The sequence below is a fragment of the Salarias fasciatus genome, chromosome 15 (genome assembly GCF_902148845.1).
Source record: "Salarias fasciatus chromosome 15, fSalaFa1.1, whole genome shotgun sequence".
Taxonomy (NCBI): Eukaryota; Metazoa; Chordata; class Actinopteri; order Blenniiformes; family Blenniidae; genus Salarias; species Salarias fasciatus.
The window spans coordinates 18566774-18682364 of record NC_043759.1 but is presented as its reverse complement, the minus strand read 5'-3'; the positions used below and the strand labels follow the sequence as shown (position 1 = coordinate 18682364).

Below are 115591 nucleotides of genomic sequence, written 5' to 3'. Positions count from 1 at the left end.
TGATCAAAACTTTCAGCTGTCAGAGTCACACCGTCTGCAAATATAAAGTTTCCTTAAGACTTTAAACAAGTGTTTTCACAGGCTGATTAGGACTCCAGGACAAGTAAACCGACTCAAGTGCCCCAGTTTCATCATTTACCCAGAAAATTGTTTTTTCTCATACTCGGTATTTCATATTTCTGGAAATGTTTCGGCAGATGAATTTCCGCTGTCAGGAGCCATCTGGTTTTTGCAGCGCTGAGGCAAACTGTTGGGACAATTTTATCCATGAAAGGCCAATTCCACTCCCAGTTCAGCTAATCTTTGCAGCTTCGCTTGAAGCCTGAGTGTGTTACATCCTTCTAGAAGTACACTGTGTGGAAGGGTGGCGGCATCAGCTGGAGGTAGTTACTGCAGGTTCGGCGGTTAATCCTCAGCCTCACTGAGCTCAAAGTTTCTTAGTACTGTCACGTTCTGTTAATGATAATCTGAAGTGGATCCACGGCCAAGAGGCTGACCCAGTGCCTGCAGCCCTGCGGAGGTCAGTGCCTGACGTCACGCCGAGATGCGGGACTGACCTTTCCCACTGTGCCGCTCTGCGATAATTAACACCAATAACCTGGATTTAAAATGCCCGTGACCTTTGATAACATCTTAAATCTGGGAAGTCTCAGGTTGGTGACATGTTAACCGTTTGCAGATTTTCTTCCCATCATAAGCACAAAGTTGTCATGATGTTTAGTAGGTGTTGTAATGACGCTAATTTGGCTAGCTTAGCGAACGCCGAGGGTGACAAAAAATGGAAAAGAAAACTACATTCAGGCTGCTTTTAACAGACTTACCAAACTGAACTGTGTTTTCCTGTGATGTAAATGTTGGAGATGAATGAAAGGACACACACACACACACACGCACACACACAGAGGCACGCATCCACCCGTTACCACTTTGTGCTAACTAGGCAGCTGCTTATTAAAATAGTCAATTTGAAACAGTTGGTTGTTTACTGGAAGTATTTCAGTTGCTCAGTCCGACCAGTCACTTTCAGTCATGTCAACATGTGAAGTATTTTTCCGTACCCTTGTTTAAAGACATCATTTTGCCAAACTCTGTAGAGGTTGATTAGGAAGACAACTGGAGTGGTGTTCTGAACAGGAAACACACAACTTACCTAAATGTTGCAACAAAGGTCCACAAATTACTGCACTTTTAAACCATCTTCACGAACTGAAGCTTTTAGGATTCATTTAGAATTAACTTTATTCATTGCTTTTTAAAGACTTTCGGGCCTTTCTGTGTTTGCATATTCTCCCCATATGAGCATACCTACTGGTTTTAACGCTACCTTCTGCTTTTACTCTTGATTTCTATCACTTATATAATAATCATAATCATAATAATGATAATAGTCCTTTTTTAGTCTTCCTTTTGGGCCTATATGTTGAGGAAAACCAGCGCCGTGGGTTGGCTTTGTTTTTTGCATACTCACTGTTCATGTGGTTAATTAGCTGCATGTTCATTCCGCGTAGATAGTGAAATTTTATTTGCCATTCAATAAATTTCAATTTGCCATTTCATTTATGTAGCGCCAGTTACAACTCTGTTTTCTCACAGCGCTTTAATATTCAAATAAAATAAGGAGGAAAAATAAAATTCAACAATCCCACATGAGGCGAGAGTGGAGAGGAAGAAACTTTGGAAGAAACAGTCTCGGAGGTGGAGAACATCTGCCCGGGCTGGTTGGGGTTGGAGGAGAGTGAAAAGAGAAAATGAGCAGGATGGAAAACAATGAACAAATAAATAACAGATGAGAAAATAATACTGAAAATAGATGGATGCAGGAATCACAGATGTAGAAGTTGATGATCTTCAGCCATGGATACCTGTGAGAGAGTACGGAACGTAAAGCACAGACTGCAGGACGAAAACTCAAAAGTTAGCCATCCGTGCGCTGATGTACATGAAAATGAGTCAGAATGACCGGAGAAACTCTTGGTTTTCACTTATAAAGTGGCTCTTACCGATAGACAGACATAACACAGATTTAAGATCTGTGACTTCAGGTTTGGTGCTGCCATAAAAGTGACTTTTTAAACCCAAAGCAGCAGACAAACTTGAAAACATTCTTGTTTTTTGATGTTTATTATTGCATTGCAACAGTAGTGGGCGAGAACTTATCTACACTGAAATGCTGAGCTCAACATTTGTATATTTACTGCTTTGGCTTGAAAACATGAATTCGTGTTGATGTATCCAAGTTTTAAAAGCCTTTATAAGACAATTATCTTGAAACCCCAGTACTTTTTTCCCTAAAGAGAGATTTGTTTTGGAAGTGGAGAAGAGAACAACAGCAAAAAAAAAAAAAAATCCCCCTAATTTTCCATTGGACCTGAGCTTAGACAGTTTTGGAAATATTTTTAACCAATCTGAGGCTGCACAGCTCACCATCAGCAGCCCGCAATGACTGAGAAATAAGATAATCTCACGCCTGATAAGTATTTTTTTTGACAGTTTTCAGTTCTTCGTAATTAATTTACACTGCAACAAGGTTTTTTGATCGGCATTCAAATGCAAAATTTCACAAAGAACACAAGACATGACAGGAGTTTTGCTTTTTATCTGGGAATACTTTATCAGCATGGGAATTGACTTGCCGTGGTCATCAATATTTGGAATTTTAGTGATTTGTTATGAGATTAATCTTCACTTTGAACAGGATGTTTCACTGTAATCCATTTGTTATAGCCAAAAGCAACATCTCTCTTTAAAGGGATCAGCACAGACCCTCTAAAGTCTTTGTTGTCTGTGGTCAATGACCTCATCTAAAAGTCTTGCATTCGAACAGGCACCATTAGAGTTTTGTCTTTGCTTTGTCTAGGCTTTGTAGTTTTAGTTTATTTCCAACTTTCCTTTGAACAACAGGATGCTCCTCAAACACATTACTCTGCACGTGATGACTTTTCTGCACTTACACTTTCAACAAAAACACGCTAATGCTAATGAACAGGAATAAGGAGCCGAGTGAGACGCTCACACAGCAAGTGTCTTCTACGCTAGGCTCAGTGTTTTAGCCTCACCAGCTGGTTGACCAGAACCCCGCTCCATCGTAACTCTTACCTATGCACAGTAAATCTGTCTCGTAATATTTAATTTGAGACCAGCTACCACTAACTGCTTGTTTCAATTCCACCAGATATGTCTGGTAATTTATCCTTTCCTGACCAGTCAACCAAAACCCCTGTTACGGCTGCGTGATTGTGGCCTTGGGGAACGTGGGGAGCGTTCGTTTGAAGACAACGAACTTTATTTAGCTACATCTGCATGCAAGAGTCGAGCCTACAAAGAAACTTCACAAGGTTAGTCACATTTTGCAAGGCAGACTGGTTGACTTTGTTGTTTCCAGTGGAGAAGACTGAATCTGTTCTCATGGTATAGTGTAGCACGAAGACTGAAAACTTGGGGGAACAGCTGGCCTGGCTTTTTCCAAAGGGTTTGAAATGTACCAACCGGGTCTTCTCAAACTTTGTGTTATATCTCAGTTGTTTGGTCCACAAAAAAAACAGAAGTGTCAACACAGCAGGCTCCAGTGATGCAGAGTGGGAGTCTTCCTGGAAACTCTGGTTAATCGAGAATTTTGTCTTCCCTTCGTTGAGTCACAAACATTGGGATCTGGATCAGGGGTGGGCAGTCATCTTACCAAGGGGCCACATGAAAAACTAGGCCTGCTGTGGAGGGCTGAGGCACCAACTCAACTCTATCATGTGCAAAAGCTGCACGTCCCTCAATGGAAAAACACTATGACGGAGATTTACGATAAACTGCTGTTTCCATTCTGCCTACGTGTCATCTGGCAGTGGCTGGTTCAAATGTAATAGTTGAATATTTTCTCCTCAATATTCACAGTTTACTCTTTATCTTTGAATGACAATAAAAAGAGGATTTTGTCCATGTCTTGTGAGGCTTTGCCTTCATCAGTCTGCCCAACATCAGCCTGGCGTGCTTGTGGCCTCTTGATTGCTTTATTAGTCAACCGAATGAAAAAGAGGAAGTTACTTGACTGTGTCTGGATCCTTTGGAAAGCCACAATGAGTTTATGACTCCTTTGGTTTTGATTTGTATCAAATAAAATGAAGCACATTAAAAAACATCTAATATCCCAGGAATGATGCTCGCTGTTTTTTTTTTTTTTTATGTTTTCACCAGTATGAGCTGCTTCATATTCATTGTTCCCTTTTGGGAATGTAAGCTGAATTCAATTTTTAAAATGACTCTAAATGATTTATGTTAAACATCTAAGAATCTCATAATTTGATCATGACAATCTAGTCCAGTTGAAACGTGTTTCGGTTACGTCGAAATACTAACCCAGTAATTTATTATTTATCCATCCATAGGATCTGTGGTTTCCAGCGTTTCTCATTTCAGCATCATAAAAATACAAATAAATCAATATGTCTATCTGCATGTTGCAGTGGATGTCTTTTTAATATTCCTTGTTACAAACACTGAATCAGGATGTCAAGACATGAGGCAGTACTATTTCCCATGGATTTTTGATGAGGTGTAAGACCTCTAGAAGACGCTGCTGTCAGGATGGGTTGTTAGAGTAACTTGCATTGCTGTGAAACAAACATTCTGGGAAGGACAAAGCATGAGGCATGCACACAGACTGGCTCGGAGATTAAAAACCTGGTCGTAATATCAATTTATTTCTCATTTTAATTCCAAGGTCATGTTTGTTCGCCAGGTCTGAGAAGCAGAAATGTTGATTCGTAATGTTTTCTGAGAAATGGCTCGATAGAATGTCAGAACACATCATTCAGACACCAAACATTAAAGTGACTGAGGGGAGATGGCCGGCAGTCCTGCTGTGAGTTTCCTCTCTTTTGGACTTCTACTGCCAAAGACACCAAGAGCCGTTGAGATCTTCTCGCCAAATGTCTGGGACTCTGAGATTTCTCCTGCAAAGGAGAACGCGAAAACCACATCCCCACATCCACACACACACACACACACACACAGACACACATGCACACCATTCAGACTCCCCTTTGAGCCTCTTTGCAGATGATTCATCCTGGGTCTGATGTGGCTAACAACAACCAGCATTTCCTTGTTTGCCGAAAGTCCGCCCCCATGGGCACATGGGACTCGGTCGGCTGAGAGACTGTGTTTTTGCTGAGTCATCGCAAAGTTTCCTGCATTCCCACGACTTGTCCTGCGGTTGCTGACTCAGTGAAATAATCTTTAATTGCTCAAACAATAAAGTACGACTTTTTCATTTTCATGTGTTTCATTAGGAGATATCCATCCATTTTTGGTTTTTTTTTTTTCCGGTTGAGGGTTGTGGCTGCTGGACTCGATCCCAGCTGACAGTGGGTGAAGTTCCTCCTGGTGTAGTGCACTACACCGCCGAGATGAGGAGATACGGCACATCCAGTGATTTAATGGTTTTACAGCCTCACCTGCATAATCAGCTGAAACTGCTCATTGCAGGACCTTTAAAGAGCACTTCCCCGGTTCTTAATCACACTCTTCCAAACCAGGTATGTTCCCCTCGGTGCGTCTCACCTGCCAGCAGTTTGGTGGAGCTGGATGTGGTGTGGTTTCACCTCTCCATCTGTGTGTCTACTCGCTAAAACAGATTTTATTACACACCGGATTTAAAAGATTCTGAAGGATTTGTGTTGGATCTAAATGGGTTGATGTAATGAAAAAGAAAAACAAGGACCAATTTTTTCCTGTTTATTTTTTTTAGAATTAAGCCCTTAAGAAGTCAGAGTCAAGTGACCTTACCTTATATCAGATTTCTCATAGGTTTCCTGGATCTCATCAAATCTTCTTTTTTTTCTTGTTCTTTAACATAATTTTCCATTCTGAAAAGCCATTGTCAACTTCTACTTCATCTATTTACCATCAGTTGTTAAGTGTATAGCAAAAGTTGAAATATTTCCTCTTTTTGTTTTGGCTTTACTCTGAACAAGTGTTTTTTTTTTTTTTGTTAAGATGTCAACGTGTGCCTTTCCAGACACATTTTAATTAAAGGGGCTATATGCACCGTTCAGTCGGATCATGGCTGGATTAACCTGCCAGTGGCCCTCTCAGCCCAAAAAAGCAGCTGGGTGTCTCAACTGCCTGGTCCTCTGGCTTTTTTTTTTTTTTTTTTTTTTTTCAAGTTTTATTAGTGACATTATTTTCCAATAATAAGACCAAACAGCCATAAAAGCTGAAGAAGGTTTGAGGACATTGTCACAAACTCAGACGGTCAAGTATTATCCCTATTTCAAGAGGGACATTTATGTGACCCAGTTTTCACTCCATTGTCACCAGTTAACCATCCTGTCGTGAACTCATACTGACCCCACTATGAACCGCTTGTTACCCAGCAATTCACACCATAAATCCCAGCTGGACACCATGTGTTGCGTCCGGAGTGGCTGAAGCCCAGTTTTTTTTTTGTTTTCTTTTTTAAGCATGCAGAAAAACACAACATGTCAAATATCTGATGATTTGTGAAAAGAAATAATGATTTGTATTTTATAAATTTAGGTTTTCACAAATAAATATGTCAATATACAAAGCAATATTATAAAAGAAAAAAAAAAAGTTTATGTGCAAAACCAGGGTTTTCGGACTCTCAGTGGGTTTTAGTTTCTCCAGAAGGGCCTTGCCAGGAGCAGAAAGATGGAGAGTTCAGTGAACTACAGATGACATTCAGAATCCATTACATGAAAAAAAAAAAAAAAAAAAAAAAAAAAAAAAAAATCCATTACATGAAAGGTTTTGAGTAGGTAGCAAAGTATGCAAGGGTTACAGTGCTTTTTTTATGCATTTTTCAAATTACACTGGGAGCAGTGTTGTTAGTTTTCTTGTGGCAGTTCTCAGAACAGAGCTGAGGTGTTGGTCAGGTAACTGTGCTCAGTTGATGTTCATGACAGAATTTTGTTTAATCAGAGAACCGACGGCTGAATTCTCCCTGCAGGTCGTCTAGAGCTTTACTGTTTTTGGGGACATATTATGCAGAAGCAGATTTTTCCCCTGAAGCTTCACGTTTAGTTCACTGGTTTGTGAAAATATGTCTCCAGCAAACACGAACAAGATGCACTCATGTCCTCTTTGAGCCCCCACACTCATTTGCTCAAACTTAACCGGCGGATACGAGAGTGGGAAAGTAAATCCTGGCGATAAATCCATGGAGACATCGGCAAGTTTGCTCCAAGGTAGTTCCGTTCTGTCGAATGAACAGAATTCTTCTCTCTGCAGTTCACCTTTCAGAAACTCTGTGGTCAAAGACTCTTTGTTCCATTTATTGTCATTGCCTGTGGATCCCAAAAGTAATTACAGAGTCTTTAAATGTGGAAAAAATATCAGGAAATGTAGCATTTATATATGTGCTTAAATGCTTATGAGTTGATAGGCCTGCTTCTTAATTTTAAGATCCCTTCCATTCAGCAAAAGGAGCGATTCAGAGACCGGAGGGAAAAGTGAATTCCTTTCCCACCCTCCCATTCTGGGCTCTTCCTGTCTTACTGTCTTTTACATTTGTGTGTGTGTGTGCGTGTGTGTGTGTTTTAATAGTGTTTGTCTTTCTCCTTTTCATGAAAGCATGCACACTGATGCCCACACACTTACAGAGCCATGTCGGGATAAAAAAAAAAAACTGCTCTGAAATCAAAAATGATGCATTGCAGACATCTGCCATAAGTGAATTTCTTTATTTTTTTGTGATGATTATCCACACAAGTGGTGGAACATTCAGTTCCTCTTTTATCCAAACATGCTTGTAATCATCAAGCCTTCTGCATCAACAAAACAGAAACAACAAGCCTGTGAAAGGTATAAAAAAAAAGAAAAAAAAAGGTTTAGGTAAACTCTTAGTTTGAGGATTTTATGGTGCATTCATATTCTGTTTAGCACAAATCACACAGGATGATGTCTCACCAGGAAGCACATTCAATTTTCCCAGATATGCTTTGTTTCTTGTTTTTGGAGCAGCTTTATCAACCAGACCGTTGCTATCTCTGTCCGTTTTGCCAAATATAAAACTCATTGCATGAAAATGAATCCCAGAGAGGCAGAAAAACCAGCACTCCTGCTGAGCCACATCAGTCTGTTAATGAAAACCAGATGAGGCACTAAACAAATAAAACAGCCTGGAACATCCGCACTGTTGTTACAACTATATCTTTTGTGTGGTAAACGGAGAAATTACCCGCCGAAAGATGGTCTAGCAGCGGATTTTAGTCGGTTCTTTGTGTTTTGTCCGCACAAGGCGACCTGTTGGACTCAGAGAAATAACTGATTCCAGGACAGGAAAAGCAGCTGCAAAGCCATAAAACAAGTGGTTGACATGATTTTTTTTTTTTTTCCTTTTTCTCTTTTTCTAACCCCTTTAAAGTTTTCTCTTTCACCCTCAGGTTGATTTACTCACGGACACCTGTCTTGTTTGCCACCTCGCTCATCAAAGTGAAGAATATAGGGAAAAATATCTCAGAGGCAATAACGCTGATGGACGACAGCGCAGATTGTGAGCATGTGCTGAAAGAAGGCAAAGGCTGTAATTTAAAGAGGGGAGAGGAATCACTTCTGCGGTTTTATGACGCTCCAGATCACCTATTACAGTGTAATTAATCATTCTGTCAGTGACGGAAACATCACAGGGGTTTTACCGGGGATGTAAAATGAACCCAGGAAGCAGGGACGGGAAGAAGACAGATGTCGACAGATTATTATGATGAAGCAAACACTTAGAAATGGACAGAGGTGAGTGTCACTGAGGATATAACCACATCAAAGAGGCACTTTGAGCCGTAATGTCAAAGGACAATATGGAGAGAAATAGGATTTTACTACTCTCTTTGCTGCTCGTCTTGCTTTTGTTCTGAGGATAAGTATGTTTCATGTTTTGACACCACAGCTCCAATAGCCTTGGGACGTTTAAAAGGTTAGAAACAGGAAATAAACCGCTGACATGACGTTGCCACGGAGTTATTCGATGTGTACGACTTTTGCCTGGGCTCAAATTTACGTTCAACAGTCTGTAAATTATTGTCGGCCGCCTTGTCACTGAAAAAAGCTTGGAAAAAAAGGGGAAATTCAACTGCAAGATTTGGGTTCAGTGGGTGCATCTGCTTTTTGCATAGTTTGTAGACAAAGTAATGGACTTTTTTTTTTGTTATTTATATCAGTATTGGGAGTTTTATCTGGAACTGTAATTTGTGCTGGAATTAAAAATATCATGTTTTTCAGCGCAGAGATGCTTTTCAAGAAGAGTTTTCATGTCAAACTGCCACTTTTTGACTTTTTATTTAGAGGTCATAGTGAAATGGCCAGAAAAAAATAGTTTTCAAGACCCTAATTTTTACTTTAATGCTTGTGATTTTTTTCCCCCTGAACCTTTGTAATGTAGTAAAACAACCAAATGTTCAGATCCATAAAAGCTTGAAATGCTTTAGGATGCAGTGACGTTCCATCAACATGTGCTCAGAGAACCGAAGCGCGGTACAACAGGAAGCCGGCTTTGTTTAATCATTAATGGATTGATTTAAATGATTTTTATTCTTTATTTTATTGCTTTAAACAATTAACAAAAAGGTATTTCTGCCTCTCATATGTTGATTTTTTTAAATTCCTTTTCATACAGCTCCATTCTGTGAGGTAAAATCTTGTCTGCTCCTCTGCTCTCTGGGGATCTTGTCGCTTTCCTCCTGCTGTAAGACAACAATCCGTCACCTCAGGAGACACCAGCTCATTTCCTTTTCTTTCCATCTTTCTGAATCCAACTTTTCCGTGGCAGCACCACACGGCACACACACACTAAATCCCCAACAACTTGAGCATGGCTTGCAGATTCTTGCTGGCCGGGGTGTGTTTATGTGTGTATGTCTGTGGCTTTGCGACGTCATTAAGAAAGTCCTTGGACAGTGGTGTAATGGTTTTTGAGTGGACCTCAAAGGAAATGCTCTCCTAACCCAAAGTATCTCTAGGAATTAGGCCACTGCATCCTCCGATTAAAATACCATGTGCATAAACAGAGCAGAGTCCAGGGAGCAGAAATGCTGCATGAGAGGAAAAAAACAAAAGGAAAAACAGCACAGTGTTTCATGTTCGTCTTGATGTCGACCCCGTGTTCATAAGACGGGGATGAATGTAACCGTCTTCCGATCCAGACCTCGATATCTTCCCCTCCTCCTTCTGATTCCAGAGCAGAGTGTGAGTGATCCGACTTAAAATGACAAGCATGTCACCAGTAAAGCTTTATAAACCCGAGACAGGAAACGATACAGCCGAACGCAGCTGGATCCATGTCCACTGCTCGTGGTTGCACTTTATACGCCCTTGTTTTGTTCGCCATATAAGTTCAATCTGTCTCACCCCAAATTCCCTTTGTCCCTGCCATCGACCCTTTTCTGTCGCTGGCTTTCTCTGCCTTCCTCTCTTTCCCTCTCTCTCCCCCCCCCGATATCTGCTCACCAGCTGCGTTCAGATGGCCGAGCGCAGCAGACGGGACGGGTTTTTATAGAGCGTGCATCCACACAAACACCCGCACGGATACGCATGCAAACACGCGTCTGCAGACTCTCGCTGAGCGACCCGCTCCAGCGGGGAGGCAGGACTTTTGTCCCCGAGTCTTAAGGTCTCTGTTCTCATTTCTCCACATCTTTCCACTGTCTATGACCACATCAATAAGAACCAGATGCCCCTTACTCACCAGTGACTGCAGACAAACACGGGTTCTGGTCGGAAAGGGTCAGGAATTTGGCTTTTTCTCTGCTCTAATCGGATTAGCCTTTCTAATATTAAAGTGATTAAACTGCAGCTTTCGGCCTGGGGAATGGGGAAAGTTTTTGATAACAAACAGGGTTGCTTAAATGACCTTTATTAACGTTTGATCTGTAATTCTCTCTGCGTGAAGCATCGGTGATGATATTTCTCAAAGCTTGTAAAAGTCACTGCCAGTTGTATCCTTTAAGACAGTCTGTGGCTCAGCTGTTGTTTTGATGACTTGCTAGAAGGCTTTTACAGCCATCTCCTTCTCTCCCTGTAACACATTGATGGTCAGCTTTCTAGCCTTTCCTCTCTCTGGGGTCCCATTAATATCGCTTTTAAGCTTTCTGCTCTTGGGTTGCTCCCTCAACAACAAAAAAAAAAAAAAAGCGAGACTTTTTTTTCCCTACTCGCTCTTGAAATGCTGCAGAATAAAAACAAGCTTCTCCGCAGCTGTCTGAGTTCAGCGTCACCGCTGTTAATCTTGCCAGCGTGTAAATCGATCTGGAAACTTGTTTCTTCTTCAAAAGGCTTTCCTCTTAGCGCCGCTTTGAAAAACGTTGCAAACTGATACGCATAAAATTTAAGTGAAAATCTGCAAGAATAAACAAGACCACGTTAGAAATTTGAAGTAATCTGTGTGCATGATGTCATGGCCGCAATGAAACGAGGTTTTTCAAGTAGTGTTAAGGTTCAAAAAGTATGCTTGTTGTATTTTTTTTATTATTATTATTTTTTGGCCAAAAGAAATACAAAAAGGAACAGAAACAATGAATCTTGAGATCTTTTAGGTTTTATCTGCAGCAAGAAGTGGTACACATGCACAGGACACTGAAAAACAACACTGAGGTCTTTTTAAGATGGCAGGTTTTGTGTGGGAGTTGATATTCCAAGGAAAATAAGATGTTTTTCTGAAAGCATTCTTATACAAAGTTTCAAAAAATGACTGTCTGCACCGTTCATGGTCGTATCTGCAGTTCTGCCGCAGTGGTCATTTGCCAGAGTCTGCAGTGTAATTCACAATAGTAGAAAAGACTTTCACTCAGTGTTTTTACATCAACAGTGTTTTGTCTTATGAAATGAAACAGATGTACTGAGCCTAGCCCAAGGATAGGCCAATGCTTTTGTAGTGATTATAGGATGTGCAAATCATCTATAGAAAAGTTTTTTTTTTCCCAAGTTGTTTCAAGGGTTTTAGACTCATTCCTGAAAAACGTATAGGACGTTGAACTTTGAACGAATCTGAACCTTTTTAACATGGAGTGCCAGGTTGACACAATAATCTAAATGAAAGTGCATAGTGTGAAATAATATTTACATTAAATACTTAATTTAATTAAAAAAATCACTTTATTGTGTTTTTACCAAAAAAATTGTTGCTTTAAAAAAGTACATTGTTGCCAACTTCTCAGTCAGGAATGTTCTTAATGATGTCATCATCTAATTTGTATAGCTACTCATTTGCATATCTAGGTCAAATTATGATGATGTCATTTAAAAACAAATACATTGTTGCCAACTCCTCAATCAGGAAACGTCTAAATGACGTCATCATACACCTCTTTTTCATTGCATTCACTTCTTTTGAGGAATGTGTTACTTACATGTTTCAATTGATAACTCACGGAATTTTTTTAAATATGGTTTAATGTTATACCTATCTCAGGTCGCTGTCAAGCATGTACAACAGAGCTAGCCAAGCTATTTTTTTTTTCTTGCTTCTGTAGAAAAGAATCTTTTTTAAACTTTACTGTGAGAACAAACTCCTGTGTAATCTAAAAACCAGGGGTGTCGATCACATTTTAGTTCAGTGGTCACATGCAGCCTATTTTGAGTTCTGCTGGGCCGTAGCTTGAAAATCATTGAATATTTGTCCTATACACTGAAGTATGAGTACTTCCTGACTATGTTACTCTAATCTTTTTTGAAAACTGCTATGAACAACTTGTAATTTATGAAGAAAGGGCGACGAGAATTTTCTGTAGTGTCTTCAATGTTTACTTTAAGCTTCATCCATAAGGTTTTTGCCAACTCACCCTCACAGAATGAAGAACTTTCACTGCATTTTTGTGCTGAAGTCGGCTTAGCACGATGCCTCAGTCTTGTCTTGTGGACAAATTAAAATTCATAGGTTAATGTGGAAAAAATAGGACTCATTCACGTTGGGTTGTTTTTGGCTGCATATTTGACAAAACCCTTCCAGTCATTTATTGAAAAACAGTATATCTAAAAGTATATCTTTCTGTTTACACTTTGACATATTAACATCGCCACCTCTTTCTCACAGAATATCCAACATGCTAATGTCAGATTCTCTCTCTGAATTTAGCTTTAAACCCACCTCAATCCACATTTTCTACCAAGTTAATCTTCATACATTGTTCTTTTGAACTTGTATGTCTTTTGTTAGGAATCCCGGAATGGCAGCCATCATACTCATATCTCTGTGTAAGTCGCCACACACGCACCACACCAATCTGCAGCAGCTGATAAGGTTACGAAGCAGGGACTGCAAAGTCAAAACTCATAGAAGAGGAACTGCGAAATATCAGCCGGCTTGACTTCTCACATTCAAACACTAAAACTTTGATCTGTGTGTTCAGACTGGGTTGTTACCATGGCGACGGGGAGGCCGGTGTGCTGCCCGTCCCTCTGACCCTTGGATAAACCATGGGCAACCCTTCTACTGGCTTTCCCTCTAACAGACTTTTGATGGTGACACAACAACTGGGGGTCGTCTCGATGACCCCTCAGTAAGAAAGGCTGGTGTGTGTGAGTGTGTGTGTGTGAATCTTGCACAGATGGGTCAGCGCACGGTTGAAAGGGAGGAGAGGAAGGTAAAAGTGGGGTCATGGGGTGGATGGACTGAACAGGTTCCAGAGGAGGTGAAGGATGGTGGGCCTCTTGTGTAAACATAGCCTCAGAGTGACATGAGAGACTTTCCAAAGTGAGTATGTGTGTGTGTGTGTGTGTGTGTGTGTGTGGGTCCCTCTGTGTGTGTGTACGCGATTATTTTCACATAGTTATCCCGCCGAACTCCTTTTGAGAATCAACTTGGATTTCATGACTTTAAGATGATAAATAGCCTCCTCGGGTCGTGAATCAAGAACGTGAAGAATGTAAAAGACTGCAGTCTGTGGTCAGATCTACAGCTTTCTGCTGACTTTTTGCTCTTTCCTTCACACCAGCCCTCTCAGCAGCCCGCCCGCCTTTGTTCAGGCGTCACCCCCAACCCTTGGACCTCAGAGACGTTGTGGGGTCATTTGAGAGCCCACAGTGGAAGGCCATAAATCTGCTGCGAGGAAGACAAGTAGCTCAGTCGGTATAAATGCTGCACTTCACCTTCACTGACATTGGAGTTGTCAGAGTTTGAATGGTCACATCCATCAGCTGGTGGGAACCAGCAGGAAACGCATCAGTCAGAGAGAAAGAAATAAAAGAAAAAAACATGGTCCAGAGATAAGGATTCTTTATTCTTTGACTTGAAGTACACTAGGTTTATTTTTAGAATCAAATACAATATGAGTTTGTTTCTTTTCCCGGCAGTTCAGTGAAACAAACAAATCTGTAATTCAATTTAAATTACAGTTATTTAGCTCATTATCTGATGTAAAACCCAGCCCTAATGGAAAACTGTGACAGCATAACCACAGTGCTGGAAACTCCTGCTGTCCTCATGACTGAAGCCCAAAATAGAAGATGTACTTTGTCATTGTCCCGACATCAGTCCCAGTCCAGAGCGTTTATTACCTTTGCTAAAATTTGAAAGATGAACGAGAGGCCCAAGGTGGAAATTTACTAAAATAAGTTCCTGTAAGTAAAGAAACAATTCACAATGACAAAGTGTTTCAGCTGTTTCAACAACAACAACAAAAACAGGACAGGTGAAAGTACAAATTCCTGAACACCTTTAAAACTCTTGAAAGTCAGTGAGGTCCGTTAAACCATGAAAACAAGGAGGTGAAAAGGGATCCTCAATTTTTAATGGGTCTTTTTTTTTTTTTTTTTTTTTTTTTTTTTTACCTTTTACCTCTTTTTTCAGGCTCATACTCCACATTTTACTCAAGAAGCAGAATCAACCACAGAGATTTTTTCCCGTTGATCTTGTGAAGGAAAAGCAGTTCTGTGTTTCTGAGCTCATTCATGCCATGTGTGTTAAAAAAAACCCAAAAAAGCTCATTGAAACAGAGTAAATATTTCAGTTATTTTGTCAAACACCCTTAACCAGCCATGACTGCCTATTAGATGACGCAGAACTGCCAAAAAGAAAAACCTGAAACACCAAAAACATTCAACAAACTGGGTGAGGTGAATAGAGGAACCAGGAAAAAGGGGAAAAAATTTTTTCCAATGTAAGAAAAACATGTGAGGTTGAGATTTTAAAATCAGGGTAACTTTTCCATTTAAAACAACCCAAAAACTCCAAACATATTGGGCAAAATGGGCCTGAAGTCAGCATTTAAATGCTGCTTATTTGACCATTGTGGTTCCGCCATTGCTTTGGTTTACTTGACTGCAATTAAAATGTAATTACTACATAATGACATGTTCTGTTTTAAAAGCGTTTGCCATTGTAAGCGCTTTACAAACAACCAGCTCAATCTAGTTTTAAATTTGAGTTATGGGTCCTCGGTATGTGAGTCTTGAAGGGAAGTCTCTCTTGTTCAGATCGATATGTTTGAGTCCCTGGTTAGTCTGAGAGGTCTGACTGGGAATGCTGATGTTGCCACTCAGACTCTTTCTGAAAATTCAAATTTCTGATAAATCTTAACAGACAAAATGTTTCTTAACGGATGTATCTATCGTTAAAGCAGAGTCGCTCTTAAAGTGTTGGGCGGCCTCTGCAGAGAAGAGAACTTCAGGATCATGAAAGCAACATTGGCCGTTGATGCCTCTCCCTAACCTCCTTTTTTAACTTATAATTTATAATTACAAAATATGATCAAATAAATAGGTAAATAATTCAAATATTATTTACCTTGTTGCAACATATATTACAGAATTGTCTATATGTGTCATGATGCAAAAAAGATTTTCTTACTTTTTCTTTTGTCTGATCAATGATTAAAAAAAAAAAAGGACTGCAGCAAAATTGCACATTACTCTTTCAAAAGTGCAGGAAATCCTGACTGGCTGCAGCTTTCCTGCGTCTTCAGTGTTTTACTTGTGACCGTCAGGTCGTGGGTTCAGTTTACCTATGTGCCGATGCAGCAGACACAAGAACTCTTTTGTTTCAGCTCAGAAACTGTAAACAGTTTAGTGAGTGCAGTCTCCAGTGTGTGTAGAGTTGAGTTGTGTTTTCCTTTTATGTATGTTTTTACTGCTGACTGTACCACAAATTGCCCCTGGGATACAATAAAGTTTCCTTTTGACATGACCTTGACAAGTTGAAGTTATAAAACCAGATTTATTGACAACTTTGACAGCAGAATATCATCTATTATAGTAGGGTATGATCAAAATGCCAGATTTCCAATGAGTTCCTACAGATATCTGGAATCCCTTATCGTGTTAAAATATCACAAAATTCAATCAAATTTCATCATTAAGACTGTAACCAAGAAATATTCTCAGCAGGAGCCCAGGACTTCTCTTCCACCATCCTGAGTCTATATTTACAGTATAGCAGGCGAAACCACTTCTCAACTTGGGTTTTCAGTGTGTGGGTTGGCACATCACAACCGACCTGAGAGGATTGCACTGTTTGCTGTGCAAACACACTACATGCACATGTCTCAACGACACGTGCACATACACGCACCTCTCAAGTACACACACAGACATGCATGTTGCATGTTTCCCATGTATGCTGGTTCTTACTGAACACCAGGAAATGGGAGGGCCTGTCGCCTCTGGATGGTGTAGAAACCTCTCTTCTCCTTCTGATGGCTCAATCTGTACACTTGTTTTATGGTACTATATCACTTTCTGAACGGCAAAGTTGCCACCTATTCTTGTACATGATGTGCTACAGCATTTAAATTGACTTGTTTCAGTATATACTGCCGATTTGCGTTTGCTCTCTAGAACTAAATCTCTCAGTATTTTCTGCACAATCAGTTCAGCAAAAATGATCATGAAAATTGAAACATTTGGGGGTTTTTTTCATCCCGAAATGAAAAGATTCATCAGAATAAAAACCACATTACAGATGAAGCAGATAAAGAGTCCACATTCATGCCCCAGCTGCAAACATGTTATGCTGGGAGAGATGGCTGAATTCACAAAGTGCTCAGTCTGATGCCAGGGACCTCGGTTTGAATACCGCCTTTTTTCCAAAAGGCAACATTCGTTTATTTCGACCGCGACTGTGAGCTTTATGAAACTTTTACCAAGCCGTTCTGGTTGCCAAACCAAACTCGAACCACCAAAGCAAAAGATTACAAAGTGAATTGAGGTTGTTTGGGCTGAAATGCCTCTTTCACGCAATGACACGACGGAGGCAGATACTTTTGTTTATATATATACCATATAAGTCATGATAGAGAAAAACTGCAGTAAGTAAAGGTTACTATGATCAAGTTAAATAATCAGTTTACAGAATGAATCCAGAAAGCACTTTTTATTGTTCAAGATCACATGATAAAGTTTTTTAGCAGGACAGTTTCCACGGTTGTAAACTGGACCTTGAAAGATTTATCATGTATAGCCTACTGCACATGTTTTTCAGAGGCCATGCTAAGTCTTTAGGCATTCATAAAGGACATGTAATCACAACACGTTGTTGGTGAAAGACAAAAATAATAAAACAAACAGCAGCTGAATTTAATGAGAGGAGAGCAGCTGTGTCTCACTGTAAAGTTTATGATAAGTTTGTTTAGGTGTCTCTCCGGTTGGGGACAACGTTGTGTAACTGTGACCAACAAAAACCTGAGTGTGCAGACCTATCCCGGTCTGCTCGTGATTCTCAAACCAGCAGCACTAATCAGGCGTAACTCGCCAAAACATTTGCAGTGGTGTGTGTCTGCGGACGACCTGTTGTGGCGGAGACGGCGTCTGGAAGCAGTTTAAGAGACGGAGAGTCCTCCATCACGTAGCTACTAAACCATTTCCTCCCCGTAACAGCTTTTTCATTAACAATCCAGGAGCAGCATTAGCAGGTTTATGGAGCCTTCAGGAAGCGGTAACACACAAATTATCAGTGTCGTCCAGCCGTATGCATGAGATGATATATGACGCCGTAAAGCCCAGTGCTAAACGTGCCCACATCCACATGATCGTTTCTTGAGGCCACTTAAACTTTCTGTTTCCCTGTATCGCAACAAAGCTATACTTAACCACATACAGGTGTGTGTTTGGCACGAGCAGAGAGCTGGCAGGTGTGTTTGCTGCTACAATGTGATAATCACTATTATTACAAGCCAGGTAAGAATAGGCGTGTTAGCAGGGGGCCGGGACGGAGGCGAGAGAGAGCAAAGCAATATTGCTTTTACCAGGATGTGATTGCACAACTGGCGCTTCTGCTCCTTTACACACACACACACAGACACACACATTGAAGTGCAATACACACACACGACTGATACAGACACACACAAACAGACACTAACATAAAGTGGCACCTTGCTGTTTTAAATTTAGCTCTAAATGAGCCCTTCAGATATCGGTGCTGGGAATGAATGCTCATTACATACAACCATTATCCCACAGGAGGAAGGGAGTGAACCAAACGTTTGCAAAAAAGAGGATGAAGTGATGAAATCATTTGAAACTTATGAACATATTAACGCCGTTATGAAAGTCACAAGGAAGTGTTGCCACACATCACACATTCCTTGTCTTCTTTTACGTATTTGACAAACGTTGGCGTGTCGTAATGCAAAATAATTAAGTCACAAAGAAATCTCCACCCAGCATACACAGGAACAAATGAACCAGGTACCTGTAGTCAGACAACAAACAGGTATTTCCTCCTGCTGCGTCGCCATCTGGGCTAAAGGCATCATAACCTTTCAGCACCTCCCTGGGCGTTGTAAACAGAAACAGGCAGATGTGAAAAACACACGTTTGGTTCATCTTGCTCGTGAGCTCGTCGGCAGCGTCAGCCTCCAAACTGCAAGCTAATGTCTTATTATATGACGGCTTTGACCCCGTTATGGCTCATAGCGATAACAATCACATCCTGAATGTGTGTAAAAGTGAAAGTTACAGCCCGGCCTTGGTTTTTCTGTAGTGGTTGAGCACTTTCAGAACCTGAGAAACAAAGTTCACGCCATCATCATCGGCAGTCACTCGTAGTCGAGTATGACTGTCCTCCCGCTTGGCTCTTGTGGGTCTTCAGGTGGGCATAGAGGCCGATTCTGGACCCGATTATTCTGCTGAAATGTGGGCAGGGGAATGCAGTGGTGGTGGGTTTGGGTTGGGCCTGTTTGGTGGTTGCTCTCTCCTTCCTGAGTCTGCGTTTGTCTTGTGCAGCAAGATGGAGGTCAGCATTGTACTGTGCGACGCCCTCACAGACAATGTTTCTCCAGGTCGCCCTGTCGGTTGCCACATCTTCCGAAGCTTTCTATGCGGCACTTCTTTAGGTTTGTTTTTATATTGTCCTTGGCTAAGGACTCCCAGACTTCACTGTCCTGTCCCCGTTACCACTTCCTGATCGCCACAGGACTTTGTCTGATGGGTTCCTTTGGGAGGACGCCTGCGCGTGACGTCTTTTAACGCGGGGAGACTGATGCGCCTGCAGCCACCACACGATCCTTGGCAGAGAGGGGCCTGAATCCAGAGGCATGGTGACCATGACGACCAGAGACCTCTCTCTGTTGCAGCCTTCATCCGCCTTCAGTGCCGTTGTGACGCATGGTGTCATCCTCCGCCACTCCCGCCGTTGAGGTCTTTGGATCTTTGGATCTTTAGATCGCTCTTGGTCTGGAACCTCCCCTTCGACCTCACTGCCATGTGTGACCCTACCAGGAGCTAAAAGCCCCCGACGGCATCGCTCTCAGGTTCACTGGAACACACAAGGTTCTCCACCGTGACAAGGTGGCGATCCACGGAGAACGATACACACACACACACACACACACACACGCGCGGTCTTGTATTTCTATCCTTGTGGGGACCGTCCATTGACTCCCATTCATGTCTAGCCCCTAACCCTGACCCTTACCCTAACCCTAACCCACACCACAATAAAGCCTAACCCTGAAGAAATGTTTTTGCACTTTTACTTTTTTCAGTAACAACAACATGGTCAAGAAAACACTGTTTCTCCTACTTAGGACCGGAAAAAGGTCCCCACAAGGCACGTCGTTTCACGTTTTGCTATCCTTGTGGGGACATTTGGCCCCAACAAGGATAGAAATACGAGAACACACACACACACACGCACACACACACACACACACACACGGGTTCGTATTTCTATCCTTGTGAGGACACTCATTGACATAATGCATTAATTAATGCTAACCCTGACCCTTATCCTAACCCTAACCCAATCCACAACAATGCCTAACCCTAAAGAAATGTTTTCGCACTTTCACTTTTTTCAGTAACAACAACATGGTCAAGAAAACACTGTTTCCCCTCATTAGGACCGGAAAAAGGTCCCCACAAGGCACATCGTGCCAGGTTTTCCTATCCTTGTGGGGACATTTGGTCCCCACAAGTATAGAAACACACACACACACACACACACACACACACACACACACACACACACACACACACACACACACACACACACACACACACACACACGTGAATGTTTTGTACATGTTACCTTCCGGTGACATTACACTGACTTACATTCATTTCCTGCAGGCTCGCCAAACAGTAAAACACGTCTTCACCAGAGTTATTGATGGTTTTCTTTAAGAGGACTTATTTTCTGTCTTCACAGTGAAGACAGGTTCCCATAATCTAAGAACATTTAGCTCCCCGTAACAGTAATGTGCGCGCACACACACACACGCAGAAAGCCTTGAAACCTGGTTGTTCTGTAGGCAGTCTGGGGAAAGCTCCAAAGAAAGCACTATTCTCCATCGTGAAGCTTTAAATACCAAACCTCTGGAGCCAAGACAAGCGAAACGGCACGATAAGCACCAGCTGCACCGGCGATAAGAGCAAAAATGTTTTCCTCATCACATATGTATTAATGATGATGGCAATTACAACCAGTTCAATCTGGATTGAGTTTAATAGCTGAAGTGTGTTTTCTTGTGTGTTGCTGCAGTATTATCAAAGAGAAAATTAAATGATATCAACTTGAGTGTGTAAGAATGTGATATATTCCTCATTGCTGCAACCTCTTCTTCTCAAGCTGTCATTCAGTGTGCATGTGTGTGTGTGTGTGTGTATGTTAGGGTTCGGGGAAAGCAAGTAATCGTTGCGAATGTTTTGAGCAATTCTGTCAGAAATGAACGCAAGTCAGTGCAATGTCCGCATGAAATGCAGAACCATAGAATGTGCCTGTATGTATGGGCTTCTTCTCCTATAGTGGAACCTGACTGAACACTCACCCCCAGAGGGGGCGGGCCGAGTAGAGCACATGCAGTGTGTGTGTGTGTGTGTGTGGAGGGGAGATGAGACTCTCAGGGTAACTTCTTCCAACAGTGATGTGGTAAAATATATCTGTTTCTCTTATTCCATGCCAGGCTATGACAGTTTGATTTAAAAAACCATTTCCCATAAGAGTTCCCCTTTACGCTGAGTTTTCTCGCTTTGATTGGTGACTGTAGTGATGCTTTCAGAGCCAGAAATGATGTTTTCATGATGGGGTCCCATTCCCAGTAACGCGATATCTCAAACCTGCCCGGAGGGAATTTCGTCACCATAAACATGCACTTTAACTCAAAAGAACGTTCTCATAATTTCTTGCTCACAAAGCTGTTTTCACTTTAAAATTAAGGAGACAGTGTTTACTCAAGAGTGCACGAATAATGACAAATCAAGTATGTGAGATTAATGTTTTAAAGGAGAGTATTTTATACCCAAAATGCCAAACTTCACTATGATATGGTTTTTTTTTTCTCCTTTATTCAGTATCATAGCCCACAAGAAGAAGAAGAATCATGCAACCATGTTTGTTTGATTACTGAACTGGTGGCACTCGGTAAGGTTTTGATAACTGTGGAGATTCAGAAACAAATGTGTATTGATCCATTTAAACGTGTGTGCAGTGCGTTCACATTTTGCACCTACTTCAGAGTAAAGTTCATATGAAACATGATGCGGCAATCAGCTACACACATGGAACTCTGCTGTTAAAAAAAAAAAACCCAGAAAAACAGTCTCACTTTTTAAACCTCACACATTTTCAACCTTCATCGTTCTTTAACTGTATTGATATTACATGATTGTGTTTTGTTACTAGAAAGAATGAAGGATTTGAGCTGAGTGCATCATACCAGGTGTCGACCAAGAGCCCGTTGCATCAGGACTACGCTGCAAGTTGCAGAGACTTCCTGTGGTTATTTGTGTGAAAAGAGAACAGCAAAATTGATTTTACTTCTTGGTGAGAGTTAGAGATGTAACTCTATTGTCTCTTAAAAAAAAAAAAAAAAGACTTACACCTTGATGCCTGCCTTGCCGCATTGCCTCTGTTACCAGTTAAGGTCAACTTAAATCTTTCCTTCTGCTTCCAAGCAGTGCAGCTGAATCCTTTTTCTCATAAAAAAAAAATAAAGCAACTCTATACTTTTAGGCCTCGCTTACGCAGCAATGTTTCAAGTGAAAATGCATCATTTTTAGGTTCTTACAGAGTCAGAGCCGGAGCGTTTCCGATGTTTTCCACATTTACACAGCAACCGAGCGTTGTCCAAAAAGTTGCACCTTGGAGGCCAGTTTCAGAAAACGGCATTTTCAGTGAGTCTGAGCACTGCTGTCATGGAAACAGACACCAAAAATACCATGAAAGTTTTGCTTTTTCATTTGAAAACGTTGTGTAAATGGGGCCTCAGTGCCGTTACCAGGTAGTTTGTGGAATACTGTCTGTTATGTAGCTGCTACTACCTCAAATGTCAGTCCCTCAAATGTAGCTGTACTTAATTTAATGTGATGCAAATCTCCTTGGATTAAAAAAAAACAAAACATTAATATTCTGCTCATGGATTTCTGACTTCTTTCCTGAGAAATCGACATTATTTTGATTGCTGTCAAATGACTGTCTGCCCCTCCCTCTCTGTGATCTTGTCCCGGCTACAAGCTAATCTGTATTCCAGTGCTTTCCCTGCTCCAGCTGGAAAACTATTTACATAACTAGGCATAAACACTTAAGTTTAGAGATGAATATGATTTATTGCTGCGGCCTGCCAGTTGTTTGGCATCTGATATCACGGAAAGTCTCTGTGGTTGGTTTGTTCCACATGTATGAATTATTATGATTGTGTTGTCTAATAATCAAGAAGATCGGGTTTTGCTTATGGTTGCTATTTTTAATCTCTTAAAGCAACACAGCCCCGAAACGCCTGACACGGAATACTAGAAGCTAAGTCAAGCTTTCCACTAACACAAAGACATGATTACAGACATGCATGCCCATACACACTCATTCTAGTCTTCTTAGCACCGCTTTATCTCCTATTTTCTCTGTCACGTGTGCACGTACACACACGGATCGTTGTTTCTCACAGTCTCGTCTGGCTGTTGTTTGATTTACTCGGTGACCTCTGACTCCGGCCGGGCTGAGCTGGATGGACTCTTGGCCGCACTTTCCCTCCAACTGGTTCGTCTCCAACGCAGCACTGCTGGACATGTGAGTGTTTCAATGTATAGACCCAAATAACTGCCGCTTCTCGTGTGCTTTACCAAGCTTTATTTTGTAAAAGTCAAATAGGGAGAAAAAAAAACAAAACATACTTTTTGTTTCTGTTTGCTACTCGTATTGCTATCATTTGCACCTGTGTCTACACAATAAAAAAATATCCTGTCAGCACTAAACCAATAATTCATGTGGTTGTTAAGTGGTGCTTTTCATTTCCTGTTTTTGTGAAGTCTAAAATCAATAAAGACGCCAACAGTAACGTGACTCCATCTGACCTCTGCCTGTGAAAATACCTCCACATGAGCCCGGTGTGCTGCAGCCATGAACCAAAGGATCCAGGAGGCTAAATAATTCAACATTAAATGACTCTCATTGACTGGATTTTTCATCAAAGTCTTCCAAATATTCAGATCTCACCTTTGGCATGTTATGTTACCAATAGTCTTCTTAATTGACCCCTTCACAGATTTCATTATCAGAAAAGAAAATCCTCTTTACGGCTTTACTGGTTTTCATTTAGTTTCCTCAACGTGCTCCTCTAAAATGTGGCATTCGTTATAATGAAATGTCTATTGATTTATCTGTCCCTTTAATCTGAATCGGTGCCGAGAGATCTGAAACAAAACAAAGCTGCGGTGATGATAATGGCCTCCTGGACAATAAGAAAGTTAAATCTGTGCTAAATAAATCTGTCATCGCTTGCCTAAACACGTAAATCTATCTAGAATCTTATAACTTGTGTGTCTTTGAGCTGTGGTACTTTTTTTTTTTTTAATCTTTCAAGGCTGACTACAGCTTTTTAAACAGATTTCCAGCACGATTTCTTTCACATGTCAGTGAACCTGGATCATAAGCTGATGAAGAGAATTGCCGTGAGTTTGACTTTTGAAGCACAGGTTTGAGTGAAAGTGCTTTTTTGTTACATATTAGAAAAGAAAACCAGAGATGCCCTGACATCTATACAGTAACTTCACAGCGGAATCCTGCAGGCAAATGGCTTGATGCAGCAGTAAGACGGCAAACGGGGATAAGCTACTAGCCTGGCTTTGCTAAAAGGCAATAAAATCTGTCTACTAACACCTTTAAAGCATGCTGTATACTTTTTATTTTAGGTACCATAATTTTTCTTATGAGTAGTCCTTCGGCAACTACCACCTGATGGACCTGGAATACGCTGACGACACCATCCTGCTCAGCACAACCTACAGTCACCTGAGAGACGCTCTGGGCATTTACAGTGAGGAGGCAGCACAGCTTGGCCTCCAAGTGAGCTGGACTAAAACCAAGCTCATGTATGTCGGTGATGGACCAGATCCACCTCCCATGCAAATTGGGAGCGACATGGTAGAGCCTGTCAAGAACTTTGTGTACCTAGGTTCTATGGCGACAGACAGCGGGGACCTCAAACCAGAGATTGATTGCAGATGAGCCCTGGCAGCATCTGCTCTGCAGTCCCTCTGGAAACCACTCTGGCGGCACCAGACCGTCTCACACAAGACGAAGCTGCAGATTTACAAACCAGCCGTACTCTCCATCCTGCTTTATGGCCCAGAAACGTGGCCCCTGAGCGACACTCTGGCCGCAACAATCGATGGCTTTGATGGCAGGGCTCTGAGAACCATCGAGAACATCAGGTGGCCCCAGCGAGTTTCCAGTGAAGTGCTCAGAGCCCGCACAGGCCAGCCCCGAGCATCTTCCTTGGTCGCACAATGCTGCACCCGCTGGCTGGGCCACGTCCTTCGTCTAACCCCAGAACATCAGACACGAGCCATTCTCCAGTTTGACCCAAAGGCCTCAGGCTGGAGACGACCACGAAGGAAGCCCCGGACCCGATGGCTGGATTTCAACACGAAGTTGCTGTGGAGGATGCAGAGCAGCTGGCACAAGATCACCAGCACTGGAGAAACCTGGTTCATCTGGTCGGCTCAACGCACCGGGACGGGATACCCTGACCCTCGCTGGAGCACTAAGCAAGTAAGCAAGAGGTGCGATTTGGTGCAAAAGGTTGCATTTATGAAAGAGGAAGGCCATCTGTTTCCCTAATTTCCTGGTTTTACATGAAGCCAAGTTAACCAGCTACACGTTAACTTCAGTCCACTCCATGGAAATACATGAGAGCGTCAGTGTGTCGGTCGAGGCTTCAGACATGGAAATTAAATCGTTTTGGGTCTGAAGCCAAGTTTTTACAAATTGTCTTTTTGACAACGCTTTTACTTTTATTCCCTACATTTTCATATTAGTGTCTACACTCCTCAGTTCTGGATTTAAGTACTACAAAATGTGTGTAAAGGAACAATTTGCATATAATTGCAAGCTTGCATGGCTGTGTTTAGGAATGTACAGTATATACACACACACAAGCTGTGTAAATTAGTTTTTATGCATGATGGTATTTTTTTTTCTCCTGAATTATGGGCTATATTACATGTTTGAAATAATTAATAACAGATTTGAGGATTTATTTTTGATTTTATTTTGACTTTGAGAGTCAATCATTTATTCGTATACTGCAGCAGTGACTGTATGAAAGCCTGAGTTTGTCCTTTTAAAACACATCATGACATATCAGATGCAGCTGTACTAGGAAGGGAGACTTAGAAGTTTCTTCAAAGAGTTTTTATTCATTTGTTTTTCAGGAAAACTGTGAATATATTTCAGGACCTGCTTTACACTCTGACTTGTCCCCACGTTTTACTTGCTTTCTTTATTCCAAAAAGAAAACTTCCACTGAATTGAAGAAAAATGTTTTGAATTCCTGGTACAACATGATCTTGGTGACGCTTTTGCGTCTTCTCTTTTCCAGAGAATGGGTGACACTGCGTCACGTCACCCGACTTGCCGAGACACTCCATTAAAGCACAAACTTCCTGGGCGGTCTGAGTTATTGGGTTAACACTTTTCCTCATTGTGCAACACACTCAGCGCCTCAATCCCTTGTTCTCAGTTCCCTCTAAGCCCTTGATAAGGAAGTGGACTCATTTTCTTCTTCTTTTGTGCCCTTTCCAGCGAGAGTGACCTGAAAGGCTGCGGGAGACGGGCCAGGTATGTGTTACAAATACAATGGCCAGCAAATCTCTCCGCAGAGGCAACACCAGAACCTTCAGTACATGATTACAGAGGGAGGCTAATCAGCTTTCGGCAGATGGGCTAATGTCCTTACAGTGGCTGAGAGGGGGGCCTATATTTAGCATCCACTCTCTCCCTCTTAACGGAGGATAAGGCCGGCCCTGCTCTGCTCTCCGTGGCTCTCTGCTTAAACTTGAAAGGAGAGAGCAAAACAAATGGAGACGATGCACAAGACGCGTATACGAGGCCGTGCGTTCGTGTGAGTGGCTTCACTGAAAAGTAACAACCTGTTCACACACTAGAGGAGCATTAGAATAACAACAATCAGGGGAAAGGAAGAATTGAGGAGTAAATAGAAAATAAGCAAGAAGGCAGAAAAGAGAAAGCAAAAAGGAAAAAACAGTAATAATTTGTCAATGCCGGCAGGGGAATTGACATCTGGAGGCTTCCCGGCATTTAGAGCGATGCAGACCTGAAGTCGGTCCACTCAGCAAGTCACCACGTGTCTCTGGAGACCAGGGCTCTGCTGGTGGTAAGGTCTGTGCTTCATACATGCAGAGACATTGTCCCTCAACAGTGGGGCAAATTGATCGACATAAACAATGTGTGTATTTGCAAAAAACTGAAGTCTGAGAAGTAATGTTTCCATGCACTGTGGATTCATGTTCTGCAATTTTTTGATTAATTAAGGAATTAATTTTTATTTAATTAAACAGCTCCGAGTATTTCATGCCTGGTATCCATGAAACAGAAGTCAAAAACCAAAAAATTAAAGGAAAGAAATAACAAATCAACCGACGACTTGATGATGGTGTAAATCAGAGGCAAGAGAAAGAGCACTGCTATTTTCATGAACAACACTCAAGGCATCATTCGATTGTTTGCATTCATAGGTCAGCTCAGTGCTTCAGCAGCACGGTCCTGTGTTTACTGAATACGGCGCAGCTCTGACAGACGTGTGCGTGCCGTTCCGCTCACAACAGGGGAGGTTGGCAGCACTCCCCACCGCTGGCGGCGGTCCGTGACGTTTCGCGGCGGGGAAATCCTTCACGATCAGCTGTCGCCGGCTGGCAGGGGAACGCCGTGCCCGCTGGGATCGTGCAGGCACCTGAGTGCATTGACCTAATGAAGACTCGTGCTTTGTCTGTCAAACCCTGAGCATCGCATCTAACTGCCAGAGCTGTTTACGTCGGCTAAACTTAAGTTCAGTGAGGTGAAATGTCATGCTGGCTGCAAGTGAGAGTGAAGGAGGCCACAAGAGGAACAACATTGACAACAACTCTGTTCTGAGGGTCTTTTTTTTTTTTTTTTTTTTCGATTTTAATCATCAAGTCGGTCAACTTGAGCACATTTATCAGATTATCATTTTCATGCCCGGACGAGACGGGAGTTAAAAACACTGAGAAACAATGAAACAATCTCTTTAGAGCAACAGAAATCCATATGAAACAGCTCAGAGCACACACACACGCACACACACACAATAAACACAAGTGTCTCGTGCTGTAGCTACTGTGTCCTCCTGCACGGCTCTTCATCTGCCACAATAAAAGACAAGTTGGCGTACGCCACCCAGAAAGATTACTCTTAGATCCAATGACACGGCTTTAAGTCTGCCTCGCTACATCAGCCAAAACTGTACAAAAATAGAGATCGATAGAAAAATAGGAGATCTGACATGTTTGAGGGAATACGATATAGAGAGTTACTTGAACATGTAAAGCTAAAAACAAACATGTACAACAGTCATTTTCACAATCATCACGATAAATGTCATCCCCAGATCTTCACAAATGTTTTATTGCTACTCAAAAACCTTTGGGAATTGCGTTCGCCTGCATTCTTGGTGTTTTTTTTTTTTTTTTTTGTGATCTCATGTTTGAAGCTGCTGCTTTTCGTTCAGCGAGGACGACTCTGCGCTGGGTCTCTGACTGCCCCGGCGGCCTGACTGGAGTCTGCTGTAACATTCCTGTACACACAATCCATCCTCCACCCCTCTGACAAACAACCTGCTCGCTGTTTATTTCACACACACAGAGATATTTGTCTTCTTTTACAGTGCACACATTAAGACAAGATGCATTCAAATTGCATAGTTTAAAAAAAAAATCATACTCATTTGTATTTCTCAAAAAAGTTAACATATTTTAATGTATCACAATTTTTCCAGTGTCACTTTTTTTTTGACAAGTGGTCGCCTCTGTTTCATAATTTAATCTCTATGAGCGTCTGCTGTTGCACTCACCGTGGCAACCAGAAGGTGCCTTGTAGTGTTTGTGAGAGCCAGTAGCACTGTAGAGCCGTGTGTGTGTGTGTGTGTGTGTGTGTGTATATTAGCTGCACAAGGATGGACGTATGCGGCAGTGAATTGAAGGCAGGTTTGGCTGACGCGATGCCACCGCTTCCACTCTTTTTGCTCATTGACAGCTTTGTTTGCGTTCGATCGAACACCCTTGTCAGACATTGAAGGAACATTTTGGGTGTGTTTTTTTGGTGAGTAGCACCAAATGTAAACATGAGCATTATTTGCTGACAGGAAACCTTCGCGGGGCTTTTCAAAGTAAACTTTAGTTCTGTGTGTCATCAATGCCAAAGTGCACAAAAACACTGCAAGGAGTGCATTTCTTTTTTTTTGCAGATTATCGTCCTTTTTGAGATAGCAACTGTTTTTCAGTAATAGGCTGTATTCTTGGATTTAAACTCATTTTTTTATGCACATTTATCACAAAATAACGCAGCATTTGACGCTTATAAGCCCTTTTTATTGGGTTTGCCCTCTTCACCCGAACACCCTCCCACGAGATGGTGAGATTGTGTGGTTACTTCCTCTTTGGTAATCAGGATGTGTACTTGTAAAGCAGGACTGCTGATAAGAGCAGTCTTCAAGCCAAAACGCTGTTGACAAAGATCAGTTGGTCCAAAACCTCAGTCAGTGTAAGAGACCTTACTCAGTAAATTCTTTGACCTCTCAGTACATTCATTATCACCTTGGAAATGTCAACAAGACAATTCAATATTCTGCTATGATAAAGAATCACAAAAATATCTCTTCCCTTTAGGCTTTATCTAGGCACTTAAACATGATTCCTGTAAAGAAATAAAGCATGCATTGTTTTGTTGTCTCTTTTTGGGTTAGAGTTGAGAAACGATCGAGGATCAGAGAAATTGTGGGTTAGTAAACAGTGTCCACTTCCACTTTTTTTGCATTGTCTGTTAAAAGGAAAGTTCAATCCGCTTCAGTGCACATGGGGAACATCTTCAGCACATTTTGTGTCTTCTTGCTACAGTCTGTCGTCTCAGTGGATCTGTTTTGCTTGGTCGTGGAAATGTGGCTCAGCCACATGTTCATCATTTGAAAAAGCAGTTCCAGTGAGCTGCAGCTCGCAAGCACACGGTCAAAATATCTTATCCAAGCTATTGATGGCGCCGATGCTCGGGTTTGCAGCTGTTTTGCAAAAACTCTCGACGTGATGGGCCAGCCTCTCTCACTGGCGTCTCCCTCATTTGTGCTCGGAACTCTCCGGCGGACGCACCTTAACCCAGAGAGGAGCCTTCCTTTTTTTTTTTTTTTTTTTTTTCGTAATTCTCTTCATTTATCTAATTTTATCTCCTGTTCTTCCTTTTCTCATTTCCCTTCTTCATCCCATCTCAACAATGAGATGCAGAGATCAGTGCTCGTCCCTTTAAAGGGGCCGTGAGTTCCACCAGTTACGCAGAAGTGCATGGACGGCGTGGCTGTGCGCGGGTTTTAGTTACAGGGCAACCAGGTGGCATACATGGGATGTGGCGTGGGGGTAAGGTACTGCTGGGGAGGTGAGGGAGGGCAGGGGTAGACGGGCTGGACCTGCGCTACATAGTAGTTGCTGAAGTTGCCGTCCGAGACGTAAGGAGCCGGCTGGTAGAAGCAGGTGACGTTGGCAGCGTTGGGGATGGCGTTCTGCTCGGCGAGCACCCGAAGGGCCAGCGAGGAGATGAGGCTGAGCGTCTGGCGCCTCTCATGGCCCATCAGGCACACGGTGCTCTCCTGCACCACGCTGTACAGCGTGGCCAGGTAGTCGTACTTCCTGTCCTCCAGGTCCACAAAGTGGTTCTGCAGATATGACTCCAGCTTCCTCCTCTGCTCGCTCACGTCTGGGAAGTCTATGAAGAAGCGCGAGCACATGTAGCGCTGCAGCAGCTTCATCTCGCCGTCGGAGGCCGCGCGGAAACCCCGGACCAGCAGGTGGCAGTACTTGAGCAGCCCCCCGCCCCGGATCTCCTCGGGACTCCTGGTGCAGATGAGGCGCTTGCGGAGGTGGTCGAGAGCGGTGGGGAAGTCGCCGTAGACGCTCTCCCCGAGGATGGTGGGATGGAACGTGGCGGCCATGGGGTGCTCCGAGCACTCGTAGAACAGGAGGAGTGAGTCCAGGCGGATCTGGAAGGAGTCCACGCTGAACTCGAACTGCCGTCGGAGAGAGTCCACAAACTTGAGCTCCACATTCTTGCCGTGGTTGTTGGAGAGCGAAATGAGACTCCAGCGGTCCGAGTCGTTACAGACCTTCACCATCTTCTGCACGTAGGCCTCCTGGAGACAAACACATTGGTAAAGATCACGTTTCGCCACAGACGGAGAATATTGATCCTCACGGACAACATCTCACATTTCTTTGTTTTTATCAGGTTACTGAGTTCATTTATACAAACTCCAGACAGTCAGGAAGTCAGCCTCTGTGTTTGTCTTCTTTATATAAGACAGCGTCTTTCATTAGCTAATTAAAGCTGGTTATTTGCTGGACTCACTGTTAAATAAATTTACTTTTCCATTAGCATAGCAAACATGAAAAGGCCCAATAGTGTCTTTAACACCAAATAGTTTCCTGTACTGGATCATATGAAATGTCATGAGTCAATTAATATTTCCAAAAACAGTGATCCAAGTGATTTTTATCTTCAAGACAACTGGACTTGTTTGAAGCTTTTAAAGTGCTTTCATCTCTAATTTATGATTCCTATCAGGTTCAGGTGAAATCTCCATCCTTCATGGAGTCTGTTGTGTTCTGCTGCTCCTCTGCTCTTTTTACAGGAGCAGCATTAACTATATCACGAATTGCAGTTTGTCTCCAACCCGTTCATCATATCAGTATTTCCATGACTAGGTTTAAGAAGGATTTCTGTGTGGGTCATGGGATGATATGATTTGGATTAAAACACTTAGTAAACAGCTTTAGTTTGCACAGGGCTCAATAGTTCCCCATTACTGTTATTTCCACCAGATAAAAGTGTGTATTCAGTGTGTTAGTCATGATGTTTTGCTGATCACATCTGCTGGTGGGCCATTAGTCGCTTGGGTAGTCCTTGGTATCCAGGTAACTGAGGGAAGACTGATTAATGTGGATCCGACTCCAATTGGATTAGAAGGAATCCTCTTTAAACTGGAAACGAACCTTTTCACTATTTGAATGTTTAGAATTTTTCATGTTTGGAAAATAATCAGGTAAGAATTCAGTTTGTAAAACAGATTAAGAGTTGATGTTATATTAAAAAATATGAGAAATCTCCGCAAAAATTCAACCAAAGAATGTAGAACTTACCTTTAAGGTCACTGGTGTGATTTTTTCCTTGTTCACTCCATCGGGCAAAAAGTCCAGGAGCGAGTCCAGGACGATATCTTTCACGATCTGGAACTCCATCTCTCCTTTGAGCTCCGCGCAGAATATGAGGTCCAGATCTTTCCATCCCAGACCGCTGTCCTCGTGCAGGACGTAGCTGGCCGCGGATCCGTTCAGCCTCACCTCCCGGACATGTATCCGCTTCTCCTCCATGCGGCTCCGGACCACCTTGACGATGTCCCGGGGCTTCACCTCCAGGGTGGGGAAGCTCCAGCGGCCGTGGATGGGGATGGAGCCGGTGAGGATGGCGTCCAGCCGCTGCACTTGCTCCCAGTTGAGCACGCTGAGGTTGATGCTCTCCCCGTCGGAGGCGCACTCGACGCCCCCGTCCATGTTTTAACGAGAGGCAGACCGCGGGATGGGAACGACTCAACTCTCCGCCGACTCTCGCCGGAGCATCAGCTGGGTGCAAAGTATCGTGGAATCGACCCTCTGGAGCTGAACCCTATCATAACAAGATGCTGGGCGACCGGACGTCTGCACGCATGACGGAAAGTACTAGCTGGGCGGCGTTGTCCTACTTCTTACATAAAGTCTCAACTCCAGACTAAATTCTACTCCTGCGCTCGTCCCGCATGTGCCGATCCGGTCCAGTCCGCTCCGGCTCGGGGGGAGGAAAACACACACCAAGTGGAAGTATCTGGCTGCTGTCACCTTCTCGCTGCGCCCCAAAGGCTCACCGACGCATCCATCTCATCGCAAGTTTTCACTTCTGTCCTCCTCGTCTGGAGCGCTTTTACGCACGGGTCGTTACGCATTCGCGCTGCGCAGCAACTTTTTGCACCATTTCTCTTTTCCTTCCTTCTCAGACTTTAATCCACTTCTCCAACGCACAACATCTCTCGGGAAGCGGTGTCGGGCTGCGTGTCCTTTACATTTTGGCCGGTTGTCGCTGGTGATACTGCGTGATGCCGCTGAGCTGCTGCTCCACAGCTGCTCGAGAGGTTGTGAACGGTGCGCTTCCCGTCTGAGCGGACTTGGGGCGGGTCCGTTTGACTGACAGCGCACACCTACTAATAGCAGCCCCCCGCTTCTCATTGAGGCTTCGGGTGGATGCGAGTTTCAAGGCTGTGAGGCGTGTCTGTCTGCGTAATAAGTGGAGGAAGAGAGAAGTCAGACAGGACACAGAATAGGATCCAAAGTTATTATTGCTTCTAATTTGGCCAATGCGAGGCCCTGATCTCGCAAAACACACACTTGTATATTTATTCACAGTTTCCACTCATGCACAATACGTTTCACTCCCACCAGAGGTATCATTTCACTGAATTCCAGAGCAACTTGCAGCAGTTTCAGTTTGGTGTGTTCCTGAAAGTACTTCTTCTCATTTATCTGTGCTGATAGTTCTGGTAAATTCTTATATGGAATCGAAACTGCACATGCACGCCCTCTGTGGTTGTTTTTTCAGCCATCCTTGCTGCAAAAGTGATATTTTTTCTTCTTAGTGCACTAAAAAATGTGTTCGAGTTGCATCAAAACATAATAAAAAATGCACATTCCAAATAAGAAGCTAATCTAGTATATATAATTCATTTTAAAGTCTCCGTATTGGCAATATGCACTTCATATGAAATGAAACCTGTCATCAGGATGTAGGCCAGTCCCTGGTTAGTTGTCATGGAGAATCTATCAGTGCAGAGCTTGGTTCATATATCTGCGTCACTGCAGACGAGCCCATAAACCAGCTTACCAGCTTACCCTTTATGTGCAGTGACACACACGTTCAGCCGCGCACGGCCAGCCGTGCACACGCACTACACACACTTTAGGTATCATGCACCATCTTCTTGACAGTAGGAAAGAAGTTAGAAAGTATGGCTCTAATGTGCAAGAAGTTATGCAAAGTGAGGAAGCCGCACCAAAACCAAAATACTTTAAAAAATACAGAGCTTTCACAGGTAAATTATTAAATATTGGAGTACATTTGAAAAATGACAGACTTTAATGTAAATGCTATCATTTCCTAATGCAGCAGGAACACACTAAGTTGAGTAGAAAATCTCATCATCAGTGCATAATATATATATATATATATATATATATATATATATATATATATATATATATATATATATATATATATGTCTAATAGGTGTTTTTGCTCTTGTTTTCACTTGTTGGTATATCTGTACAGCAATGCAATTATAAGACATGTTTCAAAGTTCCATGTTTTTGCAGTTTTGTTGATTTGCAAAGATTCATTTTCAGGAATCAGTGTGTGTCTTTGCAGACTGTTAATAGATAGCGGGTCAGTGACACTTGCCTCTCTTCCCCATTCACCAACTGGCTCAGTGTCAGGCTTACTGCTCGTGATACTTACCTCGAAGCAGCTCCAGGACTTACCTGACCTCTGACTTGTCAAGTGGATGATATTGGCTTGGTTTCCGATGTCTGACGACATCAGAGGATTGGTGGGGGATTTCAGACAGACCCCTTGGCAGCTTGCCAAACCAGTTGCTGCTTGAAGAGTGTTGCATGTGTGTGTGTGTGTGTGTGTGTATTTGGGGGGGGGGATGTGGTAGAATAGCAAATGTAGAATATTCATGTGGTTTGTTTAGATGTTGAGCATGTAGCTCATATTGTGTGTGACTTACAGAACAAATGCTTCATGTTCAGGAACATGGTTGAGGGAGCAAAAACGGCTTCTTTTTTTGGTGCCTGAATTTTTCATCTCGTCTAAACTGTCTCTTCTCATAATTTTCAAATAATAAATAAAACCCTGCTTTCATTCTGCTTCTTCCTCCTTCCTGTCCCTGTTTTCACCATTACTACACGTGGAAGTTCATTAAGGGATTACAATGAACCCGTGAGCCAAACGTGCCTTTCTCGACTCTCCTCCTTAACACCTTTTACTATTTTTATTTTCCTTCTGGATTTTCATTAGGATGTTGAGTCAGCTTGGGATCCTGCACTGTCTTTGGTCCAAGTAGTTTTTCTTAGGAGTCAGAGACAGCAGAGTTTCAACAACTCCCAATATTTGATGCATTTGGTGCCACAGTGTTTGGAAAGACGAGCAGAGGCATCATTCAGTGTAAATGTTTACTATCCACAGTCACATTTTCTATCTTTGATGTGCACCTTCTCCAGAATCAGTGTGCATTTAATGTGGACAGCCTGTGAATGTCAAACAGAACAACACAAGGTTGAATATAGAAGGATCTGGCTTCATTAAATAGGTGTGAACCTGTTGTGAATGCTGCAATCACACATGTATATGCAAAAGTCCCAAACTATAACTTTCAAGTTAAATATGTCTCATTTCACATAAAATCTTAAAAACAGCATTCTCAACTTTTATGTAAAGTATGGTTTATGCAGGACTGCACCACATGCAGTGCTTTCTGGTGATGGTATTGAAGTCAAACTTTTCATGCTTGCAAAAGCAGCAGATGAAAAAAGAAAGGCCAATTAATCAGTTAAAAATGATTTTCAATATAATTTGTCAGTTATTTTTATAATTTATTGTTCCCCCAAATTTGAATCTCGGTAAATATAGCTAATCTATGCTAAAAGAAGTTGAGGTTAAACACAATTTGGTTTATTTTTAGAAGAGCAGCTGCATTTCAGAATGCAAACTATGCTGTCGATAGTTAGGCCTCTGCTGGGAGTATTCAAGCAGTCCTCTTTATATCTGTGTTGTCAACCAGGGGTTGTAGCCACCCGAGGCCTCCAGCGCTGCCTGGAACAATATTTGCTTTAGATGATTTTAGCATATTAGCTAATAAGGTGGATTCTCATACAAAGCAGTGTTTGTGCTCGAATACATTTGGTGCTGAGTTTGCAAATTACAGTGGCATGTGGCAGGAGGGATTGACCCACTGCTGATTGAGAAGATGAGTATTTCCCATTACTATTATCCTCCTTGCTCCTTGACCAGACTGCCTGGTGTCCCCCCTGAACCGGATATTCCAACATTAGAGTCCAGTCCACCTGTGAACTGTTCCGCAGCCGCTAATGAGATTCACCGATGTGCTGTGTGCTGCGAGCCGTGCTGGAAGACCCGGCTGTTCGAACCGGCTGTCAAACAGAAGCCACACTGTGAGTCGATTCCTGAAGCCAACATCAGCAGTCACTCTTCGTATCACATCATGACCCGGAGCACGGGCGGCTTGTTTTCTTCTACTTGAATTCAACTTGTACAAATATCTGATAACCGTACGGCCGTGCACAGTCGTTCACACGTGTATCACAGACTTGTGTAAAAAAGATTTACGAGCGGTTTTATAGACGTACATCGCAAAGAGCACAAAATGAACATGTTTGCATTTCATCTATCATTAAATACATTGTTTGCTCTGTCCTCTCCATGAGACCTTTTAAACATTTTAAACAGCATTAACTGTTAAGTATATAGACTGAACACACATTCCTTTACATCAAACAATGAACCATATTCTACATGTTATTACCTACAACACTACAACTCAGTCTGTGTGTGAGTGGGGGAAACACAACTTTTCTGAAATGTTACTATGCAGCCGTAGAAAGTAGTTCATCAGCTCATCAGCAATAACAATAGCAGCCTCCATGGCTATTCTGTGTGTGTCACCTGTTCAAACTTCCGAGTTTCACTGAGAATTTTGATTTCTATTTTCATTTATTTATTTATTTTGGATATTCCGCAGACACCGTTTGTCCAGACAAACTGCAAAGACTTTTCTAAGCATCTGGAAAAATGAGGAAAAAAACAATTGACTGTGAACTGGACTTGAGGGATTTTTTTTTTACGCAGCCCTTGAGATTCAGAGAGTCTGTCCAAGTCCATATTTTTCCTCAGTCTTCTAACAAATTGTTCTGCTTTTTTGACCTGTCATGACTGATGGCAACAAGCTGCTGTAGCAAAGTAAATAGGAACTGAATCGCTCAGTGTGTGACTCAGCTTCCTGTATGATAATGTGGTTGGACATGTTAATACCACAGAGATGTTCATGTTTCTTTCTCATGTAAAAATTAAAAAAACAAAAGACTCTATGCAGACACAGATGTTAAAACAATGGGATTTGGATGAATTAACTTCAAACTGATCCTCAGAGCATTTAAACTGTGCACCTCATCCACAAGAGAAGGCAGGTGACTTGAATAAATTGATTAGGTTGATCTGAAAATGACGACGCAGTTTATGAAGTCCAGGCAGTGATCGGCTGCTTGGCTTGTGTCAGAAAATGCTCTGCAGAGGTGCTTTCCGGAAGGTGTTGGGACCCAGATGCAGCTTTGTTTCAGTTCCATGTATATGTTCTCTATTTTTTTTAAAAAAAGAACACCACACAAACAAGTCTAGGAAATTTACCTTATCGTATATCTGGGTCATTCATTCTATCGCTGAAAAAAATACTCACAATGAAGCAAAAAAATGCAGGAATAAGGGTGCAGTTACAGGGTCCCTTATACTTTTACTGCACAGAACTATGCAAATATACTGTGACTGATCCTGGAAGAGCCATTGTTAGGCCTCTTTTTCCAGTTTATTAAAGATTAGGATGAAGAATACATATGGGTCAGATGTGAAACAACAGGTAAAAGTAAGCATGGCTGCACATAAACTGAATTATGGATCCTATTTAGTTAAATGTACTGTCACTGTCTTGAGAACATGTTCTTCCCGTTTAATGGGGAAGCCGGAAAGCCCCTGAATAATACAAGCAAAGGTCACATTTCCAGTATCGAGGCAGCAGAGCACCATCTGCTGGTCAGACCTCCCACAGCTCAGTGCTTCCAGCCCACTAGGTGGCGCTCTTCGGTTGAATCTCAGTGGGGGCATTTCTCGGTCTGTCTCTCCTTCACCCTCGGTTTTCCCACACAGAAACGTTACCATGTGTATTTGTGCAGCTGTGTCGGGTAAACAGAGTCGACCCTGAGCCAAGTTTAGGTCATTTTAAACTTTACTGCGGTGCATGATGGTCCTGTTATTGAAGCTCGGATGAGTAATTTGCACTAATTGGATGCAACAGTCGACTCATCAATCATCCAGACAGTGTCTGTTTCCTCTCTGTGTGTCAGGATTATGTGTGAGGAGTGATTTAGGGTCAGTATGGAGCTTTGTGAGCTGAAGAGATCTGAAGTCAGGGTTGCGTGACTGATGTGACTCCAGAGTATCAGCAATAAAACCTCGTTTTATTGTTTTCTGCATTTTGACACCTGTGTCCGAAGTGGAAAGTAACCAAGCATCTAAAAATGCAGAATAAAGTGCGTTTTGGGAAGATCTCAGTATTGATCGTGCGTGTTTGTGTGCGCAGGAATGTGCCTTTTTTCAGATCAACTCTTCATTTTTTGACATTTTCTTCATTGTTTCCTATAGAACATCTGTAACATGTTAGAGGGAAAGAACCATAGATGGAGACCGCGCTGAACATGTGCAGCCACACCCTATGGAAATCTGTTTGTCTGACTCTGAGTTGACACAGATTTCAGCTCACGTGAGGTTACTGCTGGCTTTTTATTGCTGCAGAGGAACAAAGAGGATCTTATTGTAGCTGTCTTGATACCCACCCCGGCCTTTTGGTTTGCCAGGGGCTGCAGGTGATGTGGCAGTAATTTGGTGCTGTGGCCGGTCATTTGGCACTTTGCTCTGTCATGAAAGGTTTAGGGTGGGGTTCCACTGCTCCGTCTCGCCTCTTGCAGACTGCAGCTTTGGTGAGCGGTGATTTAGTGTGAGCTGTACTTGAGCTGCTCCCACCGGGTCCATAAGAATGGGACAAAACTTGTAAGATGAGAAGAGGACAAAATAAAATTGGTGTGTAATTGAGGTCTGGGATGAATAGCGAGGACGGTTAAATAAAGAGGAGAGTAAAACGTAGACTGAGTGATGATGAGCCGGGGGGGGGGGGGGGGTGACCCTGGGAAGCATAAACAAAACATCACAAGACAAAGATGAATAATAAAAAAAGCCTGGAATAAAATTTGCTGACTCAAGTCCCAGTGGACCACGTCACAGTCTCCCAGCTCATCTCCTCCAGGTCGGATGTCGCACACCACCGCTCAGCTCGTCTTCATCGTCTGGGAATACCCCTCCACCCCACAGCCTCTTTTCTTTAACGTAGTTTTGAGGCTTTGCCACCTTTTCTTCCCCTTGGCTATCTTTAGCTCTTGACATTTATTTTTTTGATGCTTTTAAAAATATTAAACATGCTCTCAGAGTGTTTTCAGAGTCCCTGAAGACTCGGGTCCAACTAATACATATAACATCAGTTTTTGGACGTGAGCGCCTTTCCTTCATCTCTTCATCTTCTGAAGTGCTCTGTCCAAATGGAGTCACGGGGTCAACGGTCTCAGTGGAAAACAGAAAGTCGCAGACGTGCTCGTTTTCTGAATCATCCGCCGGCCCTCGAGCTCATGCTTTAATTGGGAAACATCCTGTTAAATCTCCCCACGAAGTTATCCTAAATATTTGTGATACTGTTGTGCCAATCGGTGATTTCAGCCACCTCACAACATGAAACATTATCTCTATAGGGGATGAAACATGTACAGTGTAGACAGGTTGACACAGCCTCCTCTAACAACCTTCATCATTTCTGAATCAGGATCCCTTAACTCCTGGAGAGCTCCCAGAAATCCTGAGGAAAGAGGATTTATTTTATTGCATCGGGCATCTGCACAGCGGGGAACAAATAAAACAGTTTTTAACACACCGAGCGTCAGGAAACAGCTTGGATTTTTGCTTGCAGACATAAAATGTTTCTATAGCAAACAAGAGCTGCTCTTAGTGAAAACACAAGTCTGTCTCCACAAAACTTTGAGCTTTATATAAAATGTAAGTAAAAGCAGTTTGCAAAAGTGTTCACACTATAGAACCTGGATTTTTAAAAGTAAATGCAATGCGACCATGTGTTTATGTGTGTTAGGGAAATAATTATGCATTTCAAATGATACTGTCTGCCTTGTTAAACTCATTAATTCCTGGACTACATTTTGATTTAAAAAAAAAAAACCCAGGATTTATTAGTCTAGTGATTTTGCTGGTGCCTCATAAATAAGAGCTGTGTGTTTATAATCAGAGCTTTTCCTGTTTGGCGCTCAGAGAAAAGACACTTCAAAGGTCGGCAGGGTCAGAGCGAACCGTTTCTGTGTTTCTGTGCAGATGTGATGAGTAAGACGTATAAAGACCAGAGCTGACTGTGGAACTAACTGAATGAGTTCACAAGTCTATTGCAGGGGAAACACCTGGAGAACACACACACACACACAGGGAGAACATGCAGGCCACACACAACATGACTCGACCCACGTACTTGAACCATAACCGTACTTGACTGTAAATCACTATCAATCCACCCCGTCAGGAAATAAACTGAAGTAGTAAAAAAACTCATCTCGTTGCAACAAACTCCAACATTTGTTTGTTTGTGTTGTTCAGTGACTTCGGGGTCACATCACCTAAATATTTGTGTTGTCTTGTCACCAAAATCATACTGAAACGCAGAGGGAGCTAACAAACGAAGGCAGCCGCAGACCAACAGCTCTCATGTTCTGCAAGGCTAAACTCTTATGATGCTGGTGACTGTGATGGAAACCAATGTATGCATTCCTCAGTGCAAACATATTGGAGATCTGAAGCGATATTTATTTTTTTTGGAGGGGGTGTATCCGATACTGTAATGAAACCTTATTTACAGCACGTCGTTCTTATGCCTATGGATATTGGCTGACCCGCTTTTTCCTGCATTTTGGAGAAAGAACCACCATCACACACACAAAAAAAAACATTTGAAATTATCCAAGCACTGTGAAACACGCTTCATCACTTTCACTTCTGGGTTTACGGGTCAGTCTTGAAGCAAAGCAGCATTTCACAATTCCTCCTCTCAAGGTTTCCTGCCAGCTGGCTCCACTTGTTTTTGTGAAAATCAGCTCTGGGAATTCCTACAAACCTCGTCTATGAAAGGACAGATCAACGTCTCAACATCTGCATGTTATTTCATTTCATTAAAATTCTTACTAATAAGCCTCTGATCTGGAGTTCAATTCCAGAGATGCTCAGAACCCCACCCTCCCTTTTAGATAACTCAGTCATTTCTTTGATTGACACAACTAAGATAATTCCACACTTTGAAGCTCATGCTTGCTGTGTTTCACATGTTAAATGACATGTGATTATGACTTTAGGTCCACTTACATGTGTGTAGAGCAACTTGGACACAATAACTATTCTTATTTGGATGGATGGAGATCAAGAGACATGAAGAAAAGAAAGAAATACAGCAAAGAAAGTGTGTTTTTATCCACATTCTGTCTCCTGTCATCTTATGAGACTGAGTACAGTTATCCAACTACAGTGAATGAAGCATTATAACTCAAGTACAGCGATTCAGGGGGGCAAAGGCTAAAAGATGTCGTCATATAAAAGAAAAAAGATGACTGCTCTGACCCCGATTTACAGTCAGTCTGCATGCCGGTGGCTTTATTTCCTCCTGACCGTACTGCACGGAATTCACAGTCACGTTTTAGTGTTGCCAACCTTTCGTCTTGAACTTTGAAATGAAATTATCTCAGATGTTTGGTTGTTTAAAGTCAGCGTGACTGTGACGTGTGAAGTACGGCGTCCTCATGTGACGGCTCCACCTGTCAGAGGGCGTTGTTTCCAAACTGAGATTACAGCGCAGCGTAATTATCCTCACTTTGCCCTGATAGCGTTCACGATATGAAATAACATCACTTTTCACACTTGTAAATCCTCATCATTTCGCCCAGTGCCTGTTATTTAACACCACACCTTCCAGACGAAGTGTAATTCAGCAAAAGACTGACTTTCACACCAGGTGGAGGAATGAATCAAATATTGAGTAAGTGTTATCTAGTTGTCCTCTCAGAACAGTTAAATCCCTTCATGGAGAACAAGTCGTGCATCTGTTATCAATATAATGTTCTGACTCCATTTTCCCAGATTCCAGGAGTTTTAATTCCTCCACGTCTTCAACCTGTCAGCTAATAAACTGGAGCTACAGGCGAACATCGTCTAATCACTTGGCTCACTTTCCAGGAAAGCTGCTAGTAAACCGTTCACTCGTCTAACACCTACGTTGGTCCACAGTATGGAGTCATTTCACAAAAACTCCTCTGAAATAGCGACATGGCTACGTTTTAGCCGCCCAGTAATTTCTATGGGCAGAACTTCAGGTCACGGGACTGTCAGCTTTCTGTCTGGATCTCAAGATAAACATGGTGGACATTTCTTCTATTTTTGGTAGAAATTATTCTATTTTGAGATATCTTGTGGCTTTTTTTTAACAGTTTGAGTTGCTCTTAGTTGCAGTTACATTTGTCCACAAACACTCTTCTCTGTGCATTGAATGATAGCTTCTGTTTGATTTTCAAAACATTACTAAATCTTTGACAAATGAACGAAACAGATCAAAGCATTTTAGCCACAAACTGTAACAAAAGTCTGTTTATTCTATTGTAAGTTTTAAAAATCCATGATCTTGTAAAATATTATACATCAGGAATTGTATTAAAAGCATTTAACAAGCTGCTCCCAACTAATATACAAAAATTCTTCACAGTTCGGGTGAGAGGGATGCGAGAATTTCACAATACTCAAATCTGGAGCGTTTTTGTGTGTCTGTACATGGAGTTAAACTTTGTAACAGCCAGGATATCATACACAAGAACCTTCACATCTGTCGTAATTGTAAACACACGGCGCTTAATTTTCTAATGCGCAGCGCAGAGAGTAAACTACAACACGTACAAGTCATGCAAGTGATCCATACAATAGCAGGGTCTGTAAACACAAAGGACCACACAGACATGCACCGATGATAAATCAGCCTACGACCGACATGGGTGTCCCACACACACACACACACACACACACACACACACACACACACACACACACACACACCTCCACAGAGACATACGCATCTGTTTAGAAGTGAAATAACAGCACAACACAATCCTCCTCCCGCTGTTGTTGGGGTGATAACATGGCAGTCGCCGCACACGTCAGCCTGTTTATCAGAACTTGTAGCAGTAACATACAGAACAAAGCTACCACAGATGTTTTCCGTGATGAATTTCATCACGTATTGTCACAACTGTTTGGACTGTTGGCTGCTTGAAAGCTGGTGCTCCAACTAACTCGTGTGTGAAGATACACAGGAGGAAGGTTTCAGTGTAGCTGCAGTGAGTGAGAATCTTCACATTGTGTGTAAACCAACAAACGATGGCAGATGAGCCCTCGTCGTGTGTTATACTAAATATTTTATCATTAAATATAGACAAATTTGAAGCAAAGTTGAAGGAAGGTGCCTTAAAGGAATACTCCGAAGATCCACGCCCTATCCCGATCATTTACAGAGTGAGATAAGCTCATAAATACCTTTTTTGTGTCTATTCGTCCAGTGCCTGGCTCCCAGCTGTTAGCATCGTAGTTAGCTTAGGTAAACTACGGCAGGTGAAGAGGAGACAGAGCCAGACTGAGAAAGTGGACAAAATACTCCTTCCAGTGGTCCAGGGGATGGCGTATTAGCACGTGAAGTAAATCCGAATGGTTATAAAGCATTTTAAAATACTTTTTTTCTTTTCAATCCGTTAAAATAATGTTTTGATCCACACAGACCTGAGCATGCCAGTGCTCCGCGGAAGGATATACTGGAGCACAGCAGTAGGAGCATAGACTCAGCCGCTGTGCGCCTGGTATATCCTTTCCAGCGCACTATGCTTGTTCAGTTTTGTGTGGATCAAAACGCTATTTTAAGGGATTGAAAAGGAAAACACGTCTTTTAAAAAGTTTTATAACCATTCAGATTTACTTTGCGTGCTAATACGCCGTCCCCTGGACCACTGGAAGGAGTATTTTGTCCACTTTCTCAGTCTGGCTCTGTCTCCTCTTCACCTGCCGTAGTTTAGCTAAGCTAACTACGATGCTAACAGCTGTTAGCCAGGCACTGGACGAACGGACACAAAAAAGGTATTTATGAGCTTATCTCACTCTGTAAATGATCGGGATAGGGCGTGGGTCCAAAATCTTCGGAGTATTCTTTGAAGTTATTGAGGTTAAGTTATTGAGTGAGTCTTGATGAGCATTACATCTAAACGTGTGTGATAGTGTGTATTTTCACTCTCCACAGTGTGTGTGACCTCGTGTCCTTTATTGGCCCATATTGATTTGAGCCTATTGGTACTTAAGTGGGTTTAGAAGATGGATAGATGGATGGATTAATGTACCTAATGCATCTAAATTGATTTGCAAAAACCACTTTTTAAACTCTGGTCTGTGCTAAATAGAGCTGGTAAAATCACTCTGGGTGTTTCCTTGAGAAACTGTTCCTCGTTAATTCAGTGTTGCAATCGTGTCCAGTTAAAACTGAGCCAGATATAAAGAAATATGCAGTTTCTACACAACAGTCCATGTTTTGGCCTGGAAGTCTCGACTGAGTGTGCAGAAAGTCCCGCTGATCTCAGACTGTCCACTGCACCACCGTGCCTCATTCATTTACTTGGTGTGGGTGATTTGTTTATCTCTCTCTCTCCCTGAGATCATGTTCATGAAAGCGTCTGTAGGCGGCTGGGGGAACTCTCTGTTGCAGATTATTGAAGTTTTGTGAAGCGATATTTGAGAAAGGGCAGACATTGCCTCAATAAAATATGAGACCTATTGGAGAGCTGTGTTCCAGGTACATCTACAAACCTGCTTTTACAACTTTACTACAAGCGCAACATAAAGAGGTAAAGAAATGTGCTCAAAACTGCGATTTATCTGATTCATTTGAGTTAAATACGAAGTGTGTTTAGTATAAAAGACCCTCTATTTGTTCTGTCATGTCATGTCACTTATGTTCATGTTTTAAAATTTGGATTTTACAGCTCTTGAGGGATTATTTGTATAACTGATCATTACAGTCTAAATTGTATTTATACAGCAGTTTCGCAAGCAATCAGGACAATGTATTTTATAATAAATATAGAAATGACACAGAAGGGGTCATTTGAAAATAATAAAATCATCAAATTAAAAGTCACGTAAAATTCAGATTAAACTAGAAGGAAAATGAAAAATCATCTGAAAATCTTGAAAACCAGATGTGAACTGGACAGTTGGTCTAGTGTGTGTTTAGATCCTGTGGACAGAATTTTGGATCAACTGTGGTTTTTGTATGTTATTTTTTACTGAAACCAAAGTCAAGGAAATTACAATAACCTATTCTGAAATATTTGAAATCAAAGATGACCTTTTCCAAATGAGCAGAATTGAAGAAAGAAACGGTTTGATCTTTTTAAAGCCACATTTGTTTAAAACAGGAGTGCATGACTTCGATGACTGACTGAATCAGCATCAGACCTACACCAGGGCGGTGACCTTGTCTTTACACGCTATTGCAATTGAAACCATATTCATGGAAACATAAGTTTATATGACAAATTTCAGATCCCTGCGTGTAATTTGCACTTTGAGTGACTTTGCTCTACATTACAGGAACTCCAGGGCGTCTCCCGGAGCCACCGCCATGCGGCGCTGCTGGGAGCTGCTGCACACTTTATCTTTGAATTCAACCAAGTGAAAATGTTTCAACATGTCAGAGTTTCACCAGGCATGTGTTTCCACACCCTTCACACCCCTGAAATTCACTTCACAATGCACCACATTTTACCCTTTCGGCTTTTTAAAGTCAGATCAACAAGTTGTAACTGCATCTCATCCTCCTCTGTGGTTCATTTTGGTTGACATGCGCTGGCATACCCTGGAGGCTTTTGGTACATTTACTTCAAAAGCTCCAAAGGAAATCAACTGACTCACCCGTTAACGTGTATGCACATGAAGAATTAACCAAAGGTGCACGCACATTCACACCTCACACAGCCATCTCATAACTCTTTACTAGTTTGAAGACATCGATGCCTCTGTTCCTATCACAATTCAAACACAGGAGATCTTCAGTCTTTACTTTGATGGTTAAAGCTGCCTCTCAGAATTTATCACAAACTTCCCCGCCAGGCCTCAGCAGATCACATTCAGCAGTCTATATTCGAGGGAAATTCTCTTTAACTGCAAAAAGATGACTGGGAATCAGCCAGGGTAAACCACCCCCGACTCCCTTTACTCCCGAAATTCCCTTTAACTCCAAAAAGATAACTGGGAATCAGAAAAACTCCAGAGAAACAATAGAGATAGAGAGCCAAGGTAAACCACCTCCGACTCTCCTCCCTCTCTCCTCCTCTGCTCCTGGACTTCCTTGTGAAAACCTCCAGCTGTTGCCGGCTCCCTGCTGGGAGAGAGAAGGGGGGGGGGCTTGTATTGCTGTTGTGTTGTTGTGGGTCGTTTAAGGAAGGAGAAAAGAGTTGGGGCAGGAGGGTAGGGCAGCCAGGGGCAGATTAGTGACTGAGGGATGAGGAAAAAGCTAAAGAACAGCAAATCCTCGCAGCGTGAGAAGAGAGGAGTGGGCAGGCAGCAGTGAGTCATGTACCATCCCAGGACAGCAGTGCCGCTGTTATCTCCAGCTCTCCACAGACCTGACCTGGCTCCAAGTTCTCACATGTCTCAATAAGAACTTGGACCTTATTTCCACTGAATTCTTCCCACATCTCAAATAATTAAATTACAATCTGAAAATGTCGTTTTTATTTGAAATTCACTGCACTTTATCACCGTGAATCCAAAGCTATCAAAATGAATGATCATAAATATAACAGTTATGGCTTCATAATATATCAATATTAGATGGATCAATGCACATTTATCACTAGGACAGATATCCTCTTATCTTTGGGACGTTATAATATAGTGAGGTAATTTCTTTCAGTAGTTTATATTTTTCCACACATATGCCAAAGTGATGGATGCAGCCATTGTTATTGTGATAATATCTTTTTAACAATCCTCTCTGCATACACTTGATCCTAAGTTATTTTACTGACATGCCTTGTCTTCATGAAGATAACTCAGGCTGTTGGTGGCCTGAAGGAATTCATCAGTAGACAAACAAGACTCATCTGTGTTTCACACATTTGTAACATGAGGCATTAAAATGCATTTTGAAGAACCTCCAGATATGAACTTATCTTGGGAAAAGGGGCAGAAGCCCTCATCAGACATTTTTGACAACTTCACAGCCATGAAATCAAAAAAATATCGCGTAAAGGTCAAAAAAGAACATTACTAGCTATTTAGTTGAGCATCGTGCTACAACAGGAAAAGAGAAGGAACAATCAAGGCTGTGTGAAGATGTAAACACTCGGCTTTCCTCAGCGGTAACTGGTCGATTTCTCCTGTCAGTGAAATTACGGTGATCAGGTGACAGTTTCTCAGCATTTATAAGGACCAGCTGTTGGCCTCCTCACGATCTGGCTAATTTCCTGCAACAACTTGAATGTTTGTCTTACGGATGAGAGAGCGATATCAGCCTGCTCGTTCTGGCAACTCCCCACAAGAAAGCAAACGAGCATTTTTCCTGAAATGTCACACTTAAAATCTATTATCAGACCGCTGAGCAAATGCAGGAATACGCTCTTCGGTACTGTAAATACCTCTTGATTAGGTGATTTATCGCATATGGGAATTCTCTTCATGCAGCTTTGTGATTTGCTTGAATTGCACGTAACACTGAATGTCACTTTTAGGCATCATGACCATAATTACCCCATCATGTCTGATTTGCGCAACTCGACTCCTTCTGCCTCGTTGGCGGAACTAAACAAAGCTAATTTCCTTGGAGAGAGCCTTGATCTTATTTTCATGTTCTCACACACCAAACTGGAAACATGCAGAGGCACGGACGAGTGACTCAGATTCACATATTTTCTTCTTTTGTCTGCCAAGAGGTCACGATTCTCCTCCTCCATCTCCTCCTCCTCCCGATGACCAACAGTGTGTTCTGCAGATCATGAAAACTGCAATCGAGCGTCTCGGCAGCAGCGCACACAGAAAAAGAACAGATCTTTGTGTGGGAAAACGATTCTTTCCTTTTAGTGAACAGACAAGAGGAAAACCCTGTCAGGGCCCAAAGGAACGGCCAGAGGAAATACTGAGTCACCAGCACCAGAAAGAACAGTCTCCCGCTGCAGTGCTCACCCCTCGGGTGGATTGACTCTATTACCAGTGGCGTCTAGACAGAGTTCAGCACAAAAAAAAAGTGATGAGTTGATCCAGACTGCTGGCCACAAAGCCTGAGGAGAGAATAGAAATGAATGCATATCCTCAACTTCTGAGGGCAAGGCCAGAACAGTCACTCTATGAAAACCCCCACACATGGAGGAAGACCCCCCCCCCCCCCCCCCCCCCCCGGCCCCACCCCCCGCCCCACCCCCCACCCCTCCTGCCTGGATCTGCTGGTTCAGACAGTGTCAGCTCCAGTTCCGCTGAAAGTTAATAAAAATGAAGGACAGAAGGTGAAAGCTGGATGGAGAGTTGAGGTTAAATAAAGAAACGAAGGCAGCAAATATCACGAAAGACGTGGACGAACAATACAGGCCATCAAAGTCCAAAAAAACAACATGTTTCATTGTAAAACAGAAATTATGTGTTATGTTAAACAACAGAGGAAGCAGGACAGATGAATGGACGGCTGATCACATCCTGTTGTTTCCTCCCTGCAGCTCTCTCTCTCTCTCTCCATCCGTCCTCATGTCAGCTGCTGAGTTATGAAGACAGATGGTCGTTCTTATCATTGGATGGATTCCAGCGCAAACATTAATTTGATCCTTTTATCAGTTGTTATTTCCGCCGGCCTAATCTCTCCGACGAAACTAAGGTACGAAGCAATTATATAGCATTATCAAGGAAATATGTGGATTAGCTTACATTCCACAGGCCCTAATCCAAATCAACACAAACACACACGACACACACACACTCTATGTTAAATCACAACAGTATTTAAAGAAATGGAAATGCATCATTTGGGAGTAAGGAGTTTGTAATTTATGATTAGTGATGTGCAGATTCATATAAAAAAAAAGATCATTCTGGTACCATGTGAGTCTTTTTTGGATTGATTTTCATATGAAAATGCCTATAATTATATATAAAACCACTTTACAGCTGGTGGGAAAATAAATCTTATATTATCTTATTATCTTATCAAATATTACTATCTTATCTATAACATATTGAACTAATTAATATGAGTATAGTAAGATTTGATTTGACTTGAAATGTGTGGTGCTTTTTTAAATCTTCTCTCCATCTTCCTGCTAGATTCACACACAGTAAAACAGCCATGTACGTGCGTGCGTGTATTTGTGCAGCATTTAATCAAGCAGTTCCTCCACTGAATGAACTCTTGTTGCACTAGTGGTCAGTGTTTTAAAAAAAAACTCACAACACACACACACACAGGGGTTAAAATACAGGTTCCTGTGATCTGTGCGCACTCCAGACCTCCAATAAAATAAATGTACACCTACATTTGTCAACCGCAAAGCACCGGATAAACACCGCTCTCAAAGGCAGTGTCTCTGTGCAGATCTCTCTGCAAACATATATGCATGTAAATGAATGTATTTTTACTTGAAAGCGTTGCGGTTCCCTGCGTAATGAAAACATCTGCGGAATCTGGGGAAAATATCCCGATCTGTCTTCACCTGGACCCGTTTTTGACCTCAGATGTTGCCTCAGCCATCAGGAAAAAAAAACAAAACAACACCTTATTTACACTCAGGACGAGCCTGTCTGCCTGACTGCTTTATTCTTCATCAGAGGAGGATGTGGAAGTCAGACTGCGCGCAGCCTCTCCTTCAGTGCGTCTCTCTCTCTCTCTCTCTCTCTCTCTCTCTCTCTCTCTCTCTCTCTCTCTCTCTCTCTCTCTCTCTCTCTCTCTCTCTCTCTGGAGCAAATGATGGGACCAGTCTGCCGGACGTCGTGTGGATAGAAAGCATTTTTCCAAATGAGAAGAAAAATATTTTAGTCCAAGATTTTGATGCTTCTGTTGAATGCTTGCAGGTAGGGGCGTTTTCTGTCTCATATTGCCTTCATGTGAATATTAAATTACACTTAAGATGTTGTTATTGCTCATTGACTAAATATATTCGCCAACATGGATTCACCTTTACTTTTTTTAGATTGTTACTTACACTTTACTCATTGATTTATAGCTTAGTTTATTGTTATATTTTGAACTTTTTAGACGAATGATGATTTAAATTGTACACTTACTAGTTATTTGTTGAATTTAAGGTGCAAAATAGAGAAATTCAAAGATGTCTTGATTTTGAACCAGAGCACACTGCTTGATTTGCTGTCATTACTTTTGTCTCCTATAATATTTATGCTTTTCTGCTCGGGTATTTACCATTAGACTGGGGTGGGGCGACATCTGCTGGCCGTCTGTGTTCTGTTCTGAAAGACCTCTGTCTGTTTCTTCTTGTTTCAGTGGAATGGACCTGAAAGTCTGTATATATGTGCTGCTCTGTGCAGCCTCCACAGCGCTTCCCGGTGTTTGTGGTGAGAGTGAGAGCAGAGCTGAGTCCAGGTGGGCCAGGCAGAGCCTCCCGGGGCTGCAGGCCACACACACGGCAGTGTTACACACACCGTCGTTCCAAGGGCGGGAAGAAGAGGAAGACAGAGGGCGGAGAGAGGTGCTCTGTGGGATCGAGTGCCAGAGCAAGCTGCCGCTGATTGATCGGAGCGAACAAGAGAGGATTCTGGGATACCAAACCATGTATGAAAATGGCACTTGCACACACACAGATGTGAGTTTGGAAGCTTTCAACGAGACGACCGCGAAGCCATCTGCCATCTCATCAGGTCGTACCAGAAGGAGACGGCAGGTCTACGGAGCGGACGGCCGCTTCGTGATTTCGGACTCTCACTTCATCACCAACTACCCGTTCTCCACCGCGGTCTGCCTCTCCACCGGCTGCTCCGGCGTCCTGATATCGCCAAAGCACGTGTTGACAGCGGCACGCTGCATCCACGATGGCGACGACTACCTGGAGAGCACCAGAAAGCTGAAAGTAGGGGTCCTGCAGCTCAAGACGAAACGAAGAAGAGGGGGCAGGAGGAGAGGAGGGCAACACCGAGACGGGAGGGAAGAGGAAGGGCAGACAGGTGAGGAGACGGGAGGAGGTCCGCCGATGGAGGAGGGCGAAGAGAAGAACAGCATAGATGGGGATGTAGTGAGAGGGAGAAACAGAGGTGAAGGTGGAAAGCGCAGAGGAAGACGGGGTCACGACGGTGAAGTTAAGAGAAAAGGCAGAGGGAAAGGAAAGAGACTGAGTCGTAAGCGGCGCAGCGCCGCAGCTAAGAAGGAACCCGCCTTCCGCTGGGCCCGAGTCAAGCAAACTCAAATCCCTCAAGGATGGTTACGCACCAAGAGCTCCTCCAACCCTCTGTCCTCCGACTACGATTACGCAGTTCTGGAGCTGAAGCGGCCCGTCAAGCAGAAGCACATGGAGCTGGGCGTGGCTCCCTCCGCCGCCGCCCTGGCACGGATCCACTTCTCAGGCTACGATGCTGACAAAGGCGGCGACGAGAAGGTGGTGTACCGGTTCTGCTCAGTGGCGAAACAGTCCGACGATCTGATGTATCAGCACTGCGACGCGCAGGACGGCGCCAGGGGCGCCGGCATCTACGTTCGTCTCAGGCAGGAAGCGGGCAGGAAGGGGAAGTGGCAGAGGAGGGTGATAGGCGTGTTCTCCGGCCACCGCTGGGTGGAGGAAGACGGAGGCGAGCAGAAGGACTTCAACGTTGCGGTGAGGATCACGCCTCCCAAGTATGCCCAGATCTGCTATTGGATCCATGGAGATCCAAGCCTCTGTAAAGAGATCTGAACTCCCAACAGCCAACAAGAGAGCAAGATCACGTCTTAAAGGACTCAAAGATCAGAGCTGTTGTGCTTTTGTGACAAGTTTTTAAAAAGCCAAATGTATCTTCAAGATTAAAGTCTAATTCCAATGTGTCGACAGTGACAAAGTATTGCAAGAAAAGAGCGACATTCATCATCCCTCCAGCACAGAGCGCCTTGATGAGACGACCTGTTTGCTTCTTCAGTTCAACACAACATAAGCAGAAAATGTTGAGGATGAACCCTGAAGTTACAGTAACGACATTCGCTGTTTTATGTGTGACTGCTAAGACTCTGAGTGACTTCATGGTTGTGGATGTCTGATTGAGAATTTGTATGAAGCTTGAATGCAAATTTGAATAAAACATTTTCTTAACAGAGTGCTAACTTGATTTATGTCAAATTACAATGACTATGTTTACATGCAACTAAAATTCGGGTTCAGGTCAATATCTGGGTTTCTGAAACATTAGGAAAACCCCGTTTACATGCTTTAACAGACAGAGAGTTACCCTGTTTACAAGTCAGCGCATTCAATCGGGATATCTCTTTCCAAACCACGGCGCACGTCATCCTGTTCTCAAAACAAAACAGCTCTGACCTGAGCGGCTTTGTGTTGCCAGATTGGGTGGAGTTTCCGCCAAAGCAAGCTTCTTTATTAAACACGTTGGATGGGTTGACTGAATGATTATGTGTTTATGACGTGTTTTTTTTTTATTATACAAATACGGTTTTAACGTGCATTTTCAACCAAGATGGGGGTTTGGGCTGCTTTCTACGAGTTTCAGATGTTTTTACGGTCTAAGTAGGCAGATCTGGCAACCTCCTCCACTGGTCTGCAGAGGCAGACGCTGCTGCGGTGACTCCGTTCTGTGGACGGAACGCAGACAGAACGGTTGTTCTGTTGTACAGGATTTTTCTGCAGGCCGTACAAATCGCCGACTTTCAGAAGGAAGCATGTACGATGTGTGCGCTCAGAATAACAGTTCGCATCGTGCGTCACGGAAGCCTCACACGGACAAAAGTGTGGTGAATTTCGCGCCTACTCGTTGCTGGACTCAAAAGACCATGATTCATTGCGGATGGGAGCATGCGCAGAGCCAAAACCAATGTCCCTTAACTCGTTATCTGTTTACATGGCGGCACTTTCGAGTTTGAAAAGGAGTAACCCAGCGGTCTTTATCGGGTTTTACAAATCTCGAAAATGAGCTTTTCCGGGTTTTGGCGGGTGTTTACATGGCCACGCGCTACTGGGTTTCGAGTTTGAAAAGGGTTTGAAAAGGGTTATTGGCTGCATGTAAACGTACTGACTGTGTATCGGTGGAGATTCAGCAGATTCTAATGGTTAGTTCTTCCCTGCACCACAATTCTTTACAGTTAAAATTCAAATTTAGATGACTTAACACCTTGTCAAACTCATTTCAAAGAGATTAATACAGGTATTGATCGATATGTAGTTAAGTAATCACACTCTACACAGCATTTCCTGACTTTGATGTGCAAATGGGATGGATTTTTACACTTCCCGAGGTGACAAGTTTATGTTCAAAGTCATACAGTTTGCTTTTTTTGTTTCTTATATTTGCTAACATTTTTCAAAGCACCTTGATATAAATTAGGAGTACATGCACATTACAAAAGATAAACTATTCAATTTTCTATTCATTGCTTCAGTCATCCAAAAATTTATACATCAGTTCCAGAGTTTTGGATCGGTGGCGTGTTTGTCTGTACTGGCTGTGCAGCTTGTAAACAAAGAATGTACGTTTTCATTGTGATGAATTTTCCATCAAATGGTCACATTTTAAACCCTGAACCAGAGCAGAGATCAGAGAGGAGCCACCATCGTCATGTGTATTTGTTCTTTATTGCATCTCATTTGGACTCACATGCAAGTAGGGTTGAAGGAGGAAGGGCGATGCCATCCATAATGACCAAAAGAAGAAAAAAAATCAAAATGGAAAAGAAAAAAAAAACACAACTTTCATCAGAATACTTATAGCAAACATTATTTACCCACATTCTTTTTGATTTTATGCATCATAGTCACCTTTATTTTTCTTTCAACACTTTGTTTATGCCACAATGGATTAAGATACAGCCACTTTTTTTGGGAAATAAACAACACACAGAACATCCAGTGTATACTTGAGTGCTTTAGAGTGAATCCTCAAGACGTCTGCAGCAGTACTTCAACAAATGTACCAACCACTGCTGCATCACAAATAATCAAAAAAAGAGAAAAAGCCTGAGGCCCTGTTCCAATCACAAATACTTCATCTCATTTGCTTCCACATGATATTTCTTGTGGAGAAATGAGTTTTGTGAAAGTATTTGAATGCATCCCAGATTGAGTTGTGTTCATTGATATGATGGAGTGTCACTCCGCACCAGCAGAGGGCGCAACAGCTCACACTCTGGAGAAGGTCCCCATTCACTCCCACCTCTTGTTGCACATTGAGAGGTTTGTATAAAGAAGGTGGAAAGTTGTTTTTTTTTTTGTCTACTTCTTTTTTTTAACCCCCCTTCAACGTTAAAACTGAATGTAACTAAAAATATATGATATATTTATCACTCAAAATAAAGATTAAAGAAAATATGTATAATCTATCATTCAAAATAGACTAAAATGCATATGTCAATTTTAACAGTTTTGCATGTTTACAATCCCTAACAAAAAAAAGAACAATAATAATAAAGTAAAAACAAAACCGAACACTGTTTGACGTGTCCAATGATAGATCCAGAATTGCAGTGCAAGTTGCATCGACTGAGATGCGTTCCTCCAAAACTCGAAGTAGACAGGTGGGAGAATGGATGGCCAAGCAGATATAGGTACAACCAAGTTTTTATGACGTTAAACATAGCTGAGTATTAGTTTGGACGACAGGGATAGAGGAGTGGGGGGGGGGGGGGGGGGTTGGCCAGTGAAGTTACACCGAACACAGTCCACATTTAACAACACAGTCCTCATTTGGGAGATGCGCAAAGAAACCAACATATATCCACCATTCCAATCAGCTGATACGCCGAAATCCAGAATGAATCTAAATACACATTTAATTCCTTTTTTTTTTGGTTGATTTTCTGTAGTATATTAAGTAAAGGTTAACACTGAATTACACACACACCCACACACACACGTAAACGGAATCGTTTTTTTTTTGTAGTTTTTTTTTCTTTGTATCTAGGGTTCACATTCACATTTGTGCTACAACATTAGATAAGGAAGGAAGGTCATCTTCTTTCAAGGAGGAGAGGGCAGAGGGGCCGAAGATGGAAGAGTTGATGGCTGGTTGGCTGACGGGGCGGGAAGGGGGAGTGCAGACATCCACATCCACAGAGCTCCAGACACAACGACAAACCTGCAGAGAGAGGATCGACGATCACACTGGACTGAAACACAGACTCTGGAGAGCATCAGCACAAACACATGAGTAGAAAAACGTTCAAGGTTTGATTGAATTCATCTCCAGTGAAGACACACAGCACGTACCTCTGGTGTTTCTGGGTCCATCAGCCTACATGAAGTCCTTGATGTTGAGGTCGTCCAGAGCGTTCCTCGGTGGCGGCGGCTTTCTGGGGCTCTGGGCCATTCCAGGAGACATCTGCAGAGATGGCTCATGTTAGCACTCGCTCTTCTTTCACAAAGTGATGCATGGGGTTGTTATGAGGATTGAGCATGCTACCGGTGCCCCGGGGGTTGGTCCCGTGGCAGGGAAGCCAGGCCTTGCCATTGGCATCATGGGAGCTCCTGCACCTGGTGCCGGGGCCTTACACAGACACAGATGGAAGGTATAAGGCTCACTAAGACAAAGTTTCTGAGATCTGATGGGTGCGTATCCGGCCGCCGAAAGGGGCGATTGTCCTTCAGCATCCAGTAACGTCCAGGGCAGACATTGCTGGATTGGACTGCACTCTCGGTCTTACCATGGTGAAGCTGGGGTAAGTCCCCATAAAAGGAGCGACACCCATGGGTATGGTCTAAAGGTGTGGAGGGCAGCGGATGGAGAGGAGGAGGTGGGGTGTTACTACACTACACACTTAAGACAAGACATAACTGCTGCAAACACACACACACAAACACACGCAAACAAAATGGGAACAGGATGCACAAAGAAGAGTCGAGGACACTGCACACACCGCCGCAACAATAAACTAACTTATTTATTCTCTTTTCAGACATGCGTTTACAGTGCAGAGGGGAAGGCTGAAGCACGAGGCCTTCAGATGGAAGCTTTAAATCTGTTGCTGCCAAATATGCATCCGTGGCAATGAAGTGATGAGTGAAGCTCCGCGGGGAGAACCGCTTGGTGTCTCTGGCCATATCAGGCTTTAAAGAACATAGAAAGTTGAAAGAAAAACGAAGCTGTTTCCAAGCAACAGCTTCTTTAATTGGCTTTACCAATTGCCACTTCATCGCTCTCCAGTATAAATATACACTGAATTTTTTTAGAACTCACATGAACCTAATAACACGGCTACGTTTCTGTTGCTGACTGAAATCAGATCACCAGTATCTTGGTCTCTGTCCTCTTGCTGCAGCTTTAAAGAAACGTATCTTTGCCCTCTCTTCTGTCCCTCTCCTTTCTTTATGTTCACAGCTGGAACCTGGAGAGCCAGATGAAGGCAATGCTCGCGATTTGCTGCTACAGGAAGGCCCTGTCTGTCGCTGCCATGCGGCTCCACTCCATGCTATAAGACACAGACAACATTTACCATGGGAGCACCCCAACTTGGGGGAGCTACCTGAGGGGCTGCTGGGTTTCCCATCGTCAGATCTTCGGGAAGACAGCAAAGGAAGAGAGAGAGAGGGATAGATAAACACAGGTACTGTCACACGCCTGTTTCCATGTGTTCATAATCACACCAGATTCAGTTTGATACATTTATATGTTAAAAGCAGAATCAATTTGGACCTGAGGCACAGCTGACAGTGATGTGAATGTATCTATACTGAAACACTGAAATTCACCATAAAGCAATAAGCTTCGGTGTTGCCTTTGGTCTGAATTGATTGAAGTTGTCGACATTTTGGGAAATATAGTTATTTGCTTCCTTACATAATTCATTTAGAGCCAGAGTGAATGTTGATTAGTTTAGTTGAGCATAAGACTGGAAACAGAAGCAAACATGTTTTAAACCAGAAGTTTTTAATCGGATCAAGACCACATCTGTAGAACAGCTGCAGACATGCTCTGATGAGATACTTTAATAAATATAACCCTTTTTCAATTGTGGTTCACTTACTTTTCTGGTCATTGTTTCATATGTTTTTTGGGATTTTTTTTCCCCCCATCAGAGAGCAAAAAGGACAATTTCCCAAAAATGTCAATTCTTAGGAATAATCTAGAAATCTACTCATTTTAAGGACTACTTACTACTAGCCATGTTAGCCATGGAGGTGTCAACATCCCCCGCCTGAGGGGTCAGAGTGGGCTTCATTACATCTCCTAAGCCATCAAATACTACAGCGGGGACGGAGGAGATACAAGGAAGGAGGGTGGAGAAGTGAGGGAGACGTTAGCATCCTTCAGAGCACGCTATCCCCACACTCAGTAGCAGGCCTCCTTACTGCTGGGGATTACCATGACAACCAACAGATGTCTCCATGACAACGGAGAGATGAGAAACCCACCGGGTTGTGAAACTACTGAAGACAGTAGGTTCGTATAAAATAAGATATTAGGTGTCATCAATGGCCGACGGTGTGATAAATGTTTTGTCTGACTGTGAGAAAGATTAAGCTCATGTAGTCACCGTTGCATCAGGAGACATATGCTATTGATAACATCCAATAAAATCAGACAAAAATAAGAACTTCACATCTTTAAAAAATACATCGGCAGTAAATATAAGCCTAAGCGTGTTCCCAGTTACTCTAACTGATCAGTCTGGAGAAGCGTGTTTGCGATTGTTGCAGAAACTGTGGTGAGGGCCAAAGCGCAGCAGCTAAAAATGAAGCGGTGTTAATTGCTACAGCGGCACTAAATGCTACAGCTACTTTGCACACTCTATGTAACCGTCAGGCATCTGGTGGTGGAAGGGACGGTGCAGCTGAGCTCGCCGTGCACCACTGCAATGCAGTGCACTGTGGGTAAATTGCCGTGTTAGAGAGCAAGGAAACTCACCCAATCAAACGGCAGGAAGCAAGAAATGAGCCAGCCCGAGAGCCAGATGGGAGAGAGCGAGCGAGCGAGGAGGAAGGCAGGGAGAGAGAGAGAGGATAGTGAAAAGCACAGATGCCAGAGAGAGAGAGAGGGAGGGGAAAAAAATGCAATGAGGTTTGAAAGGAGTCGGTGACAATGAGGCCGTGAGAGGTTATTGCATACATGACAGAAAGAGAGGGAAAGAGAGAGAGTTCAGCTGTAAAGCAGTAGTATTGCAAACCATCAGTTTATATAACATGAGACGGGAGGCACAGGGGTGATGGCGAGGAGGTGAGCATGCGTCTGTGTTGTTATGGTAACAGGTATGCATAGCACAGTCATAAAAGTGAAACTAAAACCGAGTGGAAGAATTCCCCAAACACAAACATCTCCTTCAACTGGATATAAATGAAGTGATCCAAACATGGTATTAATGCGGTCATGTGCGGGTTTGACATAAATCTGACAGATTCTGCGACTTCACAGACAAAATGGAACGTTTTCTCTGTGAACGCACACAAATGAGATCTTCTCATCAAACAATTACACGTTCATTAACGACTGTAAAAATGTACAAATCAACTGACACAAAGCAAGTACTCCAACACAATGAAATGAGCATAAAAGTAAAATAGTCGATGTCAGTGAATTAAACTCACATATTAGGACATTAAAAGAGTAATGACAAACCATCATGCGACAACACAGCAAAAACTTCATATCTTTAACTTTTATAGATTTTTTTTCCCCACAGTTTAAAATAACAACAAGATATCTCAAGTTTAGTCACAGTTACAGGTGAAAAAACCCAACAATGGACAGTTTTCTTTCTTTTTTTATCAGCTATCATCTGAGAACCTCTCAGCCTTTGACGTGATGATCTGGAGTATCAGCATACTCCATACTTTTATTTTAGTATTGAAATGTTGGTATAAATCTGCACATTACCACAGAATCTAGTTTCTTTTAGAATGCTTTATTAAAACTACTTTACTGGAACAAAAGTCTTTTAAGCAGATTACATTTGGTTGGCAGGCCCACAATGTTTTTTAAAAAGGCCATTTTAAAAATGGAAGCAGTCCATTTCTTTATTAAGGAAAGAATAAACATATGCTTGATTCAAGGTCTCTGTCCCAAAGGCCTGTAAACCTAACATCAGTGTCTTTTATGTCTGCTAAGGTATCCAGAGTGCAGTCAGTGAAACATCTCAATGAAATATCTGCTTCATGTTTATTCTGGCTCTACTGTGCGCATGCAGGATGCCAGCTGGCACATCTGAGGACTTTACCTGACATCAGCTCAGCGCCGGGGGCGGCGGAGGCAGCAGGGGCGGCGGCGGCGGCCGCAGCTGGGGCGTCTCCTCCTGTGGACTCTGGCAGGTCAGCCCCAAACCCCCCCAGGAAAAAAAAAAAAAGGAATCACAGCGAAAAAACAAAAAAAACAAACCAATCCACGCCAGGCCGAAGCAGGTGGAGCCGTTGTTTCCATCGCAGCATGAGGGCAGAGAAGGGTAAGAATCAGCCTTCAGCTTCACGCTGGTAATGCCAGAGAAAGCAGAGAGTTAGAGAAACCAAGGCTCCAACATCTTTTCAGCAAGTGAACAGGGAAACAAGGCCTTTTTTAGATTAAAACACGCATTCACACACACGCACGCCCGTCTGAGTGGCTTTTCTTGTACTGCAACCGAGACGTTTCATCATCCATGTGCAAACAGAAATTCACAGAATTCTACAGTGATTTGAAGTGATTTCTCCCCGGTGGACACACGGCAACCAGGAAAACTCTCTTATTCGTTACTTGAAGCCAGAAAAAAACAAAGAAGGAGAAAAAACACCTCACTAATACTGATGCTTCACAAATAATTGCAAACTGTCTGTATTACTCCTCATCCTGTTTCTCATTCTTCTTCTTGATGAAATGTGAATAATTTTTAACATCTATCAGCTTTCTCCTCCTTCCTCTGGTGTTTTCAGGAAGAAGGAAATCAGAGTGATCGCAGGCAGTCACGTGAGTTACCCACCACTAAACAGGTTCATGATGGCTCCTGAGTCAATTTTGGGTGGGGGTGCTGAGGAGAGGGTGGGTACAGGGGGACTGAACACATCCGCTGGAGAAGGCAAGGTTGGAGACAGTGTTTAGACACCAAACACACACACACACACACACACACACACACACAAACTCTGCACTCGGATTCATTATGATGCAAAGTGCACGCAGTACATGCTGGCGTTGGAAAGGAGGTAAGTCATTCAGTAAACGTTTCAGACAGCTCAATAGCTTTTAGCTGACCCGTAAGTGAGCAATCTCATTTCCCTTTTTCTTTTTTTTTTTTCATCTCTGATCAAAGCCAAGGACAAAGCTGAGAGACAGACACAGCAATCCAGGGTATGAGTCTGAGAGCGCTCGAGGGGGTACCTGACGAAAACAAGTCATTGCTGGGAGCAGGGTCTGGCATGGAGTCGAAAATATCTACGAACACATGCGCACCCAAACACAAGATCATGAAAATGCTTCAGTTCTTCGACATGGCGACACACAGCAAAGATGCAAACGTGTTGGATGTTCTGAGGAAAATGGAAACAAATGGCAAAACCAGAGGGTGCGGAGAGGGAGAGGGGAGGGGATGGCGAGCCAGGAAGATGCAAATCAGCGTGACGAGACGGCGAGATTAATGTCGGACCACACACATCTCTATCGTTTACCGCTGAAAAGGTCAGATGCGGGGTTGGTGGCCGAAATGGTAGCGGTGGTGGTAATGGTGCTGGATGAAGAGATGAACAGCGGCGAAGGGGACGGGGAGGGGGAGGGCTGCGGCGCCGCAGAGCTAAAACAGGCGTCCAGCGAACTACCCGGGTTACTACTCTCCACCGTCATCAAGCCGAACAGGTCGAGGCCTGAAGACGCCGTGCTGGTGTTGACCTCCGGAGGAGCAAAGGGGTCTTTTGGGAGGAAGCGGGGATGTGGTGAGGGAGAAAAGCAGCAAATGGAGAGGAAGGGGATGTTAGACAATGACTTTAACGTGTTCTAGAACGGACATACACTGAACAAAAACTGGACAGAGTGACGGCTAAAGTTCAAGGCAAAACCACAGACGTTTGGCTAGCTAGCGAAAGCAGCGAACTGTGTGGTATGAGTTACAATGACTTGTACAAAAACAAAACTGTACATGATAATTATCTAAAAATGAACATTCAACAGGTTTAATGATGAAAATACTGTAACTACTACATGAAATGAGGGAATTCTGAAGGCATCGAAGATGAAAATACAGCAGGAGTAAAAGTGTGAGCCCCCAACACACTCCAGCTCAGCCCGAGCAAACAGCTACAGCAGATATTGAATGGTTTCTCCTCAGAACGTGAACCTTTGAAGATGAAACGAAGCCAGACTGCACAAAAGAGACCGGCTGACCGCCACGAGCTCACACACACACACCAATTCTTTTCTCATTTGAAAAGACAAAGCGAGATGATTTTTCCTGATTGCCACAGAAAGTACAAAAGCCCCCTCAGACAGAAGCAGGGATGAAGAGTGAAGCTGGACCCCCGACTGTTTCTGCACAAAGACTGGAAATGAAACTCTGATGAGTCCAACTAGAAATGCACACTTGGACACACACACACACACACACACACACACACACTCAGACACATACACCCACTCCACAGCCTGTTCAGCTATGGGAATGGCTAGTGTGACGTCACAAGTCACTTCCGGGTCCAAGGCTTCCAGCGCGCAATGTAAACACAATGGCTGTTGCCAAAGAACCGGCCACTTTTTTCACGGTAACAGTGAATTTTGCTGACATTCCAAAGTCAGTGAAGAGAGGTTTAAACCCTTACAACTCAAACCGAGTTGTAAATGTTTCTGTGGTGACAGGTGGAAGTCTGAAATGGAAAGTACAGGCTTCAATGAAAAACAACATTTACAAAGTTGAGGTGAGTGAGTAAGTGGCGAGCTAGCATTAACACGAGGGTGTCAGTCGTCGCATCAAGCTGTGAAACTTAACTATTAATTAATTATCTATGTTAGAATTGGGTACTGTCTGTCTGCGGTTTGTGGACAACTTAGTTTATTCTAGAAGTGTCATCCAGGGAAATAATTTTAAACCAAACCTCAAACACGCCATAAAGCAGAAGCAGCACACATTCAGTACAGGTTAAAAAGTAAAATAATAATAATAATAATAATAAAAAAGCCCTTACAAAATATCTAATAATATCCCCCCTTGTGGGATTAATAAAGGATTATTAACTTTGGATAACTCCGCTGGTCCATCCTGCCACGGAGAGGAGCGCAGTTTTAAAAGTGTGCAAAGACTCACAGCTGCTGCAGAGCAGCTTCAGATCCAGCGGGGGAAACGCTGCTGTTCAGCCCTGAAAAGATGTGGGACTTTATTTTGTCCTGTGCTGTTTTACACCATATTGTACTGGCCGATAGAGTTACTGTTGATGCGCCGGCGCCACGAGAGGAGCTGATGTGGGAACCAGCAGGACCTGAAGAACCGCGACTGACATGTAAACAAACTCTAAAGTTTAGCAAATGATTCATTTAATCAGTGATGTGATGTGATGCCAGCAGCCTAGAAAATAATATTAGCTAAAGGGAGATTAAATACAGACAGAGGACGTTTAGCCAAACATTTTATTTAGACTTCTATAAATTGCCTTTATTTAACCAGCACCGGGAGCAGGTGGCCCGCTCCGTCCTGTGTCCTGCTCGGTCCGGGGTCCTATTCAGGACCGGGTCCGGTGCTGGGTGTGTGTGTCTCGGTGGGACCGTCCCGCTGTGGGGAGGAGACCTGGCTGCGGTGCCGCTGCTGTCTGGCTCAGAGACATAATTAAATGAAACAATAAAAATCTGATCTATATAACGTGAGTCCGCCTCATTATTTGTAATATCAGTAAAAATAATATAATGATGTAATGTCAGAGGAAAGCAGTAGTAGGATATGGTTTTGTTGACATCGTTCCTGTTGTTACAACACGGGACAGCACTGCACCAATGCGCCTTTGGACACGGAAGTGACGTATTCAGCTTCGATGACGTAGCTACTAGCCATCCCCATAGTACTCAAACCTCTGAGCGAAAGAGAACGAAAGAAGTAAGACATTTGTTTGGACACAGTGGGAACAGTTGACTGGATTTACTTGACAAGATAGCTTCACAATTCAGGATTTTTTAAAAAACCTTTTACTGACAACATTCATTCAGCTTTAATGACTGTGGATGTTTCTCCATTTTCTAAGATAACTTACTGATAATTTTCAATGAATCTTGATTGAATAGTCATGCTCTCAGGGCCAACCATAAGGTCTTTTATAAGTTATAGTTATAGTTATAGTTATAGTTATAGTTATAGTTATAGTTATAGTTATGGCATGTATGCACGCAACAAAATCATGCCATGAAGAATAGAACGGTTTAACTGTGAAAATGTTATCCTTGTGGGAAAAGTCCAACAAACTGTTGCTGGTTTGAACCGTAAATGAAAAAACACCATCATTTCAATAGGAACGACAGCAAAGTCGGGCTTAATTAGGACTACAAATGGACATGGATGTCCAGGTTTGATTCTAAAAAATAGGTTTGATTCTAAAAAAAAAAAAAAGAAACGCTTAACTTGCCTTAAATGAAAAAGGGAGGCATTTTCCACTTCATACAACAAATTAATTAAATCAATTGCAATGGAAAGTCACTGAAAGTTGCTCCTACGTTTGCACATTCACAAAATGTTACAGAGGTCTCACACACACACACACACTGATTCACCCACCAGCTCCTGCGCTGGCGGCAGGGGCGGACGTGGCTGCTGCAGCCCCTCCCTCGGCTGCTGCTGCTGCAGAGGCCTCAGTGGCAGGGACAGGTGTTGCAAAGGCATCTGAAGTTTCATGCGAGAATCCCGGGAGAGGGCAGAAACATAAAGAGAGACAGGGACAGATTTGGAAATAGAGATAGAAGTCAAGAAATGTTGAGTTGGAAAGAGAATATAGCAGGACAGTAAAGGTGAGATTACAGGCGGTGAGTTTTTGTTTTCGGTACACGGCCTTGTTACGTGACATTAATGGCTGACAGGTGAATGGAATGGGGAAACAGACAGGAGGCACTACAGCAAGGATTAATCTACTGCACAAAGAAGAGAATAAGCCAGAAATCTACAGACGTTACAGCTGCCGTGTTTTAGCTGTAGCTTGAGCCACGTGACAGTGTTTGATAGAATTGCTTTTCACTGAGATCAAAGAAAAGCATGTCTGCCTATCAAACTGGACGCATGTGGAGAATGAGAGCAGCAGTATGCTAACGTGCAAGCCAGACGTGGAGTAGAGCAGGATCAATACTGTGTCTGAAGGTGTGAGCATGTGTGCAAGGAAGAAAATGAGTTTTACCTAAATTCTGCAAGATTTTAACAGTGTGGAGCCCAAACTGAATGCATTATTTATCTACGGACATTTAACATGAACAAAATCGCAAACCTAGACTGATCCATCAATAATTCTTTTTTTCTTTTATAAGAAATACACCTGTCTATTCGTTGCTTAATTTTTTTCAACTTGTTTTAACCTCTTAACCTTTTCTTTTAAAGTCATGCTACTTTTTATGATATGCAGCAAAAGCTGTTGCCACCTTCCACTGAATCTGCTCCCTGACTCATATAGGCATGCAAAAGTGCACTTTTCTCTATGTTACCCGTTAAAATTAAAACTTAATCTACTGTATTTAAAAATAATGCAAAGTTCCAAGTAGGAGAAACTTGAAAAAATCATGCCCTTCACTGCTGAGTTACTTTAACAAAGATCAACATTATTTATCGGAGGTGTTTAATATGTGAACAAATGTCTTCAACTTGTAGACAAATAGGTATTTCAGACTATGAAGTTGAAGTGAAGTTGAAGTTTGACTAGTTTGCTTAGAAATGGTTCTAAAGCACCAGTGTATGATTGTAAACTTAGCAAGAATAATCACAGCTTTTTTGGGGAATTTTTAAGACATTTTTAATGAAATGACGATCAGGAAAATACTGTGATAAATAGGGAAAGGCGTTTTTATGTTATATTATTGTCTAATCGTTTATCTTTTCTTGTTTTATCACCATTCATTTGAGATTTCCTAGTAATATTCAGTGATTTGGTCCCACAACTTTCAAGCAGTTAATAGCTGATGATGAGTGCGGAGTGCTTTCGATGATGCAACTTTGCTCGCAGTGTTTCAGGCAATATCTGCAGAAAATCAGCAAAGTTCTACATACTGTAAGTGTGCAAGCATGCAGTCGTTTGTATAATCGCGTCGTGTGATGGCTTTTTAGGCTTGAGCTTCCCAGAGTGATTCCTTCAAGCAGAATTTTCTGGAAGCCCACTGACCTCCCAACAGATCCATATTGGCGGCGCCAGGGGAGGTGGCGGCTGCTGTGCTAGTGGGAGGAGCTAGAGACACTCCGGGTTCTGCCGCTGCAGGAGTGGGCGTTGCTGCTGCAGGGGAGGGGGTGGGCTCTGCTGTGAGGGTGGGTTCGGATAGCAAGGAGTCGCCCATTTCTGCGAGTACCAGCGGGGTGTTTGAAATCCCCCCCCAAAGAAAGGCAGCAAAAATAAATCATAAGAAAAAAGACAACCAAAATAACCGGCGGCATCAAGCCAAAAGAAAAGCCCAAAACAAATCAAACCCAGTGGAGAAGATTTCAAATTGACCAAGAAAACCAAAATCCATATTTTTGAGCAAAGTAAGGTTCCGGCACCATCCGGTCATAACCAAGAAAGAAAATTAAACCAACGAAAATAGCCCCCATTACAAAGCAAAACCAGACAATGGAGTATGTGGAGGGAGGGGAGGGAGAAGGCAGAGAGAAACAGAGAGACTTCTCAGACTAAAGAGAACAGCTGGAGACAAACAGGGAGCGAACCATCTCACACCGCTTCATTCAGTAGTGGAGCTACATTTCATATTTATTACACATTTTCAAGGTGGAGGCTGTTGAGAAAGAACGTGACATTCAGGTAACCGGGAGGGAGAACCAGACACTGCTGGACAGCAGAGAGACTCACCTGATCCCAGAAGATCTATGGAGGCAGGAAATGAAAGAGCACAGCAGGGGAAAGGTTTAAAGTGATTTTCTCTGGACAAATTCATTATTAGTCACAAAAGCATTTTTGATCATTTTGAACATTAGCAGTGATGAAAGTGTCAGTATAGTAACAACTGCATCTTTCAATCATTTGACAGGAAGGAGCCGCTTACCTCCCCAAGATGTGGGGGCAGCCGATGGTGCTGAGGGCCCAGAGGAAGACAGCGGGTCCAGGTCCAACAAAGAACTGAACAAACCACAACCAACATCCCAGTGATTATTCACTCCGGTCGAAAAACAAAACAAGCAAGTCGACACTGCCGGCTTTATGCAGCAGTGATCAATATCATTAGTTCATCATAAATGGGTGTGAAATGAACCGTTGAGCATGATTTTTATCACATGAGATTCAACAGGAGACAGAAACCTACTCCTCGGCTGGTTCTGGAGCGGCTGAGGCGGCGGCGGCGGCGCTCTCTCCAGGAGGAGGCTGCAGTGCGGGGACAGCGTTTGAGGATTTGGCCGGAGTCGATGTCGGAGACACGTTGTTTGTTGGAGATCCCTGGAGGACGGAGAGAGAAGCAGCTTTTCAGCGGTACGTCAGAGCAGAAGAGCTTCACGTAAATGCAAGACTATCTGAACGGCAAATCTTACCTTTGTTGGAGACCTGAAGGGGGCGGAGCAGGAGGCAGCGTTAGTAAGATTAGTTTGACACAGAATGAATTTATTTAATGGCTCATTTCTAATGTAAACTTCTGGAGTCAGGAAATGAAACAGATAGACTGCATCGTATGTGATCATATGAAGAGTTCATGTCCTAAGTTGCGCATTGCAGGTTAAATATTGTCAAATTTTGTCTTATAGATGCATCGCTTTAGTGCAAATGATCATAAACCCTTCATATAGTGATTCACATTGCATATCGATATGTGACAGCACACGTGGTGACTTACTGTAAACGAAAACATGTGTTCCAGATCACACATGTAATCACATCAAAACACACATTTCCACATGTGAATCCAGTTAGCCGTGGTGCATGAGCTGCCCGTGCTCGATTCACGCGTGCATAATGTGTTCGTACGTGTGTCTGAAGGTGGGGGGGGGGTGACGGTAAAAACACGGCTCTCTAAGAGTCCGATTTACTCCAAACAAAACACACAGTATATGCTCACCCTTCACTGATGTTCCCAAATCAACGTAAAGGAGAGTGAAAGAGAGGAAGGGGTTAAACGAAAATGTAGAAATATACCTGTGAAGACTGGTTTCAGCTCATGGTTCTTAAGATTAAAATAGTATTTGTGACAAATCTCAAAAATTAGGGAAAAGGGATTCATTGGATTTCGGATTGAAATTATTTCTTACTGTATTCAAACGTGAAAGCGTCAAACACTTCCTTACCCCTTCTTGCCTCCTTTTACGTCCTCCAGGCCGTTCATGTGTGTTTCCAGAGACTCCAGGATACTGCTGGGAGCCTGACGAGACATAAACACTGCAGTCATCTAAAACACATTTTCCCAGGTTCATTAATCCAACTCTACATTTCAGTCACCAGAGAAACAAAAGAGATGTGACGGAACTTCAGGAAATCCCACAGCAATGTTCACACACACACACACACACACACACACACACACACACAAATACACACACGCTGGATTTGCGTGTGTGTGACGTGTTTGTCAAAACAAATCAGGATCAACATGCCGACACTTCATCCCGCAAACAGGCACTCAGCCGGAGCAGCCTCTGTTTCTGTGGTTACCGGCTCCTCGGGGGGTTTAAAAGGACAGTCTTCATCGTCTGAGTCTGCTAGATCCACCACCACCCCCGGGTGGAGACACTGGGTGAGGAGACGGTGATGGGTGAGGCACGTTGGTCCGTGTATGCGTGTGTGTGTGTGTGCGTGCGCGAGGTGGAACGGACGGCGTCCGTGTGGAAACACATTCTGAGAACTAATCAAAACAAGACAGCTGTGTGTGAGGTGTTAAGACGTCACTTACATAGTTGATGTCAGGAATGTCATTTTTGTCAACTCCGACTGTCTGTGAAGGAAAGCGACAAAGAAACAGAAACAGAAATTGGTCAAAGTGACTTATAACACTGAAATTTCACTCAGTTACTGCATTAGTGATCAGTTACTCCTGTGTGCCAGTAGCAGCCCTACCTCTGCCAACTTCATGAACTCTCCAATCTTCGTCACCCTGGTCAGGAACCTCTTGTAGATCTCCAGAGCATCCTTACACTCACTCTTCTTCATCTTAAAGAATTTCTCTGTGTACAAAAGCATCAAAGTCAGCAGATTCATAAACGTTTCAATTTTTTTCTTAGGCTCATGAGAAAAAAAAAGAAACCAATACTTTGTGAGTACCTAGTAGGTTGATGATTCCGTCGTTGTAGGACGCAAACAGTTTGACCAGGTCCTTGAAGAGAAGCAGAAACGCTGCGTTGATGATCCCGTTGTTCAGCTCCTTGGGGTGAACCTGCAGCGATTTGGGACAGAGATATTGTAAAACAGATGTCCAGTGCTCGGATCAATGAATCCAAAAACCTGAAGGAAAGATGCTGCAAAGGTAAAAGCAGAGACGCACATCGAACTCCAGCAGTGTGTCAATCTGAGTCTGCAGGACGGGCATGCCTTTCAGCAGCTTCTCGGTGGTCATGGTCCTCATCACTCCTTCAGCACTTCAAACACAGGACAAAGGTTTTACACATAAAAATAGCCGCTGAATGAATCACACGTTTCAATATAATACACAAAAATATGTTAACACGGAAGTTCAGGTACCCCTTCTTGACTCTGGTGAAGTCAAAAGCCATCTGGCGGTAGGCGAAGGCTTTCTCGTTCAGGTAGCGTCCGTACCGCCTGATGAACGTCGACATGTCGTAGCCTGCAGACAAACACATGTAGATCAGGACATGTTGCTTTACAAAACGAGATTATAATTTCATGCTTCCTTTTAAATTTCCATTCAGTCCAGTTTTTATTTTCATATATTGTCAATTACTACAGTTATTTCATGGCTTTTACACTCAAATTAGAGACAATGGGATTTCCAAAGCTCCATCAAACTTTGGTATTTCCTGTTTCTCCCGAAACAATAATTGTAAAATGCATCACAAGCATAAAATATAGCTCGAATAGATCAACTAAACAATGAAATAGTTAATTCAGCTAGTTTTGCTGAATTAAAAGTGAAAAACAAATCTAAATGTGTTTTGGTTGATTAAAAAACACAACATTACATTACAATATAATTCATTATCATGGGCATGGTATGCATGTCTTTCATATAAAGGATCTTTCAAACAGCAAGATTTAATTCTCACCATGAGAGCCGGTTTTGTCAATGAAGTTACTGAGGTTGAACAAGGAAGTCCTGGAAGCCAAGTACTGGATGAACCTCTGGAGAGAAGAAAAAAAAAAAACAGAAACCACAAAGAAAACTTTTTGAAATTATGATGAAAACTGCAGCCAAAAAGAATTACAGTCTTGAATTTATGCTGTTCTTTGCTTGGTTTCCGAGCACTTTACCAGAGAGCAGCTTTTACAAATCTAATGTTCTCTGGAACCACAAGATACGGACCATTTATTTGATCAACTGTGGTTAAAACTATTAATAATCACTGGAATATCGTATTTCTTACTCAGCCTCAAATTGGCCACAAAAGACCAGTTTCGGCTCTCTGAAGTCATAACTTCACACGTCATTGCACATCTGAAACATCTCATGGATAATTAGAGCCGGTAATTCTCAGAAACTGATCACTTGTTCTTTTAAAGAACGCAGCAGCCTCAAGCTTTTGTGTGATTGGTCCAGACTGACCTCGTTGCCGTGGACACACATGTGATGGGTGGTGACGAGAGCTTTGAAGACAACCACCCAGCTGGCGTTGGTGGATCGCTCGAACAGCGTGTCAGCCATCTGAGGGATGTTCACGTTGGTGGTGTTGGTGGCTGACACCAGATCTGCAACAAAAACAGCAAAGAAAAGAGCAGTTCAGCACTTTGCCCACCGTCGGCGTAATGCAACACACTCTGTCTGTGTGAAAATTTAAAAACCGCTCACGGTATGATGCTGAAAGGAAAAGTCATAGTAAGTTTATCCTCAGACGAATGTTTAACTGCTCCGATTAAACTTTAATCAGCTGAGAAGGCTAAGAGTTGCTTCAAACGCCCATTTGAATATTAATCCTCCAGGAGGACCTGATGCACATGCAAAACGCTGCTGCTGGTGCAGGAGCCCACCCCAACACACACACACACACACACACACACACACACACACACACACACACACACACACACACACACACACACACACACACACTCGCTGACACTGCAGAGAGAATGATGCTTTGTCATCTCCCTCTCCATGGCTGCCAGTAAAAACACTCAGACAGACCGAAGTCTCCCAAAATCGAGCCCTCAGACTTTTGTTTTTTCAATGGAAATGTTAAAAATGCAATAATGCATTGGCCAGAATCTACTCATCTCACTTTGCACTGCATAAAGCTGAAGTCGGTCCCAGGTGACTGGGTGAATGCAGGGTGCAGAACTGATGACACTGCAAACCCAGAGTCTCGATGGACAATTTATAGTCAACCAGTTAACCTCAAATGTATGATTTTGGTATGTAGGACACCAGAGTACCCAGAGAAAGTCCATGCATGTTTGATGTATGCAACAGAAATCTGGACATGAGTCGCTACAGTACCTAAACATGCTTCCGATGAAGGACAGGGCGGAGTGTATCGATGCGGAGAGCAATACAGCAAATATTGGCAGGTATTCCAGATAATGGAAGCAGTGAAAGGCCATTAAACAGAAAAGGCCTTGGACTCGCCATAAATAAAGCCGAGACCGAACCATAAGTCATCACAGACCAAAAATACAGCGAGGTGATGATGAGTGAAGCGGCGAGCGAGACAGCTGGCACCGCAGAGAACAACAGGAAGTCAGATCAGTGTGTGGCGTGTTCAGCGACGTGTTGAGTTAGAGCGGCGAGGCGGTTTAAGCTCAAAACAGGGTGGCAGGTTGGACGCAGGGGGATTGGGGGTTTTGACAGAAGATTATTACTAATCACTGATCCTGGTCTTTCAGTGGTGGACGTGTCGATGCCCTCCCCCTTCACACAGCACTGCACAAACACACCTTTCGCAGCCCGCCGCCGTATGCAGTCAGAATATTTGACTTGTTTGTAAGTTGTGGAATTATAAATCATTTTCTGATCTTTGTGGAGCTAATTATACTTCAGCTTTACTAGATGGTAACAACCACATCAGCCACTCTGAGGAGGTTTAATGAAGGCTGCAGCGACATGAATCCTATCGCCCCTGTCTGTGTTTGGGTTTGATTCAGTCTTTTTTCGTTTTGTTTAATATCGGGTAATTTCCGCTCAGCGTCCGCCTCTGATTTCACCCCCCCATTTTCGTTCTTCATTTCTCCTCGCTCCTGTGTGAAATGACCAGAGATTACAATCCCCCCTGCAGCCTTTTTTCAAATAACGCACACAGACGTGGCCCACAATGGCTGATTATATAACGCCGTCATGTCACTGGCAAGTTCATATTTCTACTGGCATCATGAACGCAGCGTCATTCACAGCCACTCTCTCATCCCCTCAATAACTGTCTGTCGAAATATGTTATTTCATCTGTTTGCAGGCTTGTCATGTGTTGCCATACGGGGAATATCGTTGTCGGTAATCCGTAGCTTTCTGTTGTGATATCGTTACCTGAAACACACTCGCTGACATACAACTGCAGCGCGGCGAGGATTGGTGGAGCTAAATAAAGACTCTTACAGTAATCCACAGCCCAGAGGAGACTTCTAAGAATGAACTGTGGGGGCCTCATGCTGTGCGAGTGTGTGTCTGTGTGTGTGAGGGAGTGTGTATTTAAGTCTGGTGTTTCTGCCCTGTCTGAATGTGCTCAGGATAATTGTGTTTTAGTGTACACAACATTTCACACTGCGCGCAACCAGAAATTATTAGAAGAGGGTAAATAATGTATTGTGTTTCAGACTGATGCAGGTAGTATTTAGTGCCACGCAGGCAGCTTTTCAGGTGATTTCACTTCAGTTTACACCTCGGGGACAGAATCACAGCCAGTCATAGTCATTTAGAAGCTCAGTGTGTGCAGAAGGATTCATGAATTTCACATCTGTCACCCAGTCATCCACCTAAAGTGACAGACAGCAAACATAGAGCCATGAGAAGAGAGCAGGGAGTTCTGTCTGTCACTGGCTTGAGTTTATGTGAGCTCAGCATCTTATAGACAAGTTTTGAGTGTAATATACTAAAAGTTTTAAGCAGGTACTGTGATAACACCACATGGGTTTATTGCACAGGATTTTACAAATTACATAGCAACAATTATAGAATTTATTTTGCAGCGGAGAGGAAGGTTTCCCTGTGCTATTCTATTCTATTCTATTCTATTTTTGCTTATTTATCATCACTCCTTAAAAGGTTAAAATGCATCCTACGAGACAAAAGACATTAAATATCCTGCAAGTAAAGCAGAGGTGTTAATTCTAACTCGATGAAAGTAAAACTCACAGGATTAACTCTAAACTCACACCCAGGCTAAACAGTTCACCTGAAAGTAACTGGTACATTTTTTGGTAAATTCTTTGAGCTATTGCTGTCAACAGCTGATAGGTAATAAATCACATCTATTGATTACTGCTATTTGGAGAATTTTTTGCAAGTTAGAGTAACTTTTTACAATATGCGAGACTGAACAGTTGTTAACATCATGCATTTTATTTTATATGTATAATAAAACTTTGCTAAAAAAAAGAAAAAAATATTATCTGACGACATCTAATTTTCACTGAAAACAAAGCACACCGTGGCAACGTTTGTTCTCTGATCAGTTATTTAAAAAAAAAAAAAAATGCTCAAAGCTGCCTTGAGTCAATCTCACAGAGAACACTGGTGAATTTGACTTTTTATCAGAATTAATGATCAAGATGTAATATAGGTCATACAAGTTATATGAGTAGAGATATCAGCATAACCTGATAAAAAGACGTATTAGTAACTGTACAGGGAACTTTGACCGAAAAGCATTTTGTACCAGCTTCACAGTGGATTTTATCAAATAGCTAAATATATTGTGTATGTGCTTATAGGGAGAAGGGTTTGGGCTTATCCAGGTGGAATTGAGATGTAAGTCACTGTGTGATAATGTGCCTCACAGTTGGAAGAGTAATGCAAAAGGGATGCAACTAATGTAATAAATAATCTTCTAACAGAAGTTATGAAAATAAATGACTTTTGTGATTGATGACACCCACTCTGACCACTCGGACCTCCACAGACTGGGCAACTTAAAATAAAGGAATGGAAGCTTTTGTAAATATATTTAGGTATTAGGCTCATTCATGTACTGTAGATTGGGCCGTTTTACATAAATCTTGACTTTCAAATCATTTTTATTATGGCTTTTGTTCCTCAAGGCTCCCATACCATTTCAATATGCTATGCCTCTATTTTATATATTGATTTTATATGTGTAGCAGTGTTTTTGTTTGTTTTGTTTTGTTTTGTTTTGTTTTTTGGTGGTGGGGAGGTTATTTGGAAATGTTAAATGCATTATGAATTAAAAGCCTTGTATGTGGCTTGTTTAGCTCAACCTATTCACTGAAAACAAGTGAAAAACATCCTCAAAATGTTTATAAAGACAATGAAATGAAGTGCTTCCTGACATAATTCTAGGTTATGGTTACAACAAGACTTCAGTAACTGCTGCCAGCCAAGACTTGTTTTAACACAACTACTCCTGACATCCCCAAAACGGCAACATGCTTTTTACACTTAAAAGACTGAGAAGGAATGTGTTGATTAGATTTAGAGGTGCTGGTAGATGTCTTTATATAAACTATGCTTACTGAGGCTAACATTTGATTGACTCAATAATCTAAAAGTGCCGTAATCTGCTGCTAAATATCCGAGCACATGTTGTCTTCAGTTTCAGGTCTGGCTTTAAATCTGCTGTTCAAAGCATTTTTTCCCCAACATCCAGTACATTAACATCATCAATTCATACTAATTCAATCCAATTCCTGAGTGGACTCTCTTTGAAGAGACCTTACAGACACATATGAGCAAAATATTTACCCCATGCACTCCAGGGACTTTTTGATTGTATGTTATGTCTACATTAGTCCAGTCAGCTAAAATATGTCGTTCAAACCCTGATTTTCCACCCGATTACATGCAAACAGGCAAAAGGCCTTTTTTTTTCTCAGATTTTAAGAGATGGCTGACTGGCCATTTGCCCTCTTCCTCCTCATTGTGCCCCCTGTCATTAGTACCATGACAGTCTCAATTTGCTGCCACGGCAACCACACTGCCATCACAATACATGAGCATGAGCAAGGGTCAGTGTGTCATAAAGAAACACGATATTGTAAAATCAATCAAGGGTGGGTAATCTTTAAAATAGCACATGTCATATAAAATGATTAAATCATGCTTTTAGTCATTGATTTTCTGTCACTTACTCTCTTTTTTCCTGTTTCTGTAAACGTCTTGTTGATTTTGTGGAATTGATTCCTCATTATTTTTGGGTGATGGAGTTCTATCTAAAGCTACAGGAGAAGCATGTTGGCCTACATACAAGAGAGACGCTGGTTGAGTTGCCCTAGAAATAGGCACAGCGTAACCTAATTGATGAATAACCATGGAAAAGTACGTCTTAATGTCGCATCTTGCCTGATCATTCTCATTCTGAGTAATGTGAACAAGGATATTTCCAACATATCCGCAGCTTTTTTGCCAGGTGAAATTGCAAAAAGAAGCTCAAAGAGGTATTTCTTGTTTCAGTTAAAGTTTTCTCAATAGTCAAGACTGCATGGCTGGTAGTTAAAAATACAAAAAGCCAACACATGAATACAGCAGGGAACAGGGGAGCGATGGTCTCAGCCGTATTCTAGCTTTAGCATTGTCACCTTTGGCTGTGTAAATAATGCAGGGCAGTCATTGCCTGATTATTGAATTATTCAGCAGGGGAGCGGATCACAAGATTTAAGGTTCAAGCTAAAGACACCGGACCAGACCAGTCCAGACGTGGACATTCAGCAGAACATCAGATAGACAGACATGAAGGGAAAAGCAATGCAGAGTTAATTAGACAACCAGTCATCTGTATTCACACATGGTTTGATGGAGTATGGGTGGTGACTAATCATGATTTATCGTGAAGTGGTCTGTCATCTGTAGAAGTGTCAATAAAGCTGTGAGGTTTGATAATATTATTCGGCTATGCCTATATGGGCATAAATGAGCTTGGGAAAAAACAGGAGTCTATGGAAATGCATACACAGCTTGGAATTCAAGTTTTATTGTAGGGCTTGCTTGTGCACAAATGCTAAGAGAATGTAAAAAAAGAAAATGGTTGGAAGGACTGGAAAGGAAAATATAATGGGCCTGTCAGGCAATCTTAAATGATGGCAATATCTCCCTCTCTGGGTTTTCATCATCTTTACTGCAGGCTGACATAGGGTCACTAAAGGGGTCATCACCACAGCTACATCAATTCATTATGGCACCACACCCACTTAAGCAAAAGGAATTAACAAGTGACTGCTCTGCTCATCATGGTGGTGGAGGCATGTGGCCTGTGTCCGCGTGTGTGAGAGGCTGCATGTGTGCAGGAGGCCTGCTGTCTCCACAGTGCTTCTTACAACATGCAGGGGGGTAAAAGAAGAGGAAGGAGCACACACTTACAGTCCAGGTGCTTCTTCTTGGGCGCCATCACCTCATGAGTGGTGGCTTTGCAGACAGCCCGGGCCATATCTGATCCCGTTAGCTGGTATTGCGCAGCGGCAATGCGATCCGTGAGCGTCTGCCCCGACATTTTCTCTCCGTTCGGCCGACCACCTCAGGAATGTATTCCTCCACGAGACGTAGTGGGAAACGCCAATCTATAACCCAGAGGTTCGGATCAGTGCGATGAGATCCGGCGCTTTTCCTCCTCCGCCGATTGACAGGCCTGTGACCTTCTGTGTGGGAGGGGGTGGTGGGAAGCACGGAAAATGAGCTCAAACCGCCAGATAAATGTTAATTTATCGCAAAACCGTGCGGTCACGTTGATGATTTGCGCGGTGACATGAGCAGACTTACGCAAGGTTGTGAATTCCCCACGGCTCGTCCCGCTATAGGCTGCGACCCGCTCAGTTCAGCACCTTGGACAGCTAAAGCCACTCGGTTATGTAACACTCAGCTGGCAATGAACGCCGTTTTCCCAACCCGCAGCTATTATTTAGAAGAAAAAAATATTTAGCCGTTAAGCAATCCTCCTGTTCGTTTTAAAAAAAGGTATTTTTCTTTTTTTTTAAAAGAGGAGATGTACATTAACACTCCATAGGTCGGTCAAATATCCCGTGTGGAGGGGGCATCGGGCTCGGCTCGCCTTTCCTCCCGCGTCGCTGCAATAATAATCTTTCAAGACGAGAGGAGAACCCGCAATGTCCGACTCTGCTTCCACACTGCGGCGTTTTTTTTTCCTCCCCTCTCTGAAATGCGCGTTTTAGCTCCGAATCGTCGCTTGAGACGCGCTGGTCCTCTCAGAAAATGCGCACCGCTCCCCGGTGGTGTGGCCAGCAATGCGCAGCTCGGGATGCTCAGGAACAGGAAAAGACAGAAGGGAATTTCCTCTTCTCCGTCCCCCCCCCCTGTCGCTTGTTTATTTATTTGGCCTATCTATACGTCCATCTAGACTCTCCTCCCCCCAGCAGGTTCTTGGATAGGGTTGGGTGACACACGTTACATCCCACGACTCTTAAAGGGTCGGTGTAAGAAAACGACGCACCGCAAGGGTTAATTTATGAGCGTGACTGTGGTTCACGCACTGCTGCATATAGGCTGGGAGTCGCATGGGTTTGTACGGTGAATGATGAAGGACAAGCACTTACATTTGCTGAAAATGTGAGGTTGGGATCATCTTAGGGTCCCTTTCAGTGCTGTCCTGCAATAATCTGCTTCTCTGTTTACAGTTTTGGGGTTTTTGAGGGCACAGTTAGACTTCTGATTTGCCTACATATTTTTGCATTATAGTTATTTTAATTGAGTGTGATGTCGGTGAATCTTTGCATCCTAAAAGAGAACAGCCCAATTTGTAATCTATTTAGTTTTCCCCCTTAAATTTATTTATTTTTTTATTTTTTAATTTTTTTATTTATTTATTTTTTTATTTTTTTATTTATTTATTTATTTATTTATTTATTTATTTATTTATTTATATCCTTTCAGTGAGCAAGCTGAGCACACTTAATGGGGAAACATCCAACAGGACTTTCTGATTTGAGCCAAGAACCTGAAACAGCACAAGTGTTGGTGAACTGTAGGAAATTTGGGAGAGAAACGTGGAATGTGATGGAAGGATTGAGGAGAGAATGAACGAGAGGAGGAGGGGATAAGGGAATATTGGAATCGGGAGAAGGGGGAAGAAGTAGAGGATATCTCCTTTCTAAAAGCAACGTGCTCGATGGGGAAAATATAAAATGATGGACAGAAATTTAAGTAAATACGACCAGAAGAGGGCGGCAGTGCAACCACGGGGATGCAAGCTGCTGGTAAACCCCAAAGAGGAAGAGGAAGAAGAAGAAGGCACCCTGAGCGTAACCTGTGAGCGTGACGCGTCACGTGACGTACACAGCCACGTCCTCATTCAAGGGGAGAAACAGGAAGCGCCTTTCTCACGTCGACTCCACGCCTGCAGTTAAAGTATATCGGTAAGTGAGATAAAAGCGTCTTCTTCGAAATCTCAGGTTTGCCCTGAAATTTGCGTTCTTACAGTTTGTCTTTTTTACACCCGGCCGAGAATAGCGACTCATACGAGCAGCAGCAGAGGAGCAGGACTGAGAAACCTCAGTCATTCAGTCTGTAGATGTTGTCTTTTTGTTTATCGCACAGCCAGTGTCGTGCTCTGTTAAAAACCCCTAAAAATGATGTTATTGCTGTAACAGGAGAACCTGCTGCCTCCAGACTGGTTTCTTTCTGTGGTTATGTTCAGGCTCAGTCTGTGTTGTGACCATTGGCAGTGTTCAGTACTGTCAAAGAAACTTCCTGGAAGTTGGTGAATCAGGATGTTGGGCTGTTTAGGAAACAGGATACTGATTTTTTGCGATCAGAATAGAAATAAAGATAATCAAATAAATTGTAATGCATTAACAGAACCTATAAATCATATTGTAGTGTGATTACATTCCTTCTACTTGTGATGTGCTTTCTGAAGGCATGATTTTTAATGTGTTTCAGTGATGGCTGAGTTTCAGGAAGTGTTAAAGCAGTCTGCTCTCCACCCTAAGCCAGCCGGCCTGTGTCTGCAGTATGGCACCGCTGGCTTCAGGACTAACGCCAAGCAGCTGGACCACATTATGTTCAGGATGGGGATGCTGGCCACCCTGCGCTCAAAAAAGACTCAAGCTACCATCGGAGTCATGGTGACTGCGTCTCACAACCCAGAGGTGAGGCCGACTCTCTGAGAATGACCATAACAGTGTTTGCAGTCATAAGCTTAAGTCGAAAAGCAACAAGATGGAGATGTTTGTCTTTGTGGCACAAGCAAATGTATTTATTCACATTCTGTTTGTCTTGTACAAACGTTGTAATCACAAAGCACACAACTTTATTTATATTGGCGCTCGTGTAGGAGGACAATGGGGTGAAGCTGGTAGATCCGATGGGGGAGATGTTGACACCAGCATGGGAGGACTATGCCACCCAGCTGGCAAACGCAGAGCAGGACGATCTGGCTCGAGCTGTGAAGGAAGTCATCCAGAAGGAGGCTATAGATATGAGTCGGGAAGCCAACGTGTTTGTGGGAAAAGATACCAGGTATTGAAATGTAAAAAAGATCCTCCTCAACCAGCGAATCGTTGAATCAAAACTAGAAACCTTCACACTCATGTATTTGTGTTGTCTGCTTTGTAGGAGCAGCAGTCCTGCTCTTTCCCAAGCAGTGATAGATGGAGTTTCTGCTCTCGGTGGCCACAGCAAAGGTAAGGTTCACTAAAAATGTACATTATTCTGTGAAATGGATGTGTTGGCTTACCTTGCGCCTTTATGCCGTCTATCTGGTGGCTGATTCTCCATCTGTGTGGTCAGACTACGGCTTGGTGACCACCCCACAGCTCCACTACATGGTTTGGTGTCAGAACACAAAGGGTAAATATGGAGAGGCCACAGTGGAAGGGTACTACCGCAAACACTGCCAAGCTTATGTTCAACTCACCAAAAATGTAAGAAAAGAGAGTGTGCCATGTATCTTTTACTCAATGCATCCACACATTAATTTAGGATCATCTCTCCGTTTCCTGTCTGGCAGGCTTCCAATCGAACAGACGACCAGAAGCATCTCTGTGTGGACGGTGCCAATGGTATTGGGGCACTGAAGGTCCGTGAGATGGAGCATCACTTGCAGAAAGGTCTGCAAATTTCCCTCTTTAACGATGGCAGCAAGGGAAAACTGAACCACCAGTGTGGGGCCGATTTCGTCAAAGTGCAACAAAAACCTCCAGCAGGTGCAATGATGCTTTCTTAATATATACAAAGCTCTGATGTCTATAAAGTGTTCAGCTACAAATCTTTCTGTCTTTAATTAAAGCTGCATGAGTGGCACTGGTTATTGCTGTAATTAATGTAAATAAGTGACAAATGTTCAGCAAAGTTGTAAAAATTGAGTTTTTTTTTTTATTTGTCCCATCTCTTCCCCTCCTTTTAAAAAGACATCGAGATTAATCCGGGAGAACGTTGCTGCTCCTTCGATGGCGATGCCGACCGTATAGTTTATTACTACACCGACTCTGACGGACGTTTCCACCTGCTGGATGGAGATAAGATAGCAACTCTCATCAGCACTTTTCTCAAAGAGCTGCTCACACAGGTACACTCACAAAAACCCTGTGCACAACAAATGCAGACACACACACATTGGTAATTACCTTTTTTTTTTAATGCACAGGCAGGTCTTGACTTAAACATAGCAGTGGTGCAAACTGCTTATGCAAACGGAAGCTCAACACTGTATTTGGAAAACACAATGAAGGTGAGTAAACGAAAACAAAAGTTTGTATTTTGTGTGACGACGCTTTGAAACATGTCGGTGTGGCGATCGCAGGTGATAGTGAAATGCACTAAAACTGGAGTGAAGCATCTTCATCATGAAGCTCAGAAGTTTGATATCGGCGTTTACTTCGAGGCCAACGGCCACGGAACTGTGAGTGCACACATGCACACCTACTCAAAAGCATTGATAATCCCTACGTCTGACTCATTAGATTTTTAATGTCTGTGCACTTACTTTAATAGGTTTGTGTCTTTGAATAGGATTAGTGTGTTGACGTCATGTGATTAGTGTGTAGACCTGTCTCTTACCATAATTGTGTGGCGGCCAGGTGTTGTTCAGTCAAGCTGCTGTAGAGAAAATCCAGCAGCTCGCCGAGGATGCCAACAGCGACGACACGAAGAAGAGAGCCGCTCTCCTGCTGCAGAGTACGGTCAACGTCATCAATCAGGTACACAGAGACACACACACACACACACTCATGTAGTGTGTTTATGCCCTTCACCTTTAGCTGTACGTTGTATTGACATACATGATTTTTCTCCCCACAGCAGTTATGTACTGGATGCGTTATAAATGTTGAGGAGTTAAAAATGCCATTGGTGATTCATCTCATGCTCTCTTTTAAAGACTGTAGGAGATGCAATATCCGACATGCTACTGATCGAAGCCATATTAGCTGTCCGAGGGATGACAGTGCAGCAGTGGGACGCCATGTACACGGACCTGCCCAACAGGCAGCTTAAAGTCAAGGTACACACCCATTTTCAGTATGAATGAACATAAAGTTTGATAATTGTGGAAGATCTTAGATCTTATTTGTTTTTTTGTTTACTTGGTGATTTTTGTGTTTATATAGTCACCATAATAAAAATAACTTATTGTCAGTGGTCACAATGATGTTTTTAAAGATTTAATGTGAGCCTTCATAAGCAGAACCTCCAAAGCTGTAAACATGCCTGTGCCTTTTCTGTGTCTCAGGTGTCAGACCGCAGAGTGATAGACACGACAGACGCAGAGAGACGGGCAGTGAGCCCAGCAGGACTGCAGGACGCCATCGACAGTCTGGTGAAGAAGTACAGACAGGCCCGCTCCTTCGTGAGGCCTTCCGGCACCGAGGACGTGGTTCGAGTTTACGCAGAAGCTGAAACTCAGGTTCTCTTCCATTCATTACATCAACATCAGTAGGTGAAAATCGCTGTGGGTGAGGTTGTATTAAGAATGAAATACGCTGTTTGTTTGATTTTCAGGAGAGCGCCGATGCCCTGGCACATGAAGTCAGCCTGGCGGTGTATCGGCTCGCCGGAGGAGTGGGTGATGAACCCAAACCGCTACAGTAGAACACATTAGGGACCTGTGCTTTTTCTATGCAGTCACAGCTGAAAGATTTTTCTACATGTCTCAATAGTCAATGTTCTTTAAAATGCAACGTTTTTACTTGATGGTGAATGTCTTTGATACTGCTCTGTTTTCTTCTTTCTTTGTTTCTCTTACACTACAATGATATGGAAGCCTCATGAAGTTGATGCTGTAGCTCATGAATAATTCTGTGTGCTTGAAGGACTTTTCATGAATGAAATATGGCGCGGTTTTTATATAGCCACGCCACTGACACACTACCAGTAGACCCAGGGCCATGCAAAGACTTTTGATGGGACTGGTGTTCAAAGTTAAAACAGGGTACGTATTATAATAACAATAATGCATTGGTTTCATATTGCACCTTTTTTCAGGGAAGTCAAGGTGACTTTACAATTATTCAGTGACTGCATGATGGTGGTAGGGTACGTCTGTAGCTGCGGCTCCCAATCTGTCCCATCAACCACTCACTCTCCCATCCAGGTACTGGCCAGGCCCGACCCCGCTTCGCTCCAGAGAGCTGACGGGATCAGGCATCATCATGGCGATATGACTTCACTCTATACCTGCTTGAATTTTAGCGACCCACATTCATAAAGAATGTGACGTGGAATCGCAGCTGTTGGAACTCAGCAGAACAAGTTGCTCAACTGTAAACTGAAAGAGGTACATTATTGGGGGGATATGAATGAGTCCATATCCACAAAGCCATAGTTCAAGCTGTGCATTCATTTAGGACATAGGAAGGTCAGGTATTAAGATGAATTGAGATCAACATCAGACACTGGACTGTTCAACTGTGGCTATTCTTCCTGGAATCTCGGCGTTCAAGTTTAAATATTGAAGGACAATGAAATGTTATCCTGTATTTATTAACAGACGTGTGTTGTATATGTCATTGTGCAAATTGGAAGGGTGAACACTAATAATGGGACAAAGAGACAAGAAGAGGGGTGTCTTTGTGTGTGTAGCCACAAATTTGCTCCATGGTGCTGCTTCTTAATCTGCTCTTTATCATTAATAGTTCTCACTTGACAGTAAATTGATCCATCTCTCTCATACGTCTGTTTTCTTTATTTCTTTTGCACATAGCTGTGCACAGCCTCCGATCAAAACGTAGCAAAATAAATCAGAGCACATCCTCGTGCTCCACCATGATTGAAAAGGAGCAGGAAGAAGAAAAACCCACCAGTTTGTTAACATCAACACACAGATTGATGGTCTGTCAATCAGCACTCGAGAACACAAAGACTCACCTTCACGCACATTAGATATTGTTTTATACATTTTTTGAGTGAACAATACTAACATTTTCAATACATTCTAACCCAAATCATGTTTTGTTTTGTTCATATATTCATATTTCACATCTTTGTTTTAATATGGACTGTATGAGATTTTCATGTCAGTTTGTCTTCTAAAAACCGACACGGAAACCTCATTTAGCTTATAGATTTCCATAGTGGCAGTAGCTATGAGAAAACTCAGTCCTCTCTCTGGTCTTGGGTTTGTAGGCCAGCAGTGTCAGCACTGGACGCCTCAGGGCAGTGAGAGAGGGATCTGAATTATTTTTTTATTATTTTTGGGGCACACAATCTTTCACACACACACACACACACAAATTACAATAATTGACAAAATGGCACTTGGGCCATCAAGGGCCAGAGGTTCAGATGCTTCACGCTGTTTATTATTAGATCCTTTCAAAAAACACTTTACTGAAATGCAGAGGGATTAAAGAAGCAGGAAAAGCAGACTGACGGGAAACACTGAAGAAGAATATCTTGAATATTTTCACACAGTTGATTATGGAGTCCATCTATTATTCCTCTCCACTCAGACTATGTTCTGCTGGAAGTTTTTCTAACCGACAAGGACAACATGCAGGTTACACTTTGGAAACTAGCAGGATGTTCGAGTGAATTTCATATTACTCTTCTTCAGTAAGTTTTTTTTTCTTATAGAGTTTATATGTTTATCAACAGGCATAATGTCAGACTATAAATCAGCACACCATTTGTAGTCTTAAGTGATGGGTTTACTCTTCATCTGTATCATCAGCTGCTCCAGAAACGATGATCGTGCACATCTGTGTGTTGCTCTCATAAGATTCTTCGTCCGTCTGAACTGTCCTAGAGGGAAATGAACGACAGGTTCAAGACTAGCATCAAGAAAACTTACTGTGTGATTTTACTGAAAGTCATCTTAGAGTCGCTCTACCTGATGAGGACCGTCTTCCTCTGAGACATCTCAGTCGCCTGCTTTTCCAAGGTGCAGTCAGTCTGGGTCTCAGATGAGGCCACCTCCACCAATGCAGCTTTCTCTGCAACGACGCAGCTCTTCTCCACACCAGCAGAGCTGGCCAAGGTCGAGGAAGCGCCGGTGCTGACACCGGGAGGCATTTGCAGACCTCCAGTTAAGGACAGGTTGCCGACCACGGTGCTCAGACGACTGTCTTCGCCTTCAATCAGCTTCCTGGTAATGAAACAGGAAGGGATTCATGTGAATGCATGGCATTTACAATTCAGAGCAACAAAATCTAAACCGTACGCTGGATTTTGCTGACCTGTAGGCGGTGATCTCGGTCTCCAGAGCCATCTTGACATTTAACAAGTCCTGGTGCTCCCGCAGCAGCAGAGCAATCTTCTCCTTAGTCACCTGTAGATCCAGTTTAATTGCCTCGATGGGCTCCTGTTGCAACAGACCAGAACACCGTGGTCACATTTGAGGGAGTTCTAGAAATGCCATTGCCCAACTCTGCTTGAGTAAAGTAAGTAACCAAGATGTTGTATCAGTCTGTCACCTCTAAGTCCTTCGCCTCCTTCTTATGTCTTTCCACTGCATCACGGATCTGAGCTTCCAAATAGTCATTCTTCGTCTTTAGTGCCTCCAACTCACGCTCCTGATTAAGGATCTAAACATGAATGTATGAAACAGTATTATTTCACTGGGAAAAAAACGCAAATTAAAAAAAAATCTGAAAGACAATGAATACTCACGTCCTTTTTATAACCAGCGATTTCCTCTCTGACACTTCTCATGTTCTGGATGTGTTTGGTGGAGGAGTTGCTCAGGTCATGAAACTTTGTTTTGTACCAAGTGTCCATCTCCTTTACAAAAGCAAACACAAGAAGCTTTTTCACTAAAAATGGCTCACGAGCAATTCATTTCTTTTGCATGTTATTCCTATGTTTCCATGTCTTCCAGTTTTCTGGAACTGTCCAGAAACGTGCATTTGAAGCTAATTTGTGATTCTCTGTTGTTGGTAGGTGCGAGTGTGTGTGCATCTCTGTGTTTCCTACGCGATGGACTGGCGACCAGTCCAGAGTGTGTCCTGCCTTCGCCCGTGTAGTCAGCTGGGAAGGAGCTCTGTACCTGTAGGTTTTTGGCTGCAATACTGTCATACTGCGACTGAATCTCCTTGAGAGCAGAGGCGAGGTCAGGCAGGCCAAAGGTCAACTCCACCTTTGAGACTTCTGAACATATCTGCTGCATAAGCTCTTCAATTTCCTTTCAGTGAAACAGAAACAAACACATGAACCAAAATATTACATGAGATGCAAAAAGCAAAAAGCCTGGTTGAGTTTAATCTGAAATCTAGTTTTTATGTCATATAAATCCCACACAGTATTTGACTGTCAAATTAAGGCATGCAAAAAAACTGTATGATTTACTACACTGCTCTTCTCGTCACATCATTCTCCCGCTTGCTATGAGCCCCTCACAGTATACTGATAACTCCCATGTGTCTGGCTTTACTCACTCATCAGTGAGGTCTTCATTCATGTAAAACCAGTCACAGCAATAATTACCAGCCCATTAAAGCATCAATGACACAATGAATGGCACGCCAGCCGCATGCCGCTGAGCAGAGACTTCATGTTACCTCCTTGTGAACTCTCTGTAGGAAGGCCAGCTCAGCCACCAGGCTCTCCATCTGCTTCTCCAGTGCAATCCGGGTCGAGGTGGCTTTGTCCACATCCTGGAATTATATCCATGTTTCTGATTATATGTATTTTTCATAAATTATCCTGGCAGTCAAACTAAAAAAAGGGGCTTTCTCGATTATCTTACTGGACGCAGATTCTCAATGTCTAACTCTGCCTTCTTCCTGACTTCCAAAGCGTCTTCATATTTGGCCTTCAGCGCGTCAAGCTGGCCCAGCATCGCCTCCTTGGCTGCCGAAGACAAAGTCTGTGGAACAGGAATAAAATGTAAACATCGGAGATTAACAGTGTGATATGATCTAATGATGCCACAAAAAAAAAAAAAAAAAAAAAAAAAACAGGTCTCTGACTTGTCACTTTAAAAAGCTGGGAGGTCTCTCACCCACCCTCTGCACTCTCATTTGCTCAGCCTCCCTGGTGAGATCCCTCAGCTGAGCCTCATACAGCTGCCTGAGGCCTGACGGCCGCTGACGGCTTTTCAGATTCTCAATCTCGGTCTCCAGAAGCTTGTTTTCTGATTCTAGTGTTCGCACCTGCACAGACAAGGAGAAAATATATCTACTTGATTAAGACAAATTTAGAGTTGGATCTTTAAAAAAACAGACATTTAAGTCATATTAATAACACATACAAGAGAAAACCCCTGTGAAGCTTTGATACTTGAGAGCCATCTCTTGTACAGTACACACAATTAGAACAGTTATAGTGTTTTGTGGAGTCTGTCGGTGGACAGGTTGCATCTTGCCTTCTCAATATAAGCTGCCAGACGGTCATTGAGGGCGACCATCTCCTGCCTCTCACTGGTGCGGGTCACCATGAAGGCCTGGTTCTCGGCTGCAGCAGCGTCCAGGTCCAGTTTTGGTGTCATTCCCACGGCAGAGCCAAAACACAGCTGTCCCATACTGCCGCTGCTGTGGGCGAGAAGCTTTTCTTACTTGATATTTTTAAAAAAAACAATCAAATGAATGATTTCAATGATTACATTGAAAAACTGTGTTTTCATACTATTAAAGAAAAGTGGTCCACCTGCTCATGCGGGGTTTGGTTGTGCGGGCCCTGCGTCCCACCGCGCCGCTCCGGGTGAAGCTGGCCGAGCGGTGGCGCGTCTCCCTGCGGCCGGGAGATGAACTTGACCCTCGCAGCTGCTGGGCAGGGGTCGCCGAGAAAACCCCATCGAAGTGACGGCGGTATGAAGACATCCTCTCTGGACTGCGGCTCATGTTGACGGTCCCAAACAGACGCACCTGGAAAGTGACCCCTCAGAGCGTGCCATGGCGCGTCTTTATATCCTCTCTACACTACAGAGGAATGTTGAACCTCCCCAGCCAAAGGGCGAATGTCCCTGCAAACATCTATCAAGTTTACGTGAAGTAATTTTGTAGTCCTATACTGTTGAAAACATATCATCATCGTGATGATACAGTCATCTTAATGTAATTCAATGAAATGTGCTAAAATAAATTCACCCAAGAATAGAATGAAAATAACATTTGTATTTATACTATTTTATATTTTTAAAAAGCATATTGATTGGCTCATATGTACAATTTGGCTACACGAAAGAGGTTTAGAAGATTCTCAGAAAGAAAACCATTCGAGTTAACCATTTTTCAAATCTTGCTTTTGATCTTTCATGACCAGAGGAAGTGTGTGAATAAAATAAATATTCTAAGTAAATAAAGCATTCCTGACCCTTTGATGCATTTACTATCTTAAAAACGTAAATGTGCTTCATTTGATTGCCCTAAGATAGCTCATAATGGCTTTTCTTTATTATTATTTTTTTTTCATTTTACTTTACTAGATGCTTTCTTCTTCTTTGCGTATTTAATTGAGTATCGTTCCTGATTGCTGGAAGATACTTTAACGGACAGCATAAAGTTGAATTCTTCAACTGAAAATAAATTAATAAATCTAAAGATAACTGTATACACTTAAAACGTGATCAAATATAATAGAAATCAAGTAGTGATTTTAAGGCGGAACCTTAAACGTACAAATTGAGCTCTCCGGACGTTTTTCGGTGTTACTCCAGCATCCTCTTAGCATAACTGTGGTAAACACTTCTTTGTAGACTAAAAATACCAACTCAAAGTGCGCATTTCTACCTCAACATGGCAGGGAATTTCTGGCAGAGTTCTCACTAGTAAGTTTCCATTAAAATATGTTGATGAGATGTGTTTGTTTTATAATTTACCGTCTTTGTTTTGAGGCCTAGCCGTGGCTGTGCAGCGTTGTCGGTTTCTACGGAACTCTTGCTACGGGATAAAAAATCAGTTTTATGAATAACAACAGATCGGGAACATTTACAAATTCAAGTTATTCTAAAATCCTAAAGCCCCGAGCTACACTGTCCTACATGTTGTGTTGACACTGTGACAGATCGCTATTGTTGTCCTTTGTGTTATTGCTACGTCTCGCTAGCTTACCGGCCGAAAGTTTGGCATTTGCAGTGTTTCTGGAAGACTTTTTTTCATGATTTATCTGTTAAAAGTTTACAGTGGGTGCTGGACAAACAAGACCTGATGAAAGAGCGTCAGAAGGACCTCAAGTTCCTGACAGAGGAGGACTACTGGAAGCTGCAGATCTTCTTTGCCAATGGTATCGTTGCTTTGAATGTGTTTTATGAATAGTGTGCACTTGTCAGCCCTTTTAAAGACCCTTTTTTCTGGATTTTATGCCTTTCATTTATCACTCATCAAACCTTACTGTCTCTTTCAGTGATTCAGGCTTTAGGAGAACATCTGAAGCTGCGACAGCAGGTTATCGCCACTGCCACAGTTTACTTCAAACGTTTCTATGCCAGGTAAGATATTTAATTAACATTTGACAATGAAGCCAGAAAGTCTATTATTAGTGATCGTTTTCAAAAGACTAATCAATAACTTGAATGAATCCATCCATTTTCTGTACCTCTGTAATCCTGGTCAGGGCCGTGTGGCGCTTTAGACAATCCCAAGTTATTATGGACGAGGGCAAGATAAACCCTGGACAGGTCTCCAGTACATTACAGAGAAGAGAAACAGCTACACACATTCACATTCACTTAGAGGCCGTTCATGAACACACACACACACACACACACACACACACACACACACACACACACACACACACACACACACAGGGAGAACAAGCAAACTCCACATAAAGACCTTGCTGGTATTTGAACCCAGACCGTCTTGCTGTGATGCTCCATTGTGTGGTCCCTGAAATATGTCTTGATTTGATTTTGATTGTAAAAACCTTTAAAACATGACGGTCACTTACAGTCTTAAAATCTAACTGAGGCAATGGAGGACTTTTTATTCTGTGAGAGGTTAAAATGTGAAAACAATAAAGAGTTTCTCAATCCAGAGTCAATCATTTTTTGAATACTTTATCACTGGCCATATTGGCTTCTAAGGTTTAATGTAAAATCACTAATATCGGTGTCAAAGACATCAACATGCTATTTTCAGACCTTGTGACGGTAGTTTTGTTTTTGCTTCATAATTGTTAAAATTTCGCTTGGTTTATCTTCCTCTTAATGTCACCCACGTAGTATGACTGTATGAATGTCTTTATTTCCATTAGATCACCTATTATTTTGCTTTTCTTTAATTTCCCTGTTTAAACACTTTTGGTTCTTATACTTGTCTTCTTTTCAGATATTCTCTGAAAAGTATAGATCCAGTGCTTATGGCTCCCACCTGTGTTTTCCTGGCTTCTAAAGTGGAGGTATGCTTGTTATTTCAGTGCTGATGAGGCAAGAATCATTTGTGTGTTCATATCAGCCAGTGGATAACAATGAGGGAATTTAATTATTTTTTTTTTTAATTAGTTTTGATGAAATTTGCTTCTATTCAGGAATTTGGGGTTGTGTCTAATACCAGGCTGATTTCTGCAGCAACATCTGTGTGTAAGTGTCCACTTTCACATTTCTTAAACAAAGAATGTAGATTTTCCTGTACAGAAAAGCTGTATTAACATTTTCTGCCTTTCTTCATGCAGTGAAAACAAGATTTTCTTATGCCTTTCCAAAGGAATTCCCATACAGAATGAATCATGTAAGTAAAACGAGAACCTTCAGTCAGCCAAAGAACTACTGGAGAGATCATGAGCGATGCCTCAAACAGTGTTTCTCTGCTTTTTCTATCAAATTCTTTATTTGTTTGGTCATGCTGCATTACTGCGTACAGACAGCCTCTTACAGCGTAACGTACTGTTGCCACATTAGTGTCTGTCGCTGCGTGAGATTCCTCAGGTAATGTTCGCACTCCTCTGAGCTAGCTTAGCGCTGCATCTCGCACTGTCGTGGGAAGTGTGGTGCACTGCCAACATTTTTAATCATCTAACATCACAGTGGAGTTGCCTGGAAGTCCGCAGAGCTGTTCTGACATGTAGCCTGTCCAGAAAGCTGTGTAAGCTATAATTTATAGAGGGTCACTGGAGAGCGATAAATGAGGGAGTGGTCCGTACAGTAGTTGACGACGTGCTACAACTTCCAACATCTTTTGTGTGTTTCCACTTTGCACTTACAGTGGCATCAGCATAAATGGACCAGCAATGACTTCCGGGTGTAACCAAAACAAAGTCAAAAGAGCGTATTTCTGCTTTATAATGGTGACTGTAAATTAGTTGAACTTCTTGACAATAATGTGCACTTTTGTGTTTTTACAGATATTAGAATGTGAGTTCTATCTTTTGGAGTTGATGGTGAGTAGAGGGGAAAAAAAAGATCCTGCTGCTGTTAAATTGAATGTTTTGTTTTTGACATTTTCAAACTGACTGTTGTGTTTCAGGACTGCTGCTTGATTGTATACCACCCCTATAGACCACTGCTGCAGTACGTGCAGGACATGGGACAAGAGGACATGCTGCTGCCTCTGGCCTGGTATGACAGTCTCTGTCAGCATTTGTTTAACTTCGACTCATGCTAAACGTTTGATTGAGATTCTATTCTTTGTCCTTACCAGGCGAATAGTGAACGACACATACAGGACAGACCTGTGTCTGCTTTACCCTCCCTTCATGATCGCCCTGGGTAAGCATTGTCCCCCGTCTGTGTCCACTTGTAGCTGCGTAATGTGGTTACCGGTCTGAACTACGCCTGATTAGATGTAACCTGATCAGTTCTTCATTTCCTCCCACAGCCTGCCTTCATGTGGCGTGCGTGGTGCAGCAGAAAGATGCCAGGCAGTGGTTCGCCGAGCTCTCAGTGGACATGGATAAAGTAAGAGTGACACCTGTTTTAATGTTTGATATTGGGACACATGTTCGTGCACAGACATTTGGGAAAAAATTAAGTTTTGAAAAAAGTCTTTAAAAAAAATGCAGGCATTTTTAATTAAAAAAAAAATGTTTTCTGGGTTTGCAGGTTTCCTTTGACTTTTTTATGCTAAAACATTTATCTCTATTGAACTTGGCATGCTTTATCTGTATTGTGAATTTTGCAGCAGTCTTTTGTGAACACCCTTAATTTGTGGCAGTTATAAAAAAAACAGAAAACTGAATGAAAAGCCAGATATGGTTGACAATTAATCTGAAACAGGTAGACATAGTAGAATCATTCCTGGGTCAAACTTTACCATAACATGAACTCTTTCTGCTTGTCACTGTTTTGACAGATTTTGTCTCAAAGTGTAGGCTAACATATATTTTTATGCTTCTTCATTCCGTTAAGATCCTGGAGATCATCCGTGTCATTCTGAAGCTCTATGACCAGTGGAAAAACTTTGATGACAGGAAGGAGATTGCTGCTGTTCTGAACAAGATGCCAAAACCCAAACCACCTCCCAACAGGTACAGAAAACCTCTCATCCTGCCGTTAGGTGTAGAGTTGGAAATCGTCATGTTTGTGAAGAAAGAACAAATGTCAGACTATGGAGGTTCTCTTTTTGTTGATGCACAATAGAAACCCACGGGCAAGTTTTTGATCACACCTTGTACTAAAGCCTAAAAGTTAAGCTGTTATTAACAGCTAAATTGTGCAACCAAAGCCTTCATGTGTGACGCTTACTGTTGTGCAAGTTGACCACTAAATTAATTGATGACTCTCAGTTGAACAGTGCTTGTAGCTTTAATGAGCTTTTAAAAAGTTCCTTAATTTAATTCCTTGCTTGATGATTTTAGACCTACTTCCTGATGCACTCTGGGAAATATGCCACCTTGCTGTGAGCTTCATGTAATTATCCTGTCTTTGTGTCTGCAGTGAGAGCGACCAGAGCTCCAACGGGAACCAGAGCAACTCCTACAGCCAGTCTTAGCACAGCGTCCGTCTGAATCCGTAATGCTCATGTAGAGAGGGGGAGAGTCTTTTACAACCATCACACAGTGTAACCTTTGCAATTCTTAGGGGGAAAAAAAAACAAAGAAAAAAAAAACAGATTTGTTGGTGATTCATCACCAATTGACATCTGGTGAAACTCTGATCTATGTAGTCACTTCTCTGCTCATTATGGGTCCGTGGGATTGAACCAGCAGCCCCTGAAACTGCTGCAGTGAACAGCCGATCATTGAGAAGGTCCCCGGGACAAATGGACTCTTGAGACAAACTTAAAACTGAGGAACAGGCGGGGAGAGACCTGGTGTGATGGTTCAGTAGAAACGTGTCATTGTGATGATCCTGACATCCTTGAACAACCCAGAGGAGCCAGTCTGTTCACACAAAAGCTCTGTGGGATTTTACAAAACTTGATCAAAAGGTGTGTGTGCGTGAGTGTGTGTGTGTGAGACAGTGAGTGACCAGTCTGGGTGGGTTTCTTCATTCCTCAGGGTCTGCAGTTGTCTTCTCTGTAAAATCATGGTGTGTAGTGTGAGTCTGGGTGGATGTGAAGGGGATGCGCCTGCTGTCTGCTTGATCTAAGAGCTGTGGCAGGAAAACTCCCAGGAGTGAGAAACGAGCGCTTTGAATCCAGTTTACTGTTTTGAACCATGACAACTCCACCTCCTCCCTCCCATTCCTTGCTTCATTTTTGTAAATAGCCTTATAATTCTTTTCATTATAACTCTTCATCTTTTGCATTTTTGGCGTAATCATGAGCGGGTTCAGCTTTGTACTTGTGTTTGAGGTTAAAGTGCCCCTGTTTTTTGTTTTATTTTCATTCTCTATCATGATTCCTTTTGCCTGCTGCAAAGCTTTTTATTTTATTGTAATGTTTAATCAGCTTTAGTTGTAGAATCACATGTAAAACCATGGATTTTCATTTGAATATCTTTTGAGTAAACATTGCAATCAATTCGTCTGCACACTTTTTTTTTTTAAATCTCCATTTGCTTAATCACTGAATTGTGGCTACGTGCAGGTGTGTGTTTTAATGTGTTTATATTTTATGGTGGGACCTGTGTCTGTGTGTGTGTGTGTGGCTGTGTCTGTACACAGAACAAGGTGCTTGATAGCCTTACAAAAAATTAAAGCTGCTGGTTGTAGGGGAAATCCATGACTAAAGCACATTCTCCATTCAGGTGAGCTGTAAAATATGTTGGGATGTTTTGTAGAATTATTTGGGGTACTTCTGGTTTTTTTTTCTCCCTGCCTTGAGGAATCATTACTAAAAAGTTTGAAAGTTAAGGCAGTCTAAACAGACAGTGGAGCAAATTGGATGTAGCCATTCTGGCATTTTCCCAGCCGGTCAGGACTCTCCGTCTGTTGTTTCTGTTCATGAGAATAGGCATAAAAACAAAAGGGCTTCAGTCCAACTAGAGAACCCCACTACTTGTGGTGGATAACATTTTCCCTGCATCGTTTTATTGAATAAAATGTATTGTGTGCCGAATGAGGCGGGCTCTTGCTTGTTATGTCATGTGAATGTAATCTGGGAAACTTCCAGCATGATGCCAAAGTCACATACATTCCTTTTACACAACTTCAATGTCAGCGGCGGGAGGCGCCCCCTAGTGGTGAATATACGTTCACTACCGTCATTATGTATTTTATTTATTTTTTTTTATTTATTTTTTTTTTTCATATATATAACTTAAAGCTTTCTAGGTTCAGCTATCGTGTTATTAATACCCATGAAGGTAGGGGGAAAAAATTAATATTTCGTGTGAAGAAATATTTTGGGTGGAGAAACTTCCAGTGTTGTTATGTATCTGTGACGTCACGAAAACTACAGCAGAGACCGGAAACGCTACTGAAGACCACGGTGCGCTTCCTGCAAAATAAAATCGGATTCAATTTGAAAGACGGAAAAACAACTCCAGTCCTGGTAAAAAGTGAGAAGATTTAAGTCGGGAGGGTAAAAACTGTAGCAGTCGGAGTAGTACAACCAAGTATTATTATCGTCCAATTTTAGCAAGTGTTCAGAAAATGAATACGCGGTTTACTTTGACGGGCCCCTCCGGAAGTTGTGTTATATACTGATGCGTCTGGAGGGAGGGGGGCATCAGAGAGCTCCGAGCAGGCTTCGGAGGATGCCCACCCCGCTGCGGGGACTCGCTCCGGGCGGGATGTTTGTGTCCAGTCGGCCGTTCCTCGCCCCGTCGCCCCGCAGCCGGCATCCATGAAGCCCCCCCTGATGAAGCCCCGAGCTGCCAGAGTGAGGCGGAAAGCGGCCGGAGACAGAGAGCATGTACTGGCGCGTCGGGTTCGCCTGGACGCGGTCGTGTGTGGTTGATCTTGGCCAGAACCAGAGCTTCTCCTCCGGCCTGCTGGGCTCCGATGAGCAGCTCTCGTTTTATGGATACATCATCGCCTACCCACTGCAGGACTACGGCGGGATCATGTCAGCGCTGGGCTCGGACTCGTGGTGGCGGAAGACGCTGTATCTGACCGGAGGGGCTCTGCTGGCTGCCGCTGCCTATCTGCTGCACGAGCTGCTGGCCATCAGGTACCAAACAGCGCAGAGGGGCAGGCAGAGGAGCCCCCCCTCCTGCCTGCACACGGGCCTCCGCTTTAATCTGCATTTTTCACTCCAGACCTCCCAGGTCTGCCGTATCGCCGCTGCTTTCTCATATTACTTAATCTCGTCTGTTCGGGCGGGGTGAGAGCGGAGACGGTGGAGGGAGAAGGAGTCGTGAGTGGGTGGGTTGTGATGTAACGGAACCCCCACCCATCACCCCCAACACACACACACACACACACCCAGAGAGAGATGCAGGATATCTCCATCTTCATATTGGTTTATTGAAGCGGATTAAACACATCAGCGACCCTTCAGTAAAGGTCATGGCTTTTATTTCGCCCTTATAGGTCATTCATAATAACAATAATGGGTTAATAATGGTTTATTTTCCATTGTTGTTTGTTGAAGTTGGTGTGTCGTCAGCATGCAGGCCTCGAGGCTGCTCCGTTTTCACACGGATTGACATGAGAGACACTGACAGTAGGTCACTTTCATTTGAAGGACATCAGGTTCACGTGGTGTTTGCTTCAATGCTCACACACCTAGAGATGTCTGTGTTTCAACACACTGCCTTCATGAGAAATTCATCAGCTATAATCCAAACATTTATAATGACAGGCTGCCTTGCCTCATTGTAAATGTTGCAATGCCCGGAAAACGTGTTTTTATTTAGTATTAACTGGCAGAAGTGAAGGTTTGAGGGACTAGGTTTGTTGTTTAGCCTCAGAGCAGTGGAGAAGGACTCCTCACCTCACAGCCATGGCTTTCATGATGTTGTTCAGGGCATTTTGCTACTATTAAGCTTATATAAAGACTCATGACACTCAGATGTGCTTAAAATCGGTCAATTTTTACAAGTATGTGGCGACATATGGTCTGTGAAATATTAATTCAAACCGAACAGCTTGTGGGACATCCTGCAGCTCTCTGTTACTGTAACATTTCAGAGGTGTTTGTATAAAAGGACAATGTGTTCTTCAGGCTATTCTTGCCATCTCCCTTTGAGGCAGTCGACACTTCAGCACCACACTGGCCCGGACAGCTCCTCTGCTGTTGTTTTCCTCTTCCAGCACTGCTCACAGTGGACAGCTCCCTCTAGTCTGCTCACGTGAGGCTGTTTCCACTTGCAGGCCCGTGGTGGTCCAATAAGTAGCCTGGTTTCGTCACTATCATCCACGTGAATGCATGGCCATCTCTCAGAGGAGATGGCTCATTATTTTTGACGCTGCGGTTTGCTTGGGTAGGATGAAAGGCCCTGGACTGACGGTCTCTCATGGTCAGTGAATGGATTAATTCAGTGAGTCATATGATAGCTGAGTTGAACTTTCTCCGTCTTCTCTATTTTTTTTTTTTTTAATATCTACTTTTTTCTACAGCTACAATTACCTTTTCCCCAGTATCCTTTAAAAAAAAAATCGTTATTAAATGAAAAGTGAACCACATTGCACTATATATTTCAGGCCAGATTACATTTTCCTGTAGTTTTTTCTCCCCCACATTTTCCTGAATTTTACATGAAGCTGCAGGCCAGAAGTAGAGGGACTCTCTCCTGAGCTGTCAGAGCTGTGTGGTCCAGTATTATGTCCTCTTTGAGGTATGCTGGAGCTCCCAGGTTTCAGAGCCAACACTCACAGAGCCACTCTTGTATATTAGATTACAATGGTTGGTCATTGTTGTGCTTGTTGGAGTTTTTTTCACAGTTTTCCTTTGCGTTGTTATGTGAAGAGGGTTACTCAGTCTTGTGTGATACACCGTTCAGTTTGTCAGCTCCTGACCCTTTTATTAACCTGAGGTCAGACGCTAGAGCAGAGGTAACTTGCAGTGACCTTGTAAATATCCCCCAGGGCTTGTTGTAAGAATGGTAGTCAACACAAACAACATAGCTTCAAAATGTGAGTTACTGACGTTGTAGAGATTTATACATAGTGATCATTTGTTCTTGAAGTTGTACTTTGAATGTCTGGGACCTGGCTTGTGTCATTAAAGGCATCCTTCAGGAAAAAGGAGCAAAGTCTGCAGTTCAGATTGCAATAATGACTTTATGGATAAAGAAGCATGCAGCTAAATGAGCTTACTTCTGTTGGAGGACAACAGGACTCAGGATTGCAGTTCTTCCAAAGCTTGCGTGCGTGTGTGATCTTCAGAAAAACAAATGAGGGTTATTATTTTTTTAAATTTGCACATAATTAAATGAGTGCCTTTTAACCGGTTAATGTGACAAATATGCTTATAAATTAGTAATGTGTTCACTGATGTTTAGAAATGAGAGCTAATTTAGATGAAGCTTAGTTACATGTTTAAATATCTGTTTTCTGCCACAGAAACCGTTGTTAATAACTGTCAAACAACTTGACATACTGTATATGGATGTTTATTGGTATTAAGGGTGAAATAAGAAGCCTTTCTCATGACGCTGTACACTTAGAGCAGCTCTCAGTTTAACAGAGATTGATGCCCTCTGCATTAAAGTGAGTCACCACATCATTTTCTCATATTGCATTCAGTGAATATTTACTTCAACATGCAGTTCAACAGAGCTGCGGTTCTCTTACGTTCTCTGTTCTATTTTAGTTTGATGTTGTTTGTTAAAATAATCGAGGTTTATAGTCTAACTTCATTCTAAATCTAAGTCTTCTGTTTATTGATCTCCTACAGGGTGTTGTGTTGTTTTGGTTTTTTACCTTTATAAGACAGTCAAACTTAAATTATTAAACACCCTTATAACTGATGACATATATTTTCGTGTCTTTACTCACTGACATCTAGATCTAATCTAAACAGACTCGTGTAATAAAAAGCACCAAATGGTATGAGTCTTCCCATCTTAAAAAAGTTATGATCACCACAATTTAAAATGGAAATGATTTTCTTCTGCAAACATAAAGGTATTCAAAGAAAGTCCAAACTGAATGTTGGTTGTTGTGTTTCCCAGCTGATCCGCCACAGTCCGACTCTGCCTGACGTGCAGCTCTGTCCCTGTTTGCTCCTCACAGAAAGGAGGAAGAGCTGGACTCTAAAGATGCCATCATACTCCATCAGTTCTCCAGGCCCAAGACCGGTGCTCCGTCCCTGTCCCCTTTCTGCCTTAAGCTGGAGACCTACCTCCGTATGGTTGACCTGCCCTACCAGGTAAGACTTTTACACCTTTTTCCTCAATAAGACAAAGTTTATATCAACAAGTATCAGTTTTTCATCTATGTTTTTATTATCTAAATTCTCTTCTGATGTTTTATTATAAAGAAATGACTCTTTCCATTCCTCCTGTTGCTTTCTTGCCATTGGTGCGATTGAAGAATTTGAATGACGCGTTTGTTGAACGTCTTCTTTTTTTTTTATCTTCCTCTCTCGTAGAACTACTTTGATGGGAAGCTTTCACCGCAGGGAAAGATGCCGTGGATCGAGTACAACCAGGAGCAGGTGTGCGGCACCGAGTTCATCATCGACTTCCTGGAGGAGAGGCTGGGCGTGAGCCTCAACAAGAGCCTCACCATGCAGGAGATGGCCGTGTCGCGCGCCATCACCAAAATGGTGGAGGAGCACTTCTACTGGTGAGGACGCGGTTTTATGCTCATGACTTTTTTTGTGTACAAATCACTTAGAAGACATTGCAGCCACGTCTGTCTGTGTTTCCCAGGACGATAGCTTACTGTCAGTGGGTGGACAACCTGGAGGAGACGCAGAAGATGCTGTCGGTGAGCGGACCACTGAGCGACCTGCTCAAGTGGATCCTGAGTCACCTGACCGGTGGGATCGTCAAGAGAGAGATGTACGGCCACGGCATCGGACGCTTCTCCAAGGAGGAGGTTTACACACTGATGGAGAAGGACATGCGGACCCTCGCCACTCTGCTCGGTGAGGACTTTGCGTCTGCGGCCGTCCCGTTGTGATCGGTTAAACCCATTCATTCACCGAACCGTCCATTCATCATCTTTTCTTTGCCTCCTTTATTATCTCGGGCAGGGAATGGGGCGGGGGGAGCCTATCGCAGCGAGCACAGGGTGGAAGGGGAATAAAACCCTGGACAGACCATAATAAAACCAACACAAAGAGATGGACTATCACCCACACACAGTTTGGAGTCACCAGTTTTAAGTCATCCGTGTTGCAACCGATAGTTGCCTTCTCTCAGCCCTGTATCTGCTGGCAGTGAGAAACCTTGGCTCTGTTCATGCGGTTTCCCTTCGCACTTGATATATGGATTCATCATCCAGCCTAAATAACTGCTCACTGTGAACCTTGAGGACTGTAATTGAGACAAGTGTGAGTAATGGGAGCAGAAACAGGCGGTTCCACATTGACCTCCGGTGGTTAAATGCAGCACTGCAGTTTTTAGCAAACCAGGGAATTCAGAGCAGTCATGTGGAAATAATGTGTTTTGTATTTTTTCGCAGTGGTTTAATGTTTCTCTTGTTGTCGGTTGTTTTAGGGGATAAGAAGTACCTTATGGGCTCCAGGCTTTCCACCGTAGACGCTGCGGTGTTCAGTCACCTGGCCCCTGCCATGTGGACTCTACCGGGGTCTCGGCCGGAGCAGCTAATCAAAGGTGAGTTAACCGGGAAGGAAGTCAGCTGATTGAGTACAAACCATAACATCACGACCAGTTTTGCTTCAGAAAATCCACAAAGGTTTCACCTCATAACTTCTATTGGTTCACTTTTGGTTGTAGAAACACTTCATGCCCTGAATAAAGGAATCAATTTGTGATTTATTTTCGTGATAGAGAGTGAGACTCCACATTACAACCAACTCCTTTTTCACCTTTACTCCCAATTTCAAAAGAAAAACAATGACAATGACAGAGGTGTCAATCTCCTTTTAGTTCACATACAGCTCAGGCTGATCTCTAGTGGGCTGTACCAATAAAATAGAAGCATAATAACCTTCTAGACAAACATTTCTTGACAACTTTTATAGTTTCTCTTTGTTTTAGTGCATAGATATATGCCTTTAGAAAAAAGCTCACATTGATTGTCTTGACATAGTTGAACATTTAATAGAAAACTACATTTGATTTCAATACTATATCATTTGAATTGATGCTTCCTGGTGCAAAACGCAGTGAAGTCATACGAAGCACTGCGCCGGCTACATTTTGCAGACTTCAGCATGTATGTTTTTCCAAAGTCACCCTCACAGTATGACTTTCACTGCTGCACCACTGCTTGTGTCTTAGTGTCGTGTTCGCTCTGCTCTTTCCACTAAAACACTGAAAAAATATTGTCTGCTATTTATAATGAGGATCATCCAGAATATTAGACCAGACTGTAAATAATAACAGAATCAGTCAGAAAAATCAGGGTTGATGTTTGTTTTTCAGCTTGTAGCCTTTCTCTGAAGAGGAGTTATCGATCAGTAGCAGTAACTAATATTTCCTGAGAACTGATCAAGCCGTGCGTCTTCCTCAGGTGAGCTGATCAACCTGGCCATGTACTGTGAGCGCATCCGCCGGCGATTCTGGCCCGAGTGGTTTGTGGACCTGGAGGACTTCCGCTACAGCGACACCACGGAGTGCAGCAGCAGCGTCTCGCCCTCCAAGCTCCCCGACCTGGGCCTGTACTCCTGCACGGACACCTCCCAGGACGACTCGCGCTTGCGCACGCCGTGCGCCTCGCGCCCCCACACGCCGCCGGACCCGCCGTCGCCCGTCAGCGACCCGACGGGCCACTCGCTGTACGACTCCGACATGGACACCGAGTGCTCCGAGATAGACCAGCTCAAGTGTTGACAACACGTGCACTTAGAGGACACTCCACACTTTAGGCACCGCACTGGGGGGGGGGGGGGGATGATGGGGAGCTGTCCCACCTGTGCACATGGCCCCTACCTCTGAGGACGGAACATAGCCGGTGTTTGCCCGTGCCGGCGGGGTCTTTGAGGAAGCAGGAGGTTAGACATTGCAGCAGGGAGTTGTAAATGTGAGACAGAAACATGCAGGAACACGACAGGAAGCCCGAAGTAGAGGAACGAAGCCCAGGAGTAAATGACGCCGCTGCTGAGAAACTCCTCCACGTCTGCAGCCACAACCGTCTACCTGTCGTCCCTTCGCCGTAACCATGACAACCACGTGTGCGCGTTCTCCCCCCCCTTGTTGTCCCTCCGTAGCACCGGCCCCGCTGTGTGTGTATGTGTGTGTGTGTGTGCTTCGACTAACCGAGCGCCTTGTATCAATAGGACCTGTACAGGATTCATGTCAATGATTCAACTCAGTGTAAATAAAGAGCTCAAATATTATAGATAGAATATATGATTATATATAAGTATAAATAGTATAGATAGCCTGGAATAATACAACCATCGGTCATATGATGTAAATACTGTCAGTGTGTGTTTTGGTTGGACACGAGCCGTCTCGCATTAGTCTGCCGGCGTAGGAGCCTCTATCCATCCACACAGAAGAGCAGTGGATGATGGATGATAAAATCTAATCTTCCACGAGTGCTACGAGCTGTTTTGTCTGAAGTAGACAATAGTTTTACCAAAAAAAAACGAAGCGAAATGAACCCCATTTACAGTTTCAGAGTGACAATATAGGTGATAAGGCTGGTGAGTTTGCTGGATTATCTAAAAGGACGGTAGCTTTAGGTTAAAAAAAAAGACCTGTAAAATGGCATTAAAGCATTGAGCGCGAGTCCAACAATCACCTAGAAGTAGACTGAGTAGATTATCTAGTCTGAATGAGCGTGCATGGCTGGTACGTGCCCACAGAACTCTCCCTTTACGACTCGGCGTAGATCACGTTGTCTTTATTTCTGTTTAAGTTTGATGCAGTTTGTTTGCCGGTGCCTCCGGCCAAATCAGCCGTATAGAGATGGAGCTGTCAGGCGTTTGGAGGGGAGAAAAAGAAGAAAAGAAAGCCGGTTGTTTTGGCTGACGTCTCACTGTTCGTACTGGAAATGTTCAAGCAATAAGAGGGCAGAGCTTTCGGTTCACTCTTTAGTTTCGTGGCGTCGCGGCACAGACTAGATGTGTGTTTGTCGTTCAGCAAATGCACGAGCCGACAGCGGAATCTGGTGAGGATTCCCACCTTAAACTTTCCGCACACCAAGTGTCATCATTTCAGCGTTCAGCGAGGGTGTGGACACCACGAGGTTATGTTTTTTGTAACATAAGAAACTTCGCAGAGTCAGTCTGACTGATGGAGTAGCTTGGAGGAAATAACATGTAAGATTAGCCCAAAGTCTATTTTCACCGTTATGCACCATTTCCTTGTATTGAAAAGGTACTGGGAAGGTATGTCAAAGCTCCTGAAGTCCACGAGCCCCGAGTGAAAGCAGATATTTTGTGCCCACAAGATACTTACAATGTTCTGGACAGAGGTGTGAAGCTGCTTCTGTAAATTTTGAAGAAACACAAAGTATTTTTCATCCAGAAACAGAATCTAACATGTTTCGCAATGTCGATAGAAAGAATTTGATTCTGTTTACCTGCATCAAACAGAACTTTTCCCGGGAAAAAATAAGTACTTCAGTGAATGAGTTTTGTAGCACTGACATGTAGCAGCTGTCACTAGAATTCCGACATGTTCCCCAGACTGTTACGCCGATGGCTCCCTCCACGTGGCTCCTTGAACGTGACGCACTCCAGGTGCCCTGCGGAACTAAAGTCTCGCCATCGCCTCCTTCGACTGAACTGGTACGAAAACGCAGGCCTTCAGGGGCGAGTCGGCGCACGGCGAAGCCTTGATGGGTGTTTATGTTGCCGCCGAACTTGAAAAAAATTGGTGAGAAAGTGAAAAAACAAAGCAGTGGAAATTTTCTTTCTGTGTCTTAAACTCCCTTGCCTGCATGCTGTTGCCTTCTCTCATAAGTTGTCATATTTCGCCTTATGGAAACTGAAGCTGAGCTGTTTACTTTCTACCGGTGCCAGCACATGACTTATGTTTTTATATGTTTCTATTTATTTATTTATTTATTTATTTCCTTCTATTTATTGAGTTTGATTGTGGATGTGCTTGAATTTGAGGACATCCTGTGGATTATTTTCCTCTCTTGTTTACATGTGTTTTGTTGTACGGCTGCAAAAAAAAGAAAAATCCCGTCCAAATGAACTTACCGACCTGTGTATTCGCGCAATATTGTAGATTCTCTTCAGACACATGACAGCTGAAGCTGCTGCTTATCCTCACGCCGCCTCTCATCGCTGTAACTGCATGTGCCTCCATGTTTTCCGAGGCGTCATTTGGTCAGAAAACGTTAAAATTCGTGACATAATTAACACCGTTACAGCAGCTTGCTGTAGGTTCATTAGTTGGTATCTTCGTCAAAAAGAAAAAAGATCCAGTGAGGATTTTTTTTTTTTTTTTTTTTTTTAACTCTGCTTCATGTTCAGTCGAAGCTAAAATACCAAACTGACCACTAAATCTTTGATCAGCTGCGCCCTCCCGCCGGTCAGCTGACGATCGGCGTCTCTTACTCATTCGCTGCTGGTCAAATTTTGGAGAAAAAAAGAAAAACGTCCACCTCCATCTGTCTGGGTGTGTGTCAGCAGCTAAAAGGTCAGCGGGGTCACGCTTCAGCCCCACCATGTGTATCACTGTCTAATCACCATTTCTGCTTGTAGACCGTAGAAGCCATATTGCATTGTCTTTTGGTGTCGTGTGTGCTGATACACTTGTGGAATCTCATTGAATTGTAAATAAGAAAGCCTGGGAAAAAAAAGGCTAAATATTACATGAACATTGACTTAAAAGAAAATGTTCTTGAAAGTTAAAAAAAAAAAAAAACCCTCAATGAATGTATCATAAATAAAGATTTAAAAAAAAAGGCTGTATGAAAATGGATAAAATATAATATTTCATTAAATATAGCTGTGATATTTTCTCCTGGGTTTGTTTGGCTTCCTTTTTTTTATACCGTTGAGCGATGGAATATGTGTACGACGACTCAGTCTGAGGTGGAAAAAAGGAGAATCTCTTGCAGACATTTAGGTGGTATATATCCATCTCATAATCCCTCTCCCTCTGTGCATGCTACCATACGACAATGCTAAGCCCACCCAACAATGCTGAAGGATTAGCTCCCTGCCCTTTTCTTTGTGCTGCCGCTGGAGCTCCGAGGGAACCGAGGGAGAGAAGGAGGGCAGAGAGAGATAAAAGACAAGTTGTGGGAGCAGCACTGTGGAGATGGGAGCACGGGCCTGGGCGAGGAAAGGGCAACGGAGATGCAAAGAGACAAATAGTGGTGAGGCAGATGAATGATATTGGATGGATTTGGCTGGTGGCATCTCTGAGGCCATTGTGCGAAAAATCCCTGGGAAGATCCTTTTTCCACACGAGACTGAGGAGACAATGTAGGACGTGACAATGACACCAGAGCCCGGGCCATCTCCGGAGTACAGTGTCAGACGGAGCAGCTGAGTGTGTGTGTGTGTGTGTGTGTGTGTGTGTGCGTTTGCCATACATGGCTGTATGCGTGATGTGTGAGGTAGGACATTGTGTGCAGTGAGAAGTGTGTGTGTAAAAATATGAATAATGCAGAGGATGCCTGTAGGAGCATGAGGGCCGCGAGGAGGGCAGATGGTCGCCTGCTGATAGGACAGAATCCAGGCAACAGGGTCCTCCAGAGAGCTGGGTTCAGACCTGACACACACACACACACACACACACACACACACACACACACACACACACACACACACACACACACAAATATGTATCTATCCTATCCTCCTGTTTCCTGTATTTATTTCCGTTGTTTCATGAAGAAACAAAAAGCTGACTTTTTTTTTTATCACAGTATCACTTAATACTATACTTATAACATTTTGTTTTCATAAATGAGGCAATATGAATTAAATAAGCATGTCTGATCTCATCAAAAGCTTCACGTAGGATGATCAGTGTTTCCAGTTTCTACAGCCGTACATAACTCCTTATCCCCACTTCTGCAAACTCACACACTTTATGGAATGTGAGTATTTGTTTTTTCAAGAATAGTTTTTACTTTTTTTACTTTAACTCATTATTTCCGGCCAGGGAATTTTCAAAACAACACCATGAAATTTTGCCAAAAATAACTACAACCTTCAAAAAAAAACAAAAAAAAAAACAACATTTTCTGAACCGTGCTTTTGACTCACAACAGATTACATGATTTCAGCAGACTTCTCATTTGAAATATTATGATGTATTGGATTCAGAAATACAATGAAGAAACAGGAGGAACAAAAACTATAGTTATATATTTGAAGGCTGGTTAAAACAATAATAAAAAAAAAGAAAACTAAGAAAAGGGGTGGAAGAGTAGAATAGAACAGAAAAGAAAGAGGACAGAATGAAAGAAAAGGAGATGAATATGGAATAGAAATGGAAGGAAATTAAAAAGGTGAGAGAATAAAAGAAGAAAAATTAAAATAAATAAAACAGACAAGAAGATAAAAATTAAAAGGGCAGAAATGTAAAAAAGGATAAGGAGAAGAACGGAATAACATCAAAGAAAAGAAAGTAGAAGAAATTAAACCCTTTGCTGGCCTAACTAATGTCTCCTTTTGACCACGAGGTGGCGCCAGCGCCCCGCTGCAGACGCTCCACACCGTGCAGCTCAGCCCGGCTGAGATAAAATAGATGCTGCATCAAGACTTCACGTAAACAAACCCAAGACAGGACGAGGAGTTACACACACTTCCTACTGGCGTAGAGGACAAACATTTCCATCCCAAACCGTCTGTGATGCTCAGCATCTTTTTAAATCCACACTGTGGTCTCTCTCTCTCTCTCTCTCTCTCTCTCTCTCACACACACACACACAGGCACACACACACACACACAAAAACTGCAATTTCAATTTCAAATATTTCAGATGTGTGCATGACTCTACAAATATTTTCTTTTGCTGTTAAAATAGTTTTCCATGACACTAAAATGCTACATATTTTCTATCATTTTATAAGATGGGATTTCTGAATTAGGCCCGATCGAAAGTGTTTTGTTTTAATTATTCATTTTTTAATCTATTGCATCCACCTGTCTTCTGCACACCTCGACCTATGCTGCATGCTTTTCAGCTCTCTGAACATTTAAAAACAGATTTCTCCATGACTGTCTAATTTTTTCACCCTGATTCTTGTCGAAACATTAACAGTTGCCATGAATTTCAGTTCCAGGCCCACCGATAGTAAACACTTATCCAGAGCAGCTGAAGGACATTTTTGCAGAAATTCATAAAACTCCTAATTATAATTCTTGGCGCACATAAGAAACATAAATAATCAAATGAAATTGCTTGCTGACAGTGTTACGCCCTTTAAAAAAATTACAAAAAAAAGAAAAAAAATCAGCAGCTCAATAAACGAGCAGGAGTGCAGTGTCTTATAAAACAAATACGATTTAATGACAAAAAGCATATAGAAATTGTGCAATCGTTGATTTCTTTTTCCCACTTCGTTTGATCACAGATTTCAGGTCAATGCTGTTTTGTTTTGGTTTAGATTTTTTTTTCCACCACAGAAGCTTAAATTCAGTTTAAGGATTGCATGACGTGCAGTCAGGATTATGATAAATAGATATTCTGTTAATTCAGGGCGAATTACAGGACAATAAATAAAGAAAATGTATTGCAGAACACCTTGTTAAATATTGCTGTGAATTAAAAAATAATTCAGCATTGAAAGAGTGATTTTGACTGGGATCATCATTCATAGCTACTGAAATGTAAAAAAGCCCCGAGTGCATTTAAGCATAATCTTGCACCTCAGCTGGATTTGAGCTTCTGGTTCTCTATATTTTCTTCAAAATTTAGCCAGAGAAATAATTCTCCAACTCGTGGATTTCCCCACATAGAACCTCCACCATAGATCAGATCAGATCAGATCATTATTATTCACAGGATTTAAGTGGCACAAAAACACGTGTCTTGTGTTTGTGCTTTGGCACAGACTGACAGAGAAAAACTGAACAAACATACAAACAAACGAAGCAATACAAAAACGAATGGAAATACATCCCACAAATCGTCTTCTCCGTGAATGAATGAGTCATACAGCAGTAGTAGAAGTAGTAGTGAGGCCATCAGTGTGGCCAGAGCTGGTACCAAGATAGATTCAGTGTCTGTCATTATTATTATCATCATCATCATCATCGTCGTCGTCATTATTATTATTTTTACTTCTTAGGAAAGGAAGGCAAAATGGGCTGGATTGCTTTGAGTGTTTCCAGCCGGACAGTCTCGGTCTTTCTCATCACAGCATTTTGGAAAAAGTACAGAAATAACAAACAGCAAAAAACACACTGTAAACAGGCGCACAGAAATGTCTGCACAGAAAGGAAAGCATTAAAGTCAACCAACACGCAGTCTCCCGCAGTACACCACATTATTACTATTATTATTATTATTATTATTAGTATTATTATTATTATCACTACTACTATTATTGGATTTTATTTTTTTTAATTTGTGTATATATTAAAGGCTTATTGAAATAAATTGGAATCTTATTTGCTTGATTTAAATAAAAAATAAATGTATCTGAATCAGATCTATGTTTTCCATCCAATGTCTATAATAATAATAATAATAATAATAATAATAATAATAATAAAAATAATAATAATAACGTGAAGTTGGCTGGTGTTGGGTGGATTCTGACTCTGTACCGCAGGTGTCTGCCATTTCAGCCCTGTCTTGCCACGAGCTGTGAAGAACCCCTGTTGCTTTTGTTATGACGGAAAAATGGCGTTTATTTACCCACACCGACTGCGACTAAACCACCGTGCCCCCAGCTGGGTCTCGTGCGTGTCCCCCGGTGGACAGGTCCCGTCCACACCACACCGCCTCCCGTTAATGACACGTTACATAATGACACACCGGCGCCCGGATTGAAGATGTAGAAAAGCGTCGCAGTTTTTTTTTTCTTTCTCTCATCTTCTTCATTTTTTCTTTTCTTTTTTTTCTTCTTCTTCTTTTGGTTTGCACGCGCCAGCCTTTAAACGCTCCGCGGCATGACGCCTCTCCGCACAGCCAGGAGTATTTTTAGTGCCTCGGTGCGTCCCCACTGTGTGATTGTGTGTGTGTGTGCGCGCGCGCGCGTGTGAGTCCGTGGGTCCAACAGCTGAAACTGGCCGGGCTCCAGTTCTGGGCGCACACCAGCACAGAGAATGAAAGGAAAGCGGAGGCTCGTCCGCCTCCTGAGGGGTCCGCGTGGACGGACGGGAGCGCGAGCTGGGGTCACTGCACGGGAGTCTGTCCTCCGTGGTGCGGAGGGGTGTCCCCGTACATGTCCTCCCCTCCCGCTATCTGTCCCCCAGCGGGCGTCATCCTCTTCTCCTTCTGCCGCCGGTTACAAAACCAAACCCGGACCACCTCCTTCTCCAGCTGCAGGCTGTCCGCCAGGGAGTTGATCTCCGCCGCCCCGGGCTTCGGACATTTGAGAAAATGGCTCTCCAGAGCCCCTTTGACGCCCACCTCGATGGAGGTTCTCTTTTTCCTTTTCCTCCCCTGTGCCGCGATTTTATCCAGGCTGGTGGGACTCCCCGAGGTGGAGTCCGCCTCCTCCAGCCACTTGTTCAACAGCGGCTTGAGTTTGCACATGTTTTTGAAGCTGAGCTGGAGCGCCTCGAACCTGCAAATGGTGGTCTGAGAAAACACGTTCCCGTAGAGCGTCCCGAGCGCCAGACCCACGTCCGCCTGCGTGAAGCCCAGCTTGATCCGCCGCTGCTTGAACTGCTTGGCGAACTGCTCCAACTCGTCGGAGGTCGGCGTGTCCTCGTCCGACTGGTCCTGGTGGCCCCCGTGCTGGTGGTGGTGTGACAGAGACTGCTGGTGGGCCCCGGGGCCGCCTCCGTGCTCGCTGAGGTGCGGGCTGTGGCTGTGGTGGTCCTCGTCCCGCAGGGGGTGGTGGTGCTGCAGCCCCCCTTGCTCTCCCCCCGGCATCAGACCGAAGCCGGACTGGGAGTACACCAGACTCTGGCCCTCAGACGTCGCCATGCCGGAGATGTGCGTGGTGGCCGTGCTGGTTCGCCATGCTCTGGCGTCGTGATGCGCCTGCTGGTGCGCGAGGTGAGGGTGTCGCTGTTGCTGCTGCTGCTGCTGTTGCTGCTGCTGCTGCTGCTGCTGCAGACTGCTGGAGTTCTGCAGCTCCTCTCGGTCACTGTCATGCAGCACGGGCTTCACGTCCTGCTCTCCGAGGGGACTCGACGGCCAGGGCGCTCCGCCGTCGCCGTGAGACAGCGCCGTGATCCACTGGTGCGCGTGGCTGAGCGGATGCCCGGCGCCCGGTAGCGTGCCGTAGTCGTTCTGGAGCAGGGTGTGCGCGTCCCTGTACGCAGCCGCCTGCTGCATGCTCCCGGACTCCGAGTGCGGCGGCGGCGCGCTGCTGGGGGTGGTGAGCACGCTGTAGTGGTTGGACGTTGCGGTCGCCATAACTATCGGAGCCAGAGTGATAGCTGGAGTTAAAAGGAAGCCTGCTTTGACAGTAACTCTTTTGCGCCACGGGGCAGCTAGGCGTCTCTCTCCAGCATCTCCCGGGCGCTGTGCCAAGGGGACGCAGAGGCGCGCACCTGTGGTCCGCCTCGCTCCGCTCTTTATTGGCCAAGAACGGTTGACAGATGTGGTTACCCCTGACAGCACCCCGCTCATTGGTCACGGGAGATTGTACAGAAACCCCAATCACTCTGCCCAACAATACGAGCGGTCCTGCAGCACGCTCGAGCACAAAGTGGAGGGAAAAATCGAGCTGCCGAGAGTAAACACAGAACAGAGAGGGGAAGCTTCGCGGTACAAAACGGGAGAGTGCAGATTTCCTCTCGGTTGAAGCAGTTTCTTAACCTTGATGTAGGTCAGTGGGTCACAATTATGTGTTCGCGTGCGCCACAACGCTGCGTAAAAGTTACGTGCAAAAAAAAAGCAATTTACCTACTAATTGATTTACGTTAAATACGTAATTTTTGTAGTGGAAATGAAGATTATAAAGAGTAGAATGCTGAGACTAAAATCTTAATCTAGTTTGGAGTCGATGATTGCAAAGTTGAACGTTTAAAGGCTGTGTGTGTGTGCGCGCGCCATGAAAACCGTCGGCAGTGGTCGCGAGGAGAAACTTCCAGCTGCCTCTTTGCCCTCGGGACTCTGGAGAGGGGCTGCGTGCTTCCAGCTTCTTGCCCCGTTGCCATGGAGAACGCGGTGAATGGAACAACGACGCCCACGTCACAGCTGCAATCCGCTCCTTCTTTTCGCTCCTTTCCAAAAGGGCTCATTGGGGCCGCGCGCTCGGCCGCCAGGACAAATAATGGGGGGCGAGCGGAGAGGGCAACCCGGGGCCAAAGAGAGGAGGCTGCAAGAATGGATCCTTCAGGCCGCTCTGCGCCCGCCGTGCCCCCTTCCACCTGCTTGTTGGGTAAACTTTGAGCTGGACGCACCCACAGAGGCACGCGAGGCTCTCCTTTTCTCAAATGTCCAAACTAAAACAGCAAGTCTTAAGCTTTTAAGTTTGAAAGAAAAAAAAAACTTTCCACTCCAAATCAGTTGTGCAACTGAATAAGTAACATTATTCCAGTGAAATGGTGCGTAATGACATTTGAATACAGATTTCTGGATAACTCATACATAAGATTTTATGAGAATTCAGATTACACCATGCAATGCACATCAATAAACTGTTCCATTTTAATAGTTCAACCAACAAAACTGAAATAAAATTAGGAATGAATAAGTTTAGGATCTGAAATGAATTGCACCTCAGTATTATGATTTTGTGTACTGCACAGAGATACTTTCCTTTCCAAAGTTATATTGATTACCTTTTTAAATCGTGAACTTCATCATTAATTATTGCCATTGGAATAAATATTGTTTTATAAACATGAATGCAGTTACAGTAACGTGGCATTTTCAGTGATATCTCCTGGTGCAAAATACCTTGAATTGTCCTCCACATGTGGCATTTCGCAGCATTCAGACTCCTCATATGGCTCTGATGATAATGCTGCTTCATCAGGGAGTCGCTTTCACTGCTGAATCACTCGTCTATCAGCTGGAGGCTCAGATTTATGTTATGCCTCTGTGAAAAAACCCCAGTGAGTAAAACAGAAACAACAGTTACATTTATAGAAAAGCTCAGTTTGAGTCTTCAGAGTAACATGTTGCTTTTCGTGCCTTTCTGTGGGCTGGATTTTTGCCCTAGCAGCAGATGATTAACGCCTCCGGATCACTTCATGCTTTTGTTGACAGTAAACTGAAACTTTTACTGAATCCTTCATATGACATTCAGTGACGTAAAGTCAGTGCAGAAACAGTGACGCGATATTCACACATGATAAAACATGGCAGCACACAGACCAAAACCATTCATATCAAAAGATCTTTAGCTTAAAAAGGCCTTTAATTAGATTTATTTCTCACTTGATTTGTTCAAAAGATTGGCTACATACTATTGAGTACAGGGTACAACAGAGTACAAAATTATGTATTATTCCTGAAAAAAAGTGGCACTTGTTTGAAAACCTGCACTAGTTTTATGTGTGCAATGTTCTGCTAACTCATGATTTGTCACAGTTTATGAAATCGAGCATATTTAAGCTTGTTGGTGAAAACATCTGCAGCAGCAATTACAATTTACTCAATGAATAGGTTAAAGTTTGAAAAAATCAGGGGAGAAATGCAGAATTTACCAAATAAGGTCATCTGCTCAGAATGAGGCTTAATCATGGGGGAAACTTTTGTTTCTCTACTCTGAACACTTTCCGTCATTTCAGTATAAATCCAGTGATACACTGATGGGGAGTTTAGGGAAAGTTCATCAAAACACAGATTTTGCAGCATCTGCTACTCCTGTCCTTAAATTAATGCAACAATATTGAAATTAAAGTATTCTTCATTCTGCTGAGTCCCCCTGAAACCCTCTTCCACCCCTGGGGGAGTCCCTGGACCTACTTTGGCAACCGCTGGTATTTAGGAGATGTGATTTTATTGGTTCAAAGTGGGGCACTGGCTGTAAAAAAAGAAAAAAAAAATCACAGCTATTATGAGGTTAAAGGAACCTCAAAGGACGAAGAATAGCCAAGTTTCACCTTCAAACAGATGTGCACCAATAAAAATCTGTATAAAATATTTGCATTCAGATTCAAATTTCAAGCTGAACTCCGAGACGAAACAGTTTATCGAAGAGCACAGCGCGATGAAATTACAGACAGGAGTTGGTAAGTTCATCACTGAATCCTTTGACTAATCAAGCCGAGGATGCATGGACATAAACTGACGCACAATGAGCGATAGAGATCGAAAGAACACTGGCTTATGATTAGAGTGTAATTCGGAGAATTACCAAATGTGTCGCCAGGGGCTCTGGCAAGCCGTGTGTTGAGAGAGGCAAAACATATTACCCTAATAGACTAATATGCAAACTACTGGCTGCCCAATTACAGGACTTAATAACGCATAAACGATGCGAGTCCTGTTCTTACAAGACGAAGAGGTCGCTGTTAATTCAGTCAAAGGGCTGGATATGCTGTCAACACAGGCAGCGGTTCCACACACAGGCTGCCTCTGCTTCCCTGTCTGTATTCAAGAGTGAGTTAATGACGGAGATTCTGAGCGTTAAATTAACAGTAATTATATGGCCCCAGAGCTGTAAAGATTCAATTTCTTTGCAAATCTAATGGGCCTAAGTGTCCCCGTGCGCAGGCAGAACTCCGTATGAGATATTTATGATTGAAACACACACACACACACACACACACACACACACACGTGCGCAGAGACAGTGAAAACAAACACACACAGAGACACATGTGGGATAAAGACACCTGTAGCTTTTTATGCATTCAGACTTGAATAGTGTGGCATTTCTTGAAAAAAAAAAATCTCTTCAAGGTGGGTACTCCTCAAAACTAGTTTTGAAAAAGTATTTTCGTGTGACTTTTTTTTTTTTTTTTTTGCACTTGTGTAAACAGTGGCACCAGATCCTCTGTGGCGCTTTGAGAAAAACGGTTCAAGTGCGAGGTGAGACGGTTTTCACGAGCCCGGCCGCTTTCACTTTCTCCAGACCAGAATGTGACCGGCCCATGTCCCTCCCCCTGTGGGAACTCTAACACAGGGGTAACCGGGGCAGGGGGGCTTCTTTATACTGCCGGACACAGGGAGATAATGGCCATTCCTCCACAGCTGGCCCACACAATCAAAGGAAGAGGGGGCTCGGAGGATTCCAGCTTTAACCAGGCCATTGTCTGGGCTAATTACATCTGAATGCGAGACCCCGAGAACCCACCTCCCCCCCCCCCCCGAGCAAAACCTGCACAGAATACCCCAAACAACCCTTCAGAGATGAGGGAGAGTGCACAGACACGGGGCACGCACACAGAAATATATAAACCCTGGTGTAATTCATTACCCCTAAACATCAGCACACATACACACACTCACTCGCACACACACACACACACACACGCTCTGGAGTCTTTCATTACCCATACACACTCCTATCCCCAGCAGGCTCTCATCAAAGTGTTGTGTGTCTCTCTTACTTGCACACTCTCACATGTGGCACTCGGTATTAGATCAGATCTCAGCTTGCTGCTCTCAGAAGAGATGAGGAGGTCTTAGAGGACTTAGGTTGAATAGAAAACACAGTGAAGAGCCTTTCCCCAGCGCACCCCCATAATCCCAATCTATACACTCCCTCTGGCCCCCAACCGCCAGCGCTCGACTCCATCTGCAGCCTCGGCTATGCGGCTTGAGCTCGGTACAGTGCAGTTTGCCTCTGTGAAGAAATGCTGAGCGATTTCGTGTTTTTTTTTTTTTTTTGGCACTCGCACTACATCCAGCTAGCTTCACCACGGTCACTGATTTATTCTAACAAAATGACTGTTGCAGTGAAGACAGAGACGAAGACACACCACAAAAAGCCTGGAAATGTAAGTATGCTCCCTACAGCTGAAAGTGTCTCAAAATGTTTTCGATCAGGTGTGTTGAAAGGACATTTGGATTCTGAGTTGAAGCGCTGAAATGATTTCAGATGTATCGAGTACTGCTACATGATTGTGAAATCACTTGAGAGCCAATTAAAAAAAAAAAAACATATGAAGCTTTAATCTAGTTGAGAAAGTAGCTGAACTGTCAGCTGAGTGGAGAGAGCAGTATTGTGACTGTCGTTTGAAAAGCTGAAGATGAAAGCAGTGCTTCATATCTGAGGCTATAGCGCTGAACTGATACCTCAGTTAAAGCTTTAATACGTGAGCGGTGGGGCGGTGTAGTAAATTTCAAGTAATGGACCGACGACTGAGTGAAAACGCTGGTGTCAAAACAAAGAAAACAGGGTGGTGCGAACAGCCAGGTTCACTGCAAACTGAAATCAGCTGAGCTGCCCAATGAAGTGTGATAAATGTAAGTATTTCAACAGTTGCTGGTGTTAATGTAAGATTTGTATTTAAAAACTGCAGCACAGAGGCCCAGATTTTTGAGTAACACACTTCTTTCTGCTTTCAACATCTGTGGAACAGCTGTAAAGAAACAGTTCCTTCATAACACTATAGTAGACAAAGCACAACTTACACTTTCATATTGAAAATGCATTACGGATTTTGGATATTTCTCAAAAATGACTATTTTCATTTGCTTAATATTCAAAGAATATAACATATTACAGCCAAAAAGTCTCCACAGCTGGAGTCCTAGGAAAAAAAGTAAAGATGGAAGCTGTTCTGAGAGTAGATTGTTTATTGTCTTTGAGATATAAGGCCGTGTAAAGAAGCTAAACTCGCCAAATGTCAAAGTATTGAAGATAACACGAGGGCTCAGAATCAAAGGCAATGTAATAGAACATAATATATAATCATTATTGAAGAAAAAAGAAAATGTTCAGCGGCTTGAGCTGTGCATGACGGTAAGAGGAATATTAAGATGTAGGATTGAACATTTCCTACATTATGCACTGCCTCAGACATTACCCAGCAATCCAGCTGCTTTCTCCTGGATGAGGCTTCTCTGTGGTTCCACTGTATGTGTGTGTGTGTGTAGGTCGACTCGCTGCGCCTCTTTTTATATGCCGGTGTGGGGACACGGTTCAGCAATCCACACGTCACAGCAGGGAAATAGGTTTTAAAAATGAGACTCTCATCAAGAAAATCATATATCTTGGTGAAGATGTTTTCTAGGATTAGGGTTTCATTAGAGTCAGGGTAAGAGTCAGAGTCACAGCTGAGCGAATGAATGTATATCTATGTAATGTACCAACAAGCCATGGAAACATAACATGTGTGTGTGTGTGTGTGTGTGTGTGTGTGTGTGTGAGTGACAGTGTCAGGGTTAGGAGGTCTCACTGGTGCTCAGTTTAGCATTGATTTATTCTCTTTCTCCAATTTATTTCCCCTTCGCCTGATCTGCCTCTGGGAGGACAAATGGAGGAGAAACGCCAAGCCCAGTAACTATCGCTCACACTCGCACACACACGAGCGAGCGCGCGCGCACACACACACACACACACACAGAGTGACACAAGCAGAAAAAAAAAAAATGCAGACTTGCACGCAGATTTATATTTCTGGACAGTGCCGGCAAAAAAATGCACACATGTACATCTACATAAATACTCGAATCCCCCGAAACTCTGGTGTCCCTGTGCAGCGACTCTCCGCTGGACCAATCACACTGCTGGCCACCATTGTGTAGAGAACTATAAATTCACAACACTCGCCGAGTCCCAAGGCACCGGGGCTCCTATAAGACTTCCCATGTTGTCCCATATAACTGTCTTCAGAGAACCCATAAAGACATAAAGGGACGCTCCTACCTCTAGCTGAGTGGTCATAATTCACCAGCAGGTATTTTTACCGTGACATTGCTGTCGAGGTGCACAGATTCATCTCGTCTCCTGCTTTATAATGTCCTACACAAACTCAAGATAGGAGAAGCATGAGTGCAGTCATATTTTACTGGCAGCTACTTGTCACGCCCCGCTGTAATGGCGTGGAGCCGGAGAGCGCCGTTCCAGGGGCGGGCTGAGCGAGCGCGTGCGGATACGCGCTTAACGCCTCATGTCACTTCTGCTTTGGGCCGTGATAACGAAGCTCTCCCTTTCCGTCTCGAGCAGAAAAAGTGCGTCTCAGAAGACGGGGGGGTGAGGGACAGGAGAAGGGGCAGGTAGGTCGTTAAACCCACTTGAAAGCTCGGCGCCCTGATCGATAGTCTCGGGCCAAGCAGGGATTAAAATTGGGCTAAGTCTGCTCCGATCAATACTGATGGCCAACCCCGAGGTTAAAACCGGAGTAAATCTCCATACATGTCCATACACAAGTCTGCACTGTGGCCTACAGTACAGATAAATCCACAGCTATCCATGCAAATGGACACACAATGGGTTAGCG

General features: G+C 43.1%; 8 protein-coding genes across 26 annotated transcripts; 4 read left to right on the top strand and 4 right to left on the bottom strand.

The window, feature by feature from the left end:
• Window positions 1–28316: 28316 nt before the first annotated feature.
• LOC115401956 (terminal nucleotidyltransferase 5A-like) lies at window positions 28317–33097 on the bottom strand. Its single transcript, XM_030110353.1, has 2 exons — window positions 32086–33097; window positions 28317–31079 (listed from the first exon to the last, which is right to left on the bottom strand). The coding sequence occupies exons 1-2, from the start codon at window positions 32494–32496 to the stop codon at window positions 30264–30266; spliced, it is 1227 nt and encodes a 408-aa protein (XP_029966213.1). The 5' UTR covers window positions 32497–33097; the 3' UTR covers window positions 28317–30263.
• Window positions 33098–49919: 16822 nt separating this feature from the next.
• On the top strand, window positions 49920–52220 carry LOC115402115 (serine protease 23-like). The gene is made up of 2 exons (XM_030110561.1): window positions 49920–50041; window positions 50472–52220. The coding sequence occupies exons 1-2, from the start codon at window positions 50019–50021 to the stop codon at window positions 51868–51870; spliced, it is 1422 nt and encodes a 473-aa protein (XP_029966421.1). The 5' UTR covers window positions 49920–50018; the 3' UTR covers window positions 51871–52220.
• Window positions 52221–54664: 2444 nt separating this feature from the next.
• Window positions 54665–88818, bottom strand: LOC115402113 (clathrin coat assembly protein AP180). Of its 19 annotated transcripts, XM_030110540.1 has the most exons (25): window positions 88801–88818; window positions 86522–86531; window positions 75833–76013; window positions 69920–70062; window positions 69423–69498; window positions 68881–68983; window positions 68684–68777; window positions 68464–68575; window positions 68260–68366; window positions 68096–68137; window positions 67494–67567; window positions 67268–67273; window positions 66747–66759; window positions 66524–66654; window positions 66266–66339; window positions 66073–66087; window positions 65395–65565; window positions 63813–63917; window positions 59322–59405; window positions 57266–57352; window positions 56604–56665; window positions 55815–55868; window positions 55574–55657; window positions 55381–55492; window positions 54665–55249 (listed from the first exon to the last, which is right to left on the bottom strand). In XM_030110540.1, exons 3-24 carry the CDS (start codon window positions 75960–75962, stop codon window positions 55406–55408), a joined length of 1854 nt encoding a protein of 617 aa, XP_029966400.1. In that variant the 5' UTR covers window positions 75963–76013; window positions 86522–86531; window positions 88801–88818; the 3' UTR covers window positions 54665–55249; window positions 55381–55405. The 19 variants fall into 19 exon arrangements, with proteins under 19 accessions (XP_029966400.1, XP_029966399.1, XP_029966403.1 ...); XM_030110539.1 differs by lacking the exons at window positions 86522–86531; window positions 88801–88818 and adding an exon at window positions 76229–76420 and having other exon boundaries at window positions 75833–76107; XM_030110543.1 differs by lacking the exons at window positions 86522–86531; window positions 88801–88818 and having other exon boundaries at window positions 57266–57337; window positions 75833–75962.
• pgm3 (phosphoglucomutase 3) lies at window positions 77774–82585 on the top strand. The gene is made up of 13 exons (XM_030110560.1): window positions 77774–77838; window positions 78365–78573; window positions 78759–78943; window positions 79040–79107; window positions 79214–79347; window positions 79434–79629; window positions 79834–79991; window positions 80070–80153; window positions 80226–80324; window positions 80503–80622; window positions 80802–80924; window positions 81153–81326; window positions 81422–82585. The coding sequence occupies exons 2-13, from the start codon at window positions 78367–78369 to the stop codon at window positions 81509–81511; spliced, it is 1638 nt and encodes a 545-aa protein (XP_029966420.1). The 5' UTR covers window positions 77774–77838; window positions 78365–78366; the 3' UTR covers window positions 81512–82585.
• On the bottom strand, window positions 83569–86697 carry ngs (notochord granular surface). The gene is made up of 11 exons (XM_030110564.1): window positions 86504–86697; window positions 86223–86388; window positions 85864–86010; window positions 85605–85724; window positions 85417–85512; window positions 84906–85040; window positions 84530–84640; window positions 84334–84444; window positions 84097–84221; window positions 83751–84005; window positions 83569–83662 (listed from the first exon to the last, which is right to left on the bottom strand). Exons 1-11 carry the CDS (start codon window positions 86695–86697, stop codon window positions 83569–83571), a joined length of 1554 nt encoding a protein of 517 aa, XP_029966424.1.
• On the top strand, window positions 87488–92701 carry ccnc (cyclin C). Its single transcript, XM_030110566.1, has 12 exons — window positions 87488–87623; window positions 87972–88078; window positions 88199–88283; window positions 89128–89197; window positions 89327–89378; window positions 89471–89526; window positions 90140–90175; window positions 90262–90353; window positions 90436–90503; window positions 90613–90692; window positions 91143–91261; window positions 91671–92701. Exons 1-12 carry the CDS (start codon window positions 87592–87594, stop codon window positions 91723–91725), a joined length of 852 nt encoding a protein of 283 aa, XP_029966426.1. The 5' UTR covers window positions 87488–87591; the 3' UTR covers window positions 91726–92701.
• A 1136-nt stretch (window positions 92702–93837) lies between these two features.
• faxca (failed axon connections homolog, metaxin like GST domain containing a) lies at window positions 93838–100082 on the top strand. The gene is made up of 6 exons (XM_030110565.1): window positions 93838–94290; window positions 97299–97434; window positions 97657–97853; window positions 97940–98157; window positions 98732–98848; window positions 99711–100082. The coding sequence occupies exons 1-6, from the start codon at window positions 94031–94033 to the stop codon at window positions 100028–100030; spliced, it is 1248 nt and encodes a 415-aa protein (XP_029966425.1). The 5' UTR covers window positions 93838–94030; the 3' UTR covers window positions 100031–100082.
• A 7362-nt stretch (window positions 100083–107444) lies between these two features.
• Window positions 107445–108962, bottom strand: pou3f2a (POU class 3 homeobox 2a). The gene has a single exon (XM_030110563.1). The coding sequence runs from the start codon at window positions 108873–108875 to the stop codon at window positions 107466–107468; it is 1410 nt and encodes a 469-aa protein (XP_029966423.1). The 5' UTR covers window positions 108876–108962; the 3' UTR covers window positions 107445–107465.
• Between the last annotated feature and the right edge of the window lie 6629 nt (window positions 108963–115591).

Excerpts from the sequence above, each read along its gene's own strand:
- LOC115401956 (XM_030110353.1), bottom strand. The coding sequence starts at position 32,496 with ATGGACGGGGGCGTCGAGTGCGCCTCCGACGGGGAGAGCATCAACCTC. Across the intron at positions 31,080-32,085 it reads TCACACCAGTGACCTTAAAG|GAGGCCTACGTGCAGAAGAT; the intron begins GTAAGTTCTACA and ends GTTTGTCTCCAG.
- LOC115402115 (XM_030110561.1), top strand. The coding sequence starts at position 50,019 with ATGCTTCTGTTGAATGCTTGCAG. Across the intron at positions 50,042-50,471 it reads CTTCTGTTGAATGCTTGCAG|TGGAATGGACCTGAAAGTCT; the intron begins GTAGGGGCGTTT and ends TTCTTGTTTCAG.
- LOC115402113 (XM_030110540.1), bottom strand. The coding sequence starts at position 75,962 with ATGTCGGGGCAGACGCTCACGGATCGCATTGCCGCTGCGCAATACCAG. Across the intron at positions 68,138-68,259 it reads AGTTCATGAAGTTGGCAGAG|ACAGTCGGAGTTGACAAAAA; the intron begins GTAGGGCTGCTA and ends TTTCCTTCACAG. Across the intron at positions 66,340-66,523 it reads GCTCCAGAACCAGCCGAGGA|TTCTTTGTTGGACCTGGACC; the intron begins GTAGGTTTCTGT and ends TGGTTTGTTCAG.
- pgm3 (XM_030110560.1), top strand. The coding sequence starts at position 78,367 with ATGGCTGAGTTTCAGGAAGTGTTAAAGCAGTCTGCTCTCCACCCTAAG. Across the intron at positions 79,108-79,213 it reads TCTCGGTGGCCACAGCAAAG|ACTACGGCTTGGTGACCACC; the intron begins GTAAGGTTCACT and ends CTGTGTGGTCAG. Across the intron at positions 80,925-81,152 it reads ACAGGCAGCTTAAAGTCAAG|GTGTCAGACCGCAGAGTGAT; the intron begins GTACACACCCAT and ends TCTGTGTCTCAG.
- ngs (XM_030110564.1), bottom strand. The coding sequence starts at position 86,697 with ATGAGCCGCAGTCCAGAGAGGATGTCTTCATACCGCCGTCACTTCGAT. Across the intron at positions 86,389-86,503 it reads ACCAAACCCCGCATGAGCAG|CAGCGGCAGTATGGGACAGC; the intron begins GTGGACCACTTT and ends TCTCGCCCACAG. Across the intron at positions 83,663-83,750 it reads AGGAAGACGGTCCTCATCAG|GACAGTTCAGACGGACGAAG; the intron begins GTAGAGCGACTC and ends ATTTCCCTCTAG.
- ccnc (XM_030110566.1), top strand. The coding sequence starts at position 87,592 with ATGGCAGGGAATTTCTGGCAGAGTTCTCACTA. Across the intron at positions 90,176-90,261 it reads TCTATCTTTTGGAGTTGATG|GACTGCTGCTTGATTGTATA; the intron begins GTGAGTAGAGGG and ends GTTGTGTTTCAG. Across the intron at positions 91,262-91,670 it reads CCCAAACCACCTCCCAACAG|TGAGAGCGACCAGAGCTCCA; the intron begins GTACAGAAAACC and ends TTGTGTCTGCAG.
- faxca (XM_030110565.1), top strand. The coding sequence starts at position 94,031 with ATGTACTGGCGCGTCGGGTTCGCCTGGACGCGGTCGTGTGTGGTTGAT. Across the intron at positions 97,854-97,939 it reads GTGGAGGAGCACTTCTACTG|GACGATAGCTTACTGTCAGT; the intron begins GTGAGGACGCGG and ends TGTGTTTCCCAG. Across the intron at positions 98,158-98,731 it reads GACCCTCGCCACTCTGCTCG|GGGATAAGAAGTACCTTATG; the intron begins GTGAGGACTTTG and ends CGGTTGTTTTAG.
- pou3f2a (XM_030110563.1), bottom strand. The coding sequence starts at position 108,875 with ATGAGCGGGGTGCTGTCAGGGGTAACCACATCTGTCAACCGTTCTTGG.